The sequence below is a fragment of the Mauremys mutica genome, chromosome 4 (assembly GCF_020497125.1).
Source record: "Mauremys mutica isolate MM-2020 ecotype Southern chromosome 4, ASM2049712v1, whole genome shotgun sequence".
In the NCBI taxonomy this organism is placed as follows: Eukaryota; Metazoa; Chordata; order Testudines; family Geoemydidae; genus Mauremys; species Mauremys mutica.
Genome location: NC_059075.1, coordinates 43,244,236 through 43,375,914, shown reverse-complemented (window position 1 = coordinate 43,375,914; position 131,679 = coordinate 43,244,236). Strand labels below are relative to the sequence as shown.

The window sequence follows — 131,679 nt, the reverse complement described above, 5'->3', positions numbered from 1 at the left end:
ATAATTCAGTTGCTCTAGTCCCTGAGCCTTTTTGTTGCTCTTCTCTGAACAACCTGTATATAATTCAAAGGTGCCCAGAACCGAACACAATATCTCACCAGAGCTGTACAGAGAGGGGCTCTCACCCCTCTGTCTCCTGACCTGGGGCCACTGCACTGACCTGACCCAGCTTTTGGTGCAATCTGCTTGCTGCAAACTCTTCCCATTTCCCAGGTTTCAGCTTCCCTGCAGACCAGCACATGAGTATCAGGGGAGAAGCCAAACCACGAGAACAGATGTGCAGCCCCCTCAACTCCCATAGACTTCCATGGGAGTGGAGGGAGCTCAGCACCTTGCTGGGCTGAGCCCTGAGAAAGCAAAGAACAAAATCTATTCTTTAGAGGAGGGCTGAGCGACACAAGCACTGAATCCATTCAGATCAACTCAGGCCAAATCCAGAGCTAGAAGAATCACCCCAGCAGCAGCCTGACCCACCCAGAACAGAGCCTGGCTCTAGCTTGACACACAGAAGATTGGGCAATTATATGACATCCCACAGCCCAGTCCAAAATCAATCCGTCTCCTCTGTCCTCCCCTGAACAATGCTGGAGTCAATGGGTGACTCAGACTTGCTCAGCCCAAGTTCCATTCTGGAGGGTCCCCTGTATCTGATCCTGTGAGGGAAGTTGACTCTGCATTGGATTGGTGGGTGGGGGGAGGAGAGTGCTTTCTTCTTATTTGGGGGAGAGTGTGGAATGTGTTCAAACGTGCCCCCCCTTCCCCTTTTCAGGCCCAGTCAGAGTCATCACATTCCAGTGACACAGCTACAAACGCCCCTCCTTTAACAAGAACCCAGCTCTATGCCCTGCGGACACTCCTCCCCCATTTTAAAAACACCAGGGAGAGTTACAAATATCTATTGAAAACGGAACCAGTTTTATGCACAGAAATGCTTGTGCCGATAGCATAGAGCAGACAGGCCTGACTTACAGCATGGCAGAGAACCCAGCATGAGAAACTGAGCCCAGCTGGAGTCTGCACCCCCTGCCCCAGGGCTTGTTTGAGGAAGAATGGGCTGCAGGAGGCAGGTTAAAGCACAACAGCTAAACTACAAATGTCTCCATGACCTACAGTAAAAAAAACCAGCCTCCTCAGAACCAAGTAACAGAGAGCAACGGTGTCTCCCCCTGACCTGGCCCGGGGAACAAGCGGCACCAAGCACAGAAAAACACTAACTACTTGTTTATATGCTGCAAGCCTGTGTGTGCAGTGATCTGCATAACAGAACTGCTCAGGGGTGTCTCTTTGTGTGCTTTCCAGCTCCCATGTTAATCACTGATCCAGCTGACTCTGGATTTACCAGTGTCCCAGGCTTGTGAGCCCAGCCTTGCAAATAAAACCAAAATTTTACAAAGAGAAGGGTGCACGAGAACATTGTTAGAGTGTCTGTGGGTGTAAGTGTATGTAAGTGCTAGGAGAAGGGAGCCAGCCAGGCTGCCAGGGAGAGGTGATTCTGACAGTCAGGGTGCTAGGGAGAAGGAAACTGGCTATGCAGCTGCCCAAAGTGTCAGGGAGAAGGGGAGTAATCTGGCAGCTTGTTGGGTTCCTCTCCCTCATTCACTCTTTGAAATGGCTCTTCTGTGTTTAAGAATAGTGAGCTCACTGGGCATGGATCCAAGTCCTGGGTGAGCAGCCAACCCCTGGAAATAGGGGCTGCCATGGTTCAAGAGTAGATTGGGTCACGGTCTTAATTGGAGGGATTGAGGAGTGTGACTAGGAGATGGGGCTGGGCACTAATCTACAGGGAGCCCTGCCCTGATTCTCCTGCTGAAACCTCCCCAAGATGCTTCTGGAGTGAGAAGTGGCAGCTGAGTGAGATGGGAGGAGAGTGGGGTAGAAAACAGGAGATATAGGGGGGCTGGAAACACTTCTCAAATGTCCCTCATTTTAAGGATCCTAACTCATTTTTAGCCCCAAAGTTACTTATAGGCCACACAACTTCACAAATTTGACACCCCGCCCCCCAATTATTGCTGACCATTATTACATGAGAAATAAAGAATCACAAAATGGAGGTTCCAGAAAGCGAGTTATGCTGAGAAAGGAATGCTACAGCATGTTCGGTATCTGCATCAATAACTATTTTGTGCCTCTCACTTAGGGTCTTCGTCACACACCACATCCCATGCTTGGGCTTTGGCAGGTCAAAAGGTATGGGACTGGGCTGGGGCCTGGGGCTAATCCTGGGAGAAGGGGGTGGGTGGAGACTAGGCCAGAGTAAAGGGTTTGTTTGGGGGCCAGCAGAAATTACACGTTGGCTAAACAAAGATGGATGCAGCTGAAAACTGGAATAATGAACCGGTTGGGGATAACCTGACACCAGGGCTCCTTTCTCCTTATTGCTAATACCCACAAGAGAAAACGTGATGTATGCTGGGCTTCCAAGGGCACTGGGGTCCATTATATCTGCCTGCCCTCAATAACAAGCACCAAAGCTCAGGACCCCATTTTGAGGCAGTGAATAGTCAGTCTCTTGCTCTCTCGATTAAGCATTTCAAATCCGAGAACATGTTTAAACTTCTCTCATCTGAATTGTCCCAGTCCAGAGCCTGGACGCTGACTGTGCAAATGACCAGCCCACTATGAATGCTGCAGGAAGCCGCCCCTGGCAGAACCAGAGTCCTAGGAAATTGACATACCATTCATTCCATTGTTGCTTTTTCCACACAAATCCGAACAGGGCATGGGAGACAAATGCTTTGGAGAAGCCAGTGTGGAAGAGACATAGAGGGCAAGAGTGCAGGGGCTTCAGGAGGGCTGGCAGGAGGCAGTGGTTAGATTAGGTTAGACCACAGGGTATCAGAGGGCTCGAGAGGCTGTGGGACTGGCAGAGCTGTAGGTGGAAGAAGAGGGTAAGCTTTGGAATTTCAGGGTCTTGTAGGAGGTCTTAGAGGCTGCAGGGTCTTACGGGGAGGACTTAGACTTTGAGGCAGTTGGTTTTAGAGGCTGGGGGATAATGGAGCAAAACTCTTATGGGCTTTATTGTTTACACAGATTCATGTAAGGCCCAAGGAATGTGATGAATCTAATGTGCTGGGAGGGGCTGATAAGGAGATTTCTAGGGCCAAGAGAATAGGTAGAGGGAGAGTGCTGCAGCAGGCCAGAGCTAGTGGGAGGGGGGTGGTTTTGAGGGCAAGAAAGGAGTGATGAGAGGGATCCAGTGAACTAGAGGGACCAGTCCAGGTGTCGGGGGGGGGGGGAGGCTGATGGTAGAAGGGCATGGGTGGGGGGACAAGCCATGCGATAAGCAAGCTGCCAGGAGTAAGGAGCCAGTGGGTAGAGCACCAGAGCCAGGGGGAGACTGGTAAGGTCAGGCTGTAGGAGGCAGTAGGGCCTGGTGGTTACAGACAAGCATATAAATCTGGATGATTCTTTCAGAAAGGCAATGCAGCTGAGCCTTGGGTCTGCCATATTAGAACCAGGTTCTATTCCTTATCTGTAAAATGGGGAGAGTGATACTTGCTTGTCTCATAGAGAAGAATGTGAAGCCTTGCTCATGAATAAGGGTTGTGAAATGCACAGAAATATAAACAGCCATGAGTGAAAGAGGTATGACTTGAACTGCGGGAGTCCTGGCTCCCAGCTCTGTGCACCTTCCCCAGGGTATTTTGTGGAGGAGGGTCTGTTTCCCACAATGTTTAGGGCAGGCAACAGACTGGGTGGGCAGTGGCAGGAGACCTGCCTGGGGAAAGATAGGCAGGCCAGAGAGTGGGTGCAGAAGGGTGATAGCTAGCAGGCCAGGTAAGAAAACATTCAATTTTTCTTGCTCTGATGTGATGGAACAAGAGGAGAAATCAAATCCAGAGCTGATCCCTGGGCAAAAAGTTCCTGGCCCTTTGATTCTCTTTCTGTTGTAACTGTGGAAGCAGCAGGAGGGTGTTGCAGGGGCTGAGGAGGAGGAAGCTGTTGGGGGTCCAAACCAATCAGTCTGTATCCAAGCTCCCTTCCCAGTGTTTGAGTTGCCCACATGGCTCCCAGCTACAGGCAGAGCCCTTCCTGCGGGCTTCTCTGCTTTTACATTTTGCTTTTGGAACTGAGATCTTCCCAGCTTCTTCTTGTTTTTCTGCTCACGTTCTGGAAGGTGTGAGAGCACATAGTAGTGAAGGTGCTGGCCCTTTAAGAAGTCCTGCTGGCCTGAGAGTCTTGAGACAATAGCCATTATCACTTTAGCTTTGGAAGTGACCCCTGAATCTGCACTCCTTTCATCTTGGATACAAGAGCACTTGAGGATGGACTATTTCCTGGTGGGGGAGGGGAGGAGCTGAGACCCCTTCACACAAGCCAAAGCCAATCACTCCAGATGTTTCACTCCAGATCTGAAACCAGTTCCAGTCTGAATGTGGGACCCAGCTGAGAAAGTGGAGCCTGCTGCGCTTCCTGCTGCAGGATTTAAATGTCCAGGGACCTGCCTTGCAGAGGGAGCAAGGCAAGCAGCAGCCGGGGATTGGCTGGTGTGAGCTCTAGTGCTCTGCCCAACAAGCAAGGTGAGTGTCCCAAAGCCCAGCCCTGGCTCAGGAGGGAATCTTCATTCCAAGGGTGAAAGCCAGGCGTGGGCCGGACTGCAGGAAGCGCAGCCCAGGTCAGCAGGGTCCAAACGCTTCGGGCTTGAGCAGAGGGGGAAGCTGTGCAATCACCTCCGGACGCGGAGCAGCTGCAGGGTGGTGCCCAGGGGGCTGTGGCGGCTACCCGGGAAGTCCCTGCCTCACCCCCTGTCTCTAGTCTTCCCTCCCCAGAACTCCCTGCCGGCCCCAAGCCCTGCTGTGGAGCCGCCACCTTCCCATGCGAACTGGGCCTCCCAGGGCAGTTTCACTGGCTCTTCGCTCCCCTCTTGGGGGATGGGGCCTCTCAGCCCATCTCTGGAACGGAGCGTGAGGAACGCTTGTATTGTCTCTCCATGTGGACTTTGCCCCAGGACATAATTGTCCAGAAAATGCCTTTCCTTCTTTCAAGGCCAATAAACCCGGGTTCTTCCCCAGCCCCCCATACATAGGTCCTCCGCCCCCAGTGCCTTCTGGCCATTTGAAACCCCTGCATGTCTGAGGGTAAAAAGAGCCCCACTAGTCACACTTTGTCTCCCTTAAATTCCACCTCCCCACACACACACAAGCTTCCCAGTGCTGCAGCAGGGCCAGGGAGCCACCAGCAGAGGGAACCCACAATGCTAGTCCCAGGGCTGTGCTGTCATCCATGACATCACAAATAACGCTGCCCAGGAATTGGAGTAGAGCTTTCCATATCTAGGGCCTAGCTTCCAATCTGGACCCGTATGGGGCTAATGGTGCAGAGGGACCTGGCTGGTTTAGGGAATGGGACACAGGGCCTCCCCCCATTTCTGGAGTTTCAATTTGACCCCAGGACATACATGAGATATTAGTGGATTTTTTCAGACCCTTCCTGAGCCCATCTATCTCCTGGTGAGCATGGGAGCTGAAGCCATCAATATCTGTGCAGCATCGGAACTTTGATTCCTTTTGTTTTTGTCAAGGCTTCTAGTCTTCATGGCTGTGAGAAACTTTCCAAACATGATGTCATTTTCCTGGGCTTGCAGGCAGCTCCAGTGCTGCCACTGCTGCTTAGAGCTTACCCAAGCATCCATAAAGGGAAGTTCACGAGGCCCTGTTCAACTTTACTGCAGCTGTGGGCAGCCTTGATGCCCAGGCTACAAATGTGGCTTTGACACAGTGTAACACATTTCAAGGGCTTTCCACTATCTCTGTTAAGCTAACACGAATGGAAAAATGCACCCACTAGTATTGGGTCAAATTCATACGGTTGCTGTTTGAGGAACTGGAGGTGTTTATGGGTGTGTTACGATGAATGGGGCAGCTCTCACCTTAGAGCTGTTGTGTCGTGCTGCTGGAGGACTCAGGTCTTGGCTACACTAGAAAGTTTTGCCACTTTACTGGGATAGGTAAAGTCTCCGCACCCACACCCCACTCCCATCCCCCAAACCAGGTCTGAGTCAGACATAACTATCAAGCCTAGTCTACACTAGAAAATGTTATACTCATATAACAGTGTTGTGGTTGTGGGGAGGTGGGGGGGGGAGGAGAGAGAGAGAGGTGACTTTTATATCTATTCTAGTTATAGCCCTAGTGTGAATGCAGGTATGCTGATATAAGGTTCCTTATATCAGTAAAGCATATTTCTCCTCCCAAATTGGAATAAGTTGCACAAGTATAAGTACCTTTATACCAGTATAACTGTATCTGCAGAATGGGATTGTTTTGTTTGTTTTGTGCTTTTACTATCCAGCTGTCCTTAAAGCAACAACTATCTAGTGTAGACAAGCCCTTTACACTCATGTTTTTTGGAGTCTCTCTGTAACCGTAAGGGATGGAAACATTATTTTTGCCCTTGAAATGAACGCTGAGATGCTGTTGTGGTCATGTGACTCCCAGGGACAAAAATCTAGGCACATGCTTGTGTCTGTGCCTTAATCCAGCTCTGAGTAGAATAAAGACTCCTCCTTCCTCCCCCAGCATTCAGGAGGCTTTAGGGAAGGGTGGAATAGTAGACTCTTCCCCCTAATGGCCCTGGGTAGGGTGTGGGAAGAGAGAGCTGCTTCCCCTCTTCCTTCTGCAAAGGGGAGTGGGCTGTGGCTTCAAGTTCATGAGATGCCTACTAGCCAGAGACTAATATGAAAGCTACAGCCCCTGACCAGGGTTCGGGGATAGCACCCTAGTGAGAATTCCTGTGCGTGCCTCTAGCCCAGCAACTGGGGGCAGGGCTTCTCACCATGCCCCTGGACCTCCCTGCTGGCCACATCACAGGCTTTTGTGTGAGCCTCTGGTATTAGGTGTCTGGGCTCCAGGATTTGAGGAATAGGCTGTGAAGCCTCACCTCTAGGTCATGGGTTCAAATGTGGTGTTGGCCAGTGGTGGTGTATCCCTGGGCTACCCAGCCAGCTAGACTATGTGTAATGAGCCGGTGACTAGAGGAGAGGTGCCCAAATCACAAGTGGCCTCCTTGTTGCCACAGCAAAGGGGCCAAGGAGTCAGATCTTGGGGACTAGTCTCCAGGAGGAGGACTGGCCACATCTAGAAGGAGGTGGTGGGTGCTGGGAGCTTGCTTTGGCAGAGCTGCTTTGGGGATGAAACCAAGCCCATTGTTTCAGAGCTGGCAAGCCAGCACCTTGTGGCAGCTCCAAGCCCCACTCTTCCACCACCCTAGCCCAGCCCTGCCTGAAGCAAGGGGTCTGCATTTGGGATCCATGCAGCAGCCCTTGGCTCAGGCTGTCAGCAGCAGGAGTTGGATGTGGTGTGGGGGCAGCAAGCTTAGCCCTGAGGAGTAGGGTTAAAGCGGTGGTTCTCCCCCTTCTCCATACCGTGACCTCGTGTTACTAGAGAGAAAGGTTTGGGAAGCCCCTTCCATCTCATCATAAGGAACAGAGTCTGTTCATGACCCCCAGATCGACAACCCACAGTGAGAGCATCTTACTTGGTCTCTTACTCCCTGGGCTGGGAGTGGTGTGGGGGTGGCATATTCAACCTGATGGGGAATGACCACCTTGCTCCCTGGGCTGGGAGTGGAGGATTCAGTGGCAGGATGTGTTAAGTCAAGTCCTGTGGGGTGGGCTGTGTGAGCCCTTGCAAAAGGGTTTCATTGACACACACTCTGCAAGACCCTCCTGAGTGACGGGCAAATCTTGCTCTCCTAACAAACCTAAGGAGCAGAGATGATGGGGTGGGCAAAACAGGTACAGGTGCCTGCTTCCTCCTTGCCCTGGGGATGCTCAACACCTGCTCTGCCCCAGGCCCTGCCCCCACCCCAACCTTTCCTCCAAGCCCCCATCCCTGCCCCGCCTCTTCCCACCCCCACTTTGCCCCCTCCACCGAGCGTACCCCAGCTGCGCTCCTCCCCCTCTCCCCAGCATCTCCTGCACACTGCAGAACAGCTGATCGTGGCAGGTGGGAGGTGCTGGGAGGGAGGGGAAGGAACTGGCTGCCTGTGGGTGTCTTGGCCCTAGCATACCAAAACAAAGGGTTAATAATAGCACTGTGGCCTTTGTTTTGTCTAGGTAATGTTTGCCTCACAACTAGGCCTCACTGCCTCAGGGTGTCAGTGTGGTCTATGGACGGAGCACCTGACTAGCAGTCAGAAGAGTTGAGTCCTAGTCCTGGTTTGGATTTCACCTCTGGGGTGTCTGTCCCCGCTTCTGTCTGTTGATACTGTAAGCTCTTGGGGAAGGGGACTCTCTCTCTCTGACATTTCACAATGCCTAGCATGATAGGGCCCAATTTTGGCTACAACCTCTAGGCATTAGTGTTAGACAAATAATAAGGTTACTTGTAGGCATCACAATAGAGGTGAGTCTTCAGCCAGGATCTGAATGAGGAGAGGATGGGGACCTTGTGGACCAGCTAAGAAAGGATGTGCCATGTAGAGCAGGTGGCATGGAAGAAGGCACAGCTATACTTGTAGGAGAAACAAAGAAACAGCATGTTGAGGCTGCATCATTTAGGTGTGTGGCAGGGAAAGGGTGGCTGTCGGAGTGTAGGGCAGATAAACAAGGAGGCACAGGATTATGCAGGGCCTTGAAGGAGTGATAAGAAGCTTGAATTTGATATGGTGGAAAAGAGGAGCCAGTGGAGGGATACAAAGAGGGAGGCATGTTGTGAGATCATGGAGCATGGAATACAGCTTTGATGGACTGTACGGGGGGGGCTATGTGGGTGCCAAGGATGCCAGGAAAGAGTGTCGAGTAACCAAGAGGGGAAATAAGGGACTGGACTGGAGTTTTTTGGTAAGTGATTAGAGAAACAGCTGGCTCTCAGGCTGGTATAGAGCAAGGAGGGACAGGATTTGGACACAGAGTTTAAGGCCAGAAGGGACCACTAGATCATTTAGCCTGACTTCCTGTATATCACAGGTCACCGCCCACACACTAAACCCAACAAGATGGCCTGGATGTAGAGAGATGGAGGAGGCTTTGATATCGTGTTATTAGAGTTTCCACAATGACTAGGGTCTACAGCCAGATTATCCCTGAGCCAGCACTGAGGGGAGGCAGCTGGCACTTTCCTGACCCTGGGGCTCCCTCTTCAGCCCTTGGCAGAGGCTAAGCCTCAGCTGCACCCTTTTCCTGCCTCCTCCCGCTGCTATATGTCTGTGGGCATTGCAACAGCAGGGAATAATTGGACTGTGGGGATGCCTCCAGCTCCTCCCACCCTGGAATGTCCCTGCTGAGGGATTGCACAGGCCCTTTGTGCTGGCACTAGTCATCGGGAGGGCCATTATTCCAGTGCCAAAGGGCAAGGATGACTTGGGTCATAGCTTCCTGAAATCACTCTTGCTTCATACACTTAGCCCTTCTCCATGCTTCTATGGTGAGTGGCATGCGCCACCTGGTGGCATAAAGGGAACTACAACTACCATTTATTGCAGAAGTTGGAAGATGTGTATTGCACTGTCAGGTTACAGACTCACCAGGATGGGTACCTGAGAGCTTTGTTGTTGTTTTCACAGCTGGGATCATTGTCTGAGGCTTCACTCCTTCACCTAACCAGGCAGAGGGAGCGCTCTGAACTAGACTGTCCCATTTATTTGGTAGAAAGCTCCTTGAGAATAGGCTCTGTGGTTCCTCTGTGCTTTGTAGGTATAGCTCAGTGGTTTGAGCATTGGCCTGCTAAACTCAGCGTTGTGAGTTCAATCCTTGAGGGGGCCATTTAGGGATCAGAACAAAAAAAAAACCTGTCAAAGACAGTACTTGGTCATGTTAGTGAAGGCGGGGGACTGGACTCAATGACCTTTCAAGGTCCCTTCCAGTTCTAGGAGATAAGTATATCTCCATATGTTTGTACAGCCCTGTGTGCAATGTTGCTTTCTAACAAACTCATTCTCACAGGAAAGCTGGTGACAGAGGAGTGGCCATTCCCCTCTCCTGGTGCTGTTGTTGGATAATAAAATGAATACACCTTTTTTTCCCTTTGAGATTCCCAGGTTTTACTGTTTGGGGTAAATGTTGGGCTCAGTGAGGGCAAAGGCAGGCACAGAACACACAAGGTTTAAGCTTCCCCTCTTCACAGCTCTGCCCAGGCACCAAATTCCTGGTCTGCAGCACCTCCTGCTCTTCCAGCCTTGCCTCCCACCCTCAAGCTGTCCTCTCCTACACCTTGCTTCAAATCACTCTGGCCAGCCTGTCCTCTCTGGAGGCCATCAGTGCCATTTTATACATTGGCCACAAGAGGTCACTTGAGAGCAACACAAGATTTATCCCTTGCCCATGTTTGTGTGTGGGGACCCAGGATTCTTCCTTTGTATCTGGAGGACTGAGAGCAAGAGCAGCCCCCTTGAGTGGGGGTGGGGGGTTGGTAGGCATGGTCTCTGCTGGAGAGCTGGAGCTCACATCCTTTGAATTCTTGTATCTTGCAGGATGATCCAGCGGCACCAGCTAGTGCAGTCTGTACTGCAGGAGCTGCAGGAGGCCACCGAATGCTTTGGGCTAGAGGGACTAACAAGCGCAGCCCTGGAGGCTGAGAGGACCTTGTCCTCTTTCTCCCTACCCAGCTACTGCGGGAGGCAGTTCCAGGAAGAGTTGGAAGTTGACCGGGTGGCAAGAAGCCTGTATCCGGAGGATGCCCCCAGCAACATGCTGCCTCTGGTCTGCAAGGGGGAGGGGAACCACCTGTTTGAGGCAGCCAGTGTGCTGCTGTGGGGGAATCCTAGCCTGAGTCTGGAGCTGCAGGTGCGCACAGTTGTGGAGATGCTGCTGCACAAACATTACTACCTGAACGGCATGATTGACTCCAAGGTGATGCTGCAGGCTGCCCGCTACTCCCTCTGCACTGAGGAGTCCCCCGAGATGACCAGCCTGCCTCTGGCCATCCTCGAGGCCATTTTTGATGCTGACATCAAGGCCACTTGTTTCCCTGGTACCTTTGCCAACATGTGGCATGTCTACGCCCTGGCCTCGGTGCTGCAGTGTAACATCTACTCCATCTACCCTATGAGCAACTTGAAGATCCGGCCATACTTCAACCGCCTCATCCGGCCCAGGAAGTGTGGCCCACAGACCTCCACGCTCCACATCATGTGGTCAGGGCAGCAGCTCTCCTCACAGGTCTTCAAAGCACAATACTTCGTGGCTGTGGTAGGCCTGGAAGAGCTGGAACCCACAACCCCTTCTCCAGAGCCTCCAGTCCAGCCAGTCCAGACTCTGGAGCTGCTGAAGAGTGACCCCCGGCTGACCTACTTTAACCTGTGTGACCGCTACAGCATCACCAAGAGCACCTTCTACCGCTGGAAGCGCCAGTCCCGGGAGCACAGGCAGAAAGCAGCCACCAGGTTTGCAGCCAAACATTTCCTGCAGTCTTGCTTCCAAGAGGGCAATGTGATCCCTCTTCAGCACTTCCGACAAATGTTCCCAGAAATCTCCCGCTCCACTTACTACGCTTGGAAGCACGAAATGCAGAGCATGGTCAATGGTGGCGATACCTCTGCTCCAGCTGAGTCCATGGTGCCACAGGAGCCTCATGGAGACCATCAAAAAAAGCCCCACCCAGACAGGGATGATGCAGCAAAGTCAGAGGGGGGCCTAAGGCCGAAGATCCCTCCCCTGGAGCCCAACCAAGCAGGAATCTTCATGCAAGGAGCCAAGTCATACCTAGAGAAATGCATCTCCATGAACACTCTGGTGCCCTACAGGTGCTTCAAGCGCAGCTTCCCTGGTATCTCCAGGTCCACCTACTACAACTGGCGGAGAAAAGCCATTAAGGGGAACCCCAACTTCAAACCCCCTCAGCCTCCCTCAGTCAGCCAGAAGCCCCTAGTGAAAGGGAAGGCATACCTGCCATTCAAGCCTGGAAATCTGCCTGGCAGGAAAAGGCTGAATGGACACCGGCCAGAGCCCAGAAGTCTCCTCCAGCTCAAACCCTCTCTCTATAACTGGAGAAAGCAGCTTCGAGACATGGCCAAGAGGCATGTCCAGCAGTGGCGGCTGCCATTCTGCAAGTTCCGCCTGCGCTACCCAGGCTTCTCTTCCACAGCCTATTGGTTCTGGAAGAGAAGCAGCCAGCAGATGAACAAGCATCCTCTCTGGACCAGCTCATCCCAACAGCTGAGTCAGGTCATCTCCGAGGCTCCTGGAAAAGCAGAGCCTGCGATCAAACCACAGTCACAAATGGAAGTAGCTCCCAGGCATCTAGACAAGCAGGCATCAGTCACTCCCTACAATGCCACAATCTCAGGTTATGCCATGTCAGAAAGAGCCAACAGCCGGATGTTCGTGATGGATGTGATTGCCACTGCCCAGTTCAAAGCTCAGGCCAAACTGTTCCTGCAGCAGCGCTTTGAATCGAAAACCTTCCCGACCTACAAGGAGTTCAGTGCCCACTTCCCCCTCACGGCACGCTCCACCTACTACATGTGGAAGCGCGCGCTGCATGATGGACTGACGCTAGTGGATGCCTGAGGGTGGGCTGCCTGCTGGAACCTGCTCTCTGCTGTCCAGTTGGGAGGGCAGTGTTTGTGAGCTGTGATTCAGCTCTCTCTCTCTTTCTTTGTGGGTTTTTTTTTTTCCCTTTTATTTTGTTTTCCCTTCTGTTTGGCTAGATCTGGTCTCGGGGTGCAGGGACCAGGTCTGCACACTGCCAGTCCCTGGAGGTGCGGGGAGTGGAATGAGAGCTCTGTTTTGTGTTGGGTTTATTTCTGGGCTGCCAAGATGCCCCAAAAGAAAAAGGCAAAATGGAGTTTGCCTTCTTCTGGTGCTTAGGCTGGGATACAGGGTGGTGGAATGGGGGAAGAGGGAGGGATATGTGACTCTGAAATGTTCCTGTAGGTGCCCTGGGTGTAAATGCCCTTAATTCATGGGCCGACAAGCTGCAGGCCTCCATTCTAAATGCTGTGTGCAGGATTTGCGGGCTCACCTGCCCCAGGTCACTGTCCAACCCAAAATCGATCTTGTTAACGTCAAGATTTTCTTGGGAATGAGGTGAGCCATATGGTACCTGGCCCAGAGATCAACAAGCTCATTCTCGCTCAGGCCCCAAGAAGTGGTGCTGAGACTGTCCCATGCATGGTGTTCTTAGGAAGAGTTCCTAACAGCCCAGCTTTGGGTGGGGGGCACCCTGGAGGCTGCACTGACAGTTGGGGAGCAGCCTCCCTGCTTTGTGTATTCCTTGTTGGTTTAGGAGCAGGGGCTGGGGGCTGAGGAGCAGTTTAGGTCAGGCACAGCAGTGACATGATCTGGGGTTTTGTGACTGTATTAGTTCCAGAGGCCATGTGACTCTGTGGCTTTCCTGATCACTCATCTCCTGTGACTACAGGCAGGGCAATAAGACTTCCTGGCATTCTTTGGTTGATAAGTGGATTGTGTTCCTGTTTCCTTCAGTCTGCCCTTCCTCTCTGGGAATGATCACATGTAGATCTTCAGCTAAGCAGGGACCTGTCGGCCTTGTCCCATTCAAGCCTGTGTCTTGCAGTCCTTTGCAGGCTCTGGAGAAAGAGAACTTCCCTGAGTCCTCTGCCCTAGTAGTAAGTGACCTCACTCCTGTGCCCCTCTGCAGTCCCAGTGAGCATGTGCCTTTATGTTCCTGCTCTCCAGGAGCCTGATAGGACGCCCCAACCTGCTGCCCACTGCAGGGGGTAGAGAGACAGCACTGTGGGCTGGGGGGGGTGCGGGGGAAGAGGGGTTTCTGCTTTCACTATCTAAAAAGAACTGTGAGTGGGTGGGAGGATGACCCATGGCTGAGTAGCAGAGCCCTATACTGAGACAGGGCTGGATGTGCATGTGTGACCTGTAGAAATTTAAAGCAATAAAAACCCTTCCACTCCCAACTCTGTGTGGTGTCTCTCTTGTCTCACCCCCCTTGTCTGACTGAAATGCCTTAATGAGGGTTGTTGCCCTCCTGTTTGTTTTAGAGGAAAGCTGGGCCCAGTGGGGCCCCCAGCAGGGTGATAATTTCTCTGTCTCCAAGGCCATGTGCAGACAGCACCTGTACAACTTTCCCCCATGCACCATCTGCCCTGAGCCTGTGGCATCACCTCTATGGAGAAGATGGGACTTCAAGCTGCCTTCCCCTCTCTGCTGCAACTGGCCAGGGGGGAGAGAAGTTTTGGTGCTTTGAGCACCCACCAGCTCATCTCACTGAACAGCTAGCAGGGATGTGATGGAAAGCAGAGACAGGGAAGATTATCTAGCCCTTCTCACTACCAGAGGATGTTGCTCCCTACAGCATAGGGCAAGGACTACCACCTATGGGTTACTGCTGAGCTGGCCCAGATCCAAACCAGTGACCTAGGAACTGATCCAGAACAATGGGGGGTCTCTATATTGACTTGAATGGAAGATGCATCAGGCTCATACAATTGAATGCTTCTGGCAGGCTTTTCCCTTCTAATAATGTTAGGAAATGAGCTGGTATTTGCATCTCTGGCTGAAACAGGTGGTTTCCCACCCATGGGGGCCTGTCACACATGGATAGGTTTTATAGAGGTGGCAAGGCAGAGACACACTGCCGGATAGTCACTGCAGTCCAGTGTTGCAGTCTGGCTGTGGTACGCAACAGCAGCACCCACCCCCAGCTGCTGACAAAGGGAAGGGAAGCCAGTGCCTGTTAGAAATAACTCCAAAGGGAGGAGCTGGAGGGTGCTTGTACATTTATTATTAGTGCCTGCAGGCCTCTCGTGTGCTGAGCACTGTACAAACACGTAAAAGTCCTTGCATTGACAGGCTCACAATCAAAGGGACACACAAATCATCGTAGCAAGTGTCTGCCAGAGAGCTGATTTTTTTTTCAAAAATAAATGTAATATACTGTGGATGGGGTGACAAAAATGCTCACTCCCTGTCCCTGGAGAAAAGTGGGGTCTGGCTGGTGAAATGGGATCACAGCCAGCAGGTGGTGCTCTGCTAAAGGGAGACTGGAAGGGCAGCCAGTGTTTGAAATGCACAGTTCCGCACTCAGCAGCCCCTGCCTATAGGTCAGTCCTCTCTGCACTGCTTGCTAGGAAAGCTGTACCTTAACCCTGCCTGTCTACAGTGGGGAAACAGCAAAGCCTCCCCCAAGAACCCGGTGCCTCCTGTTACCCCCTGCTTCCCTCTGCCACTGTGTCCTTCTGTGTATGCAGAGAGGAATCTCAGGTCCACGGAAGAGTGGCTGGCAACCCTGGCAGTCTGGGGTTCTGGTTCCTGTGGGCCTAGAAAGCCTGTGGCTAGGCAGTTTGGCCTGATCCCTGTTAGGACTTAGCCCTGAGGGGTTGCCTCCAATAGGCCCAACAGGGACCCCACAGAGTATCCCAAGTGGGACTGAAATGGGCCCTAAGGCAGGCGTTAAAAAAAGAGAAGGGGTGGAGGTCCAATTCAGCCTCCCATTCCTGTACTAAAAGCCCCCTCCTTTCCCTGCCATGGGGAGCAGCATTCCCCCTCCACTACCCTGCTCCTTGGCTGGTGGGGTGCAAACCCTTCCCCCACATCCTGTTTCAATCAACTATCGCCCTTGCCCCAAATCCCACTGGTAGTGGGGGCCTGCCCGCCTAGGATCTGACTCCTGCTGGTGCCAAGCCCTGGGGAGACTTATTCTGGTACTGCCCCCGCCTGGGAAGCAGACACAGCTGGAGATAGCTGGGGTTGTAGGGAAAGACCTGCCTTCCTCCTCCCACCCCTTGCACTGCAGCAGTTGTCCCCATCCCACCCCTGGTGCTGCAACATCTCTACCCCCCCCACCCCCGGCCCAGACTGAATCAGTGCAGGATCAGCAAACTCAGGTGGGGGGCTGGCGCAAGTAGCCCTAGGGTTCATTCTACCGGCTTGGTCCATGAGGAGCAACTGGTGTCAGTAGGCTGGTAGAGCTTGTTTTACTGTGCAGTCAGGGAAGGGCGCTGATGGGAGACATAAAAAACTCTACCTACTGGACAATGAAAGCAGCAGGGCTGCGATCTTGTATCCAGAGCAGTTGCCAGTAGGAAAGGTGAGCAGCCCCCCACCAGGGTAGGGATCCAGGGACCGGAGAGCACTCCCCCAAGACCGAGGGCTGGCGAAGCTATTGCAGAAAGCACTGCATTTGCTCTGATCACTGAGGTTGTGTGTGAGCGTGAAAGAGAGAGAGAGACACACACACATAGTAATTAGCTCCCAGTGACTTCTCATCAGTGAATTCCTCTGAGGGAGTGAGCTGGTAATTACTCCAGAATGATTATCCATGTCTCTGAACTGTGCCTAGAGGCTGGGAGATCAGCTGTTTCCCCTCAGCAGCAGTGGCAGCAGCAGCTGTGAAATTGAAATCAAGATTAAATGGTATTTTCCCTCAGCTAGACAAAGGAAGAGAGCGATAGAGGGTGGATTGTCTGACACTGAGCCTAATAAAGGACAGGTTCCAACTCTAGGCACCAGTGGCCGAGCCTACTCAGCATCAGGGCCAAGGCTCAGAAATACATGCACCCCAGAGATCAGGAGCATAGCATGTACAACACATTGCCTGAGTAGATGAGCCTTATGGTGCTCCATCTGCTTTTATAATCAGACCCTGAGAGCAACCAGATGTTTCTGGGGAAGGTACAATGGTGGACAGTTATGCAACTCCCTGCCCAGAGGGGAAGTTTCTTTTAAACTTGCATCAGGCCGTGGTTGGTTTATCCCTGAAGCAGGCAGCTTATATGCCATACACATATTTATCCTATCAGATAGAGTTGTGGATGGCTTCATGGTGCTTACCTGGTCCTTTGGGAATTCTGCTAAGTTCTTGCCCTCACTATGCTCTTGCAGCAGTGAGTTCCACAGATTAATCATGAGTTGTGTTAACTAAATTATTTCTTTCATCAGTTTCATATTTGTCACCCACCCGTCTCTCGCCCCACAGCCTGTCACCGACCCTGTAATGGGGGAGGCTGGAGAGCTACTGGTGGCAAGTTCCTCTGCAATAGCCTTGTGTAAAGGGGCCAGAGGGTAATGGGGCCCACAACTTAAGATCAGGAGAGTTCTAGTTTGTAATTTGTAAACACAGATTCTTTTCCATGCTGACTTGTTGCGGATTCAATTTTCAGCTTCTGCGACTTTGCACGCTCCCGCTGAGCTCCCTCTGGAGCAGGATGAAATGGAGCTGGGGAGTCTGCCTTGGCCTTGTGTCTCACACAGCCAAGAGACTGGAATTGGTGCCATCGCTGCTCTGTTCTCTCCTCGCATTTCTGGGGACACACCTGGAGCCACTGAAGTGCCCTGGGAACTGTGTGCCAGAGGACTGGGTCTGTGAGATGCTAATTTCAACTTCCCCCTCGCCTCAGCACATCTTAAAGAAAGTACAAAACCTTCCTGCTGCTCCTGAACCTCACTGGGGTTCACTCCTCCACTGCCATCAAGCAGCGTGGTCACAAATGGGAGCCCTTGTAGGTCCATTAATTTTGCACTCAATATTTAATAGCTGACTTCTTTAAAGACTAACATCCATACAGCCAGGTTGATCTCAGTCTGCTGAGAGATTCGGTTTCTTAAGTGCCTGGCCCCAGCTTGGGGGAGGTCAAGGCTATAAGAGCAGCCAAGTTGGAGGTCAGAGCCAAGAGGTAGAACAGTGTGTAGGTTGGTGCCGGGGGGGAGGATGACAAGGCAAGACTGGTCCTGGCAGGGAAGTGGCCAAGGTAGAGACTGGGAGTTTAACCCAAGCTGTATATTTTGAAGGAGGGGGTGAGATTGCAGGGTACACAGGATCAGGGAGGATGTTCCAGGCACTGCAATCAAGAACGACAGATCTGCCCTGAGTCTGGCTGTGGGCCAGGTGTCTTCGGGGGCGGGGGGGAAGGAAGGGGGTATAGGGCAGACAAGTAACTAGTTGGGACTATTGGCAGCTGAGAATGGCTGGAGTACAGTGCACACCTGCCTTCCCCCAGCCTACACCAACACTGAAGGCTGTGCAGGGCCAGCGTAGAGCTGTTGTGCCAGCTCTAAGCACAGAGTGGAACAGCCCTGTTTTGGGGCAGGCCCTGGGGGCCAATTCCACCTCTGACCCAGTGCTTTTGTGACATCAGAGCAACATAAACCAGCATAGAGGAGCAGAGACTCAGCACCAGTATCTCCTACAGGAGAAAGCCTGTCAGAGCAAGTGGGCACAAGGAGAGGGCACATTCTAATGGGTTTGATAGGCAGAAGGCCTTTATGGCATGGACAGACCTCTCATAGGCAGATCCTTGGTGTATGTGCCATTCGAAAGGCCAGAGGGCAGCCTAGCAGGCGGGCTCTACAGTCAATCCATCCTTTGAGGAAGATGGTGCTAGCCCAGCAGAACTCCACTGAGCTTCAGGCTTTGCTCGGGGAAACCGCTGCTTGACATTCTGGAGCGATCCACTTCTCCAACAGTCTTGAGAGCATCTCTTTTTGGGGAAGGTGCTACCCGAGCAGCTCTAAGGGCTTCTGAATAGAACAGCAATTGTTAGTAACTTTCACCTTGGGGTTAGGCCCCAGTCAGCCATAGGGCTCATGCTGCCATACCTGACAGATGGCTTTGGCACTGGATAGAAGAGCTCTCCAAAGGGAGAACGGTAAATTTATCAACTGCTGTCACTACTGGGGTGGTGATTTTTTTTTTCAAAAAAAAATATAACAAAGAAAGGAAACAAAGGGTAGTAATTGTGACAGACAGTTGGGTACAGCAGAGTAGCCTGTTGCAAAGGGGAGGGGATCAATCCAAGGGGGGGCGGTGTGCCCACAAGCGCTTGCACTTAAAGTCAATATTCGGCTGGCTGCTGCTGCAGGCCCAAACGGTGGAAACAGACGTAGCTAGCCAGGCGAGCAGCGCAGTTCCAGAGGCAGGAGCTTGAGGCAAATGGAAACAGCCAGTGGGAGTGGTGGAGGGGGCAGCGGTGGTGGTGGGGGTGAAGGGGGACACGGATGGACTGGGGGCAGGCTCCACACCACACCCACGATGTCCCCACAAACACAGTCCAGGCCCCACCACAAGAGCACAGTTCAAAAATTACTCAGTCCTGAACTGCCCCCTCCACGGTGGTCTTCATAGCCTCTATGCGTTCCCTCAGCAGCAGGTGGTTGTGGTGATACAGTTTAGGTCTAGTTCCATGCATTTGCAAACAGACCCAGGTTTACTCCCAGGGGGTCAGGGCTGGTGCTTCCATTAGGCAACCCTAGGCAGTCGCCTAGGGCGCCAGGATTTGGGGGGGCGGCATTTTGTGTGCTCCCCATGGGGAGCGCGGGAGCTTCCGGTTCCGCTCCAGTCGCGCCGCCGAAGACGGACCTTCTGCCGACGTGCCACGGAAAACAGCGGCAGGCAATTGAGCAGCTCAATGACTGCCGCTGTCGCCTGTGGCATTTCGGCGGAGGGTCCTTCGAGCGCACAAAATGCTGCCCCCCCCCCGAATTCTGCCTAGGGCGCCAGAAACCCTGGCGCCACTCCTGCAGGGGGTTTGGTTCATGTCTTGGGAGAGAGTGTCAGACAATGGTGATGACTAATGGCTCACTGGTTCCCTAGAGAGCCTCCTGGATGGAACTGCACAGGGGTAAGGGCTGTCCACTGACAGTTGTAAGGTAGCCTGATCTAGCCTGTGCTCATGAGATAGCCATCACCAGGACCCACGCTTCCAAAAGGCTCTGCCTCTACCTATACATCAGGCATATGCATTAGCAGTCCAAGCTGTGGGCTCAAGCCCATTCGCAGCAGGGCCCACTTCCTGGAATCATGCATAAATCTCTCCTCCTTACAGCCCTCTAAGGAAGCTCCTCCTATAAGAAGGCATCTCACAAGCCCCTAGAAAATCTTGCTCACACATGGCTGTTCCCTCCCCTGCTCTTCATCAGTAGCTATGTTACAATCTCCCTCCCTCCCTTTTTTTATTTCTCTTGTTGAAGAATGGCTGAGATGCCCTGTTTGAGTCCCTGTTAAACACCCCCCTTCCATGGTCTTTATCCCTTCCCGCCCCCCCCAAGTATTTTTCCCCCACCCCCCGAAAGATTTATAAAAATCCTTCATACACCCTGGGCCACTGACAACACTAACTACTTCCGCTTTTCTGATCTTCTCTCTGCAGCTTTCCCCGATTTGGAGGGTTCCCATGTGAGTGACAGCCCCTGCTTCAGTGCCAGTACTGGTTCCAGGTCCTTGAGCCAACCCTAGCCCAGCCACATTGGCTGCTCCTGGTTCCTCCCATTCCTCTTTTCCAGAGGACCTGCAGTTAGTTTCTCCTCTGTTATAGGGACTGTTAGGATTCCACAGCCACCTTCTCCCACACTGGTGGATTTTAAGGGCCTCCTTTTGGACCTTACTCACTAGATTTCTTAGTGCCAACATCTGCCTTCCTGGAATCTAATGCTGGTGTACTGCTGTATGCAATGACCAATCCCTTCCACATGCTGAACTCAAGTAGCATATGGTCTCTGGATACGCTGGTCACTGGTTCCCTATGCTCAGCCGATCCCTCCTTTTTGGCAAGGAGCAGATCCAGAAAGCCTTTTCCTTGAGTCTCTGTGTTCTGGATCATAGGACTGGTCTTGCCACAAGAACAACTTTGATGATCCTTGTTGATTTGTATCTGTCACTCATCCAGATGCCTGGACTGTTAAAAGCCCCCATGACTATTGTTCCCTGCAGTATGGAGCTGCTTGAAAGTTGATTCAGGAAGCTCTCTCACACATAGGAATGGGGAAGTGTGAAGCTAATGCCCAAGGTCGCTCGTCCTTTACTGTACGTTCCTTGTATCTTTGCCTCCAATCCCCCTGCGTTATCACATTATGACTCATTGGTTTTGACACACAGGGCCTTCTCTCTACCTCTTCTACTTTTCCTCTCTCCCTGTAGAGGTTTTTTCTATCACTATTAATAGCCCATTTATGGGATTTATAGCACCAGATCTCACTTACTCCCATGAGGTACTAAAGGATGGTGACAGCGACAAGTATCACTTTCAATTCATCTTACTTATTTCCAAGAGGGATCGCAAAGTGCTTCACAGACTTTGTGCATAATCAATAAAGGGCTTGTCTTCCTGGGCTGCAGAACACACCAGCTGTCTGGCATCCCTACAGCAACACTGCAGGACATCCGAGGACAGGAAGTGACAGTAGAAACTGTAGGGGGAGTGGAGGGAGCAGAATGGAATTAGCTCAGGTTGGAATTTGGCCTGGATCCCAGGGTTAACACTTTGTGAACCTACAATCCTGGAGCCACGGTTGGGGTCTGAAGGTTGAGTGAGGTCTCCAGCAGTAGCAACAGACCCATCCCCTCTGCTTTTCCCAGCCAGCCTTATCAGCTTGCCATGCAAGGCTGCTGAGAACTGTGCAGCTCTTTACGCTCATCCTCCCATTGCTGGAGATGACACTGTCGGGGTTTGCTGCAACTCACCCCCCTAAAGCATGAATCCTCCAGATATAGAATCTCAGCTCTCTAGGACTCCCTCTGCCCTCGGTGTCTGCTTCCTAGGCCTCGTTTCCTTTTCCCCTCTCTGGGGTTGGTTTCTGTTTCCATTTCCCATCCTAAGTTCCAGGCTCCAGTGTCAGTTTTTCTTCCCAGTTCACATCCCTCTGGTTTCTAATCCCCCATCCTCATCTCGGGTCATTGTTTTCAATCCCCAGCCCAATATCAGACTCTCCATCTTGGTTTCAATGTGACAAACCTGCATTCTCCCCCTGCCGGCTCAGGCCCAGTTTGTCTTCTTCCTTGGTCTGCTGTAACAAGATGATGTTTTATTGCCCAGCCAGCCCGGAGGGACATGGACAGAGGAGTACTCCTGGCAGTAATGATCAGTTGTGGGCACTTTTTATTTATTGAGGTAGTTTGTGGCTGAGTGGAGTCTAATTGGGGGGAAAAAACATAACCTGTGATGTATCCCTGTCACACTGAACTCTCATTGAGCTGACGGGAGAGAGATGAATTTCAAACAGGCCCAGCTGCTCCTCACTTTGCTGTCAACCCTGGGCCAATAAATCTCTCCCTTCACATGTGTGGAATAAGATTTAGTTCAAGTGTCACCTGAAATCCCTCACAGCCTGGTACTTAAAAACACAAACCCCAGCAAAGCAGGAAATGAAAACAGTAAAAGGAGATTAAAATGCAGAAGCTGGAGGACTGTAAAACCCACACAGAGGAGCCCTCCTGCCTGTGTCTGATTTAGGGGCTGTTCTCAATCACTGACGCACCTAATTTACATTCATCCACGTTTGTCATGCTACTCAAAAACCAGCCAGACTCGATGCAGGGACTGAGAGATAAGAGCCTTCTATGCAGCACCTGGCACCGGGCTCACCCCATGCCAGGGGGAGAGGCTCACAGAACACAAGATTTGTCAGAGCACTGGCCTATCCGGTGCTGGATCCTGCTTCTACCCGGGGTCAATGACTGGGCCAACATTTTCCGTGTGACCACTGCCATTAGGCATCTACATGCCTATTTAGACATGTAAATAAGTGAGGTGATTATCAGAAGTGTTGAGTACCCACAGCTCGCATTAGGGTCCATGAATATAGAGCATACTGCACAGTTCAGGTCTCCACTTGATAGCAGAACTGATGTTTTCAGACAGATCAGCCAGGGAGCTCAGAGAAGATGAAACAGAGGCTGGCAAGGGGAGGGGGACTCAATTGATAAGGGTGATTGGAAGACCTAAGAGATGGCTATGGGAGGGCAGGAGAACCTTTTTGAGATATGTGAACGGCGCTTCTGTGCTACAGGTGCTCCTGCCTTCGTGCTGGCAAGAGCAGGGTTGCCTTTGCCCCAACCCCATCTCTCATCCTAGCAGTTGATGAGCAGCTGATTGAGAAACTGGGTGATGCAGAGAACTTCCCACTTGTCAAAGCCTGGCTATGATGCTGTCTTTGTCTCCAGCGTCCACTGGTGAAAAACGCAAAGCCTATGTTCTCCTTAGTGAACATTACAAGTCACTCTAGAGACCGCCCTAAAGCATCATTCTGCTTAATTGGGGGTCAGTCTCAAATCCAAATACAGGAGCTGGGATTCTACCACAGACTGTGTGAGAGGTCCTGTTCCTTCCGCTAGTCCTGACACTCAAAAGCCTCTCATCTGGACTTACTTTGTTGTTTATTTGCAAGCTATAATTAGCGCTTCTTCCCATTAATCAAGGCAGTGGGGTTGTGTTCTCTCGCTCCAGTTCTGTTTCAGTCTTTTCAGAGCTAGTCACTTGTTTCTGAGCCACACCTGTGGAGGTAGCCCTTGCAGTCAGCAGCAGGGCCTTCAATTTTTTGGAACCCTACCTCACGTGCGACTGGGGCCACAAAATAGAGTCATGCTTTTTCCACTACGCCTGCGTTTTGTACCTTTATTACAAGTAGAACCAGTCAGCAAATTTGATGGACATTTTCCGTCAAAAAAAAGGTAGTTTTAACTAAACATTTTGTGGGAACGTGTCTATTTTGACAAATGTTTTAACTTTTTCCCTTTAAAACCTTGTTTCAACTGTATCATTTTGATTAGTTTTGACTAAAATTGACTTAATGTTCAATATAATAAAATTAACATGAAAAGTTTTAATGGTTCCAAATAACCAAGGTTTTGGAAGGTGTTTCATAGGACGTTGCAGCTTCTCATACCAATTTGGAACTATTTTTGTTTCAAAAAAGTTGGAATTCCTTGCCAAACAGAAATTCAGGTTCCCAACCAGCTCTAATCACCCTGCATCTGAAGATGACTGCATTTAGAAGAAAAAATATATATATGTATATGAAGTAACTGAAGCCACTTTAATTCCCCAGCCTGGGAGGGAAGCTGGCAGAGAACTGCAGGAGAAGGCTGTAGCACTTCCAGAATTTCTTGGAAGCAAGTGGTATTGCTCAGAAATCTGAGAGAGTGAAACACAATGGTGCCTGGGGCAAGCCTAAAAGCATTAAGGACTTGCAATCCAGTCCAGTGGGAGCATGGAAGAAACTGCAAACTGCCAGACAACAATAATTCAAAGATATCCATAATACTGTGACTCACAGAAAAAGATCACTTGGCATAGGCACCTTTTCTTTCCAAAAATCCAATAGCCAGATGAAATAATTGAGCCTTATGGTACAAGCCTACCTAGTAAGGCTCAGCTAAGCCATGAAAACCTGACTGGTTAACAGATGAACTAATCAGAGCGGTATAACTGATGAACAGGTCAAAGCAAGGAGATTGAGAGAGGCAGACTTGACTTTGCAAAGAACAGTAGGTATTTGTGGGGCTAGCGAGAGCTGTGCTTCTCAATGAAAACGTTAATAAGCAGTGAAAGGACTAAAAAGTGAATCCAGTGAAGCATGCACACAAAGGCAGAAAGACACAATACAAGGGTAAACAAATGACAGGGACCAATTTGTTTGCAATGAATGTGGAAGCCATTGCAATACACTGTGTCCAGCACAAAAGCTGCAACAGCATGTAGTGCAACCATGTAATGAACTGGGATTCATCAAATCCATAATAATCCCAATGGGTGCCAACAACAATACATCAACACCTAACATTTAATTTAGCAGAGAAGGAAGGTAAAAGCAAAATTTGACCAGATGGTAAAATTAAATGTTATTGAACAACTACAGATACCAGCTGACTGAGTTAACATTGTAATAAAACCAAATGAGTTAAGTGGACTACTGTTAATTTAAAAAAAAACAACAAAACACCACACCACTTGAGGTGCTGCACAACACATCCCCTAGCAGCGTACTAAGCCTCATAAGTCACTTTGTTCACCAGGAGACTCCAAATGAGTTAACAACGGTTAAGGGCCTGCAACCCATGAATGGCTCATTTTGGCTATTTGCATTACAGCAGAGCAGTAGCTCTGTAAGTTTGAGTCACTTACTGTTTAAAAGATGAGAATTTTAAGGAATCTTAAGAGGCAACTGGCCACCCGGGGACGTGGATGGTCTTGACATTTGCTGTGCCTCGTAAGGATGTGGGGATAGGGTTAGTAGCCCAAATCTGGGATCCCTTGAGCAAGAGGGTCCTGAAATATAATCCCCCTAAAAAAATCAGCTGTTTAGAAAATCACCTGGTTTGGGGTTTTTCGGTCCACTCCTGGGGCTCAACCTATTGCTCCAAATCCTCCCTGATCTGATGGTGATTTAGCTCGCATTCACTGACTCCCACTTTCAGGACACATCAAAGGTTCAGTCAGTGATCAGCATGCCCCCTCATGGCTGGGTGTGGCATAGCAGCTCAGCTGTCTCATAAAATCATAGAATCTCAGGGTTGGAAGGGACCTCAGGAGGTCATCTAGTCCAACCCCCTACTCAAAGCAGGACCAGTCCCCAGACCCCTAAATGCCCCCCTCAAGGGCTGAACTTACAACCCTGGGTTTAGCAGGCCAATGCTCAAACCACTGAGCTATCCCGTGTAGTGTCACCTACAGTTTAGACCACTTGGTGACCTGTTCTTCCTTGAAAGTCAGCCCTTCAGACCAAGTCACTTGGAGCCACCTCACCCCTTCAATGGCTTATCCCAAGTCTTCAGTCTCAGCCTGGATACAAAACTGGCTTACACTGCCTACCCTTCCTGCAGGGGGATGGGGAAAACCAGGCTCAACTTCTTCTCTGGGTTCCTGCCTAGGGCCCTTGCAATAAGCAGTTAGGGTCTGTTCCTTACAATACCTTGCTGGAGCCCTGGGCGGCTGCTTCCTATCTTTGTCAGTTTGCAGGCACGTGTTACAGAGCTGCACTCTCCAGTCCTCGCTCCCTGGAGTTTCACCTCTCCATACAGCTTCCTCCCACTTTGTTGCTAAGGCACTTTCTCCAGTTGGGTGGCTCCTAGCCCCTCTAGCACCACCACTCTGCAGCCTTTTATCCCAGCTGTGATTAATTGGCCAATTAGTCACAGCTTGAGAGGGAACTGACTCATTCATTAACCCCTTCCTGGCTGCCACAAGATGAGGTCTATACATTCCATCACAGGCAGCAATACTGAGAAATGTATTAAGGACAAAGTTTCGCACTCCAGATCCGCAGGAGCTAAACTGACATGCCTAAAAGAGTGAAATGAACACGTGCAGCAAGACTAGGTTTCTGCCTAAGCCTGAGGGTTTGCAGGCAGCTTGTTACAGTAACTGGGTAGCTCAGGCTCATGCTGGGGTCCTTGAACCTGAGAAGCACCCATGCACTGAGGCCATGTCTACATCACAAAATTAAGTTGACCTAACTTACATGGGCATACAGCCGCTGCAGTAATTACATCACTTAGGCATGTCTACATTTGCATCCTCACCAGGAGCACTTGTATGGATAGCACTGTTGGCATGGGGCATTATGGGATGGCTCCTGAAAGCCAGTAATATTCTACATAAGCAACGCAGTGTCCATACTGGCACCACTTCGACCGATCTACATCGAACTTGACTCTACGCCACTCTTGGAGGTGGAGCAGTTATGTTGGCGGGAGCGAAATTTAAGTGTAGATACGTCCAGAGTTAGGTGGTCTGCCATAAGCTGCCTTGCGTCAACCTATCTGTGGAAGAAGAGAAAGAACTGACAGGGATTTGAAGGGCTTCCTCTCTATACAGTAAGCACCCAGCTGGGACTTATCTTCCATTGGGCCTGGTCCACTCTCCAGCTGCAAAGTGTCCTAATTGAGCTCTCCAGTGAACTTTTTCAGAGCCAGTGGGCGTATACTCCCCATCGCACACACCTCCCTCTCCGAGACACAGTTCTTCAGTAGGAACAGGAGACAGCTAGATAAAACCAATGAGGGCATCAAATCTCTGTTTCTTTAGGAACCCCAAATGACCAAGAGTGCTCATGTGCTGCCTGCGAAGTAGCTCATGCCTGCCCAGTCACTGACAGTGGAAAACAGTTACAAACCAAGACTCCAGGTCACAGCTTCACCTCAGGGCTCAACAGGGCACCAGGGTTGCCAGGTGTCCAGTTTTTGGTACTGACCTGGCCGTTAAAAGTCTGGTTGGCAGTGCAGCAGGGCTAAGGTAGGCTCCCTTCCTGCCATGGTTCCGCACGGCTCCTGGAAGCAGCAGCATGTCCCACCTCCGGCTCCTACATGTAGGGGCAGCCAAGGGGTTCCACGCACTGCCTCCACCCCAAGCGCCAGCTCCACAACTCCCAGTGGCCAGGAACCGAAGCCAATGAGAGCTGCAGGGGCAGTGCCTGCAGATGGGGCAGTGTGCAGAGCTGCCTGGCTGTGCCACCACGTAGGAGCAAGAGGGGGGACATGCCACTGCTTCCAGGAGCTGCCTGAGGTAAGCACCGCCCAGAGCCTGCACCCTTGACCCGTGCCTACAGTCCTGATTTCCCCCCCGCTCTCCAAGCCCCTCGAGCCCAGCCCAGAGCACCCTCCTGTACCCTAAACCTCTTTCCTGGGTACTCTAGGGATATGTCTAACCTGCAATGAAAACACCCCCAGCTGTCCCATGCCAGCTGACTCAGGTTTGCAGGGCTCGGACTGTGGAGCTGTTGAATTGCAGTGTAGACTTAGGGGCTCTGTCTGGAGCCTAGACTCTAGGATCCTGCAAAGAGGGAGGGTCCCAGAGTTCAGACTGAAGCCCCGGCCTGGATGTTTACACTGAAATTAAACAGCCCCTTAGCCGGAGCCCCAGTCAGCTGACATGGGCCAGTCCCAGTCTAATTGCAAGGTAGACATACCCTAGGTTAACTCACTTCAGCTGTGTTCTCGAATCTGCTAACGGCTCTCAGGAGTGAGACTGAGGTGTCGCCAAAGATAGAATGGTCACCCTTGATTTTAAGGTGCCTTTTATAAATGGCTTGTAAAGGGTTAATAAATGATTAATAGGGTTTTTAAGCATGTCACAGTATATGTAAGAGTATATGTAAGAGCGGATTCTAGGCACATCAGCTATAGTAGGGTCTAGCAACCTATTGACCCGTGTGACTCTATAACAATTTAATAACCATTGATTAACCCTTTATTAACTATTTACCAATGGAATTACCATATAAAATGTGACCAAAATTGTTATACATGCGGGAGTAAAGGAAAACAATAAAGGTACATATGTTGGTGGGGAAAAATCAGGAGATACTCTCTAGCAGGTGCTGGTGTATGTATCTGCTCTTCTTATTAGGGCTGGAGTTCAGTTTGCTGTTATTTATGCAGGGAGCTAAGGCTCCAGGCTGTTTAGGATGCGAATGGGGGGATGGAGAGCAGGATTCAGACGTTGTTGTGCCTTTTAGTGGGGCTGCTATTCATGGGCTGGAGCATTAAGATTCCTCCGTTCTGTGCAATTTCCCTTCCTTTTATTATTTCCGACACACAGCAAATAAATAAAACTGAATTATGCCTCGAGTATCTTCTCCAGCCTGATTCCTTTTGGCAGGAGCGTCCCAAGGAGTGTGGGGCAATGGGCACCTCCTTGTACACTAATTCTCCACTGCGGCGCACAGTCTGTGACAAACATCAGCTTAGATTAGCGTTCAGCCCTCACCACCTCCCCCTCCTCGGCCCAGCCTCTGCAGCGGCCCTTGGCAGGGAGGGCAGGGGCGAGGAGAGGGGAGATTAAGCTGAATGTGCTTTTGCTCTCTGTGTTCCCCGTGGGCTCCAGGCTGGCTCAGGTGTGGTTTCTAAATGGGAAGTAGTTCCACAACATGGCAAGCAGCCCTAGTCTTTCCTTCTCCATGGGGCTGCAGGAAATAACTGCAGGTCCAGGCGAGCACAGCAGGGAGCAGAGTGTCCCCGCCACAGGCCCGCTCTGCTCCAGAGAGGTCTCTGCAGCAAACGGGGATGTCCTGAGAACACTGTGCAGAGCTGAGGAGGGGGCTACGAAATAGACGCTGGTCTCAGAAAGATCAAGGCTAAGGAGTCTCGAGCTGGAGGCAAAGCTCGTCCATGCACCTGGGTCTGTGGGAGTAGACAGCCCCCAGCAATCCCTGACAGCCTTCGCCCACTCTCTTTAAGTGCCCGGAGTGACACTGTCTCTTTTAGGGCTTTACCGTCTTTTCTCTGAGTTGGCAGAAGCCCTGATGGGACTTGCTGCAGCTCTGTGAGGTAGGGGGAACACGGACCCAGCACTGTGTTCAGAAACTGTTAGTCAGGCCCCACCAGACCATGAGATTTTTGAACAATGATATGTCTTGGGGTCTGTTTATTCACTGTCCGGGTTCAGAGCCTTTCGAGTGCCCTCGGGTCACATTTCCAAGCTCTTCTTGACAACCACAAGTGCTAGAAATCTACTTCTCAAAGGAAAGCTGAGATTTCCTTGCACATCTCTGATTCCTGGAGCTGGGGTGTTATGATAGACACTAAATATCGCGAGTTGCAATAGAGTCACCGGAGTTGGCATCTGTTGACCTGATCCGCAAGCATCACAGCTGACCCATTTGTCCCAGGGCAGGGCAGTTCCCAGCAGTGCTCCCAGGGCTCACCACCACTCCTCCCTGCTTAGCTCCTCAGCTCCTCCAGGCAGCAGACATTTTCTAAAGCCAAGGAGCATGGGAGCAGCTGCCTTGCTGGTTGCAGGTTCACTCTTAGCTGCTCAGGCCTGGCTTCTGCTGCTGGAAGAGGCAGCTCCTGCCCCATGTGGTCTCTGAGGGCTAGACAATGATGCCCTGGGGTTCCTCCTGCTGCTGCCTGAGCTAGCTGGACAGCTCTTCTCTGCCTGCTTGCATCACCCACTGGATACAGGTGCAGTCTATTACGAGCATGGTGAGAGGCTGGTGGGACTCTCCTGTGGGAGATGTTGCTACATGGCCTCTTTCTGCCTTGCCCAATGGAGCAGCCCTAACCGTTGTGCTGTGGTGCATGCTGCTGCTGGAGATCTTTATACGGGGAGATCATGGCAGGTGTCACAAGGGAGAGGAGCAATAATGAGTATCTTGGTTTTACAGCAGCTGATGCCTGAATGATGGCCCTTAATTGGCTTCTCTGTGAGTAAATCCCTTTCCTCCAGCCCCTAGAGAGATGGCACTGCCACAGGCGGAGCCTTCACAGTCTCTCCCAGCTGCAGGCTGTGGGTGAGTGGGGGAGGAACCGGAATGGAAAGGGGCAGGTGAGTATATTTCTGAGATCCTTTTTTTGCTACAGGAATAGAAAATTCACTCTGCCTCAGATAATTAGACAGTTCCTCTCTGGATTGCTGTGAAAGGAAAATATTGATTGTGCCATCAAGGGAGGAGAAAGCATCGTTCCTGTTCTATTTCTGAGTCACTCTTTCTGAAATGAGGACAGCATGTTTGCGGAGGGGCTGGAGTGACTCAGGGAAGGGTGAGCTAGCGTCTTTCAGCTCTAAGGCAGCGGGTGCCAATCCAGCCACAGGTGATGCAGGGACTAATAGACAGAGTTTTTCACTTTTAGATGATGATTTCCCATCCATCAGGGCCCTGGATGATTTAGGGGGCTGGGAATGATGAATATCTTGCTTTTAGATAACACTTTCTCCAAGCACTTTACACGCCTGGGGCAGTGTTCGTGTTCCCATTATTGTCCATGACAACCCTGAGAGATGGAGTGGGTAAGGCCAACATTGTGAAAAACGGCCACTGATTTTGAACGCCCAACTTCAGACACCTTGAGACGGGGTTTTCTTAGGTGTTGAGCCCCCACAATCCAACTGAAACCAACGGGATCTGCTGGTGCTCAGTGCCTGTGAAAAATCAGGCCCCAGGTGTCTCATGCTGGGCACCCAAAATTAATCACCACTTCTGAATTTTTGGTTGTTAGTAACTGACTTGCCCTAGGCTGCACAGTAAGTTAGTGCTGGGAATAAAACCCAGCCTCCTGCCTACCAGTCCCCCGCGTTAATCACTAGGCCACGTGGATTCCCCTTTGTACAGAATCTGATAGGTCACCACTCTGAATATGGCCCAGGTCTGTAGTGATTCAAATTCCTAATCACCTGGCCACTGTTCAGTGGTTATGGGTAATGGGTGTGAGGGTCTAGTGGGCAAATGGCTTCATAGTTGCCACCGACTTGTCCCTTTGCTGGCTTTCAGCTGAGAGGCCAAAGGATGAATGGGCCTCTGGAGTCTGCACTCCTGCTCCCAGCCCTAGAAGAGGTCTCTGCAGGGCGGAGGGGAGGCACATGGTGTGGACAGGGAAGGACACACTGCTGCTGCCCCCAATGTCCCTGGTTTGGGGATAGAGATCTTCAGTTTCCAGAAATCCCATTCATTAACATTCGTTTGGTAGAAGCCAGCGTATTCTGTCCTGAATATTCTGCACCAGCCCCTCTCCTTGTGCTTCCTGCTGCCTCCTCCCGATGCGCTTCAGAGAACGGGAAGGAGAACTGAAATAGATCAAGCGCAGAACCAGCCCCTGCACCCTTTGTAACTACTACAAAGCCCAGCATCCAGAGGCAGCTTCTGCTTCTCTCCATCTCAAATCATGCGCCAAGGGGGAAAGGAGCATGAAGAAAGGAAAAAAGGAAGCATGTGCTGACAGACTTGGCTCAGATGTGTCAGTAACTTAGATCTGTGTTGGACAAACCAGTGCATTTTCCTTTTATAATGTTCTGTTTCACTGCATCCTAATAGGCAGCAGGGTACAAAGCATAGCCCGGCTCTGATAAAAGAGCGCTCCATCAGCCAGGCCCGTCTCAGGAGGGAAGCACTTCCTAAGATTAAAACCTGCCAGGATGAGTTTGACTTGAAATTACAAAGTGAGATGAAGGGAAATACAAGTGGGGAGATGGCACATTTTTCACTTTGAGCAAAAAGGACAAACAAAAGAAACTTCAATGCAGCTAGCGACAAGGAGCACCAGATTGATGGGCCCCAGGTTATGAAAGCAAGGAGCCGATGGAAGGTCTGAGCCCCAGAGAGACTTTCAGGCCCAACAAGAAGAATTGTCCTCTTAAATCTCTGCACATTTTATAACTGCCCACCTGGCAGATCTGAACTTCCTGAGGAGAGAACAGGCAGCTGGTCCTATTTCTGCCTAACAGCTGGCAAAAGCCAGGGATCACTTTTTACTCCCAACCTCATGGATGTAGTGACAGCAGCATCAGGTAAGGTACATCTGTCTAGGTTAGATACCCACGTCCCATTCATCATCCTAGCTCTCGTCTTCCCTGCCAGACTGCACAGTGTGTGTGACCCTGGGGGGTTACATCCTTAGCTGCTAACATAGCTAGCTTATTAATATGAGCTAGCAACCACGAGTGCTTCAGACGTGATCTGTCTGATAGAGCCCTGCCCCAAAGAACTTCTAGTCTAACTCAATGACTTACCAACAACGAGGGGAGAGGAAAAGGGATCCAGGATTTTGTAAAAGGCTTCAAAGACTCCTGACCGCCCCTTTTAGTGTTTCTTCATTTTAACCCTCATGTTCTCTTGCTCTTAGTTTAACTCTTGCCTACATTTGTAATGGGCGTTACTTTGTTTGGGTTCAACCTGGCCTGTTTCCATTGGCTTGTTGTTTACAGAGGTGTGAGTTCCCCTGCTACTGTTCCCTCTCATGTGTAAATGTCAGAGCTTCAACGTCCAGCTTCGGAACCAGAGGACGGTCTCTGTATCCAGGGAGACTAGGTGGTGGAAAATGTCCTCCAGATGGAAGGTTGGGCACTCTTCCACCACAAGTTACTATCTGCAATGCTGCCCCCACAGTCACAGCATGGGGAGGCAATCAGGCCAAGCTGCGGCATAGTTGTGGCAACTCTGGATGAGCCAGTGAATAGCTTGCTGAGTCTGGTCTAGGATCTACACTCAAGTGGACAAAGAGGAAGGTGCAGCAATGGGCTCCTGAATTTACTTAGGGCTTGTCTTTTGGACTATGGAGGTCTGACTAGCGGGGCGTACCAAAGTGCTGTGCTGTAACTCTCTTGCATGGATGCTGTGGGCACGAACTGAAAGGTTCCTAGTGCACGATAACATAGTCCTCGTTGGACAGGATTACATCCCTGCAATTCACACCCCCCATAGTCTGAACTGCAGGGCAGTGCAGACAGAGACTGTGTGTGTTTGACTCGCTTTCCAAACTGATGCGTCCACTTTATAAGGATGTAGTCTTCAGTTTCCTGGTGGTGCTGATCACCCATGCATGGTGAAAGGCCAGTGGGGCTCTTGTCCAAGAGTGCGTGAGCTGTCTTAGCAAAGGGGTGTCAAGCGATCAGCTGTGGTGTTAGCAATGGGATTCCTCTCCTAAATATGAGCAGACTTATGAGTTGGCTCAGTGCAGGCAACTGTTGAGAAACTGGGCTCCTAAATGGAAAAACCCAGCCAGTAAACAAATGATGGTATGTGCTTCATGCTGCAGGAAATCCCACTTCTGTGGAGTAACCCTGATCCCAGAACGGCTCCTGACAACAGCCTGGTTCTAGCAAAGCAAGATGTTGCGGCGTACACTGGTCAGTGAGTGCTCTGTTGGCTGGTTAATGCCAGGGGGTGTTAGTGGAGCACTGATCACACTGCTCCCTACTCTGCCCAAGGACAAGGGTCTGCTTTTCAGACACGCTCAGCATCCAAAAGCCAATGTGGTCAATTGGAGCTGCAAGTGCCCAGCACCTCTGAACAGGAGGCCCTGGAGCTTTTAGGCCTTCTGTCTCTCTCCATAATACAAACCCTAATCAGCACCTGTGGGATTAGTGCCATCACTGTACACTTGGGAGCCACTACCGGCAGAGCCCACGTTAAACTAGAAATCAGTCAGTTATTTATACCGGGCCAGCCACATGCAAATTACGCCTGAGGATACAGCCTCTGCCCCACAGCGCTCAGGACTGGAGTAGCCAAAACCCAGTGACAGAGCGGTGAAGGAATGTAACTCAAAGTGCAGGCCTTTGAAGTACACTGTGTCCCCCCACCCCCCAAGTAGCTTTGGGTGAAATGGCGGGAAGGCTGGTGTAGGTTTTAATGAGTGACCAGTTCAGCACAGGGAGGACCAGAGTGCATAAGCATCACTGAAGAGAGGGTTTACTTGGTCAAAGTGCTGTAGTAACACTAGGTCTGGGTCAGAGGGGGTTTGTGATGTAGCCAGTGATTTTAATTTATTGTTCATTTATTGTGTGTTTATGATTAACTAATGTTAGGTCACATATAATCATTATTTATTAAAAAGAGTTAAATTGTAGGGTTACAGAAGTATAAATGGCAAAGATGCAGCTGCCTTTTATAGTCTTTCCATAGAATATCAGGGTTTGAAGGGACCTCAGAAGATCATCTAGTCCAACTGCCTGCTTAAGGCAGGACCAATCCCCAGGGAGATTTTTATTCCACTTCCCTAAATGGTCCCTCAAGGATTGAACTCACAACCCTGACTTTAACAGGCTAATGCTCAAACCACCAAGCTAGCCCTCCCCCCAGGACCACTACTATGATTGATTAGTTGTTAGAAGAGCTAATTATGTATTCGGTATCTAAATAAGTAGGGCTGAAACACAAGGTCTATAGGCTGAGGCCTGCAAGATTTTAGCTTAGCTATTTTAGGCTTTGGAGATAAGCACTGCTGACATAAGTAAATGACCAAAGAATTACAGGATTACAGGATAAGATGTACCAATGGGTGATATTGCAAAAAATTAACAGTAAAAGTAAATTTTTGCTTACAAGATGCCCAGTAGTCACATTTTTCTAACATGTACCCTAACCACAGAGTGCACTATGTGTATAAATGCTAATGCGATATGATCAGAATTACATTATAAAAAGCAGGGGTGGGGGAATTGAGCTCACTATGGGAAACTCCAGCAGGCACTATTCCTCTGCTGATGATCAATCCAGGAGAGACACATCAGACACTAACACTGTTGTTAAGGATGTGAGTATAACTATATTTGTAACTTTCGCATAGGTCTGTATAGAATTTCTCTATCCTTAGGTAATCATAACTTTAATAAAACTTGTAAAACAATCTAGCGCTTGTACTTGTGAATGTCTGTGTGGTCACTACCCTTGGTCTTTATGTGTTCCTAGAAACTCTGAAACTCCACCAGAGAGGTCCTTTGGGGCCATCTGCCTGTCCCAAGTCAGGGTAAAGGAGGGGGGTTGTGCGTGGGGCTAGCAACTCCACCCTGTAAAAAATCACCTTGCTACAGAAACGCAGGGCTGCCCAGAGGATTCCGGGGGCCCGGGGTCTTCGGCGGCGGGGGGCCCTTCCGTTCCGGGACCCGCCGCCGAAGTGCCCCGAAGACCCGCGACGGGAGCCCCCCGCTGCCGAATTACCGCCGAAGCGGGACCCGCCGCTGAAGTGCAGCCCGGTCTTCGGCGGTAATTCGGCGGGGGGGGGGTCCCCGCCGCGGGTCTTCGGGGCACTTCGGCGGCGGGTCCCGGAACGGAAGGGGCCCCCCGCCGCCAAAGACCGGGCTGCGCTTCGGCGGTGGGTCCCGCTTCCCCTCCGCCCCGGCCCCAGCCTCTTACCCCCGGCTCCCTCCTCACCCGGAGTCTCAGCGCCTCGCCGGAACAGCCACAGCGTGTGGCCGGCGGGGCCTGAGCTCCGTCCCGCTCAGAGCCGTGTGGTGAGGGGGCGGGGCTGGGAGCTCAGCCCGGAGCTCCCAGCCCCGCCCCCTCACCACGCGGATCTGAGCGGGGCGGGGCTCAGGGGCCCCGGCGGAGACTCGGCGCTTGATGTGCTCAGGCTCCAGGAGAGGGGCGGAGGCGGGAGCCTCCGCTGTTCTCTTGGGGGCCCCTGCGGAGCCCGGGGCAAATTGCCCCCTTTGCCCCCCGCTCTGGGCGGCCCTGCAGAAACGCCAACAATAGAGTTAACAGAGACTTTTAGCCTGGAAAAAGAAGGGTCTTCAACTCGAAGATGCATGACGCTGGGTGGTGAAAGCCACGAGGAAGCCACTAAGCCGATCACCCGTCTTACAACCAGGAGGATTACCATCGGCACATGGAACGTGAGGACCATGTACGAGTCAGGAAAGACGGCGCAGGTTGCAGCAGAGATGAGGAGCAACAACCTGACCCTACTAGGCAAAAAAATGGGCTATACCTGGAACCAGCTAGAGTGAATGGCCCAGGATAGAAGACTCTGGAGATCTGTGGTTGGCGGCCCATACCCCCATTGGGATGACGGGCATGAGTGAGTGAGTGAGAAACTCTGAATCTGAAGCAAGTAGCAGAGGTAACTTCCACTCTATTAAGCTTCAAACTGTAGCCACCAGAGCCAAACCCATGGTGGTATAATACCACATTACAAAATTCTCTTTAAATAAAATAAAAGCCTACAGTGACTAACCAGGGGACGGGGTGGGGGAGAAAGAGAGAGTTGTTTCTCCTCCTAACAGTGTAGGTGGGATGGGAGGAGAAAGACTTGCTGTTCCCCTCTGAACCTGGGCCCAGAGCAGGCCACCACCAGCCCCCTTCTCAGTCCTTATTGGAGGTGGGGGAAAGAGATCCTTATGGCTAGGCAGGGAGCAGAGGCGTAGGGGGTGGCAGAAAGATGCAGCGATGGAGGGGATGGGCAGTGAGGGGAGCGGAAGGAAGAAGCAGAGGGACTGAAGGCAGGGTTTGCCGGTGACCAGGGGAGGCTCCAGGCACCAGCACACCAAGTGCGTGCCTGGGGCAGCAAGTCGCGGGGGGCGCCTGCCAGTTGCTGTGAGAGTGGCAGTCAGGCCACCTTTGGCGGCACGCCTGCGGGAGGTCTGCTGGTCCCGCAGCTTCGGCAGCAATTCAGCAGCAGGTACGCTGAAGGCGCGGGACCTGCAGACCTCCTGCAGGCATGCCGCCGAATCCGTGTTACCAGTGGACCTCCCGCAGGCATGCCGCCGAATCCGTGTTACCAGCGGCCCTCCCGCAGGCATGCTGCCAAAGGCTGCCTAACTGCCATGCTTGGGACGGCAAAATACATAGAGCTGCCCCTGCCGGTGACGATCCTTTCCTTTTAGAGCCTCAAGCAGAAATTTAATTTTGAAGGATTTTGTAGTTTGTACCAACTCCTGGAGCTGCTTTTTAACCAGCCTGTTGATTTCTTGGTTTTGTGCATCCCTTCCCTTTGCTCCCAGACATGCAGCAGACTGTGGAGTCTATAGTAAGTTATTCTGAGGCAGTCGCCATGCTGATTCTATGGATTTCAATTTCCCCAAGTTTCCCTTTAGGCTACTTCTAACTAATATCCTCCTTTCTGTAACAACCCCCGAGGGGATGTTCTTGCACCACCCACCCCTTATGGTATCACCGGAGACCCCACTTATGAGCAGAAAACACTTTTTAATTTTGTCAGTCCCTTTCAGATCAAGTTCTTCTCCTTATAGCTTAAATTAAAAAGCCAGAGAGAAGAGTTTCAGTTTAATATGTTCTGTTACACAGGGTGTCACATATTCCCCAGTGAGCGCTAGTCATTAAAGACCCTGTGCAAGTGAGTTTGGGCCCTTGCAGTTCTGGTGGAGCCCAGCCCGGTCTAGTTTCTAGTTCAACGGATGGTAACCCAAGTTCTGTGTTTGACGCTCATCCCCATGACCGGCAATGCAGGGATGCAGGCTGAGGTGTCCCAGTGCATCACCCCAGGAGTTGCCCCCAAGTACAGCTGACGAGCAGAAGGAACTTGGAGCCAGCCAGTCTGTAGGGAGCTGAAGGGCTAAGCCAGAGGAAGCTTAGTGAGACTGAGCATGTGAGGAGATGCTCCCTGAATAAGCAGGAGCCTGAAGAGCAATTTCTGAGTGCAGGGAGGTGTGGAGCAGGGGCCGCAGGGGTTCTTGATAGCGGGGCTGACATATTGCTCACAGCTCAGGGGAGTGGAGGGTGTGGAAAGCCAGACTATTCCAGTCAGGCCCCACAGGCTGACCCATAGGCTTCTGAGGACAGACATTGGGTAGCATTTTCAAAATTCATAGATTCATAGATTCTAGGGCTGGAAGGGACCTCGAGAGGTCATCGAGTCCAGTCCCCTGCCCTCATGGCAGGACCAAATACTGTCTAGACCATCCCTGATAGACATTTATCTAACCTACTCTTAAATATCTCCAGAGATGGAGATTCCACAACCTCCCTAGGCAATTTATTCCAGTGTTTAACCACCCTGACAGTTAGGAACTTTTTCCTAATGTCCAAACTAAACCTCCCTTGCTGCAGTTTAAGCCCATTGCTTCTTGTTCTATCCTTAGAGGCTAAGGTGAACAAGTTTTCTCCCTCCTCCTTATGACACCCTTTTAGATACCTGAAAACTGCTATCATGTCCCCTCTCAGTCTTCTCTTTTCCAAACCAAACAAACCCAATGCTTTCAGCCTTCCTTCGTAGGTCATGTTCTCTAGACCTTTAATCATTCTTGTTGCTCTTCTCTGGACCCTCTCCAACTTCTCTACATCTTTCTTGAAATGCGGTGCCCAGGACTGGACACAATATTCCAGTTGAGGCCTAACCAGTGCAGAGTAGAGCGGAAGAATGACTTTTCGTGTCTTGCTCACAACACACCTGTTAATGCATCCCAGAATCACGTTTGCTTTTTTTTGAAACAGCATCAAACTGTTGACTCATAAATGCACCTAAAATGCACCTAAGGAACTCAGGAAGCTGAGAACCAGTGATTTTTTTTAGCAAACAAAAATGAATTTTCATTGGGACTCTCATAAAATCCTAGAAGATGCAGGGCTGGAAGGCGCCTCAAGGGGCTGAGAAAATGTTGGCTCTTGTTCTCAGTATTCTGCACCGAGGTACTCAGGGCAGACATACTTGGGCTGAGACCCTCTCCCTCCCATACCTCCTTAGTAGATGGTCACCTCAACTCCTTTCCTCCCCGGAGATATAGAAAAGGGTCCCTAGTGGGCAGAGAACTCCACCTCCCTGGGGAGCCATTGCAGGGTCCGGCCAGCTGCTTCCTGCACCTGGCTCTGCTGCTGCCCGCCCCATGCAGTGTCAGAGTGAAGTGTGTGAGTGGCAGTCCAGCAGGGGAGAGGAGGCATGGTGGTAAGGTAGGCCAGGGTGGCAGAGGGCTCCTATCATGGGGGAGGCTGCAGGACCCTGTCCCAGCACCCCTCCCTGTGGCCACACACTGTCCTGCCTTCCCACCACATTACCCTCCCCAGAGACCTGGAAATTAGCCAATCCCAGCAGCCAGCCACCTGGAGTACAGCGGATTTCCTAGTATAAGTGGGGGGATGGTCCTACTATTGTGAGGAACTTTCCTGGCTTATGCACTAACCCGGTGGAATTGCTAGTGAAAGGATCTGAGTCCTCGCTCCAACTCCCTTTCCCCAGAGGCCTGCCTGATCTCGAGAGCCCCCCTTCGCTCACTCTCCCCAGCTGCTCACCACACTTGGCTCGCGTGTTACTCACGCGAGTGTCTCCTCCCCAGTGCTGGGCCCGCAGCTCCCCACTGTAGCTCAGCTCTGGCTCACAGTCGGCGTGGCTCCAGCTCCCGGCTCTGGGCTGCTCTAGCTGCAGTTCCTCTCGGCCTCCAGCTCAGCTCTGCCTTCTGGGCTGCTTCTCTGGCCCCTCTGGTTCTGGCTACTGCTGCTCTGCCTCCAGCTCAGCTCAGGCTTCTGCTCTCTCCTTAGCTCTGCCGTACTCTGGCTCAGGCAGCTCCAGCTCACAGGGAGGATGGGACCCTGGACTCCTAACTTGGTCACTGGCGTGCCTGACTCCCCCCCCCCCCAACCACACATGTTGAATCTCTCTATTGGCTCCCCATTTTCTACTGCATCAAATTCTACCTTCTTGTCCTCACCCTCTGACCAGCAGACACTTCCCCAGATTTTCATCCAGACACTGGCCTCTCTGTGGTGCAACCACATCTGATTTGCAATACCATGTAGTCCCTGGGATCCTGGCTCCTGCTATCCTGGATCAGGCCATTGGTCAATCCTGTGCCCAGTATTCCAGCTCCTGCTGTAAGGGACGCATGGCCGTGTGGTCCCTGGGCCTGTCTATTTAGACAGTAAGCTCTTTGGGCCAGGAACTGTCTTGTACTATATGCTGGTACACAACGTAAGGTCCCACTCTCTGGTGAGGCCTCTAGGCACCACTGCAGTACAAATAATGTAACACATCAGACCCTTAGCCTATTGCTTGTATCTAGTGGACAGTAGCTGATGGGACCCTCCCACTGATGCTGCTGGTCACTTGTGCCTTGCTATGGCTGGGAGGGGGAGTCCTTATTACCTCCTTGGGGGCTAGTTGATGGGCTGAGATTGCATTACACTTCTTTTAGTTTGCACAGCTTCAGAAGTGATTATTGGCCATCCAATTATCTTTTTAAATCCAGCCATGATTTCCGGCATGGTGACCCCATGGGGCACTGACTCCCCCAGGCTAACTAGATGCCCATTTCCCTCGCTTTGTTTCCCATTTACTTTCTTTCACTATGATTCAAGTGACCCCACTCCCTGAGTTATGAATCGGTCAAACTGGTAAGATTTTACCGAATGGTAAAAAAGGAAACAAAAACCTTGGAACTGCTCTTACGTTCATCTCTTTTATTCAAGTCCTGCCAGGCCTTGAATCATTTTTGTTGGCTTCTTTGACTGTTTCCTGCCTCTCCAAGGGACCGGTTAGTAACTCCACAGAGGAGTTCACTGTTATTCAAAATCATTATATTTTCTCTCTCTCTTTTGAGCATCTTTACTTTTTAAACATCTACTGTGCACTGGGCAAACTGAACTCCATGGGGACTCCTGAATCTTTCCCCTAAGAAGCTACTATGAATTCAGAGGCTCTAAGTTTAGGTTCTTTTCCCCAAAGTGTATTTCTTTGCAGTGACCTAAGTTAACTGTAATATCCCATGGTGTTGCCCAGCCACTGGCTGGATTACATCCTCCAGCCTCCCTCACAAGCATCCTGGGGTTTTATTGATCTAAATACCTTTGTGCCATTTGCATAGTGCGCCCCCATTCTGTCCATATCCACATCGAGGCTCCATTCCCATTTCCCACTCTTTTATTAACTCTTTCATCTTATAAAACATAATGGGACCTTCAGAGAAGCTTCTGAACCGGTCTCTTCTCTTGTGTTTCCCCTTCTTTTATGGCTCAAGTACAATAGAAATCTCAGATATTAACATGCTGCTTTAGAATGAAATGTACATATGAACAATACACGAATCAAGGAACATGCTGAGTTTCTTACAGAATATGCTATAGTGTGCACGGAAGCCCCAGGGAGGAGGGGTGAGTTGGGAGCCTGCCTATGCCCCATCAGGGTGAGGTGTGGAGAGGCAAGGAAAGAAGTGCAGGGAGGACTGGCCAAGATGAGGAGGGTTTAAGATGTGGCGTCTGAGGCACAAAGTGGAGCTCAGGTTGAAGCAGAAAGTGTCTCTTTACAGTAAGCTCTTTGGGCAAAGACCTTGCCTCCACATCCGTCTGTGAAGCACCTAGTGTGTTACTGGCACTATACACATAAGTAATAGGCTGTAAGCAGCGCTAAGTGGCACTGGCATTTCCAGTGTGGATCTTGTCCAGCACAGAGCCTTGCACAAACACTTCTTCCCGCCCCCCACCTGGGGTTTTGGCTCCATCGCTTGTCATTCAGTCTCCAACCCTGGAACATACATTTTCTCCTTCTCTGGCGTTTGTCCAGTAACAAACAGTATTTTTGGCTGGAGGTTATACACAAAGCTGAGTTAAGAGGTTTTTTTTGTTGACCTCCTTATTTGTCTGAGACCAGCATTATTGGGATCAGGCCAGTTCCGGCAGAGGGGGTTGTTATTTACCTGGAAGTAGACACACTGGGGGCAGAACAGGATATTTTCTTCGGGGTGTCTGCCTAAATGGCAGTACTTGGAGTGTTTCATTGCTCACTGCTAAAGCTAAAGGTGAGGTACGTAGCCTAGGGGCTAGCACTGCGGCCTAGGGTTCTGTGGCCCCTGAGCTCAGTGACCTTGTCAGCTCTCAGTGCCTCCGTTTCACACACGGCCTTTGTCTGTTTTGGCTCCTGAGACAGACTGTATGTTCTTTGGAGCCGGAGCTCTTACTGAGTGTCTTTACAGAACCTAGCACAACAGTTGGGCCACTAGGTGCTACTGTGACAATGATAATACACAAGACTTGTGAGGCTTTTCCCAACCAGCTTCTACACATGAAATGATGACACACAATTACCAACCCCAATGACCTTTCGTTGTCTTGTTTAGAATGGATGTATGACTCCAGAGCTAGGTCTGAATCACCAAGGGCTGAGCCATGGCTTGGTAAATGAGACTAGGGTAAAGCCTGGTGGTAGGGCTGTTAGCTGAGGTTCTGCAGACTGAGTCCCAGAGCTCTCTCTTTATTTAGGCTGCACTGTGTCCTCCTAGTTTGTGGCAATTAAAGGGACAGTTGCCAGCCTGTGGCACTAAAACTGAAGTGTTTTCCCCACACCAGGAGCCCTGCCCAATCTCTCTTGCAATCAGCCTGTGAGCCCGCTCTCCTAAAAGGAAGAGCAGGCAATGAATTAATTGCCCCTTGCCCTCTCTTCCCCATGTGCCTCAAAATCAGACCAGGGCTGTGATACGCTAGGTGGTGGGATTCACAGTGCAGGACTAGAACATGAACATGTTGTTTTGAAAACTATAAGCGGCTGCACCAGGCCCTGCAGATGAACTAAAAGTCTCTCTTCCACATTCTTCCTTAAGTGAAACATGCTCCTCCCAGCCTCAGAATCCAGGACTTTCAGGCTGTGCTGAGTTCTTTACTAGCAGGACATCGTTAGCCAGTTGTCCAAGGTGTAAAGGAGAATGGAGTCTATTGTTCATGTAAAAGGGAAAGACCCTGTACAGTGCATCCAAGCCTGGATCCCTCCACTCATGGAGCTGCTCAGCGGCTCTTGCAAGCATTGTGTCCTATGCTCCATACAAAAGCGTGAATCCCACTAGCATTGGCCTTTGGGTGCAGAGTGCTGAGCTTTGGCGTGAAGGTCTCTGCTATACATGGCCACTTTTGGATAGATAAGCAATCAGTGCTACAATTACACCAACATAGACCCCTGTGCCGATGGTGATGGAGAGCGCAGCAAGGAAGAGGGCCCGCCGGGAGGCTGAACTTGCCATGTGGAAGTCCCCCTTGGAGACAGCCTTACTGGTCTGGAAAGAGAAGACAATGCGTAAGTGACTATTAACACCATCTAACCCCTCTGGGGAAGAGGAATGACTGTTCACTTACTCCAGGGAACAGCACTGACTCCCAACCCTTATCCTCCTCTTCCCTTCTGTGCAACTTTACTTTGACACAGCTTTCCTTTAAAAGGTAGGTTTGAGGGGTTGAGAAGTTTGAAGTACATGTGTGCATCTGATATTCTTAAACTCCACTCTCATAGTACAGGGACAATTGCACCAGCTCTTCCCAGCACAGTACACCTCTACCCCGATATAACGCTGTCTTCAGGCGCCAAAAAATCTTACTGGATTATAGGTGAAACCGCGTTATATCAAACTTGCTTTGATCCGCCAGAGTGTGCAGCCCCGCCCCCCCCGGAGCGCTGCTTTACCACATTATATCCGAATTCATGTTATATCGGGTCGTGTTATATCAGGGTAGAGGTGTATTTCTTGGTGAGTAGCTACAGCTATCCATACATTTGTAGATGGATCAGTCTTTGAACTGGTTGTGTTTGGACTTTTGAATATGTCACTTCGTGCACTTGTGGTCTTGAAATGTAAGTGCAATGGAACTTCACGATGTCATGCCAGAAGGACTGTACATGCAGAGATACTAGCTATATTGTACTAATAATCTTCAGTATGTTGGCTAATCAGGAATATGTAAATTATTTCTGGTTACATTGTATTAAAAAAGGGATAAAGAAGAATACTGAAACAGTATAATGTCATTGCATATATTGGCAGGTCACCCTCCTCTGGCGTTCAGTTCTGGCCACATCATTTCAAAAAGGATATGGCAGTTATAGAAAGAGTTTGAAGGGGAGCAATGAAAATGATCAGAGGCCTAGAAATACTTTCATGTGGTAGAGGTTAAAAGGGTCTTTCCAGGCCTCTGATCATTGCCATAAAATGAAAATATTCACAGTATAGTGAATAGGATAAAAGGTGTAAATGGTGCGCTGCCCTTTACACTTTCTCATAATCCCAGCGCACAGGGACATTTACTGAAATTAAAAGGCAACACATTTAAAAGTGATACAAGGAAATACAGTTTTCCCCACAATGCATAAATAACCTGTGGAACTCACTGCCACATGATAATAAGACATAGTGGAGTCAATATGTATATGAACAACAAGAATACTGCAGATACATTAGCTAGGAGAAATGAATCATTGACTGATAGGCGTGAAGAAGAATATTCCCCCAGAGGCAGATTATTCCATAATTGATTGTTATGGGAATTTACACCTTGGCATCTGGTTCTGGGTACAAGCAGGGAAGGCAGCAGACAGCCTGGACCATGGATCTGGCAGTACCTGTGTTCCTAGTCATTTTTTAATTGCTGTTACCTTTTCCTGTTTCTCCTATTGCACCTCATCTTTAAGATGAAGTGCCTGGTACTGAATGCAGTATTCAAGGTGAGGACACATACCACTCTATGCTATGGCATTGTCACATTCTTCTCTATTCCCCTTTCAATATCCAGGCATCCCATTTGCTCTCTGGGCCACCACTGCACACTGCACAGATTCAGGGTTGCTTACAGTGACACGCCGCACTGCTTCCTGAGCGGCTAATTCAGTGGCCAGCAAGATTGAAGTGCTCCTTGCAGTGGGCATCAGCTTGCACTTGTCTGTACCGACTCATCTGCCATCATGTTCCCAGTTTCCTGGCTGTGTTACATTCTTCAAGAGTTCCTCTCAGCCCTCCTCACCTAAATGATTTTGTGTCATCAGCAAATGTTGACGCCTCTTTATTCAACCCCAACATCTAAATCATTAATAAAATATTTAACATAACTAGTCTGAGAACTGTTCCCTAGGGGAACCCATTATTAATCTCCTTCTTGGTTGAGGATTGACAATTATTTAGCCTTGTCTTTAACTTTTACCTTCTAACCAGTGTATAATAACCTATAACAGAACTGTACCCACCTTGCCCAGGGTTACCACCTTTATCAAAAGCCTTTGAAGGTCTAAATAGACCCATCTGTCATCTTTTATCCACTACTTGTTCATTCTTAGTTAAAACCTATGAGCTGATTCCCCACTGCATTGTTCTAATTTTACAGTGGCATAACATTATTGATTTCAATGGAAACCCACTGGGCATAAAACTGGAGTGACACAGTGGTGGAAAGTATCAGTACTTTGTACATCGGCCAAACTGGACAGTCTCTAAGGAAAAGGATAAATGGACACAAATCAGATATTAGGAATGGCAATATACAAAAACCTGTAGGAGAACACTTCAACCTCCCTGGCTACACAATAGCAGATCTTAAGGTGGCCATCCTGCAGCAAAAAAACTTCAGGACCAGACTTCAAAGAGAAACTGCTGAGCTCCAGTTCATCTGCAAATTTGACACCATCAGCTCAGGATTAAACAAAGACTGTGAATGGCTTGCCAATTACAGAACCAGTTTCTCCTCCCTTGGTTTTCACACCTCTACTGCTAGAACAGGGCCCCATCCTCCCTGATTGATCTAACCTCGTTATCTCTAGCTTGCTTCTTGCTTGCATATATAAACCTGCCCCTGGAAATTTCCACCACTTGCATCTGAAGAAGTGGGTATTCACCCACGAAAGCTCATGCTGCAAAACGTCTGTTAGGGCTTGGCTACACTTACAAATTTGCAGCGCTGCAGCAGGGTGTGAAAACACACCCTCTGCAGCGCTGCAAATTGCGGCGCTACAAAGCGCCAGTGTAGTCAAAGCCCCAGCGCTGGGAGCCGCGCTCCCAGCGCTGTCCGTTATTCCCCACAGGGAAGTGGAGTACGGACAGCGCTGGGAGAGTTTTCTCCCAGCGCTGGCGCTTTGATTACACTTAGCGCTTCAAAGCGCTGCCGTGGCAGCGCTGCCGCGGCAGCGCTTTGAAATGCAAGTGTAGCCAAAGCCTTAGTCTATAAGGTGCCACAGGATTCTTTGTTGCTTTTACAGTGGTGGAGAGAATGGTTAGACTGCAAGCTCTTCAGGATGGGCGCTTTTAACTTCCTTTAAACACTGTGCGTGTTCTCAGTTGTTCAACAAACACAGAGACAGTCCCTGCCCTGAAGAATTAACAAACAATCCGAGTAATAACCAAGCACCATGTACAGCAATTACATTAGATAAACAAACAAACAAGAGCTCCTCTTCAAAGAACTCCAGCGGCTTAAAGACCCCACTTTGCCTCACAGGTGCTGTGCTAGGTTGTTCCTTTCATATTATTCTCAGCTAGGTGCATTATAACTTATCTTTTATTATTGTTTCTACTGTCTCCATTCTTAAGACTGTGAGAAAAACTTTGATCTTGGTATCATCCAGTATAAAACTGGCGCAACTCCATCAACTCCGAGTGAATTATTCTGGATCTACATCTGTGTAACCGAGAACAAAATCTGGCCCATGCCCTGACTAGAGCAGCGGCCAGTCTGAGCTAACACAGGCCAAGGCCCAGATTCTCGTCTTATTTGTGCCAGGCTTTACACGGCTGAGTTACACTTGACTTACACACAAGTGTGAGGAGAATCAAGCCCCTTGTGTGATCTGGGAGGATCACAATGGACTCATGTTTCAATCGGGAGAGCTGTCAGTCCTTCCCCAGCTTTCAACAGGAGAGTAATATTGACTCAAGGTTTAACCAGCAGGTTGGCAAAGGGAGGTGGTGTTATCCCTATTTTATAGAGGGGGAGCTGGCTTTATCTGACAACATCAGAGGCCATTACTACAGACATAATGAATGGAGGGACCCCTGTAATGAGAAACAGAGGCCAGAGTCTCTGCTCTGCCCAGTCTCCGAGGCAGCTGGATTCTCAAGCAGGTCCATTGCTGGCTCTGGAACAGTTTGGAGTAGCCCGGGGGCAGCTCCAAGCTACACCAGATGGTAAAAGTCACCCAGGAGACCATCCACCCTCTGGGGATTGTTGAAGCACAGAAACTGGAGCAGGGCAATGTAGGAACTGACTGTAGCAGCTCCACCCCAGCCAAAGACTCACCCATACTGGAGAAACTCTCATTTGGCAAGTTATGATCAGTTTTGGGTCCCTCTGCACCACCAGAATGGCACAAAGGGTGGGACTCTGGCCCACAGTATCTAGTCTCTGCACTGAAGGGCAAGTCCTGTAGTTTCCCCACATGATCATGGAGAGCCCTGGCTGCAGTGGAACCATGTAATTCTGCTGTGGGGCGTGGATGAAGGGTGCCCAGAGCACTACACACCCTGGAGCATGACTTGCTGTGCCCCAGCACACAGAGCTGGGTCAGTGAGGGTTGGAAACAGGACCAATGGGAGTGACAGAGATGTGTGTCTCACTGACTGGAATGGTGCCAGGCCCCTGACTCAAGGGGTTCTTCTGGCTTGCAGGGTCCCTGCGTTAGAGCCATTACCTAACCCAGCATGTGCAGCACAGAAAAGGAGACATCAGCAAATGGATTCCTCACCCTATGGGAGAAGTAGAAGGCAGCGATTCCCAGGGGCCAGAAGCAGCAGAGCATTGAAAAAATGGCCAGGCCCAGGTGGTCTCGTGGGGGGAGCGTCAGGAAATGATCCTCACTCTCACTGTCACTCGAGGAGTCACTCTGGAAAACAAATGAGTTCAGTGCTGCTGAGCAGCGCAGAGCCGTCAGGCCTGGAGAGTGCCCAGGCAGAAAGAGCCTGGGAAGAGCAGTGCAAGCGCACCCCATTCACCCCTCAGTGGGACAGGCTGGCATGTCTGACACTTACGTGATCCTGAAACATGTCATGAGGCCAGCCTGTCAAAACCAGGCGTGGGGGGAGGAGGGGGGAGGCTGCAAACACTGACACAAGGGTGTCCTCCCCTCCTCCCACCAGTCTGATGCTGGCCTGCACTGGAGGGATCTGCCACAGGGATAAAAAAGGGGTGCAGTCGCTATGGCGCGTCCAGACCTGCTGTGTGGGGGCAAGTGTGATGGGAACGAGGCTGAGATGCAGGATCTCATGGCCTGGTGGTGGAAAAAACTTGTGGTCACTACCAACCTCTGGCAACTCGGAGCTCTTGACACAAAATGCTCTGTGTCCTATTACGAAGGGCTTTCCCTGAATCAGAACTGCCCCTGTCAGTCTGCCCACCGATGGTATTTCTAGGGCACTTATCACTTTGTATATAAGCAGCGCTTCCCACCCCCACCCCCTGTGTGAGGTCTATATACCCTCTGATCTGCCCTTATTCAGAATGGCCGCCATTTCCCATTATTTTCTGTAATGCCACAGCCATAGTCAAGATGGCCACCATTGCCTTGCATTGGAAAGTGAGGCTGCTCCTAATGAAGATGGCCATCATCTCCCATTGTTCTCAACTGAGCTGAAGTCAGGCTGATATTAGGAAAGCTGGCCACCTCCTGGGCTTTGGAGTTAGGAAACTGGACCAGAAATTGTGAAGAGACAGGGAAATGTTGGGTACACAGAGAGAGGGTGCATGGAGGTATAGGAGATTACTGGGAAAGATGAGGAGCAGGAAGGGAAACTGAGGGAGTTTTAGGGAATGTAGGGTGCAGGAGGGAGACTGAGGGAAATGTGGGGGCAGAGTCGGAGGCTAAGGAAGGTGATTGAGGAGGTGCAGGGTAATACAGAGAGCATGAGAGAGATTGAGGATGCAGAGGAATGTGGGTAGCAGAGTGGGAGAATTGAATGATAAGAGACTATCAAAGGACTGGGAGGGAAAATATGGGGCATGGATCAACAACAGGAAACTGGGGGGAGCATGTAGGGAGAATGTGTGGGAGGCAGGAGATTGGGTGTGGCACAGAGGGTGTCAAGAGGAGACTGGGAGGATGGTGACAAGACAAGATTGCTATAGGGGAGAGGGATAGAATGGCAGCTTCCTCACCCCATGGGTAAATGAGGTCCCCCCTGAGCAGCCAATGAAGATACCCAAGTGCCCTGTGACAGAGCAGCAAATATGCCACATGTGGCTGCCACACAAAGTATGACATCATTATTCATCTACACTTAGCCATCACGTTAAAAAAGGGCTATTTCAAAGGACACCCCGCCCCCCCGAGATGGCTCATTCTCTTGGCTGAATTTCTGGCCAATTCACGGTGCCCCAGATTACTTTCCAACCCTAAAAATATAACACCTTCACTGCAGTGCTGCTGCTGTGCAGCTATCTAGCTGACAGAAATAGTAACATTCGCTCTGTAATAAGCCAGAGCTGGAGAGGAGATGGGTGGGTGGGAAAGGACAAATGAGCTTTTTACAGTGTAAGAGAAACTCACAATACTAGGATAACATTTCAACAAATGGTGACAGGTTTCAGAGTAGTAGCCGTGTTAGTCTGTATCAGCAAAAAGAAGGAGGAGTACTTGTGGCACCTTAGAGACTAACAAATTTATTTGGGCATAAGCTTTCGTGGGCTAAAACTCACTTCATCGGGTGCATGCAGTGGAAAATACAGTAGGAAGATAGATAGATAGATAGATAGATAGATAGATAGATAGATAGATAGATAGATAGATAGATAGATAGATATACACGAGAACATGAAAAAATGGGTGTTGTCATACCAACTCTAACAAGTCTAATCAATTAAGGTGGACTATTACCAGCAGGAGAAAAAACACTTTTCTAGTGATAATCAGGATGGCCCATTTCAAGCAGTTGACAAGAAGGTGTGAGTAACAGTAGGGGAAAAATTAGCATGGGGAAAGAGCCCACGAAAGCTTATGCCCAAATAAACTCGTTAGTCTCGAAGGTGCCACAAGTACTCCTCATTTCTTTTATTTCAACCAATGGGACTGCAATATGCAAATGAAATGAGATCACATTATAATAATTGATTGAGTCCTCCTGGATGCTTTAATCTCAACTCCACTTTGATTTCAGAGTCAGATTAAATTTGCAAAGTATCCCATCAAAAATAACCCTGTTGGACACCAACAGAAGCAGCTGGGACACTCTGTGGTGATGGCGAGTTCAGACACAGAAGGGGATAGTAGACATTTAACACCTTCAGTACCATTTGTGCACCATCTATCCCCAAGGGCAGTCGGACATATTCACCGGGGAGCAGCTTGTTGCTGTTTCTCCTAGAAGTAGCTCACCTCATACTCCTGGAATTCTTCCTCCTCCACCTCGTAGGACACTGTTTGGATTCTGATGTCACTCTCCATCTGGCATGGCCCTTGTTTTTCTCGCCCATCTGCAGCCTCAGAGGGGGCCTCTTTGTTTTCCATGAAGGTTGTCTCGCAGCTCTCCCCTTTGTTGTCCTTGGCCTTGAGACTGGTCTCATCCTTCACCAGGATGAAGTTGGGACCATACAATGCTTCAACAGCCAGCTGCAGAGAACTGGCATCCAGCAGCTGGTGAGTCCTGGCACTGCCAGTGTTTTGAAAGATGTAAAGTTTCCCCTGGCAGCAATGACTAGGGTGATGCTGATGGTAGGAGTAGCTACCGTGAAGATGCCTGCTGCTCTTGGCCAGCAGTGGGTTCTGAAGCTCACTCAGACTTTCCATTCTGCTAAAAATGGCCTGGAGAAGCTAACAGGAGGGTAGGAATAAAAGAGAGTAGAAGGAGTGAGTGTATAATATCAACAAGGCGAGGCTGCGGATTCAGGGGTACCATTCATAGTAACATCTACTGGGCATAGCAGAGATGACTGCAGGACACTGGCCAGTTCAAAATGGCACTATCTGGCTGCACTAGAGAGAACAAGAATCTAGGAACTCTATTCCATGGCTTGAACACTGTCTCAGATAATCAAGGAGCTGTTCATCTGTCACAGGCTGATAGTAAGCTAAGCATGTGATGAGATGATCTGATAACATCAGGCTGGAATGAGTGGAAGATTTGCTGTATCTACAATGCACATTGAGAAGGGACCATACAGTTAGATAGGAATGCCTGTTGCATCCTTTCTGGTGGCTCATAATTTATATTGCTGTAGAGGATACCAGATGGCACTGCAGTAGATGCACAGCTGGCATCCACTTGAGGGGCCTTTCTGACGTCCGAAACTAGCAGGACACGCAGTAAATTACAGCCCTTGATGCATTACAGTTTCAACAGCTAATAGTTTCTAAACATACTCAAGCTTTCATAGTGCTTTTTAATGCCTGGGCTCAGGCTGGTGAGGGAGTGAGTATAAATTCAGGGAAGATGGAAGGTTGCTGTGAGGATATTTTAATTATGTTACCGTTTTAGTGTTCTCTGGGGGGTCTGCCTCTCCATACACTATACAAAGCACAGTAAGGGAGAGAGGGATTGAGAGCCTGAGGCCTGGTCTACCCCCACAGCTGCACTTACCTATCTATTGAAGGTCCTTATATGGCCCCATCACTGTAGTACCTGAGCACCTCACAATATTTAATGTATTTGTCCTCCCAATACCGCTGTGTGGTGGGGAAGTGCTATTGTCCCCATTATACAGATGGGGAACTGAGGCACAGAGGAAAAAGGGGATGACTACACTTTGAGCTTGGGGCGTGATTCCCATCTTATGGAGACACTTACGCTAGCTGTCATTGAGCTAGCCTGTTATGAACAGAATGCAGCTGTGGCTACCCCGAGTCCCTGCCTAGGATCTCGGAGAGGTACGTACTCAGTGGCTGGCCTGTCTCACAGCCATGGCTATATTCTATTCTTAGCTCCTGGCTCAGTGAGAGCTAGCACAAGTATGTCTCCTCGAGCCATGAATCACACCCCCACCTCCAAGTGTAGACCTACCAAGCCTAGGGGTATGTCTCCACTAGACACGCTACTATGGTTCAGCTGCACCACTGCAGTGTAGACACTCACTACAGCAATGGAAGGGGTTCCTCATTAATGTAGTAAAACCACCTCTCTCAGAGGCGGTAGTTAGACTGATCGAAGAATTCTTCCATCGACCTAGCGGTGTCTACACTGGGGCTTAGGTCAGCTTAATTATACAACACAGGGTGTGACATTTTTCATGGCCCTGAGAGATGTAGTTAAACTGACCTAAGTTAGTAGTGTACGACAGCCCTACGTGACTTGCCTAGGGTCATGCAGGATGTTTGTGACAGAGCAGAAATTGAACCCAGGTCTCCAACAGCCCTGAAGAGCCTCTTAACTACTGCACCATCTTTCCTTTCTAAACCCATTTTTCTAAACTAGCACAACATCGCAGCTTTAATCAAACCAGCAGCACCCCGGGCATAGAAAAGCCCTACCACTGAGCTCACTTCCGGAGACTCTAACTTGAGCTGGCTAACATTTTTTTTTGCACAAAACAATTTCCCATCAGAAAATGCGATTGTCAAAATCAAAATTTGCCATGGGAAGATGTCGATTTTGACAAAATTGTTTGACTTTCCATCAGCAAAATATAAACAAAATGAACATTTGGTTTTGAACAGACATTTCTTAAATGACATGAAAAGAATTTTTTTTTAATGTCAATTCAAATCAAAATGTATTTTGGGAACGACGAATCATTTCATTTTAATTAACAATGCAGACATCGCCCATTTTAACATTTCCAAATCAAAATATTTTGGAACCCTTTGTTCTGTGAAAATGGCTGATATTTTGACTTTTCCTCCTGATTTGGCATGAAAACAAATATTAGAATATCAGACTTTCCCCTGGGGTACAAACTCCATTATTTGGCCACCTCTAATTCTAACACTGGACACTGTTTTTACAGCAGTCCTTTAGCATACACCTGTCTCCTAAACAGACCTCAATGCGACACCCTGCTGCCTTGCAGCCAAGAATGTCATTTCTTTTTAGACACCTTGGTAATTTCTTTCTCTGCAGTATGTTATATAGTATAGGCAGATTCATCTGCCCGATATAGGGCTCCCTGGGGTATGCCACTCTTTCTGATCTAAAGCATATCACCTTCATTTTATCTGTCCTCCAGATGAAAATTTAAATAAAGAAGTTGAATTGAAGACTCCTGAGGATCAAAAGCCCAGTTAGCTCCCATGTGTTTGTCCCCAGGGCCAAACCCAATTTCTCCCCTAGTGTACAATTCCTAGTATTATATCCAGCTTCAAAATATCCCTATCAATAAGCTTCCATCCCTTCCCTTAGGGCAACATTTCTCAAACTTTTGAAAGTTGAGCCTCCCTTCAGGAAGATGAAATCATTCTCTCTCTCTTACCCTTCCCTCTCAAATCCTTCAGCACCACCTTGTGTTGTTAAAGGCCTACCCATCTTAATTCATCTTTCGTGCCTCTCCCCACCAAGAGAGTCACTGAGATCATAGCCTGACCTTCGGTATGTCACAGCCCACCAACGCCACCCAGCACCCTCACACACAACCCAACAACCAAAATAAGACCAATGGCATGCCCCAGAGTCTTAATTTTCCCATCCTACTAAGAATTTCTATTTGAACCATTAACAAGTAAGGAAGACCTAATTAAAATAAAATAATAAAGGCCGGTACAGGCATATATGGGAAATTTTCAATAGAGAAGTGAAACAATCTGGATGATGTATGTTTTAAGAATATTGAAGGAATGATCTAAAATTATAGCACTGACAGTTAATTCAAGGAAGTCACAGAGAACTGGGCTTGTAATGGAGGGTTGGAAAAGGGAAAAAATGATCCTGCCAATTACTTTTCTGTAAATTTAAATTCTACTTCTAATAAAATAATGGAACAAATATTAAGGGGTGAAAAATCACGAGATGTCTACAGGATAATGATCCAACCATGGAATTTGGGAAGAAAAGATCTTGGCAGACAAACTTGCATTTTTAGTAAAGTATTTGACAACTTTTCTCATGACATTTTTTTCTGCCAAAGTTCATTCAAAGTGGGAAATAGTCACTGAACTGGACAGAAAACTGCCTGAAGGACAATGAACAAAGAGTGCTGATAAATTGTCCTGTATGGGGTTGCAGAGCAACGTTTAGTGAATATTGCATGTTTCAATGCTACATCTAGTCTTATTTAAGATCTTCATTAAACGATCTGGAAGAAGGAATGAACTGTACATTAATGACATTTGCTCATGGTACTACAATGGGAAGCACTGTGAATATTGGTGGGCAAAGAAATAATGCAAAGGGTCCTGGGGAAATTGAAAACATAAGTATGAGATAAAATGAAACTGAACTTGGCAAAAGGCAGCTAAAACATGAGGAAAATAATCTGAAACATGGGCAATCAAATGGAATTGAAGCACTGGGATGCAGAGATGGCTAAGAGAGATTTAGTGGTGATACTGGACAGCAAATTAGACCAGCAGTGCAATATGGCAGCAAAACAAACCTTTGTGAGGCATCAAATAACAAAGCCCAAAGGTGATTGTTTCTCTTTATACAGCTCTACTGCAACTGAATCCAGATTATGTGAGTTTGGGAATCTTATAACTAGAAAGATACTGATGAACTGGAAAAAGTTCAGGGAAGAGCAACAAAGATGGGGCTGGATGGACAGATTTACAAGGAAAGATTGAAAGAGCAAAATCTGTCTAGTTGGGACAACACAGAGAGACATGGTAACAGTCTGCGAATAGCTGAAGGGTGTAAGTATCCAGAAGGGTGATGAATTACTCAGGGTGGCTCAAGGGAGTAAAACTGGGAGTAATCAAGGAACAGATGGGAAAATGTAAGTTAAGTACTAAGAAAGTCTCCCGAAGAGTGAGTGGTAGCGGTTGCAGAATTCTCTCCCATGGGAAGTGATGAAGGCCAGCCACTTGGGACTTTTAAAGCTATGCTGGACAAAGCACTAAGCTACGTAGAGAACAATCCCGCATTGACAGCAGGTGGATGGGAGGCACCCAGGGTCTTTTCCCTCACTAACTTCTGTAACTCTGTGGAACAGAGCTCCCCCTGTTACAATGTTCTCTGTGATATAAGGCCCCCAACACTCTTTTCCTTGCTGCCCTTCAGCACCCCAGGGGCTTGGCTCCCAGAGATGGTGTTATAAAGAGAGGAAAAAAGGATATTGGGGTGTTGATTGTAGGGGATCAAAGGGCCAACAGAAGTAACCTAAGTATATCTGCCCTGAGCCATCCCATAAGACTGTGGCTGCAGCAGGGAGGAGTACGGGAATTGCTGTATTAAGTTGAGGGCCAACTCTGCCCAGGGAGGATCATGGTCAGCAATCTCTCTTTTGTGGAACAGCTACAGAAAAATCCCAGCAAACTGCATTGGCAGCTCCCTCTTTAGGGAGAAAGCTGGATAACAAGGGCCCCAGGATAAGGAGAGAAATGAGAAGCGAGACCTTTCCACCACAGGTCTCATAAATATGCAAAGTTACCCTGAAGTGCAGCCACAGGAACAGTCTGATTATTAGGTTGCAGCTGTAGCTTTATGTGGAAGTGGAGCATTGAGGGATATTGTGTCAGAGCCCTGTAGGTGCTGTGCTCAGCTATATTGTAATGCAAGCAAGGAATATGCTTCCTGCTTTAATACAACAGGGTTAGCATGTCCTCTGAAGAGCCCTCTAATATCACAGAGGCAGCTGAAGCAGGGGAATGGGGGAAGGAAGACACAATTGTTGAAGGGTTAGAGATCATTCTAATTTCTTAAAGGCACCAAGGTCAGAGCATTGCACAAATACAGCAGGTGAGTGTGTGTGCATACACGTGTTTGTGTGCAGTGAACAAAGTAAGTTATTCGGGACAGGGACTGCATTTCATATGTTTGCACAGCACCTACGATGCTCCTGAGAATATGTGGATGATGCAGGGAATCCCAGGAGAAGCAAGAAAAGAAAGACATACAGTCATTCCCCTCCCTGACGAGACAGAGTCCAGCAAATCATGCAGTAAACTCCAAACCAGACTGGACTTTGAGTTCTTCAGTGAGTTTAACGAAATCGGGGCCTTATTACCCATCATCAGGCTTTGGAGAGAAAGAATGAAACTGTCAGATCAAAGCGAAGAAGCAGTGAACAGACAAAATTGGCTGAGAGCAAGGCACACTCCATCCTCATTATAAACAAACTTGGATGGAATGCGGCACTATTCACCCCACAGGATTAGTCTGCATAATACTGAGAGCGGGTAACGGCAGGTGTTGTTGGGTGGTTAGGGAAGATACATACACACAGAGCTCAGACAGAGAGATGCACCTGGAGGAGAGAGTCTATCAGATTGACAGAGACACCGTACCTGCAGTCAGGCTGGGATATCGCCCAGGTACCCATGGATGCTGTATCTCCAGAATTACTTGGCTGCTTTCTCCCTACAGTTGCACACTCATAGTCACTCCAGAGGGTGACCTCTACACCCCCAGTCTCAGCCTCCCCTGCCCATTGCTCCAGTCCTTGGCAGAACACCAAACTGATCAGTGTGCCTCACGCCAAGAGATCATCAAAACAAGTGCCGCATTGGAGACAATGGACATGAACTGAGCTAAGGAAAAAACAAACAGGGCCAGATTCTGGTCTCTGTAGCCCCAGGATAAATCTGGGTCTCGTTGAGTGTGACTGATGTCTCCCAGCTCCAAAGCCCCCAGCTCTCAAGACTAGACTGGCATGTTTATCCTCCCCAGTGCAATAATGTTACAGTCACTGAATACTCCTCTCTGTGGACAGTCCTTGATTCTAAATTTGACACTTGGCACTGATGCTGGGTGTAACAAGCCAGGTTAATGATAAATTAAGTAGCTTTTCCAATAATCAATCACAATTTAGTTGTTCTGTCAGGTAAACATTCAGTCCTGCCTCACTGTTAGGTTATGTCTGGATTACATCTCATCCAGAGGAGGTTAGAACATCCTGATGTGAGACTTTAAGCCACGGGACCTTCTGGCTGATATGCAAGAGTGCTCCCAACTGAGCCATGCTGGCACATTCAGAGAGCAGTACCGGGCACTGCAGCCACTCTGCCGGGATCATGGTGAAGCTGTTTGAGAGAGGTGCAATCAGGGAAGCCAAGAGATAACAGCACGGCACAGCAGCTGCAGGAAGAAGAGCTCCTGCTCCAGCTCCAGCTCCAGTGAAAGTAGCATACAAATAGTCTCACCTGCCTTGGCCTCAAGGCATAACAATAGGCAGACTCCAAATCAAACCATGTTGCACAGCACTTGACATGACAGCAATGGCTGCACAGAGAAGGCAACAGAGACGTTATTATTGTTACTTGTGGCGTGCCAACCCGTAAGTGCACATGATCATAACTGTGCTTGGTGCTTTCCAGAGATAAGAGGAGGTCCTGCTCCTGCCTAACACACAAGGAGGAGACATCCCTGCCTCTGGGAGCTAATTATCTGGTTCAGACCAAGAGAGAACCAACCCAAATGGGCAGGTGAAAAGCAGGGGATGAGGATACCAGGAAGAGGGTCACAGTTGGAAGGGTGAGCAAAAGAAATGGTTTACAGGAGGGATCAGAAGGAGCAGAGACCAGCCATTCAGTCACATGGGTGTGTGGAAAGCTGTCCCAAGCGGAGGAGGCAGCATGAGAAAAGGGGCCAGGTCAAGCGTGAGCAAGAGACAAAAGGAGCCTTAAAGTGAGAGCAATAAGCTCAGAGAAGTGTATGGTGGGGGAAGGTAAGGCAGAAATGAATGCCGTGATGTAAGCAGTGGTGAGATTACATAGGGCCTTGAAGAGAACGAGGAGCTTGAACTTGATGCAAAAGGAGAGGAAGCCAGGGAAGGGATGCAAGGTGGAAGGAGACATTGTCAGAGCAGCAAGGGAGAAAGCTGGTCAGAGCAGCATATGGATGAAAGGGATGGGGTCTGCGGGAGACATAGGGAGACGGAAGTGTAATCCAAACAACCTATGAGCCAGGTGTGTACAACGGCTCTAGCAAGCAGGATGACAAGAGAGGAGATTTTAGAGCTATTATAAGGGAAGGATTTACAGGAGGAGAAGGTGATGCAGACTGTGGACCTGGCTAATGGGCATGATACAGGGTGTCTGTGATGAAGAACAGCTAATGCACAACTGTGAAGCAACTTGTTTGAGAGAGCTGGAAAGGAGTGAATATGACGTTTGTTCTGCCCTCCTAATAGGGGTAGAGTCAGCTGCCTCCGCGATGGGCTTCCAGAGCTGACAGAGACTAAATTGCTTTGAGAATTGGGATACCGTGTGCTGCTTTTCAGGGATTCGCTAGTCAAATTGGTCGATTTCCAGATGCAAATCAAATCATCTTCTCACTTAGATAAATGTTTCTCTGCAGAAACATTTCATCCAGACTACATAGGACTGAAGCATGGCTCCTGATGGTGACAGCCAGAACATCAGCCCCCAATCCCTTCAGTGGCACTAGTCCGGCAGCTGCCTGAGAAACAGCATCACAGGGGGGAAGCTCCATCAGGATTCCTTACATTCCCACACACCTCCCTCCCAGTTGCATTAAAACGTACCAACACAAACCAGATGGGCTTTCACAGAGATCAGGTTAGGGTGCGCTTAGACAAGAGGGGCTTGGAACATGCTGGGTAAGTTAACATGCTACATGTATATATAAGAGGTCCACATTTCGACTGTCTCCTGCTCTCCCCCATCATTTCTACATTCCCTGTACTCCTGGAATGTAAGCTCCTTGGGGCCAAGAGCCTCTTCACATGTGTAGGCAGCGCCTAGCACACAATGTGCAGCATCAGCACACAAAAAATAGATTTTCCTATGAAATCCATGGACCGGCTACTTTTCTATCTGGCCACTAGATGTCTCAGTCGCTCTACAGAGAATGGTGCATTTATCAGAAGGTAAAGAGTTGATTCCCAATCAGGTACCAGGCATGGATAGTTTAGAATGGTTCTCAACCAGGGGTATGTGTATCCCTGGGGTATGCAGAGGTCTTCCAGGGGGTACTTAATTCATCTAGGTGAGTGTCTTTCAACCTGGGGGTTGCAGTCCACAGGGGGGGTCATGGGGTGTGTTCCCTCTAAGGTGCATGCCTGTGTGGCTACACAGGAGGCCATCAAAGGTTGTGCACCAGCCGCGCACACGGGTGAGCATGGAGGATGTGTAGGGTGGGTGAGGGCAGTGGGATGAGGTGAGGGTTGGTGATGGTGACTTGGGGGAGCTTGGGGTGTGCAAGGCTACGCTGGGGAGAGGGGGCTCCCTCAGCAGCACTGGACAATTTATTATTAAACATTGCAATTTATATTAAACTCTGAGCTGATCTTGGAGTTTACATTATTTATCAGCTTTGAAAACTGCTGCAGCTCCCGCAACCAGACAATAGAAAATGACACATTATTTTTCTTACTCTAGTACAATTGAGCTGAAATGTAAAATAACTTTTAAAAATAGCCAATGTGTTTACAGAAATACATTGTTACTTTCATTGAGAAAAATTACCTGACCTCTGTGCTCTTACCGTGTGCTCTTGGGGACCAGACTACTTGGTCATAAAGCTACGATGAGAGAAATAATAGTATTAGTACAAGTTCTCCATTTGTAGAAAGGAGCTGATGATATTTACCTTCTTCAAAATAGTTAGTGTGTGGCTAAATTAATTCAAATGTATAAACTTATCTGATGGCCTCAGAAGGAGGAGGTGTAAATTATTAGTAGTTTTATTATTACTCCTCCATTAACTATTTTTGGGGAGGGGGTGTATGGTTTGGATGGTTCAGGAAACTAATGGGATATGAAACCTTTAGTTAATGAGAATCCAAAGCAATAAACCGATATTAATAAAATAGCTTTATATTAATATTATTGTAATGTATTATGTATCGTTTGTATTTATACTTCCTTCCCTTTTCCTTCCCTCCTTTTTTCCCCTTCCATTGACTGTATATTTTGGTGTATCTTATTCTCCCTCCCATACATCTGCTCACACTCACTTCCCCGCACACCCACATATCCGTTCACACACACTGTCCCTCCGGCCTATCAGAGGCACTTACTCACGCTTCTGGGGATGTCTTTCCGATGCTATGGGGGGAAGGGAGTATTTCTTGTCTCTATCAGAGAAGGGGCTGCTGTAGAAAGGTCCTTTCCTTTTCTCCTTGCTAGATCTTTAGGCTTAGGGCACTGGTCTGCACTGCACTCAGTTTACTGTGCTTAGTTTAGTCTTGGCCCAGGCCCGTGAGCTGAGTTACAATCAGCCACTCAACATGGGTTCTGATGGAGAAGGGGACAAAGGGGAGGGAGCTGCAGTTGGAAGCGGGGAAAGAGAGGAGCAGCGTTGGTCAGTAGTTGCTCTGAGGACAGGCACAGGGAGGAGAGGGCACTAGAATCCTGGGAAGGGCACAGGGAGGGAGGTGCAGAAAGGAAAGTAATTGTTTATATTTGTCTCTCACCTGCCATAGGTAGCAGCAGGGTCTCTCCATAGAGCACTGCTTGCTCAGGTGACAGGAGGTATTTTTATTCCTATAAACATGTAATCCTTTTATGAATGCTTATAAACTCTTGTGTACAGTTATATCTATTGGCAGTGAGCTCCACCAGTCAAATGTTCATTATGTTAAAATGTTTCCTTTTATCAGTTTTAGATGTGTTGCTTTTCATTTTGATTGAATGCCACCTTGTTCTTGTATTAAGAGAGGGCAAAACTGGAGCTCCCAATTTACCTTCTCTATCCCATTCATTATTTTATGCAACTCTATTGTATCCCTTCTTACCTATGCGCACTCTAATCTAAATAGTACTAATCTTTCCTCATGTGGAAGTTTTTCCATGACTTTCCCACATAATCCAATGAAGGCACAATGGCTCCCAGATCTCAGCATTACCTTGATATTGGTGCTGCACATAAAAAAATTCATTCCATACACGGATGGAGAAAATTAGAGGGAATATTGGTCATGGGATGGGGTTAGGGGGTTGCAAGTGCAGGGTCGGCATTAGGGGGTGGCAAGCAGGGCAGTTGCCTGGGCCCCGTGAAGCTAAGTTACATGCTTGAGCCCCAGGCGGCGGGGTTTTGGCTTCAGACAAGGCTCACAAGTGAAAAACAGGCTCAAGCATCACACTGAAATGTACGTACAACATTTATATTCCAACTGATTTATTTTATAATTATATGGTCAAAATGAGAGTAAGCAGTTTTTCAGTACTAGTGTGCTGTGATACTTTTGTATTTTTAGGTCTGATTTTGTAAGCAAGTAGTTTTTAAAGTGAGGTGAAACTTGGGGTACGCAAAACAAATCACACTCTTGAAAGGGGTAGTTTGGAGAGGCTGAGAACCAATGGGAGGGGCCTCAGACTCCTAGCGATCTTGACTTGATCCAGTGGTGTCAGTGGAAATCCATCCTAGATACTCTGAGTGCTTCCTCGCTGGCTGCTTTCCTTGTTAACAATGACAGTTCCCCATGCTCACTCTTGTTTCTTGTCATAATGAGCTGACATTTGTTTAGGGCTTTTCATCCAGAAGGATCACAAAGCATTTTACAAATGTAACAAATTGATATACAGACTGCACACAGGGATTCTTTCATCTACCTTTGGGATGGAGCCACTCGAATTTACCTTTATTTTTGCAATATTTGTCCATTCTATTTACAAATCAACACATCTGAGTGCCATGCACTACAGGCTCGTATGGCAATTAGCCAGTGATTCGGCTACACTTACAATTGCCACTTCCAACTGGGAAGGTACAAACTGGAAAGGTCCTAGAAGATTGGAGAAAGACAAAAGTGGGACTGATCCTCAGAAAAAGTTGAGTGTGAATCCAGCAATTACATGGATTCTGGTCTTGCTCACACTAGTTATTAATTACGGTAGTGCCCAAGGGCCACTATCAAGATCATGGCTCCATTGCGCTGGGCACTGCAGATACACATGGGAAGATATGGCACATGCCCCAAGGAGCTTGCTGTCTAGTTTAAGGCAAAAGACACACCAAATTGTTGTATCAAACAATCAAAGGGAAGGGTGAGGGAGGACGAGAGTAACAGTGGAAGAGGAACACATGGTTACATAGGCTACAGGTGCATAGTAGCATGTTTCCAGTCAGTGTGGTCTTTTAATTTATAAGACATAAATAAACTGGGCACCCACACTGGCCATTATCCACTGGTGATTTCCTGTGGGGATGGTAGTAAGGGTGGGGCTTGAGGAGGAGAGGGTAGTGGCCTTCTGGATCAGTTCTGTGTCCCATGCACAGTGAAGAGACATGGAAGGAGGCACAATGGTGCTTGTGGGAGAAGCTAGAAATGGAGGCTGGTGTCACTGGTTGAGCAGAGTGGATGGGGAAGGCAACACACCAAGGTACAAATGCAGGTAAGTAGGGACAAGGGGAGCTGTGCTGGGCCTTACAGAGGAGGACAAGAAGCTTGAATGTGATGTGGTGGAGAAAGCAGAGCCAGCAGAGGGCAAGGCCCAAGAAGATGACCTTAGGAGCAACATCCTGAATGGACCTGAGGTCTGCAAGAAGGTGTCAGGGAGGCCGGAGAGCAAGAGGTTCCAGTAATGAAGTCAGGAAATGATGAGGGCCTGGTCAAGAGCTTTAGTGGTGCAGACTGTGATACTAGTGTAATTCTACTGGCTTCAGCGCAGCTACTCTGGATTTACACCAGAGCAGCCTCATTCTCCATAACTCTGCCTTCAATCCCTAATCAAATAATGGAACCAGGAATAAAAGGAAAAGTCTCTACCCCTAGAGGGCAATGTGAGCAGTAAGCAACATTGGGGGTGGGGGGGTTGTAAAGAGCAAATCATGTCAGACGCAACTGATTTTTTTTTAATTTGGAAGGGAACAACTGGCCGCTGATAATGCTCTGCTCAGAGGAGGTGAAGGCCAAGGCATTGACTTCAGCACAGTGGAGTCTGGCGGAGGCTGTCATTCAAATTCTCAAGCCCTTTGAGGAATTAACCCATGAGAGAAGCTTGGGAGATACTTGAGTATCTGACATGGTGCTAGCTGCCAGGGCTCTGACAGGCCATCTCAGCAATAGAGCGCCAGCCCAGAGAGTCTGGGCCATGAAAAAGGGAACTGTAACTTCTACAACAACTTGCAGCCATTCTCAGACTTCACAGCACAGAAACAGAGTGACAGGAGTGCAAGCTGCGTGCTTCCAGTTCCCCTTGCTCACTTCTGAATCTCACCAAGAAAATCATGCCAGAGTTGCCATATATAGGCTGGCTGGCAAACAAACACCGGTAGAGAAGGTGAAAGAGAGATTAATCATTTAGTCCCCAAGAAAACCTGCTTGAAATTTCAAGCGTGTACAGCTTCTGAGAACCAAACTTTGACTTATGGGATCCAGTGGCTATGAATGTTTTCCAACAATGAGATGGCACTTGTCTTCACTGACCCCACTATTCCCCACCCAGGGGACCTGGCTGGGGGTAGAAGTATAATGCGATCAGATTTTGTCATCCCATAAAGCTAGCTCTGCCTTTTCTTGGAGCTCTGTCAGGCTTTGGATGCTAAGGATGAAACAAAAGATATCTGCTGCTGCTTGAACATGCACAGAGGCTTGTGCTTGTGCACTGTGATGTGCCTGTGGTTGATTTCATGTGCCAGTGGTTATGTTTCTGAATTCTCCACCATGCTTTTCAGCAGTTGCTCATGTTTGCTGCACTACAATGTGCATTTGGTCTCATGGAGAGCTTTAGGAGTGCCAAGATCTCTGCCAGGATAGTCTTCCCAGCCTATGACAACCCTCCTCTTTGGATTCATCCTCTGGCTCCCTGTTTTTCCATCACATCAATTCCAATTTCTTGCCCTCACCTTCCAGAACCTTTACCACTCTGCCCTGCCTTCCTTATCCACTCTTCTCTCTTATCACACCACCTCTTCGGCTAGACACCAGCCTCACCAGCCCACTGGTCTACTTCTCTCCCGAACATCTCTGTGCCTTCTTCCACACTGCCCCCAGTGCCTGGAATGCCCTAAACTGACCCGTAAAGCAGCCCGCTGCAGATTCCCTCCCCAAGATCTATTTCTACCAACCATTGATGGCTTCTGTGACACTGCACCCAATATTCATCATAGTAATATTATAATATGGTTGTGGCATAATTATGATGCATTTTGTACAAGATAAGCCATGTGAGGTGTCATTGGAAAAGTTATGATTTGCTGAATATGATTATTCTATTTGTATGCACATCTCATTTTTGTATCCAAAGATATAAATATTGACTATCTGTACTTCTAATGTAGTTACACCTGAGTAACCCCCACTAGACAAGATGCTTTCAGTCTAGATGACTGGTTGGGAAGGGTCTAGTCAGGGCAATGACCCATTAGAGAAAACAATAGGAGAAGCTTATCTCCCACCTGGTGAGCCTTCCTGAGAACACTCCAGACAGCCTGTAAGTAATGGCTGCTATGACTCTACAAAGACATCTGACCAGCCCACATGATTCTGGACTCCATCTTGGGATGTCAATATTTTTCCACAAACCGGTCTGGGAACCAAGTTTTGAAACAAAGGGTTCCCGGCCTATGCTAAAACTATATAAGGCATGGCATGACATCATCTGTGGTTCTTCACTCCCCACACAAGAAGACTCCTGGTAACACCTGAGGAACAAAGACTGAACTGGGGGAAGTGCTGGATCCAGGCTAACGTGTTTCATATACAGGCTAGAAATCCCCTGGGGATTCCAAGCTGCAAAGCAAGTGCAGCTTGTACCTTAAGAATCTACAAGCCTGTACCATCAGTTAGGGTGAGAATCTGCTATTCGTGCTCGTTCTATTTAGTATATTAAACTCAGTTTTCATTTTTTTGTTTATTTGCTAGGTAATCTGCTTTGATCTGTTTGCTATCACTTAAAATATATCTTTTGTAGTTAATAAACTTGCTTTTGTTTTAATCTAAACCAGTGAGCTTTGACTGGAGTGCTTGGGGAAAATCTCTGCTTGGTACCACAAGTGCGCATTGTCCTCTTCACATTAAGGGAGAGGCGGACCAGGTATTAAACCCATACAGTGGCCAGATTTGACCAGGGCAGGACGGATCTTCTCTGCGGTCCCAGGCTGGGAAGCTGGTGGTTAGAGAGCCTGTGAGTAACTGCAGCTGGGTATGTCCCTACCCATGTGAATGCTGGTGAATGTGCAGGCTGGAGGGCTTTGCAGCTTGTCACAGCAGCACAGTGTGAAAGGGAGCACAGGCTGGTGGGTCAGAGGGTTCAGTGGTACCTCACTTCCAAGTGGCACCCTGGGGGGAACCCATCACAGCTTCGTAAAGGTGGGGCTGTCAGACATTGCTGGTCTTATTGGAAAACCCGGGAGGTGGGTGGGTGCAAGCCCACCCACTTCTAAAGGCCCCTCCGACACTGCTGGTATTTCTGCCTTCCTAGTGTGTGTTATACTCAGAATCCTGTCCTGTTTCAAATTAGATGGTAAGAGCCTCAGGGCAGAGACTATTACTGTCTTTGCCTACCATGCTCAGTGCAATGGGGCCCTGATCCTCATGTGGGCCTGTGGGTGCTACTACTAATGTATTTAAAGCCCTTACTCACTGTGCTTTACTGCTAGTACTAAGTATCTGCTATCACTTTAAAAACTAAGCCATATTTTGGAAGCTGCACTTCTCTATTTCAGGTTTTCAAACTCAGAAGTATTTCTCACAGATGCAATAAGCTGGTGTAGTGAAAAAATGAATCATTCCATTAAAGTTCAGGTAAAGAATTCCCTGTTTGATACAAAGTGTGAGGCCTGTCTCATTACCCTGCTTTATAGCTGCAGCCTGAAATTTTTTTAGCCTTGTTTTTAGTGTCTGATGTTTCCACCTGGACTAGTCAGATGGAGATTTGCCCTCTGTCTTTAAGAAAGTTTGCCTCCAAATTGGCAGGAGCTGTTGGACTGAAGGAGCTTATTATGTTTTCAAGGATGACAGGAGAAATAACATCTGCTTCAGGCTTTTTAACTACTCTTGCTCTCCTTGCAACGCCCATGGGAAGAGGGAAGTATGGGAACTTCAACAATGTAGAGTCTTATGGCTTATAGTCACAAAGACTCTTGCCATGTGGCTGGGAGGGAGAAGAGAGCCCTGCCCAGAGAACGTCTAACCCTGGTAGAAAGGCCACACATGCCAGGCTATAAAAACCCAATGCACAGCAAATGAATTGTTTAAAGATAAGATGAGGGGGAGATTTTCAAAGTCACAGAAGGCCTGACAGGCCTCCCAAATCTCCTTGAATATCGACAGCAGTTGGGCATCTAAAGCCCCTTTGCAAATCTTCTCTGATATGTCCGGGCTTGGGCTGGCACTCAGCTCTATTCAGAGAAACCACAGTGCTGCAGTGACTGTAAAAGCCCAGCATTCCCCCCAGTGCTTAAAGTGTGTGTGGCAGATGGGGGAGCTCTGTTTAGGGGTCATGGACCCAGCAACAAAAGAAAAGAAATTTCAAATTAAAAACCGAGCCCAGTTTCTGAGGAGTGCACTTGAGGCACTGTCTTACCACCGCCACGACTCCCAGATGATAGACATCCCGCCCCAGACTTTTAGCACTGATTCTCCCACACTCAGTCTGAAGTCAGGAGCAACAGTAGCCGGGGAGGAGAAAAGGGCTTCAATATTCCCCCAAGCCCTTCCTCAACCCTGTTCATTTTCAGGCACAGGTTGCTCTAGGCAAAAAGATCCAACACAAAGGCGCTCCCTCTCTTTCCCTCGCCTCCTGCTTTTGCAGGCAGCTGGAGGGATTGTACTCAGCAACAGGGCCGTGTGTCGGGGGAGAGGCAGGTGTGATGGCAAGGAGGCAGATGATGGCAGAGGATGCCATGTAGGGATTTTTTAAATGGAGCCCTCACACTGTGCCCTTGCCTTGCTGAACAGGGTTATCAATGCCTTTGTTCTTCCCTTCTCCTTTTGGTCTGCCCTCCCCCCCACCCCCACCCCCCAAGCTGGAGATATAACCATGCTAGCTCAATCAGACCTAGCATGTGTATATCTACTTGAGTTGGAATTTACCCCACTGGTCTGTTTTCCTTCCCTCCTTGTCATGTCTCATCTGGATTTAGATCGGCAGGTCTTGGAGGCAGGGGCTCGGCTTGTCAGTGTTTCATGAAGTGCCATGCACACTTGTAGGTGCTTTAAAAATAAACAATCATCACTGGAATTTTATACTGTGCACCTATAATTGGACCTGAAAAACCAGTTCAGCCTGGCTTGGGTCTGATCCAGCCACCTGGACTGAGAACCTGCCAAGGGACTGGAAACAAAGGGTGAAGACAAACAGCAAGGAACGGACTGGGGAGTGGGCTGTAGGGCTAGTATTGGGTCTGGTCTGATTTAGCATCTTTATTAGTGATCTGGAATGGGGTGGTTAATGATGTTCACAGATGATATTAAGAAGGAGCTACATAAGCACGCTTCTCTGTCCTCAGTGGGGTATCTACCCTACTGAGCACTCATGTGTCTAAAGGTACCTAGTGCTTTATGAATAAGGTTAAGATTTAGTCACAGGTATTTTTGGTAAAAGTCACAGACAAGTCACCAGCAATAAATAAAAATTCACAACCTGTGACCTGTCCATGACTTTTACCAAAAAGACCCCTGACTAAATCTTTACTTCTGGGGCCCGCTGCTCCAGTGGGCCCTGCTGGGCGGGGGAGAGGGGGCTGCTCCAGTGCTGGGGTTTGACTGCCCCCCAGCCGCTGCTCCTGAGGACTGCTCTCCGGATGGCCTCCAGGCACCCCGCGACCGCTGCTCCAGCTGCCCTGGGACCGCTGCTGCTCAGGCAGTCCCCAGGTCACTCCGGGACCGCTGCTCTCAGGTGCTTTCTGAAGCCAACTGGCCCTGGGCCTCCCCAGCAATGGCCGGTGCGGCTGGCCCCAGGGACCACTGGAGCAGCTGGCTCCAGGTCGCTCCAGCAGTGCCTGGTGTGGATGGCCGTGGGGTGCTCAAGCAGCTGGCCCCGGGGCCAACTACTGGGGTGGCCCTGAAGTCAGCAGACGTCACAGAGGTCGTGGAAGTCACAGATTCCGTGACCTCTGTGAAAGAATCGCAACCTTATTCATGAACATCAATCAATTAAGGGCCTGATCATGCTCCCATGAGCTGTGCCTGGATGGAACCTCCATGCCTGGCTCTTGCCCTCCCAAGTAGAAGGGGCTCAGCTGCCTCCATGACAGCAACCTCTTCCTCTGGTCACTAGAGGGCACTCCACAGTTGAGGGGTGCATACAAGGAGGTGGGGAAATGCATCTTCCCCCTCCCAGCCCAGCAGTGCTCAGGGTACCAAGGTAACATCCCACCCCATGATGGGATTCCCCTTTAAGGGGAGTTCCAGGGGAAGCCCTAGTAATGTGATTCTGTGGGAGCCAAACTACCAAAGAGCTGCTGCAGAGGCACAAAGACCCCCTGCCGATGTCTCCAAGCTCCCCTGTACCAACATCCTCTGGGATCTGTGGAGATCCTGGGCAGTAAGCAGGGTTTGTGGTGCAGCCCCCTAGACTGCTGGGTGGGGAGAGGGATGAAAACTCCTTGAAGGAACAACTGGGGAGAAATGCCACTGAAATTTCTTCCCTTTGTCCTGTCCTGAGTCCTGAAGCGCTTTGGCACAGGGAGACTGGGTCTCAGACTTCTGTAACGCATCTAGCATCTTTTGAATGCTGGGGCTTGAATCCAGCAAAGCACTTAAACAGGTGCATAACCCTCAGCATGTAAGTAGCCCCATATAAATCAATGCATACTACTCATGAGCTTACTGCAGTTGTCCCCAAACTGTAGGGTGTGCCCCCCTAAGGGGACATGGAGGAACATTCGGGGGCATAGCCAGGGCCCAGGCCAGCCCCACAGGTGGGAGCACCACTCAGCCCCACTCTGGCAGCAGAGCTGGGGGGCAATGGCCCCATTCCTGGTCACAGCCCCAGCTGCAGCTCTGGCCCCGGCCCTGACCATGGTCTCACTCCCGGCCACGGCTCTGCTCCTGGCTGCGGCCCCGAGCTCCGGGCCCCGACCGTGGCCCCAGCTGCAATGCTGACCCCAGCCTTAACCATGGCCCCATTCCCAGCCATGGCTGCACTCCTGGTTCCTGCTCCCCAGTGAAGCTCCCTAGGAAGCACAGACCAGGTAAGTGGGGGGTACAAGTGAAAAAGTTTGGGGACCACTGGCTTAATGATATGCATACACTGTACTGGCTCAGGGTCTCTCTGCCTCTCCCTCAATACATAATAAAAGTCCTCACACACTCTTCCTCCCCCTTGTGAGGTGAGTCAGTATTATCCATATTTTACAGATGGGGAAACTGATGCATGGAGACATTTTAGTGACTTGCCCAAGATCACAAAGCAAGTCAGTGGCAGAGATGGAACTTGAATCTGCATCTTCTGCTTGCTAGTCCTATGCTAAAGCCACAAAAGAAGCTGCCACTTGGGGTTAAAAAGGTTAGAAAAATAGCAGAAAAATAGCAAAATAAGGGCAGGTTTACACTTAAAATGCTGCATTGGTGCAGCTGAGCCACTGTACTGCTTGCATGAAGATGCTTCTATGCACAGAGCTCTCTTATCGGCATAGTTAGAGGCAGTAGCTCTGTCAATGGGAGAAGCTCTCCCATCGACGTAGTGCTGTCTACATGGGGGGTTAAGGTCGGTGTAACTACACTGCTCAGGGGTGTGCAGCAAAATAGTTATACTAGCATAGGTCTGTATGCAGACCTGGCCTAAGGTTCAGTTTGGGAAAGTGTTTGTATTATGCCTGGGGACAATAGCCCCAAACACTATTATCAGCGGGAGGGAGAGCTGAGACCAGGAATGGCTGAGAGAGATTTGGTGGGGAAAGTGGGCAGCAAATACCACACTGCAAAGGACTGTTTTTATAACAAAAAGGTCAATTCAGTTTGGTGCTGCACACTCCAAGGTTGAATGCCCCGGAGCAGGGAGGGGAAGGTGGCTCTGGTGCCACCACTCTGGGTTACCACATTCAATTCTAGGCACCCCGTTACAGAGGGAGCTTGACGAACTGGAAAGAGTCCAGAAAAAAAAGCAATGAAAATGACAGAGGGCAGGAGAGAAAAGCCTCGGGCAGGAGAGATTAAAGGAGCAAAACGCCAGCACGCTAGCAGCTGGCAAATGTCGGAAGGGTGTACGCCCCAAGGTGGGGGAGGGCTTGTTTAGGGTAATACACGGGGAGGTACCTAGGTGTAATGAGATGGAAATAACAGGGAGATCATTTGGGCTGAATATAAGAAAACACCTACTGAACAGCAACCTAAACCTAATTTCCCTCTCCTGTTACTCACACCTTCTTGTCAACTGTCTGACATAGGCCACTCTCATTACCACTTCAAAAGTTATTTATCCTGCTGTCAATTGAATTGTCTCGTTAGACTGCCTTCAAACTTGGTAAGGCAGATCACATCTTTTCAGGTATTTATACCTGCTCCTGTATCTTCCACTCCATGCATCTGATGAAGTGGGCTGTAGCCCACGAAAGCTTATGCCCAAATAAATGTGTTAGTCTCCAAGGTGCTACAAGGACTCCTCATTGTTTTTTCTCTTGGGCTGGGGGATCATCTCCTAAGGGATGAGGGGTAGCTCCATCCCTTGGACTTTCAGCGCTAGAGAACAGCCAGTATGGTATGACCCAGCCCAGGAGATGAGCAAGGTGAGCTAACAGGGGGCTTCCCTCTCCAGCTTCCGAGATTCCAATCTCACAATTCAGGCAGCATTTCCCTTCACCCTGGGGAAGCTGCCTGAGGGCCTCACAGTTTAACCCTTCCTGGGCAGTGTCTGATTTTCATCCAAAGGAGACGGGTCACACCAGAACGCAGGGCCAGCCTGACAAAGAGCACCCCAGCTGGGCAGTGCTGACCCTTTACCAGGCTGGGCACAGGGGGCATAGGACAGACAGACAGTATGAAAGGGAGATTCATAGCAGGGCCTGAGAGTGCCTGACTCCTCTCCCCAAGGAGCGCTGAAGTCTGAAGGTTAGGAGGGGACAGGGAGGGACAAAGCCCTAAGGATTTCCAAAGCAAGGACGTGTGCTGAAGAGACGGAGGATCCCAAACAGGAGCTGCAGCAACCTACTTGCTCTCCAGTAGCCTGTTCACTCCCTGGCTCTGGTGGAGAGGCAGGGAATCAGAATGAAGAGCGTTTAGCTTCCAAATGCTGCAGATCTACCAGCTATTTCCATTGCACTGGAAACTTTTGCTAGATAAATATATTGACACCCTTTTTGATGGGCTAATTCCTCCCACTGCCAAGTTGGGAAGTAGCCATCTATGATCCTCCTGAGACAAAGTGGATTTTCCTGTGAGAGTCTCAGCCAGCCTCACACCTGCCTCCACTTATTATCTGTATTATTTACATAGCATCATTGCTTTCCCTTCAGGTCCCTTTGAGGGGAGAAGTTTCTGGTGGCAGATGCTGCGCTCATTCAGAGGAAATCTAGTTTTCGGAAGCTAAGCAAACAGCTTCATAAAGGGGGGCTGAGTAGAACAGCAGGGATTTCTATAAAACCTGGAGCAGCCTAGGAGAATGAATTACAAGCCAGGCACTGGTCAGATACCAAAGACACTTTCCTTCCACACTAGCCCTTTGAAACTCCAAACACACAGCTCCTTTCCCACAGACACTGCCCAAGAGCTGATAGGACCTTGCAAACCTGGATTGAAAAGGGGATTACATGTATACAAGTAGAAGGTATTATTATTGGCACAATTAACCAAAATGACTAACTGCCTCTTCTATTCTATTCAGCTTTTTATACATCTTCCAGGAATCTCAGCATTTTCCAGTGATGCCTTGAGCGACATGACTAGCATCTATCATGCATGGTTTGACTATTAGTTCTCTTTAGCCACACTGTCTAATTACGGATCCCCAAACTTTAGCAGGGGGCTGAGTTGTAAGGGAAAGTCCACAGAGCCCTTCTCTCTGTGGCCACCTCAGATTTTCAGACCCGTCTGAAGTGGCTCTGCAATTTCTCTGAAATATTTGGGGTCAAAAATCTTTTGCTAAATCCTAACCAGCTCCCACCCCTCCCAGAAACAACTATCCATCAATCCTGCCCTGGCTGCTATTGTCTGATCAAAGCAGGAAAGTACCCTGGATAAGAAAAGTCCAGGGATGCTCCTTACCTGAGTGATGAACAGTGTCTCACCCTCTAAGTTGGAGAGAAGGTAGCGGAAGTAAACCTGATCCAGGCATAATGCTGGCTAGGAACAGCCCTTCACCTGGGATGATTCCAGCCTCTTCCTTTCAGGATGGATTCTTGAGCTGCTTATCTTGGAAGCCTTAGGTAGTCAGTGATAGCACCAGGTATAGCACTGGGGACTGCTCCTCAGCGCAGCCGGAGACAGCACTGGGAATGTGCATCAGCATAGCCAGACACAGCACTGGAGATGTGCATCAGCACAGCCCTCTAGCTGCAGCAAAACCCTACTTCACATTTGTGTGAAGAGAGCCCAGCATTCACTCACTCTCTAGCACTCCAGCTGCGGTGTGATCAGCGGCAAACATTCCCGAAGGAGAGCTGCACGTTGCCTGATGACTTCCCACAATGTTTGTCCTGCTAATTCAGCTAAGGACTCAGAAATGCTGCCTTTTTTCATTCTCTCTTTTCTCTGCCTTTCCCTCGGCACTGCTACTCCCTCTGCAGCTCCCGCAAACACCCCGGGAAGGAAAGACGTAGGGCTGAACAGCAGAATTTCACGAAAGAGACAAACTCGGTCCTTCTGTGCCAGTGCTAAGGGATGAGGAGGCCCAGCGCTGGTATGGGTCTCACTGGGACAGACAGTGTGCTCTCTGCTCCAGTGGGACAGAGCTGCTTCAGTCCATCTGGGAATCCTGGAGCCAGAGTTCGGCTGTTTATTTTTGTGGGATGGAAAAGCTGAGCTTCTCCTTTATGGGGGATTTCTTTCTTAAGGCACAGCGTTTGTATAGAATAAAAACTGAAGGGCCTGATTCAGATCTCCCTCAGAGTTCCACCAGGGTAAAACCATGTGAGTTCAACGGGGTTAATCCTGATCTACACCAGCATGAAGTGAGATCGGAGCCAAGCCTCAACAGCCTACTCCCATAAGCCCTATCCACTCTCACCCTGCACGCCAAAGAGCTCATACAGCTCCCCAACCCCTTCCTTGCTCTCCCCACAACTCCTCTACTCCCCCCAAACAGCTCCCCGGGCCTCTCCCAATCCCCCTAAACTGCTTCCCTACTGCTCCCCTCACACTCGCAAACTGCATTCCTGCTATGACCACAACCCACTCAAACCTCCTCAAGCCTCACCCATACTATGCGCCGGCATCCCCAAACAGGTTCCATGCTGCACTCTAACCTTTCCCCTGTCATGACCCCAGCAGCACTAGGTCACTGCCCTGCCATACAGCTGTGCCATCAACAGCCCCAAGTGTTCCAGTGCCATTACCCCAAGTCTTCTCCTCAAATCCTCACAGTGCTCCCATGCCACATTCCTGGCCCCCCAAAACCACTCCATCCCTACATGGTTTCGATAGCATGATCCCCCTCCCCCACGGAAGCCATCTCCCCACTGCTATACCCAAACATGCTCAAGAATATCCAGTTATCACTGGCAGTGCTCACATACATTTAGGAAAGGCTATTAAACCTCATGTTGGGTGCTTCAGCCGATCTCCAGCTGTTAGAGATCAGTGTGAGAGCTAACATGGGTGGGGGGGGAGGGCAGATTTTATCCCACAGGTGCCTACTTCAGGGTTCTTACACCTTCCTCTGAAGCATCTGGTACTGGCTGCTGTCAGAGACAGGATACTGGGCCTTAGCTCTGATCCAGTCTGGCAATTCCTATGTTCAAAGCATCCCAGTGTCATGCTGCATCCCCACAGTGATTCTATGCCACCCCCAAAGCCAAACTGCCCTGATCCCACATCTCCATTAGGCCTCTCTGCCCAATGCCATGGCCCTAGCCAGGCTAAAGCTGTGATTTCTCAGCAGGATTTTTCTTTCCTGTAAATGCTCAGAGGTGGGTCTGGCCTAACCTCTACCACCACATGATTTCTGCTTCCCACGTACTCCACGAGCGGCTGGCAGGTTATTTCAAATGTATAGACATTTCTGATGGCCTAGCTCCCAGGTGCTACCAGAGTTCTGACTGGGAGAATGAGAGAGAGAGAGAGAAAGATTCTTTTCTGCTCACACTTTGGAGGCTTGTTTCTGGCTATGCTGCAATTAGCCACCCACGGTTGGGTCATGCCAGCTGACTCGGGCTCGTGGTGCTGAGGCTAAGGGACTGTATAACTGCAGTGTAGACGTTCAGGCTCTAGGACTCTCAAACCTCGCAGGGTCCTAGAGTTCAGGCCCAGAGTTGCTACTAATAACAATGCAACACCCCTATATAGAATGGTTCCCCGTGGCCAGATCCCATCCAGCACCAGGCAGCGTCGGTAGTTGATTCTTAAGAGCAAAGCTCAGATGGGCTCAAAGCAAAACCCTACATACAGACACCCCTGGATCTGGGGGAAATTTGTAATCCAAACCTGGATCCAAATTCAGAATTGGTAGCAGGCCTCCAACCTGTAGCTGGCTGAACCAAAATGCAGAGTAACAATAAAACAAGGAGAAGGTGATGGGACTCTCCTTTTGCAACTCTAGGAGCAATGAGGTTTGGTGGCAAATGCATTAGCTAGGTGAAAATCCTAGATAAGGATCCTGACTACAGGTCACCAGGAGCAGCTAGAATCTATGGGCACAGTTTCAGCTGGCACATGGCCGGAGACAGGGTGCTCACACTCCTGTTGTTTGCCTTGGTTATCAAGCCACTTGCAGCAAGGTTCAGGCAACATGTGCTGATTAAAGGTAAACAAAGAGGGCCTGTAAGGGACAAAGCCTTGTTATATTAGAACAACCCGTTGGCTTATATGGCAAGGCCTCGGGAAGAGCTCTCACAAACCTTTCCCAGTCTAGAGAAGTTTAAAGGACTCTGGGGTTCAACAGTAAATCACCATAAAAGCGAGCTCTTACTGTATGTCTCAGCAAAACCCCACTGCCCAAATCACCGGAGAGCCCCAAAGAAAAGGTCGCCAGCCAGATGAAATACCTTGATATACAGCTTGCTAATTCCCTTCCAACCAGTTTGAATGTACATTATGATAAGCTGCTGAAACACACGCCAAAAAGGACTAAAGGATGGACGGATGGGTAATCAAAACAGCAATATTACCAAAGTATAATCATCTCTGCCACAGCAGCCCCATCAAAATCCCCACAAGCTGCTTTCGTCAATTCAATGGAGCCACTCTTCTGCCCTTCATATGGGCCACACACAATCACCGGATTAAAATGCAGGCACTGTAATTACCCAGACAGGGTGGGGGATTAGCCCTCCCAAACTTCTACAAATACTACTTAGCAGCAGAGCTGCAGCTCTGTGTCCCCTGCTTTGACGATGATAAAGTGACATTAGCATCCTGAATCAAAGTCTCTGACCCAGGATGTCTCTTTGCTAGCTTACCACCATGACTATCTGATAACTTTTATGAATGCAGGTCAGGGTGCAGCTTTAAGAGAAGAGGGGAAAAGCACATGGAAACTCGTGGTCCAGTCTCTCACATGGCTACATGCAGAAGGACTGGATGACCTAATAAAAGTCAGGAGGAAAAAAAAAAAGGAACCACATACAGTACAGAAACATTTTTCATGCAAGGAACAGAAAAGGAATTCAGAAAGGATTGAAGCAATAATGTGCAAAGTCTCTTGCTCTGCTGAGCCTCACTGTGGATATTTATACGTCTAATGGGATGAATGAAATGGGCCCATTAGAAAAAAAAAGTGTAGGAATAAGTGGTCCCCTGATCTCAGTTTGAGTGGCAAGGAGACCTCTGGCAAGGACGCGTGCAGTTAGAGGAAATGAATCTCATTACATTATATACCAGTGGTTTTCAAATTGCGGGTCACAACCCAGTACTGGGTTACAGAATGTAAGGCACTGGGTCACAGTGGCTCTGGTCAGCACTGACGACCGGGCCGTTAAAAGTCCGGTCAGTGGTGCTGCCCCGCTAAGGCAGGCTAATCCCTACCTGTTCTGACACCGCACTGCGCCCCGGAAGTAGCCAGCAGCAGGTCCGGCTCCTAGGCGGGGGGGCCCCCATAAGCTCCGCAAGCTGTCCCTGCCCCGAGCACTGGCACTCCCACTGGCATGTCTCTGGACCTAGGAGCCAGACCTGCTGCTGGCCACTTCCGGGGCACAGCGCGGTCCATGGTGCCAAGACAGGCAGGAAGCCTGCCTTAGTACCCCCACTGCGCCACTGACCAGGAGCTGCCAGAGGTAAGCCTGCACCCCAACCCCGCACCCCAATCCCCTACCCCAGCCCTCTCCAAACCCAGAGCCCCTTCCTGAACCCCAACCCCCTGCCCCAGCCCTGAGCCCCCCCAAACCCAGAGCCCCCTCCTGCACCCCAAATCCCTCATCCCCAGCCCTACCCCACAGCCCTGACCCCCTCCCCCAGCCCAGAGCCCCCCCAAACCCAGAGCCCCCTGCACCCCAAACCCACCCAGCCCTACCTGCAGCCCTCACCCTGACACCCCAACCATCTGCCCCAGCCCTGAGCCCCCCCACACACACACTCCAAACCCCTCACCCCCAGCTCCACTGGGTTGCGGGCATCAATTTTCTTCAACTGGGTTGCCAGAAAAAAAATAAATCTGAAAACCACTGTTCTACCAGATGATATCACATTGTAGACATTAGAGCACTCAAACAATGCTTCTGTTTAAAAACAAACGTACTATGGACAAACTATATGAGTAAAAGGTCATGCTTTTGTTCTGGAGTTACTCTGCATTGGGAGGAGCTGGTAAATGATGTGTCAGACATTAGAAGCACCACTGCCACTATGTCCTGTGCTTTGAATTCTTCATCTAACAACAAACACAGAAACTAATAAATATGCCAGAACAAATTTGTTAACATTGCATTATTGGCAGCCAAAAACCCGATCACTTTAAATGGGAAACCTGAACTCCCAGCAAGCAGTAACAAGCGGTTATTTCAGGTCAAGGGTTTAGTGCCCATAAGAAAATACACTTATGGGACTCTGCTGCAGGATGTCCTCAAGGCCGCTGATCAAGCTAGGAAAGAAAAAAAGATAAAAAGGAAAAGGAATGACATCAGACTCAAGAGGATAGGAAATTCTTTTGAGAAAAAGCATGAACACCTCTAAACTCCAGACTCAGGCAGCTGTATTAAGCTGAGCCCAGACCACATCAGAAAGGGCCTGATTTGCAAAAGAGCTCAGCATCTACTTAGGCATCAAAATAAGTGGCCAGATTTCATGTATCTATTTATTATAGATTGGGTGGAGGAATGTTGGAGATAAAGTCAATATTTGAAGCTGATTAAAAAAAGCCATCAGGTTAGTCAAGTGCAGAGAAGACTGTAGGAAACATCAGAGGAACTAATTACAGTTAATTGAGCAGTATGGTGAGAGATGGAATTCAGTGTGCAGGGCCGGTGCAACCTACTAGGCGACCGCCTGGCGGCATTTTCTTCGGCGGCGACTGCGGCGGCCGGATCTTCGGCCGCCCTGGTCACCACCGGCATTTAGGCAGAGGGAGCTGGCACAGGGAGGGCCACCTGCAGCAAGTAAGGGGGGAGGCAGCATGCAGGGGAACTCCCCACCCCAGCTCACCCCTGCTCCGCCTCCTCCCCGAGCACGCCGTCACTGCTTCTCTTCTCCCGCCTCCCAGGCTTGCGGCGCCAATCAGCTTAGGCGCCGCAAGCCTGGGAGGCGGAGAAGTGAAGCAGCGACAGCGTGCTCGGGGAGGAGGCGGAGCAGGGGTGAGCTGGGGCGGGTAGCTGCCGCACGGCTCCCCGGGATGGGGGGGGAGGAGGAGCTGCCATGGTGGGGGGCACCTCAGGGTGTGGGGGGGAGCTACTGCAGGGCTCGGGGAGCGGGTGGAGCAGAGGTGAGCTGGGGTTGGGAGCTGCCGCATGGCTCCCCGGGGTGTGGGGGAGCTGCCGCAGGAGGGGTGCCTCAGGGCGGAGGGGGGCAGGGAGCTGCTGCAAGGCTCGGGGACGGGGGAGGGTGCAAGGTGAAAGTTTCGCCTAAGGCACGAAACATCCTTGCACCGGCCCTGTCAGTGTGGACAAATGCAAGGTGATGCACACTGGGAGGAATAATCTGAACTATTTGTATATTCCAGTGAATTCTAGACTAACTGTAATCGTTCAGGGGGAAAAAGACTTGTGTGTCATTGTGGAGAATACAGTGAAACTGATCTGTTTAATGCACAGGAATGGCCAAAAGTGCAAACATGGTACTAGATTGTACTGAGAAATGGATAGAGAATAGCAACAAAAATATGACATTTCCATTCTTATGGAGGCATCAGTAATGATTCCAGAGGTAGAGGGGGTTGAGTTGAGTTTTGCACTTAGAGCAGGGATTCAACCCGTTATGTATGAAAAATTCATGTATCCCCCTTCGAATTACACTATGAACTCTGAGTACAGAATGACATTCCTGACCATTTACAGAGTCATTTTGTTAGTTTAGGAATTAAACTATGGGTTCTCTAAGACATGTAGTACCCAGTGTCAGAATTTATTTTGCCCCCAATATTCTCAACAACATAGACTGCTCAAACTTTAACTGTAGTTAAAACTCACTAAAATCTTGTACATATGCTATATTTGAATATTTCTCTTTGGGGATTAATGGTCATTTCACCCAATTATTCCTCATAATGAAAAATGTCTCCTCCTGCAGAGGCTGAAGGATACAACATTTTGCTATAGAGAATTCCATAAAGAACTGCCTCCTTTCAAAATATGCCCCTATCTCCCATTGTTCTATGGAACTGACGCCACAGCAGCCATTTTGAGAAGGCTCTCATTGTCCATGAGATTAAGTGTCTCTGCCACCACACAGCATAGGGAGCCACAGTCTTCCTGAGGGCCACCGGGGCTTCAGTCCCATCAAGAACAATGGGAGATGAAGGCCATTTTGAAAGAGAGCAAGTCTTTGTGGCAGATAAATGTTCAATTATGAAAAATAACAGCACACAAAGACCATCGATCTTTCAAAGGCCACCCATTAGACCAGATCTAGATAGGAGGGGATTGGCTGAAACCGACCCATCTCAATGGAGGATCCAGAAAGACAATGAGAATCCCAAGGACTGAACAACTGACTCATGGGAAACTCTGGCAGGCAGAGCATGTGAACTCAGCACAAGTCTGCAGGAGGAAGACAATGGACCAAAAGATGAAAGGATGCTGGGATGAGAGCTGGCCTTTGGGAGAGCCATAAGAGCACTCATCTGGGACTAACAGAGAGAGATGGAGCCAAAATGGATTCTATGGCAGCTTGTCTGGGTAGAGCTGGGAGATTGGCCAGTCTGAACTGTCTTCACTTTTGCTTCTCTATGCTAATCAACGACTTCTAGATGCTGTATTCCGGTTCACTAACATACCCTATTCTGTTTTGAAAAGGCTGCCTGGTGTCATTGCAAATACTTGCTGAGGTGCAAGTCTTTGAACAGGAGTCTGTCTCAGTTGGACTAGCTGAACAGAACTCATGGTGTGAAACACAAGTGCTGGAGCCCAGAAGCTCAGTCTTGGAGATGTTGAGGTCTCATAGCCTACCCTGAAGGATAGTGGGACCACTTGGGAACCTGGCACACTGAATGGATTCCTCCAAGGGACTGTTTAAAAGCTGGGGCACAGGAAAAATCCTGTGGATCCTTGACAAGGAGAAAATAGGGACCTTACAGGATGGAAGTGGAAAATGGTGTGTGCACATATGGGTATGTGCACATGAATAGGCACACAGGAAAAGTAGGGAAGTGCCAGTAGTCGTGGGAATGTTAGAGTGGGTGTGTGCACGTAGGGAGTGCAAAAGACAAGGGGGATTTGGAGGCCAAGAGGGAAGGGGAAACCGCAGTCTACACACTGGCTGTTTTGCATTGCTCTAGCACAAGGGTAGGCAACCTATGGCACGCGTACCGAAGGCCAGGGGCGGCTCTACAAATTTGGCCGCCCCAAGCAGTCATGCCCGGGAGGCGCCCCCGAGCCGCGGGAGCAGCGGACCTCCCGCGGGCATGACTGCGGAGGGTCCGCTGGTCACGCGGCTCGGCTGGACCTCCTGCCGCCGGCCGAGCATCCCCTCCGCAGTCATGCCTGCGGCAGGTCCGCTGCTCCCGGGGCTCCGGTGGACCTCCCGCAGGCATGACTGCGGCAGGTCCGCCGGCCCAGCCTGCCGCCCCCCCGGGAAAGGGCCGCCCCAGGCGGGTGCTTGCCCCGCTGGGCTCTGGAGCCGGCCCTGCCGAAGGCGGCATGCGAGCTGATTTTCAGTGGCACTCACACTGCCCCGGGTCCTGGCCACCGGTCCGGGGGGCTCTGGATTTTAATTTAATTTTAAATGAAGCTTCTTAAACATTTTAAAAACCTTATTTACTTTACATACAACAATAGTTTAGTTATATATTATAGGCCTACAGAAAGAGACCTTCTAAAAACGTTAAAATGTATTACTGGCACGTGAAACCCTAAATTCAAGTGAATAAATGAAGACTCGGCACATCACTTCTGAAAGGTTGCCAACCCCTGCTCTAGCAGAACAAAGCAGCAGTAAACCCATTCTAACTGGCCTGTATTCTCTGGGCTGCTTTCTGCTGTTCCAAAGTAGGGTAAAGCAGCCAGAATGCACAAAAAATATATAATTAGAGAAAAAAGTGTAGTGACTCCATGAAAGGGAAAAACCTGGAAAACAAAACTAAACCCAAATATGATTTAAAAAATCAGTTTGTTCTAATCTGGCTCCATAAACACTAACATGCCTTATCATAATCACGTGGCATTTCCATGACGTCTCTGCAGGGTAGAGTTGAAATTTCTGCTGAAGGAGAAACTTAAATTATGAAGAACAACTAGGGAAAATGACCATTAAATAAAAATATGTATTTCAATGTACCCTATGCAGAGGATTGCAGTGAGCTTTAATTCAATGAGAAGCTGGAAGAGCCTATAGCAGGGAGAGTCAAGATTGGTTGGATGTCCTCATTGTGCATTTCCGTACCTTAACATGTTTGGATTTCTTTTAAGTTTAACCCTAACTGTGAATTTCCTGGGTTTAACACGTCTGGGGGTGGGATAATTACAACAGCCCTTTAACATATTTGACCCTAAATTACAGATAGAGTGAAGGTGGAGAGTAGCTATTTTAAATGTCATTTTTGTCTGGGACTATAAATCAATGGTATGCCCTCACCTGGAATAACCTGTTCACTTCTGATGCCCCAAGAAAGGCAATGAAAGTGATGGAGGGCCCTGATCCAACACCCGCACAGTCAGTGCCGTTGACTTCGATTTGCGCTGATTGGCCCCTAGAGATCTGGAAAGTAGGAAGAAATTAACAATGTAAAGACTACTGTGTTTGGAGAGCAGATGACTAAGAGGAAGCTTCTGCCTACCTGAGCCGGCTTTGAACTAGTGACCTGCATCCTTTCAATTCCCTAAGTGATCTGTTCTGCAGTATTTCTGTTCCTTAATAATTTGTGCAGCTCTTTTCTGTGTTCCCTCCGGTTTGTTGGTATTTTCCTGGCCATGAGGTGCTCCAGGACACCATGGCCTAACCTGCACTATCGAGTGGGATAGTTCTTCACACTGATAAAGGCACTCCCCTCCCCTGGGGCTGTGCTCTCCCACTGGTGCCACTGCTCTGTGTCCAGCTCCTTGTGTGCACAAATTTGTCTGACCCCAGCTGAGACTGGGACAACCTGCAGCTGCCCTCACCTACCTGAAAGCAGGTTCCCCCGCTGTCTAATAGCTGAATAAATCTCCTTTAGAGTCTGAGAGACAGAGCCCTGGGGAGCTCCTAACTCAAGCTATTGGCAGGAGGCAAGTCTCTGGAAATGAAGCTTTACAACATTGCTGAAGCCTGAGATGAAAGACAAGCAGCAGGATGAGGAATAAGATATCAAGAGGCAGCTGCATGAGCTCCACAGGGATCTTACTCATTTCAGCTCGGTGACTTCACAGCGGACAGCAAGGGCAACGGGGGCTACATGGGTGCTCCTAGAGCCTGCATTCTGCCCCACAAAGTCCCCATCTTGCCAAGGGGTGCATGTTTCACCTTTGGACCTCCTGGACACCCGTACAAAGCCCTTTGTGTTTTAGCTAGGAAGGGTGTGCGTTCTTCTTCTGGCTTTGAAATAATCGTACCCCGGAGGAGAGCAAGGGCCCAAGATAGTCACTCCCGCATGTCTGGTGCCTGCCCAGTTCTCAGCCTCGATTTGACATCCAGCCTTGCCACAGATAAAACTCAGACCAGGTTCTCAACACAAACCCCCGTAGCCAGTGACTTCTAACTTTCAAAACTGGAAACATCTTGTGCCTCGTGTCAGACCCCAGGGGAATGTTTTGGGGAAAGTTTAGGCAAATTCAGCTCAGCAAGCATGAATAGGAGCCCCCCCCACACACACACACATTTTAAGCATTATTATTCTCTTGAATAACTAGAAAAAGGCTGAACTGTCGCGTCTGAGCCACATGAGTCATCTCAGGGAGGCAAGCGATCTGGGCAGTATTTGGGTTTGAAGTAACAGTAATTAGCATTGGATGACGACTCATGGCACATGTGCTGCTCATTGTTTTCCATTCAGCACAGAATTCTGGGACCCTGTGACTATGTGGAAGTTGGTATCTTGGTCCTGGCTTGACAAAGTCCCTGGGGGCAAGACCCATCTCAAATCTGTTCTGTTCAGCACCAAGCACATTAGCAGCACTCAACCAATAATAATCCTCATTGGCAGATAGGAGGGAATGCAGAAAAGAGCCACACAAACCCTCAGATGATCAGACAATGAATTCAAATGACATGGGCTCTGAGGCTGCCTTCCCCATACTGTGCCTTTTAGAGGGACAAAAACTATAAACTGAGGCCAGACACCCGTAGAGAGGCTATTCTTCCAGCACCCAACCCACAAGTGTCAAACCACACGCATTTTCCTGACTCTGAAATCCCATTCTCAATCTCTTCTGACAAGATCGCAGTCCCCATCCCTGATCCTTTATGGAAAGACCTTGGATTCCCTTCCAATGAATCCCTCCAACATAGGGTGACCAGATGTCCTGATTTTATAGGGACAGTCCCAATTTTTGAGGCTTTTTCCTTATATAGGCACCTATTACCCTCCACCCCCGTCCCGATTTTTCACACTTGCTATCTGGTCACCCTACTCCAACACCAGAGTCCAAGACCAAAAGGACCACTGTGACCATATAGCCTGACTTCCTATGTAACGCAGGCCAGAGAACTTCCCCAAAGTGATTTCAAGAGCATACCCTTTCAAAAAGATCCAATCTTAATTTAAAATTTGTCAGTGATAGAGAATCCACTACAACCCTCGGTAAATTGTAAACCTCTTAGAGTTTCCCCAACAAGTCTTCAGATACCCTCAGTTCCACCACAATAAGCTTACGACCCGAGTCCAATTTCCCCACCCCTCAAGCCTATGACCTCTGTGCCATGCTCACTCTGGTGGCCTGTGACCCATCAGGCCTTTCTGGTTTCCCCACACACGTTCCACTGTACTCAGCCTGGTGGATATCCAGTGAATCAAAGTTATCCTGAGTTCTCTCTCCCTGTGAAGGAGGTTGGGAGAGCAGAAGAAATAGACAGAAAGGGAGGAAGGGAAGAGAGAAAGAAAACAGAAGGCAAAAGAGGGAAAGGCAAGCTACAAGGAGGAAAAAGTCAGGGAGAGAGGAAAAGACTAGATTTGTAGCTTCCCGCTGGGATAGCATTGATTTTCCCTGTTATAGATCGAGTCCCTGCAGCTCATAGCTTGCACCTCTCAAACCATTCACCAAGCTCTTCCCTATCTCTTCCCCACCCCAAGGCCTGGCTACCATCTCTGTGTGCCAGGATTCAGTCAAAGATTAAACAACCCAGATCTGTATCCTGTACTTAGATCAACCGCACCAGCTATAACATGGGTAAGTATGTAGAATTTTATTTAGTCTCCTGCTTTCCTTCAGGTTTTCAAAAGGAGCCTGTCTTGGATGGTTTAGACACAACAAATCCTGCATCTTGGCAGGGGGTTGGACTGTGATTCTCTGATTCTAAGTACAACATTACCCTGGATGTGAGCCACAGCAATTACTTTGAGAGTGACAAAATCAGGGCAACTGAGTTCAGTCAGCTTTTTCTGCTATCACTTTCGGTCACTTAGGGGGCTGGAACACAAAGAGCTCAGTGCTCCAGGCACTGACTGCTAACCCCACTCCAAGGACATGGCACTCAGATTAGATAGAAGGGGGATGAAAAGTAGTGGGATGGGAATAACTGTTGGGGAACAACCAGTGTGGGAAAAGGCTGGGGGATCCCAGGGAAAGGGTGGAGGGAGGTTCAGCCACTCTCTGGCTCACGTAACTGAGACACACTGAGGTGCCAGGGGGCCAGATGTGCAGTTTCAGGCTGAGGGAGAAATGACTATTTCCCCTCAGGGAGGTTAATATTCTGTAGCTAAGCTCTGTGGCAGCTTAACAGTGCTGTCCAGAGGACTCCTGTAGGCTGCGGAGTGAGCGATTTCACCTGTCCTTGAGCATTTTCCCTCTGTTTCTGTACCACCGGTACCGAAACTTCACTGCAAGCAAAGACAACTGGGTTTAGAGCCTTCTTTAGTGAGTTGCTGTTTGGCACCCTCAGGAGAGGGAACCACGAACAAGATACCAGTCAGGGCGCAAGGTCATGGGCACAGAGAAGGCTGCAGTCTCTCCACAGGCAGTGCCTCAAGGGCTCGTCAAGGCCATTTTGAACTTAAGGAACAACGCGAAGGGCCCAGTCCTGCTCTTCATTAAGTCCCCCGTGAGGGGCTCCAGCCCTGAGCCATGTGGGGGAGGATGCTGTGGAGAGTGAAACAGTGCTGGCTGGACTCGTGGCACTACTGAGCGCCTGCAAGCACAGGGCAGGAGACTCACCATGCCCACCCAGCTCTCTCACAGGCTCAGGGCACTGCAATCTCTGGCGCTCGTGCCTTGCAAAGGCCGGTAACATGGTGAGTGTGCTCTGGGTGCTACTGTCAGATGATTCTGTTAGTTATAAACCACATTGCTTCAAAACAGGACTAAGGCGCTTGGCCTCAGTGAGGAAAATGGAGCCGGCAAGGAATTCACTGGAGTTACTGTATCAAGGACAGGAAGGAAAAGAAGCATCTGGAAAATGTCTGTGGTGAAGACACTTTCCTCCTCTTTGAATAACTCAAAAGCCAGCCAAGCCAATTTTTAATCAAACTTTACAAGACACACCATCTTTGGCCTAAGAACAAGCAGGAGAAAATGCAGCCCAAAGGGTAATCTTTCCAAAAGAGATAAGCCACTGGAAATAGAGGCTTATAATTGAAGTGCCACCTCTACAGTAACTGTAGCACATTGAGAACAGCACCACTCTCTGCTAAGGACCAAGTACTGTTGCCAATAGCACTGATGTTCTGCATGAAATCCATAGCGGAAATCTGGTTGCTCACTTCAACTGCTGACATACCTTGAGAGGGTTGGATTAACAGAAGAATTCTTACAAGACTGGAGACAAGATCCCCTGGGGACAAACTGATAAAAATACAATAGCTACAGGCCACACTAGGGAACGAGGGTCATATAAGGACACAACACGGATTCAGGTTTCTCTATAACCCCCAGGATAACAATAGAGCTAGACAGATGCCAATAATATCATCTGCAATCCTGTGGTACCATGCTTCCTTCACACCAACTCAGAAATTCCTTTCTAAGCAGAGGCTATTGTTGGGGGATTAAGGAGAGCCAGCCAGTGAGTTTGTTTTCCTTTAGATATTCAGCTGCAACAGCAAGCCATGCATGAAGTCTATTCAGCTGTTTGAACTTTCAGCCCATTTTTGTGGCTATGGATTTTAGCTATATCAATAGCTGGCTCAACCTCAGAATAAAAATCATTTGCAAACAGGGAAGTATTTCAGTTCTCCAAAATGCAAGTGTGCAGGGCAAAAGGTAATAGTTTGGATGGACTATGCCAGAATCAAAGAGATTATTTTGGAGCCATCTGAGAAGATGCAAACTGGAAAGTACTTTCTTTAAAAAAGATTTAAAAAAAATGCTTTACAATCCCATCTAGATCTCCTTAACCCATGGATGCATTTCTAATGTTCCCATCACTACAGAACCCAGGCATCAAATCCATCATTACAAACAGCATCACTTTTTTCCTGAAACCACCTAACCTGCCCTGAGCTTATTTTAAACATCTAGGGAGAGATGGGCCTCTTGCAATCTGCTCGGACTAAGAGGCAGTAACTGCTTAGCCAGTCACAACTCAGCCCCTGCTTCCCACTGGGCAAAATAAACTGCACCATGCCTTTTTCCCAGAGTAGCTTACTTCCCCCAATGCCAAGGCTCCACCTATTCCCCATCCTTGCCTGCCTATGCCTGGCCCAACCCATCTGCATGGGAAGGTGAGTAGCAGCACCACGGAGGCTGCCTTTCCCACCACAATGTGGCCCACAGTGCAGCTAGCCCCCTCACTCCACTGCCAGAGTGCATAGGCCAGCTCACAACTGAGCCCTTGTGTTATTTAAAAAACACAGAGGGCTCAATTTTAAAAAACAGACCCCTGATGTAGGCACTAAGATAGGGTGAACTTACCACCAGAGTCAACCCCTGGCTTCAGAGCATGACACTGCTGGGGTCCTTCTCCTCTAGCAACCCTTATTTCTGCTGTGCTGGTTCTGCTAAAGTCTGCATCTTCCATGCCGTAGTCCTCCAGCCAGTTCAGTCATCTTTCAGGGTAACAAAAGTCCAACTGAACAAAACATCTAAACACACCACATTTCCAGCCCTCTTGGGCTCTTATTCAGCCTGCCTTCTGGGCTCTCAGCTCTTGTCCCATCAGGGTTACCTTAAAGTCCTTCCAGGTCAGTTGTAGAGAGCTGATCCCTGGATGCCTTCCCTGTTGTCCTTCTCTCAATCAACGATTCACTGAAGTTTGCTGCTCTCCACCCCTATTCCCCCAAGGCTCATCTTTGCTTCTTTTAGCTGAGAGCTCTCCTGGGACCTTCTCCCTGGAGGTTCTTTTCTTCCTGACAGGATTCCCATGGCTTCACCTCCCCCTGGACAGCAGCAACTTCTTCCAGGGCCCTCCCTGCTTCTTTTACAGGCCCTATCTCAGGGTCTTCCACAGGAACCTAACCTGCTCCCTGCAGGGTCACTCCCACAGCTGCCTCCTCATGTTTTCTCTCAGGCCTTTTTATTTTTTTTAAATGAGGCCCAGATGTTGTTCTCCATGCTGATCCCATTAGTCCTGCTCCCTCAGGCTGGGATGCAGTTAATTATGGCACAGGTGAGTCTAACCTGTTTCCCTTAAAGGGCAGTTACCTTGTGACTCCCACACGCATGGGGTCATGACAGGCTTTCATGATCACCCAGGTTCAAAAACTATATTGGCATGACAAGTACAGCCAAAGTTAGAATACAGGAGCCAGATTTTCAAAGGTATTTCGGTGCCTAAAAATGCAGATAAATGCCTGGTGGAATTTTCAAAAGCAGATTGATTTCAATGGGAGTTAGGCACCTAATCTGCTTAGGTGTTTTTGAAAATATCACTAGGGACCTAGCTGCATCTTTAGGTGCCTAAATACCTTTGTAAATCTGGCCCAAGACCTCTAATGACCATCATCCCTCTAGTCCAGTGGTTCCTAAACTTTTCAGGGTCATGCCTCCTCGCCCCAGAGCTAGGGCAGGAAGTGGGGGGGGTCGAAGGGGGATGCTGACAGGGTTAAGGGGGGCCAAGGCTGGGGCCACAGCTGGGGATGAGGTCGAGGCTGAGAGTGGAACCCTGGGCACAGGGCCAGCAGCCGGGGCCAAGGCCGGGAGTGGAGCTGGATGCCATTCCCTACCAGCTCCTCCATGGGGGCTTGCCTGGGTCTCAGCCACGTCTCCCTGAACGTTCCTCTGTGCCCTCCCCTAGGAGGTACATCCCACAGTTTGGGGAACCTCTGTTCTAATCTGAACTCCTTTTATTTCTGCTGTATCCTTTTTGAGAGAGGGATACCAAAGCTGAACCCAGTATTCCAGGTGAGTATCTGTGCACACACATGGGAAATGTATGTTTTCCTCATGGTGGAGCACTTTCTTAAATGGACAGCAGGATTTAGCCTCAAAAGGAAAGTGATGACAAAGCAATATACTAGGAGGTCCAGGATCAAGTATTCAGCCTAACCTCACATCCACCTTCATTATCAGTTCAGATAAGGAATAAACAGGCTTTAATCACTGGGAATGTACCAGAATGTAAAGCAGAATTGCTCACTGCCCCATCACTGAAATGAGTTCACAGAATCACAGTGGCTAGAGAGGAAACAGTCCTTAAGTCACCCAGTCCTTCACCCTGGAGTCAATACAGGATCTTAATACAGGAATTCACCTCCCCTCAAAGCCAGTCCATGGGTTGTTTGTAGGCTGCCCAAGTGTAGCTGCTCAGATAAATTCATCAGCAGACCGGGAGGCAGAAAGTGCTACTGTTGCTACAAAAAAAGTCAAAGAAATCCCAGTCAAGGAGCCTCCATTGGGGAGGTACAGCTCTGGGGTGCAGGATAAAGGACAACCATGCAATTCTGTGAATTGTCACAACTGGTGCCCAGTGGCTGGTCTAAACTGTGACTCCTGTATGCTCAGGAATTAGTTTTGTCTAAACAACTGTAACCCTTCTGCCAAGTGAAGTTGGCAGCAACAATGGACAGGTTCAATATCTAGGGGTTCCTCTTTACGATACAAAATAGAACCGACTCAGCCCCCGCAGTAATCTGGGAAAACTTAATACCACCCCGGGCATCTCTAAGAGGCAATACTTCCTACCTCGCAAGCACTGAATCTGTGTTTAACGAAAGAGAACAAGGAAAAAGGGGACCCAACATTAATTTGGGAGAACACCACAGCTGTGATTCAAAAGCACATGAGCATAAGCAAACACCCATCCCACTGTGCATTGGACAGTGCCCTTTGCCTGCTTCTCACCTTGTGGTGTGAAAGTCTGACAAATAAATGTCCCTTAACACACCACGCCCCACTCTCTCTGCTGCGCCCTGCTCACAGTTGGCTGTCCTTGGTTAGCGAAGACCTAGCATTCAACGGTGCATTCACAGCAGTTCATCTCCCACCCTGGGGGAAGTGGGGGTGACGGGTTGTTGATCAGTGCCTCTACTGCTGCTACCACTGCAGCCGGCTCACAGCTGCCCCTGTCTCTCTGCTGATATCTGCCATCAGGGCCGTCCTTAGGGAGGTGCAAGGCCCAGGACATAGGCGCCAAGTTTCTAATGTGCCGGGGGGTGCTCCCCCCAGGCCCTGCTCCTACTCCACCCCTTCTCTCAATGCTCCACCACCTCTTCCCCGCCCAGTTCTGCCCCCTTCCCCTGAGCACACTGTGCCCTTGCTCCTCTCTCCTCCCTCCCAGCGCCTCCTGACGCTGCAAAACATCTGATCAGCAGCAGGTAGTAGGTGCTGAGAGGGAGGGGGAGGTGTTGATCGGTGGGGCCTGCCGGTGGGCAGGAGGCGCTGAGGGGGAAAGGCAGGTTCTGGTAGGGGGCTCTTCCTCACACCCTGCTGCTCACCTTCCCATTCGCCTCCTCACTCCGCTTGCCTGTCTGCCTCACCTCACTGCCTGCCTCCTCACGATTTTATCAAAGCGCTGGGCCTGTGGCAGTCGCTCCAATTCACTGTACCCCAGGAACGGCTCTGGCTGCCATTATCTGTCACAGCTGGCTGCCACCACCCACTGAACATCATGTTCTGAAGTTCTACCACTTAACCTAGCTCTGAGTGATTTCAGCTCTCAGTGACATCAGCAGGTGGTGGAGAACCTCGCTGCCAATGCAGTTTCTGTATTTTCTTTTGCTGCAACATTATCCCCACACAAGGTCTAAGGCTGAGCCCCTAGACCTGCTCAGCAGTGAGAACAGCACCAGGAACCACTACCCAGAAATAAAGACTCTTAATTGAATCTAATTAGCTCAACATTTAAACACTGGAAAGGAGCAGGTCAAATGATCTCTAGAACTCTTTCAACAGCATCTCCCCCTCCTCCCCAGCTAAAAACAGTTGACCCAACCACTGTCATCTTAATTGGGATTTGGCACCCCTCCATCTGCTTAGCAAGTGAGGTTCAGTTTAGGGTAACCCCATCAGTCAGGGGATGCTAAGCACAGTTCTGCTACCCTTTGCTCATAAAAATAAGGATAACAACACTTCATTACCCCCGCATTCAAATACTAGAGTGATTTGTAACCCAAAACCATCCCAAATTGGTCATTTTGGCAAAGCAACTCCATCATGCTGCGCTCCAAGGCAGAGTAGGTATATCTGTGCAAATATGGTTTGCTCCTGAAGTCTTTTCCCTCAGTGCATCACTACATGTCAGGGGAGAGCTCATTCAGACCCTACTTACACAAAGAGAGTGTGTAATGTACTGGCTAGTCTGCCTGGGTCACAACAGACCCTTGCTGGACAGGACGCTAGACCTGCTCAAGTGCCTGAAGTCATACAGCCTTCTACTGACTGTGACCCATGGAAGGTATAAGCCCTACTACTACAGCAGCTACTGAGGATTCACTTTTAGCTCAAGCAACAGGGGAATGCCTATCTTTGGGGCAGAAGATCCTGTGCTCTGTTCCTGCTGATGCCAGTGAGGATTGCAGAACCTACAGTGTGTCCCAGTATGCGGTACGGGCTCAACACTTGAGACTTGCTACTGGCCACAGAGGATGGACTAGGAAGTGATCAAACAGGACTTTCCGAGCTCTAATCTCTAAGATTCCCTTATCATTTGCCATGTTGTGGTAACAGAAAGCTACAGATGCTCCCACTGGTGCAGGCGTATGAGGGTGCAAACTGCTCCACAGGCTCCCGATTATTGACAGGAGCTGGGAAATGCACCGTTTACCACACAGGGCTTTGGACATGCTTTTTAGGTGTTTGCAAGGACGCTGTCAGCCCCAGGCACCATGACAACAAGGTACCAAAGTGTTTTATGTTTTCCCAGTTGTGCAGTTTGCACAGGCTTTGCCCTGATTTACAGCATCTTGTCATGACCTTGGAAGAGCAACACATGCCCACCTGGCCATGAGGTTCAATTATTGTCATTCCCTCTCAGCAGGACTTCTCCATCGCTCCTTGCAGCACGTTCAGAAAGCAGCAGCCTGTTCACTCGCTGGTTTGAGCTACATTGATCATCTTGTCTTCATGTCAGCTGCCAATAAATCAGTGGATTGACTATCCTGGCCCTGACATCCCTTAAAGCCCTTTGAAGTGCAGGCTATGGATATATTAGAGACCTGCTCCTTCAGCCTCTTCCTGGCAGGAATCCTCTTCCAAAAATATCTGTCAAGCCTCCACTCGCATCTCATCCGGATCATTCCTAAAGACGCACTCCTGCCGCAGCGCCTACCAAAAAGCAGCTGAGTCTGTGTTTTACAGTAAAAAGAAAGATGGAACTACCAGGATTAATCTAAGAAGCACAGTTGGCGTTCATTTATATGCAGTAGCACCCAGATTGTGCTAGGCATTATCCACAGCTATACTGAGCCTACACTCTGAAAGAGGAGGGATATATGAAGGGAAGGAAGAAAAACACATACAATTTTTAACAGATACACATCAGCTATCCCCAACTGCCATTCTGAGCAGCGAGGTGGCCTGTGTGTTGTAGACATTGCAGCAGAGGTGGGTCTGCAGGTGAACTAGAAGAAGGAGGAGGTAGTGGTCTGTCACCTCATGGCAGGCATCTGATGAGGTGAAAACACAAAGCCAGCTGTGGAGGAGGCAGACAAATAGGTGATCAAAGCTGGCATGGTTGGCAGATCGGAGGGGGTGGAGATATGCAGTAAGAGACTAGCAGGGAATGAGGGAAGGACAAAGTTTAGAAGGATCTTGAAGGTAAGGAGAAGAAGCTCAACCCTGATGCAAGGGGGAGCCAGTGGAGGGATTAATAAAGGTGGCACAAAGGTCGGAGTTGCAAGCAAGGAAGATGATCTTAGCATCTGCATTTTGAATGGACTAAAGTGGGGACAATGTGATTGTCAGGAAGGCCGGAGAGAAGGTTACAATAATCAAGGCAGGAGATGCTGAGGTCCTGGACAAGCATTTGGATTGTTTGCACAGAGAGGAAAGCCTCGTCTTAGAGATGCTCTGGAGAAAGGAGTGTCAAGTTTTGGACACAGCCTGGATGGATGGGGCAATTGAAGATGACCATGTTTCAGGCCTGGATTACAGAGAGGATGCTGGTGCTCTATCCACAGTGACAGAGAAAGGAGGAAGGGGAAAGGAGTTAGGCGGAAAGACATGGAGCCCAGTTTTGCCCCATTAAGCTGAGGTGACCATGAGGCAACCAGAGGAGATGTCAGAAAGGCAGTGAGAGACAGAGGATTAAGGTAAATCTGTGGTTCATCAGTACAAAGAAGATTGGTAAAGTTGTGTGAGCAGATGAGATTGCCCAGAAAGAGTATGGAGGGAGCCCCACAGAGAGTGGAAGAGGGTAGAAAGAAGACAACTACCGGTATATTTCCATAGCCTATGACACTCCCAGCTCCTCACATTCCTGGGATAGTCCATATTCCCCTTGTCTGTCGAGTTTGCCAGTTAAGTCCTGATCCTGCAAGTTGTTCGGTAAGTGCAGACCAGTGCACTTGTCCAGAGCCCCACTGACTTCCTACCTGCATGGTGCAGCTTGCAGGATTGGGGCCTTTTACTGTATGTTCTTCAGGGCAGGGACTGGTTTTGTGAGAGAAGCACCTGGCATACTGATGGGTGCCTGTATACAATTCACCACCTCAGAGCAAGACCCAGCATTGCAGCACTCTGCCTCAGTTTCCCCTCAACAATCTTCAGCCTACTCCAGACGTAGCGGTAACTGGCTGCAGTGACTTGGCCCTTCAGCTAAACTATTACCACAAGTCCACCCTCTCAAGGGAATCCAAACCTAAACCAAACAAAACATGAACTCTGTCCCAGGCCAGTCCCAAAGTGGGCCCAGCCCTTCTTCCTACGGGGTCTGTCTTCTCTCCTTCAACTTCAAGCACCCTCCTCCCACTCGCTGCCTTCCCAGGCTCTTTTCCATCTCTCCCCTCAGCCTGTCCAGCTCCTTTGGGTTATTCCCTGCTCTGTTCCAAGCAACCATTCCAAGGCCTTTCTGCCTGGAGCCTTCCACAGGCCTCTGCCTGCCTTTTGCTCTCCTATGGCTCCTCACTGCTGGGCTTCCTTCCTCTTAAGATTGTAGCTCTGCAGATAAGAGCTTTGGAGGTGGAGGGCAGTTGTCCATGACAGCCCTGTAGGCTGGGTCTGAGAAGGACCTGAGCCATTTCAGGGCATTGCCCTTCACCCCTGCAGCTTCTTGTAATCCTCAATTTGTAATGAAAGGGGAGATGGGCTAAAGCAATTTTTTTACTTTCATAACTGCCACAGCCAGCCCAGAGGTGCCGGGGCTATGAACTGCCAACCTAGAGATGCTGGGGCTCAGCCCTGGCACAAGTTAAGCACAGGCAGAGTATTTGGTGATCATTGGTATTAAGCAGGAAGAGGTTAATTTAATAGGGCTGACTAGCCCAAGACCCAGGGATGCCCAGAGGATTCAGGGGGCCTGGGGTCTTCGGCAGCAGGGGGCCCCTGCTTTGGCAGTAATTCGACAGCAGGGGGTCCTTCCACCCCGGGGCGGAAGGACCCTCCACCGCCGAAGACCCAGAGTGGAAGAAGCTCCGGGGGCCCCCAGAACGAGTGAAAGACCCCACTCCAGGGACTCTGAAAAAACTCTCATGGGGGCCCCTGTGGGGCCCGGGGCAAATTGCCCCACTTGACCCCCCCCCCCACCGGTGGCCCTGCCAAGACCTCCTACCCCTTAAAGGGGCAGGCCAGCCTGTTACAGTACCATGAAATAATAGAGGAGGACAACACCTGATCTCAGTGCTCAGACTCCATTACTATGTAGGGACCCCACTATCAGCAGTTAGATTCTGCATTTGCTGTGGGAAGCTCTGGTGGTCAGAACCTTCTCCCCACAGAAATGTGTCTTTTCCTCTCTCCCAGTGCATAAAAGATGCCTTCAAACGTCTTTGTCCCACCTGTGTTTTTAATTTCATCGTTGTCTATTTTTTAGTTATCATCCCCCTTCCCATGCACAGCCCATTTTTGCCCCTCTTCCCATTGCCAATCCCCTGCATTTAGGTCACTGGGGTTCTGTGACGATGATTTGTGTCCAGGACAACCGACGGGAGGGGGGGAGAAGGGGGGCGCAAAGGGGGCAATTGCTCGGGGACCTGGGCAATTTAAAAGGGCCCAGTGGCCCCCGGCCATCGCCACCGGCAGCGCAGCGGGGCTAAGTCAGGCTTCCTGCCTGCCCTCACTCCATGCTGCTCCCTGAAGCAGCTGTCCCGTCCCTGAGGCCCCTGGGGAGATCTCTGCGTGCTGCCCCCGCCCTGAGTGCTGACTTCACAGCTCCCATCGGCCATGAACTGAGGCCAATGGGAGCTGCAGGGGCAGTGCTTGTGTTCAGCGGCATGCGGATACCCCCTGAGACCCCCACCTAGGAGTTGCTGCTAGAGGGGTGTGCCAGTTGCTTTTGGGAGCTGCCTGAGGTAAGCACCGACCCCCTGACCTTCTCTTGCACCCCAACCCCCTGCTCCAGCCTAGAGCCCACACCCCACACCCAAGCTCCCTCCCAGATCCCACACCTCCTCCCACACCCAAGCTCCCTCCTAGAGCCCAACCCCACAACCAAGCTCCCTCTCAGAGCCCACATCCCACTCCCACACCCCGAGCCCAACCCCACACCCAAACTCCCTCTCAGAGCCCAACCTCACACTCAAACTCCCTCCCAGAGCCCGACCCTGCATCCCCTCCCACACCCAAGCTCTCTCCCAGAGCCCACACCCCCTCCTGCATCCAAACTACCTCCCAGAGCCCAACCCCACACCCAAACTACGTCCCAGAGTCTGCACCCCGCACCTCCTCCTATACCCACCCCTCCTGCCCCTGCCTGGTGAAAGTGAGTGAGGGTAGGGGAGAGGGAGCAATGGAGGGAGGGGGATGGAGTGAGCGTGGTCTCAGGGAAGGGGTGAGGCAAGGGTCTTCAGGTTTGTGCTATTAGACAGTTGGTAGCCCTACTGGGCAGGCATGTGAAAGCCCTGGCCATGCCAGAAGAGCCCACCCAGCAGTGTAACCAGCAGCTCATTGGGCACCAGCCAGCACAGGTCCAGCACAGCCCAAATGTCAGATGGACTGTATCCATGCAGGGGGTCTGTTCTGTTGACTGTTCTGCCCGGGGTCCCAGAATTGCTGTTGGTGGGCCTGTTTGTAGCAGATTATGTTTATACCTGTTGCAGGGCTGTAACCCCCCCAAATGTCTTCAAGATAGGGTGAAATCCTGGCTCCACTGAAACTGATGGCAAATTTCCTGTTAATTGCACTAGGGCCAGGATTTCACTACAAATGAATGTTACCTTTGAATTAATGATACTAAAATGGATATTCCAGGGGTCAGCAACCTTTTAGAAGTAGTGTGCCAAGTCTTCATTTATCCACTCTAACTAAAGGTTTCATGTGCCAGTAATACATTTTAACCTTTTTAGAAGGTCTCTTTCTAGAAGTCTAATAATATATAACTAAACTATTGTTGTATGTAAAGTAAATAAGGTTTCAAAATGTTGAAGATGCTTTATTTAAAAGTAAATTAAAATGCAGAGCCCCCCAGACTGGTGGCCAGGACCCAGGCACTGTGAGTGCCACTGAAAAAAAATCAGCTTGCGTGCCACCTTCAGCACCTGTGCCATAGATTGCCTACCCCTGGGATATTCATTAATATTCTATTTAATCTTGGCTCATAGGGGAGCAAGTTCTCAAATGTGGGAAAGGTTTCACATCGTACCCATGGGACAGGCCATGCTCAGGAAAAATGCCTCCATTTCAGCTGCTGAGGAATGTTATCAATTTGAGTCCAAGTCTCAGACACCCACAATTGAGTCGAATTGCGTGGTGCAGCAACCCAGTGCTGGGGGAATCCAGACACTGCTCACTAGGACCTGATCCTGCACCCATTGAAGTCAATGGCAAAGCTCCCATCGACTTCACAGGTACAGGACCAGTGCCCTAAAGCTATGGGGCTAGTATTCAACAGACCAGACCAACTCCTCTATATTCTGTGTTCCCATGGGCCCAGTGTCCCATGCAAACATTAGGATCCATGGCATAAGCTCCACTTGCAAAGGTGCAAGCTCCAGGCTGTAGGGAGAGATGCACTTAGCATAAGCTTTCCATTTACTCCCAACACCTACAGCGAAGAGGAGGAGGAGGAAGCACTTATATCCCTGTCCTTTGGAATAACAGGACTGTAGGGGGTGGGTGGAATCATTGATTAAGGTGAGCAGTGCAGACATTTGCTCCCAAGCAGCACAGTGTCAGTTTCAGTGTATGCGTAAATAGCAATTAAAAACCCTGTGGCTGGCCCATGCCAGCTGACTCAGGCTCCCAGGGCTCAGGCTGTGGGGCTGTTTAATTGCAGTGTAGACATCCAGGCTTAGGCTAGGACATGGGCTCTAGGACCCTGCAAGGTGGGAGAGTCCCAGAGTTCAGGCTGCTGCCCCAGCCAGAACGTCTACACTGCAATTAAACAACCCCACAGCCCGAGCCCATGAGCCTGAGTCAGCTGGCATGGGCCAGCCGTGGGTTTTTAATTGCAGTGTAGATGTACCCTCAGTGACCAGTGAGGCCCTGAGTGGGATCATCATCAAATCCTCCTGCAGGTGATGAAGGAATTAGCTTCATGTTTGAGAGAGATTTTAAATCTCTCTTCTCCTACCAACTGTCCCAACAAGATATTCCAGGCAATACAGCTAAATCTATTCTTTTGTATTGATTGTGTTTAGAACAGGCTGCCTGAGGCAGCATGAGCTCAGGATGGGAACTTCTCACATGTATATCAATTGAAATAAATAAAATAACCTCCTGGGCTTCCGTTTCTGCTAATGAGGAAGGGCCTTAGCAGGCCCTGAGTAGTGGCTGTGCCCTCCCTGCTGCGCAATTTCATCCTAAACTCTGTACAAGCTGGGAATGGAGAGATTTGCTATATCCACTGTTGCAAGGTCCCCATGGCAACCAGCCACTGGACAGAGGCTGCTTGCAATTCTGCACAAAGCTGCAGCTTCAATCAGACACCAGCTTTGCTTCTCCAGTTTTATGGCCTCTTGTCTCATGCTTTGCCTCGTTGAAAATTAAATTTATGAGCAGAGCTGTGAACTTTACCACATCACTAATTTTACTGCTGCCCTTGTCTAACCATTTTGTGCTGTTCATTATCAAGAGACTAAAAGGAAGAAGGATGAGGCTGGAGAGAAACAGATGCTGGAGCTGCCAAGAGGCTTCCAGCTGCAAGGGTTTGGTGAGGATAACTACACAATCCTGCCATAAGGAGGGAGGGAGGGAGAATGGGCAAGATGCCCCAGCAGAAGCCAGTAAGATTGTTCATACTTGCTGTGTGGCTATCTAGGTACCTGCCTGGCCACCATTACTGTCATATCCAACACCTGCCAAGCATTTAAAAACAGAAATAACCTTACTCTCTCTTTATTCTTTCTCAGCCCATACAAGAAAAAGCTGGCTGGTTCACAGGGTTTGGGGTTGTTTAAGTGAGGGAATGTTGGGTGCTTTATGTGCAGAAGTTATCAAGGGAAAGATATGCTAAGGAGTTGAATTCTACTTTGTATTCTGAATGCGGCCAAGTCCATGCTTGGTCTTGTCTCTTGTGGTAGTTGGTTCCATAGTCTGGACACAAATCCTGTGAGCCTCCCTCATTGGTTGCCCATTTCATTGTTCTGCTGGGCCAGAGCTGTCACTGGAGGTCCTGGTTCCAGAGGGAGAGGTGATTGATCTCTCAGGGACTTAAGGCTAATTCCATCAGGGGGTTAAATAGCAGGACAGAAACTTCAAACTGGACTAAATCCGATGCCAGTGCAGGGCACAGCCTGGGGTGATGTGCTCCTGGAGACCTACCTAAGCAGATAGCCCTAGCTGGTACCAAATGCAGCAGCCTATGCCACGGTCTCTTGGTTCATTTGTGGATCTCATGAGTTGCAGTAACTAAGCCGAGAGATCACGAATGCATGGATCCCCATGGTCAGGTCTCTGAGAGGATGCAGTGCAGGCTGCTGGCCAGTCACCACTGGAGTGGTGTCAGACCAGATGAGCACAGTGGTCCCTTCTGGCATTGGAATCTATGAAATCTGAGAGCAAATGCCTTCCATGTGATACAGGAGGCAAGTTCTTCAAAGCTTTTCCCTCTTCAGACCAGCATCACCTCAGTCTAGCCTGGGCTCACCCTTAGCCAGCCACTCTTACCCAGGTGCTGGATTCCGGCAGGCACAGAGAGTGCTATTTGCGATGGATGTAAAGGAGAGGTGGAGCTGGGTGTTGTCTTCATCATGCTGGCTCTTCAGCCCATGTTGTCTGACCGGCTCCCCCAATGGCTACATTTAGATATTGAGTAATACGAGGGAGATTGGATTGAGCCTTGTGTAGCTCTGCAGATGAGGGCTTTGAAGGCAGAGGGCAGTTGTCCATGACCACCCTCTAGGCTGGAGCTGAGAAGGACCTGAGCCACTTTAGGGCATTGCCTTTCACCCCTGCAGCTTCTTGGAGGTGGGGCAGGAGTATTTAGTGATCACTGGTATCAAATGATGCCAAGGTGTCCAGCAGGATGAATGTGGTGCGTTTATCTGTTCTAGAGTCAGGAGGAGATCATCTACCAGAGCAACACCATGCCCTGGCCTGAAGTCCAACTGTGAGGGATCCAGGATACTAGTACCTGGCAGATGGCATTGGAGCTTTTTTCTGGAGATCTCCCATTAGGCTGCTTACAAAAGATGGTTAAAGACCACTTGGGAGTTTGCAAGCTCTCTCCCATCATCCTCACCTGACCTGAGTGCCTCTAGCCGACATGCTCCAATCTAGGCAACGTACCTCAGTCTGCAGCTGTCCTAAGAGCCCTGGCACTAGCACAGCAGGCTTCATAGAGGGCTCTAACATCCTGCAGCCGCACATATTTCTCTTAAAAGGATATTACCATTAGCTAACAGCTCTGCTACCCCAGAAGCTACTGTGATGCAGTGAGCAAACCTCCTTGATTCACCAGCTCAGTCCTCTCTCTGCCCCGCCTTTCCCAGCAATGCCCCACTGCCATTTCCCCCTCCCCACCCATGGTCTCCACCACATCCCCACACTTGTACTCCATAGGAGTTCAGTCAGCAATCCTGCAAGCGATGGCACACACTCTCCCTATGCATGTTCCCCACATTCACTGTCCCTCCCCCAGAAATGTCTCAAGGAGCACAGCAACCACCAGGAGCAGCTCTACTAGCTGTGCTCCTCAGAGGGCTGTAGCCGCCCACTCCACTCCTGCTGCAACTGCTCCACCCTCAGATACAAGCTCTCCTCTCCCCTAGCTGGGACATCTGTAGGGGAATGGCAAGAGGGGGCTCAGATATCAGGGAGAGCCAGGCCAGCTCCTCAGACAGCTGGAACTACTGCACACCTCCGTCTATCCTAGGTTCTTCAATGGGTCTCACTACTGTGGTATCTGAGTGCCTTGCAATCCTTCTGTATCCTCACCCCTGTGGTGAGGAAGGAAGTGCAATTATCCCATTTACAGAGGGGGCCTGGAGATGCAGAGACCTACTGAGGGACACACATACAGTCTGTCGCAGAACAGGGAATTGAACTGTGGTCACCACATTCCCAGTTTAGTGCCCTAACCACTTCCAGCTCCTCCAGGGGAGTGAAGCAACCAGCTCTTCTCTCTCTGCAGCAGGCTGAGTGGGGATGGGAGCTGTGCCTCAGCTCCCAGCTCCCCCATCCTCCTGGCCCCTCCCTGCCCCAGTTAAGTTGGGAGGGAGGATCTAATAGCCTGTTGCAGGATGAGCAGAGCTGGGAGCTGCACGCCCATGGTCTAAGGAGCCAAGATAACTTCAAATTCAAGCTACAATCTCTCCTACCAGGGGTCAGGGAGAGAAGGGCCTATATATCCCTAGAGCTACCTATGGAGCTAAGGTGGCTCAGGGAAGCCCCAACCCCCTTTCTCCAGCCCTGTGCTGGTTCCTGATTGGGAAAGGAGTTCTGGACTCTTCTTTTTCCTCCCATTCACCCCTCTGTGGCAGGTCCTGTGGAGAAGGAGAGCTTTCAGCACCCCGCCCCCCCCATTGCCTCCTGACTGGGTGAAGGGGCTAAGGGTTTCCTTTTCACCCTCCCTAATTTCTTCTGCTCCTGGAAGGGGAGCTGCTAATTCTGCTCCCCTGTGGTGTTGCTTTTTGTCACTGAGCATGGGGAAGAGGCTCTGAGACTCCTCCCCACTGTAGGACCAGCAGCTGCTAGAGGGAGATTAGGATAAACCCAGCAGAGTGGGGTGAAGGCCCCCACCTTCCCCCACTTAGTGCTCTGCTCTGTCACAGTTGTTGGTTCCCATGGAGCCCTGGCCGCTTAGAAGCTGGCCCCTTAGTATCATTGACAAGTGGAGTTTCTGGCAGTCCCTGTTGCCTAAGGGATCCCTGAACATCCCCCACTGTGAGCTTTCTGATGAGCCCTTACAAGAAGGACATTCTGGTTTGGGAAGAAAGTCCTTGCATGTTAATCTCAGATAAGGATTTGGGCCCCATCTCCTCCTGCTCAGGCACCCGGCCAGGTGCCTGCTCTCCTCCGTGCTCGCCTTGAAGCCACTCACTGTCACATTCTCCCTGGGGCCCAAACATTCTGTTATGCTGTCTTGTGCTGGCCTCATCTCCTGTTCCTTTCTCTGTTGGCTCATGGCTGCAGCAGGAGCAGGGCCAGGTCTGCTGGCTGCATTGCTGAGCCGAGGACCACAACATCCTATTTCACTCTTCAGTTCTTGCCCAACACATTCCAGGAGGGCTGGAGGGACCCAGAGCACTGAACGGTCACATGTATCTCCCTCCTCTGCTTGCATTCATGCCCCCATTCATGCTCTGTGTGGCACAGAGAGGGGCTGTAACAACATAACAGAGAGCCACTGTCAGAGCCCCAAAGGGAACCCAGAAGTCCTGGCTGAGATCTGTGCTTTAACTGCAGAACCATCCTTCCTCCACAGGACTTGCCTTCAACCTTGTGCTTCACAGTGCACTAGTGGTGTGTAATGCATACACCTGGGTGTGACTTATTGCTGTGTTGCCAGAAAGCTTACAACAGAGATCCTTTCCACAAGAGAGGAGCCGCCTAGAAGTACACTGAAACCCGTACTGGAACAATCACCTGTCCTGTGAAGAAACCCACTCCACAAAAATATCCCCCAGGGTTTTTAGTTACCTGTCTTCAGATACAGCGCCTTCTGTCAGCAACCAGCCAGCTGGCCATGAAACCGACTGCTTGCAGCAGTGATGCTGTCAATGGGGATAAACAAGCTGCAGATTTGTTGAAAGCAGAAAATGACTCAGAGGGTGAAACCATGAAAACCAAATGGAAAAATATGCAGGTGACTCTTGCGAAGGGTCATTCCAAGTTGTGATGGGAGCGCCACAGCTACCACAGATGCACATGCTGGGATCAAGTAACAAAATTCAAGACACTTGTCTAAAAAGTTCATAGAATTGGCTCAAATGTGAAACCAAACCCCAAATATTAGACTCCAACACCCTGATAGGAACTAAACAAGTGCTGTCCGGCATTGCTGTTTGTAGTGCACTTTAATTTCAGTGCTGGCATTTTAGCTTTTCCACCTGTATATGAAAACTGTATGAACCCGGGTGCTTTATTTATTAAGGTTTTATAAATGAATAATACTTATTTATATAAAAATATTTTAATATTTAGCCATGCTTCGGTTTCAGTTGATTTCTCCACCTACATCAGAAGGCCTGCACTGCCACTTCTGCTAAGCAAATGATTTTTGTCAGTCCCTTGAGTTTCTCTACATCTGTAAAAACTTAAATCTCGCTATGTTTGACTAATCTTGAATTCCCAGACATATGGTGTTGCCCTTCCATGCATCCCAACAACAGTTTCCACCACCACAACACAGATCCAAAATCTCATGACATTGGAAAGCTACCAACTAGCCCCAAGCCCCTTCTGTTCTCTGATATCATCTGCTTTTCCTTGCTATTCAGAAGTGCAGAGTTTCACTAGATTCCATTGTGTTACCTTTCAAGATCAATAATCCATCAATAATCCTGAATTGAGGTGGAACAGCAAGTGTCTGCCTGGTACAACTAGTTCAAAGAGAACAGCTCCCTCCTCTGAACTATGCCCCTCTCAGGTCCCATGTCTCTCTCTCTCTCCCCCCTCCCCTCCTTTTTTTCCCCCCCTTCGGTAGATTCCAAAAATCTATCACAATTCTCTCTTTTCCTCATATTCACTCTTGTTCTGTTAATCTGTGCCCTCATGTTTTCATTTACTCCTTTCTCTCCTGCTCTTCTGTCTCCAATGCCTCCCTTTCAATTCCTCACCCTCAATTTCTCTTTTGTTATCCCTTGTTTGTTTTCATTTGCAAACCATAATAAAGACAAAATACTGTACTTCCCAAGTGCTGGGTAAGAGGAGTTGCTTCCCCCACCACTTTTACCAACTATATTTCATCTTCCCACCTCTCCCTTTTACAGAGGCCAGGACTGCGTGTCAGGCATGCACTGGCAGGCTTAGCATCACACCAGCAAAAGCACAAGGTGGGTAAAGATTGCAAACAAAGGAGATAACTGAGCAGGGCCTATTCCCCCTCTAGCCCACTTTCAAGAGAATAAATGACAAAGATGAACCAGGTTAATACTTAGCTCTCATCCAGGGATCTCAAAGCACTTTACAACAGTGGGCTAGTCTCATTATCCCTACTTCATAGATGAGAAAACTGAGGCAGGTCAATACTCCTTTATATTTTTTCTATGGAGAGAAAAAATATTGAACACACATCCCAAGTCTAAGGTCAAATCATAAGGTCAAATATTGTTAAGGGGGACTATGAAAAACCACACGGAACTCCAATACTTAAATCACATGCCCCACAATAGGAATACTCCATTAACAGAACTGTTAGCTAGAGAACAGGGTCAACAACATCAAAGTCTCATCTAAGCCTGGAATTCTTCTGCCTCCAGACTATGATGTCAAAGAACAGGGAAATAATCTGACTCACATTAGATGTGCATGGGGAACGGAAATTGGGACCTCCGTCACAGTCCGCAGCATGCACGAGCAATGTCTGAGAAGACTTAGTGACGTGGAAGCAGACGGTGACATCAGCTCATCCACTAATACCAGTGCTGGAGAAGGGTCCGGCATGGTAAGTGTCTGTGACAAGGGGCCTCTCATCATTCACAAATTCCAGAACAGAAACTCTTGAACTTTCAGCTGATTCATTCAGTAGGTGCTGCTAAACGCTGATCAACACAATCCCTGGCATGAGAGACGATTTTCTGTTCCTGCTGCGGGTGAACACCACACTGATCCTGGCTTGGCAATAACCACACCAAGAGCCCATTTAGAGGCAGTTGCTTACTTACAAGCTAGTTCTGCACATCCTCATGTTTAATCACTACATTTACTGGTCTTTCCTTTTGATCTACCTGTGCCTGTTCTTTCAGCACCTGTGTCATTCTGGGTGAGCTCAGTAAATCAAAACAGATACCCAGCTGTCAACTGAGCATTAGCGGTGTTAGAGGCTCCTTTGCAGTGGCATGAGCGGTTTCAACAAGATAATGAGAAATTAGGCAAGCGTTTATGGACACATGCTCTTCCTTCTGAGAAACACAGTGCTTGCTTCATTGTTTGGACAAATCTTTCTGCTTAGCTGTTGCTAGCTGGTATGGTGCTCCTTTGATGTGATGAACACCATTCATCTTCATGCAAGTTTCAAACCTCATGCAATACAAACCAAAGTCCATTGTCACTTACTAGCTGCTCTGGCAGAACATGGCTGCTGAACATTTATGCCTCTCACAGGCAGTACAGATTCAGATTCAGTAGATGTAGAAAAAGTTTCCTGAGCTGGTCCATGAAGTCACGGCACTCTCTTCAGTCACCACCACCTAGAGACTCACTTCTACAACACCTACAAGAAATTAGCGTACAAAATAAATGGCTTTGATGCACCATTGCACTAGCTGCATTGAGTTACTGCATCGTTTTATTGTTGTCTCCCCATTCTCCCCCTCTAAGGCCTGGTCTACACTAAGGGGGGGGGGTTGTCGAACTAAGGTACGCAAGTTCAGCTACGCGAATAGCGTAGCTGAACTCGAACTACCTTAGTTCGAAGTACTCACCCATCCAGATGCCGCGGGATCAAAGTCCGTGGCTCCCCCGTCGACTCCGCCACTGCCGTTCGCGGTGGAAGAGTTCCGGAGTCGACGGGAGTGCATTCGGAGTTCGATATATCACGTCTAGATTAGAAACGATATATCGAACTCCGAGAAGTTGAATGCTAGCCGCCGACCCGGACGGTAAGTATAGACGTACCCTAAGTCTTTTCTACTGCTTACATACTTTACTTCATTGTATTATGTCTGAAATGAGACATAACAGGTCTTTGGGGCTGGGATTGCATCTTCTTATTCCTATCATAAAAGAACTAATAAGTACATAATAAAAGTCACTATCACACAGGACTCTAGCTGCTCTGAGTAAAACAATAGCTGCCAAAATCATGTGTACCTTCAAAGGACCAACAGAATGCACATGAAGACACTGCCATGGATTTTTGGGCTACCACCATGGATACAGGAGCAACAGTCCTGACATATTGCTCATAGCGTGACACAAGTTACCATCATTTTCCCCTTCATCAATGGTGTGATCCAACCCAGGCTGTTACAATTACTTTAGGACAGAGGTTCTCAAATTGAGGGGCCATGCCCCCCTTGGGGAGGAGGGGGCATGAGAAGCTTTAGGGAAACTTACTGTGCACATTCAGAGCTGGGCCGCCGGAGAGTGGTGGCTGCTGGCTGGGTGCCCAATGCTAAGTAGTAAGGGTGGCAACACTATACCAGGCCACTCTTACTTCTCTGCTGCTACTGGCAGCAGCGCTGCCTTCAGAGCTGGGCTCCCGGACAGAAGCCACCACTCTCCGGCGGCCCAGCTCTGAATGTGCGCAGTAAGTTCTTCCCTGCTCCCCTAAAGCTTCTCATGCCCCCTCCCCCAAATACATTCCTCCTTAAGAACTGGGCAGCTGGAGAGCAGAAGCTGCTGGCTGGGTGGGCGGGGGGGGGGGGAAGCCGTAAACTACTGCAGATCAAATAAGTTTCAGAACCACTACTCTAGGACAATATCTTCTGCATACAGCATTCGGCAGGGTGTGGTGTGAAGAACGCATGACAGCTCAGCCTAAAGGTAGTGAAATAAAAACGCAAAGATCCCATAACAGAGAGACAAGGTGGGTGAAGTAATACCCACCTTGTCTAATATCCTGGGACCAACACAGCTACAGCAACACCGCATAAGATCCCATTAGAGACACCCAGACTGAATTGAGGGTTCCAGCCATCTGGAATAACAGAGTGGGAGCTGGTCTGATTTTCTTAGTGTCTGCTCATATGGCCCAGGTCCAAAAATCAGAACAGCAGTGTCTGCTATGTCTGTATCTTCTCACCTTATCAGCTTTGTCCTGATCTTTCCTTGAGCTAAAAGACTGGAGAAAAGACCCATTTTTACTGAGCCAGATGATATGTACCCACAATAGTTCAGTAATCCCTGAAAAAGAATGTACCTAACTCACATTTCAAATACAGTGGCATCCACTGTGGCTTTGATGCCCATTGGTGTCAGCAACATAGACCAAATGCCCTCTGGAACAAAGTTGATGCCAACACAATATTTGTCACTGTCGTTGGCAGCTCCTGGGGGCTTTCCTTCCCTATGCCCACCATAGATCAGTACTGGTAAATTTCTGCCCCGCAAACTAAAAAGGGAGAGGCTATTGTTCTGCACATAGCACTGAATTTAGAGTAACTATGTATTTACCCCAGTTTTGTTACTGTGACATTTTGGGGTTTAACCCACACCAATAAGGGGCGGTGTCACTGCCTGCCTGGCCACTCTAGGTGCCTTCAGTGCTATGCAGCCATGAACAACAGCCCAGACTCCAACAGCCAGCCTACAAGTCACACCCTGAATTCCACTGCCCAGTTACTGTTTGCAGAGTGAATCCAACACCCCCAGTGCTGAATTTTCCCCAACATCATCTGCCAACATGACAATCTCCTGAGGTTCCCAGAGCTGAGAGTTACTGTGTTCCGCTCTCAGCCTCAGCAAGAGTTTTGCTACTGCAAATGAGAGAGAGCTCCCTGACACACCAGCTTGTCTGTCTTGTCAGCAAACTCTTCAGGACCCTGCTACTCCAAACCTGGCCTTGAAGGTAACAATCAGTGAACTCGTGCTCCCCAGAGACATCTCCCTGCAGCGTCCAGCCCTTTCCTGGAACACATACAGACATAATTAAGTTCGTTGCTCCAGTAAAGAGACAATATGCTGCAGCTCGTTATTTAACTGGGCTTTGACAAACAAACTCTTATTTTAATCACAGCCCTGAATTGGTTTACAGTAAAACAAGTTTATTTAACAAAAGGACACAGGATGAAGTGACACCAAGCACAAGGAACAAGGATAGAAAGGGTCACAACCAACAAAAGCACAAATACACTTCCAAGACTAAAATTCAACTTCAGCAAGTTACAATCCTTGCCTAAGCAGGTTTCTCACCTAAATTCAGTTCCCAGGGACTTCAACCCCCTTGCCTGAAGGATACAATGTTCTGTGGTTCCAAGGGCTCTGGCCCCTTGAATTCCCCAAGTGATGGATAACTATGGGGTTCTCTCCCCCTTGGTTTTATAGACTAGTAAATCTTTGAAGTGTATTCGTTGAAAAGTAAGCCCAGACCAGCTTCTCTCCTCTGCTGGGGTGCAGACGCCATGCTGTCTTTCCAAACTTCATTGACCCTCCTACAAGGGGCAGGAAGACTTCTGCTTGTTCTTCCCTTTCTGTTGACTTCCCATCCCCCTGCAGATTCATATGTAAATGGGGCTTCCATTGTTATGATTCCAAACTGCTTAATTTGACTTGCACTGGAAACAGGTAAATAGCTGCCTTCCCTCCTGTCTGGGAGAAATTCGGTTTCGCCGGGTGCTTGGTCGCAGACTTTAAAGGAGTGGTTCTCAACCAGGGGTATGTGTACCACTGTGGGTATACAGAGGTCTTCCAGGGGGTCCATCAACTCACCTAATTTTACAATGGGCTACATAAAAAGCACTAGTGAAATCTGTACAAGTTAAATTTCATACTATGACATGTTTATACTGCTCTATATACTATACACTGAAATGTAAGAATAATATTTATATTCCAATTGATTTATTTTATAATTATATGGTAAATATGAGAGTCAGCAGTTTTTTAGTAAGTGTGCTGTAACACTTTGGTATTTTTATGTCTGATCTTGTAAGCAAGTAGTTTTTACGTGAGGTGAAACTTGGGAGTATGCAAGACAAATCAGGCTCCTGAAAGCGGTACAGTAATCTGGAAAGGTTGAGAGCCACTGCTTTAAAGCATAACAACGAGTATCCATAATTCCTCATGTAGTGTTATCATTGTGAAATGTCTGTATTGTTAATCACCAGTGTGGCACAAGCATTTGTAAAAGACTTTGTATGCAATATTACTGTAATGTAAATGTATATCAAGCAGTCAGTTGATTCAATTGCTTATCATTTGAGAATCAGACCCCCTGTCTTTATAGTTAGAAGGCTATCTCCCCCAGTCGGTAGGTTGATGGCTTTATTTGCCTTGTCTGTAAATGTATCTTCTTTGGCTGCAGGGTGGTCGGACAAGCAAATACCCATTCATTTGTCTAAGGCAGGCTGTGTATATGTATTGCTTACCAAACACATTTTAAGAATCTAATTCTAGCACATATCCATAACTCTTTGTACACACATGCTGCAGGAATATTAATGATCAGTGAGTTATATTAATTTCCACCTTTTGAGTATATATAATGACAACAGTGAGTGCAGGGCTGGCTCCAGGCACCAGCTAAAGAAGCAGGTGCTTGGGGCGGCCAATACCGGGGGCAGCCCTCCGGCCGCTATTGGGGCGGCAGCTCCAGGTCTTCGGCAGCAAGTCCCTCACTCCCTCTGGGAGCGAAGGACCAGCCGCCGAATTGCCACTGAAGAGTGGAGCAGCGCGATTGCGCTGCCGTGGCTTTTTTTTTTGGCGCGCCACTTGGGGCGGCAGAAAACCTGGAGCAGGCCCTGAGTGAGTGAGGTGCAGCAAGTATGTCAGGCCTCAAAAGAGTTGCTGAAACACAGAGTAATGAACCACCAATGGGCCTCTGTGTCACAGGTGCCTTCTTCCTTTTTTAAAACCTCAAGCAGAATCAGAGATGATCATTCACCATGTGGCTATAACCAAACTCATTCTGCCTCTTCAGGAAAGACAGACCAGTCCCTCTGGTTGATCATACACCACTTTTCTTGCTGGAGCACTGGATTTATTATAGGCCATTTGACAAATCAAACCAAACAAAAACCATAAGCCCTATGACGGACCCTTATATATATGTGTCACAGACAACAATTATAATAAGGAACAAGAATAACTCAGCACACACAGCAGGAGCATGCTTTCCCCAGCTATCTGCTCTAGTGTCCTTATTCAGAGACACCTGGCTGGTCTCTGCACTCCCCCTTCAGCCCTGCTTGAGCAAGGTCAGTACATTACATAGTCCTAGTTGGCAAGATAACCAGGATATCTGCCAGAAAAACCCCATGGATCCTGGATGAACCACTGTAGTAGCTGTCATAGGTCTCACCCCCACTTGGAGCTGTTGGGTTCCAATGTGGGGACCTGCACTGGTTTCCCTCTAAACTAAAATCCTAGTTTAGATCTAGTAAAAGCTGCCACCACCCAATCAGGAAACGTGGATTGGGACACAATCCTTCCCCAAAATCCTAGGGGATCTCAAGAGCCCCAAATCCATGGAGTTCTTATACCCAGGCGAAATAAACCATTCCCCCCTGCTTCCTCCCCCCTCCCTTTTCCTAGGAGAGACACCGGGATTTAACTACAGAGGGATACCTCCCCCTCCCCTGAGAATCCACCCAAAGAAAGATTAACCAAGTCCTTAATAGAAAAGAATTTATTAAAGAACAAAAAGAAAAGTCACTGTCTCTGTAACCAAGATGGAACAATACAGGGTCTAAACTTATCAATCTCTGGAGAGAATTCCCACTCCCCCTTCCTCAGTAAAAGCAATATCAGCAACCAAGAATAAAGAATTTCCTTTAGCAAACACACAATTGCAAATATAGAAAGCAACTCAAAAGACTAATCCGCCTTTCTAATTAATACTCACTATTAAATAGTAGAAACTACTCCAGGAGAACTTGGAGACATGACTGACCTCTCTTAGATCCAAAGAGAGCTCTAACAAAGAACACAGACAAAGGCTTCCCTCCACAGAGATTTGAAATTATGTTGTCTCTGATTGGTCCTCTGGTCAGGTGTCCACAGGTACTGCTTGTTAACCCTTTACAAGTAGACAAAAACCTTAACCCTTAACTAACTGTTTATGACAGTAGCAGAGATGCTGAAGGCTGGGGACATGTTAAGGTGGGTCTTGTCAGTCCAGAAGGATTCCACTCTGGATGCTGAAGGGCCAATACACTCCATCACAGAGACAAGTAATGGCTTGACTAGATCCACTTTGATCTTTGGTCTGATGCCTGCCTGCCTGCCTCTCTCTCTGCTATAAAAACTCCAGGGCCCAGCAGGGACAGGGAGGGACTCAGGCCTCTCGGTTGGGGGGGGAGGGGCAGGGCCTTGGGCATAGGCATAGTTTGACTTCGGGGGTGTGTGTGTGTGTGCAAGGGCCAGCAGGGCTCAGGCCAGCTCCACACAGCAGGGGCCAGCGAGGTAGCACCACCTCCACCCCCTGACACACCTCAGCAGGCCATCCAGCCTGTCTGCATTGTTGGGGGATGCAACCAAAAATATAACTCAAAGGGGAGACTCCGTTCAAAAAGTTTGAAAACCACCCAGGGCGCAGGGAGAGGATAACTAGGGGCTGTGTGCAGGCAGGGGGATACCTCATGGTTCAGGGAGGGGGTAGCTAGGGGCTGTGTGCCGGGAGGGCTCTCTGTGGTGGGTGCTCCCCGAGGACTCTGCCAGCCCCAGAGCTGGGTCCCCCTGACAGGGCCGCTCTTACCAGCTGCATGAGCAATCAAAGGGAGTTGGGAGCTGAGGAGCTGCCGCAGCCCCAACCAATAGCAGCAGACGGGCGAATGCCAAGGCTGCCTGCTCCATGGCACCCCCAGCCAGAGGAGCAACTGCCCTGCACTGCCTGGCTCTGGCTTCTGACCTATGACCTGGCCAAAGGGCTGGGCCTGAGGGGGGTTGGAGCTGCCCCTGGACTGCCCCACTTTGGGTAAGGCACTGCAGTTTGGAGGTGCAACACCCTTGTGCCCCCCCCCACTCTGCCCATGGGCTCAGGGCTTCTGCCCACGGAGAGCACCGGGGCTCAGGGTTTCAGCCCCCCACTGCTCCCAGTTTCACCCAGGAGGTGCCCTGGTGAGGGGGGGGGGCACCAGGGATGCCCCACTCCTCCCATCTTCAGCAGGAGGTGGGAGTGCCAGGGCTACCGCCTTCTGTCCTGTGCCACTCCCAGTTTCAGACTGGGGGGAGGGGCACCAAGGCTGCTGGCTTCTGCCCCACACCGCTGCTGGCTTCAGATGGGGCAGGGGGCACCAGGGGTCCCTGGCTGCTCCTGGCTTCAGCTGGGGGGGGGGGGGCAGGGAGGCACCAGGGGTCCCAGCTTCAGCCCCATGCCACCCAGGCTTCTGCTCCGCATCACTGCCAGCTTCAGGCAGGGAGGGAGGGCGGGCACTGGGGCTCCTGGCTTCAGCGCTACCATTCCCAGCTTTGGGGGGAGGGGGGGAGAGAAGGAGGGAGGAGAAAGGCACCAGTACTTCCAGCACAATTGACCCAGCAGGGATGGATAGTCACCCTTCCCCAGAAAAAGTAGCCATCTAAGCATTTGTCCATGGACACCCACGTGTCCACTAATCACCCCATACCTATCTGCCGCACAGCTTTAGCAGAGGAAGGCAATGCCATTTGATAAGATATGTGACATCTGATGCAAGTGATACCATGCCTCCCGTATCCACTTCCCTTTAAAGCAGTTATCCTCACCCAGATCCTGAGACAGTGAGCACAGGTAAGGCCATTTCTTCATCTATCTTGCTCCTTCTTCCTAGCTCTGTGGCAGGGAACACAGGCACATTTTCTTGACATGCCTCATTGGCTGTTTCCCTGCCTCTCCACCCTCATGTTCAGGTACCCTGTGTTCCTACAGCCATTTCCTTCTGTTTGCAGGAGCACTGAGTGGGTCTCTTTTTTCAACCACTCTTTTGGCACACCAGAGCTTTACTTCAACATGTTGCTTCTGAATGACTCGTCTAGCCAGATGCATAACATTCGCAATGGCAGCTTGTAGCAAAGCAATGACTCACCATCACAGCACCTCCTGCTGGTCATCCTGGGAATTAGCTCTTTCAGCACTCAGAGCATCTCCGGCTGGCCAGTGTCTCACCTGCCTCAGGCCCCGTGTCCCTCCTGGACCCCAGTGCCCTTTACCTCAGGCTTCTGCCCTCACAGTACCTCCACACTCTGGGTCTCCCCTCTCTGGGGAACCCCCAACCCTCTATCCTCACCTTGCCTCAGTGGCTACTACCAGTCACCATCTAGCCCCTGTTCACTGGGACAGACTGCACTGTAATGGCCACTCATCATTGGCAAGGGGGTTTGGACCAGCTGCTTCTGCCTAACCCCAGGCTGCACCTCTGCAACCCCAGTACCTGGTTTGGCCTTTAACAAGGCCTGCAGCCTGGGGGTTAACCAGGCTAGAGCTCCCCAGCTTTTCTTGCCTTTCCCCACCACTACTCTGCTCCCAGGGAGTCAGGTCCTTCTCTCTCTACAGCTAGAGAAAGAGAGTCTATAGCTTCTGGCCTCCACCTCTCTTATCAGGGCCAGCTGGGCCCTGATTGAGCTGGCCACACCTGTGGTCAGCTATTCAGTCAGCTTTCCCCAGCTGTTCTCACTCCTCTTATTTCAGGAGCAGGGTAACCACCCCACAACACAGCTGCTATGTCTTCTTCTTAGAGAGTCTAAGTTCTTTGTTTCCTCCTTTCTTTCTCAGTCAAAAGGTTTCATACCTCACTCCCTAGTCTCAGAAGCCCATAAATGCGATGATCAATCTGCTAGGCTGCTCTCAGCAGTGGGATTAGAGACGTCACAAACCACCGGTTTTCTGCTGACCGTTTCTCCCAGTTTGCCTGTAAATCCACAACAGCAAGGTCCTGATTTCATCTCTCCTTGCCGCTCAACCTTAGACAACAGCTTGGGATTTATTATGCTAGGGCTTGTGCTCCAAAGCGTGAGGATGTTACTGTTATCAGCAGCTGACAGGCCATCAAGAAAACATTGCTGTCAAGCTGACAAACCAGCAGTAAACAGTTCTCCAAACTCCTGTTAGCCTGTAAGCAGCAGGAGGAATGCAGTTCAAGTCAGGCAGAAACTGCGGGACTCTCCTTCCCTCCTCAGGGACAGTGCCCCTGCCCCAGCTATGTTACACTGGTGCTTTGAGGAAGATACACTTTTAATATTCATTATTAATTATTATTATTTTAATTTATTTCTACAGGTTGAAGGAAGCCCTGCCCCTAAAGAGCTTACAGTCTAATGACAGATGTGAAGCCACAAGGGTAACGAGCAGTAAAGATGGGGTGTGGAACTGGATTCTTGTTCAAGATGAAACAGGCACCCTGGGGACATCTGATTGGCTCAAGTAGCCTCTTAGGTTAGACCTACACTGCAGCTGGGAGTGACTGTCCCAGCCTGGTATAGACTTGAACTAGCAAGGGCTTGAGCTAGCATGCTAAAAGGAGCAGTGTGGATGTTACTGCCCAGGCTAGAGCTTGGGCTCTCAAGCCCACCTGACCCTGAGGCTGCAGCCCAAGCTGCAACAGCCACACTGCTATTACTAGTGTGCTAGCTGGAGCCCTGCTAGCATGAAGAGGCTCCTGCCCTTAGAAACACAGGAGGAGAGCAATGGTCTTTTCACATCAGAGCAGTACTCCATCTAGCCCAGGCCCTGTCTCTGAAAGTAACTCGTACCAAATGCTTCAAAGGAATATGCTAGAACTCTGCAGTTGGCAGTTATGGAATAACTGCTATGGGCTGGTTTCTTCATAACCCCAATAGTTAGAGGCTGGCTTATGAACTGAAGTCAGGGGATTTATATGCCTTCCAATTAAAGAAAAAAAATCATCATTATAACTCTGGATATTTTTGTTACCCATATAAATCCAACCCTTTTTTTGAATCCTGCCAAGCTCCTGGTCTCAGTGATATCATGTGGCAATGAGTCCCTTAGGTTCATTATTTGTTACATGAAAAAGTATTTGCTTGTATTCATTTTATATTTGTTACCTTTCAATTCCCTTGACTGTCCCCTTATTCTTTTATGATCAGAAAGAGAGAATAGAAGTTCACGATCCGCCTTCTCTATAACATTCATTATTTTGTAAACTTTTATCATGTCCCCTCTTATCTGGCTCCTCTGCAAGGTAAGCAGTCCCCGTCTTGTGCGTTCTCCTATGCTGTTATGGTTGATTAAGTAACCTTCATGCAGAATCTAAGGATTTTAATTTCCTCACTTTTAACGTGAGTGTCTCTTTGACTAGCTTCCTCATTTTCTTTTTTAAATCTCCCTTTCTAAAATTTAGTGCCACAGTTTTTGGCACAATCCCTCTCCCGAGGACACTGAATGTCATTGAATTGTGGTTACTGTTACTTAGTGACTCAGCTAAAGTTACTTCTTGAACCAATTCTTGGATGTAAGTCATTTAGGACTAATAGACTAAGAATAGGATTTAGAATAGCCACTCCCTTTCTGTGCTCTAGAAAGGGCTGTTTCAGAAAGCAATTGTTTAAGATGTCAGGTAGGAGGGACCTTCACACGTAAATTATATCAATACATAAAATCTTTTAAAAAAAACCTTTCTTGTATCTTGTTGGGGATTCTCTCCTTTAGATCAAGTCCCCAGCGGTGGATCAGGTGGAAAGAGGGTCTTTGGATCTCAATGGCTGTGAAAGTGGATGAAGGCTGCAGCAAGTTGGAGCTCTTCAGTTGTCTCAGACTTACTCTGCCACTGGGCCCCAAACCTCCAGCCTGTCATGATCATGTGGTCACTGTAGGCACACCAGCTTCCTCATCTTAAAAGAAATCACATGGAGGCTTTGGTGGTTCCAGGATTGGACTTCTGAGTCATCTCAGGCTCAGGACCCATATGTAAATCTGTGGTAGAGATCATCCTTGAATAGAGATCACTGATGATAATCTCCTTTCAGTGATGGTCAGTCCTCCTCCCTTCAGGTCCATCTTCTGTGGGACAAGCCTGCTTACTGTTGTTTTGCTAGGGATTTATTATTCTACAAAGGGTTTGCACTGGAATTTAACCCAACACATAGAGGATATTTTCCCTTGGCATCCTATGAACATTTCCATCATTAGATCTGGCTGAGGGTGCTTTGGTATTAAATAGCTCTGTTGTTCACTCTAACAATATGTTACAAGGAAATAAGCGAGGGGGAGGGGAACTGCTCAAGTCCATCTAGTGACTCAATAGCTACCATGGCCAGGCATTAAAGGCCACAATTCTTAGCATTTCACTCTCTCCTCTCAAAAAACTTTCTTCCCCACCAGGCCTCTTGGTGAAGTGCCCAGAGGCATTAAAGGGACCCTGGATAATGTATGACTGTCCATCTGTATCAACCCCTCAGATGAAATTTCATCACAGAAATCATGAACTGTCGATTCTCAAAAATGAGATTTTGTTCAGCTTGGTGTTCCCTTTGAGTCAGTGTCAGCAGCATTAGTCAGACCAGAGAGAAAGCTTGACTCTCTGAGTGCTTCTGTAAGCAGGCTGGGGGTCAGCAAAATCCTGCCACTTTAATGGAAAAAGAAACCAGCTAATCTAATATGGTAACCCCCATTCAAATCCAAAGCCTGTCATTAGTGAAGAGCTGAGAGGTCACTGGGAACTCAGTCTGATATTTACACTTCGGTTTTGTTAATTTCCCTGTTGTTCAGTCAGAAGAGTCTAAAATAAACCCACTTTTAATTAATTTAACCCTTATTCAAAAATACATTTTGGAAACAGATGAGCAATCAGAATCACATATATAGAAATGTTTATGTACTCCTCCTTGTTGGCTATCTCTGGGTCCAATGGCAGGGTAGACACCCTTACAGAGTACGGAACAGTACTACATTTCAGAGTGCTCTTCTTGTGCTCTTTATTGTTGCCTCTGACCAAGATCAGATATTAAACACTTGCTTGCCAAGAGCTTGATCCTTCTCCCATTAAAGTCAGTGGCAATGCTCCCACTGAATCCAGTGGTTCAGGATCGGGATTTATAGGCTGATACTTTATTTCACGGAGGAAAGGTGTTGGCTTTCCCCAGTGCTACTTCAGCTAGCATCAATCAGAGAGAAATGGTTCCAGTTTTCAGTCCTGAAGTCAAGAGTTTAAAGAATGAGAGAAAAATCACATACCACTCTCTACCAATTAAATAATAAAGAGTAGCATTTTTAATGTTATGACCTGGATTAACAGGCTTTTATTTTTCCATTGGTAAAACTGAGAAGCTGGTGAATTCTTCGCTGAAGACTATTTTCAAATTAACTGGTGAATCTATGAATGTTAATCTTTAAATTACATTAAGTTCTTTTGACTTAGAGTTTTTTAATTGGCACTATTTTAACAAGCAGTGAGGGGTTGAAAAATTTAATAGTGGAATAACTGTTTTGCTGTGATGCCACTGATTGCTTTTCTGTATTCTTAGCCTTTTTTACATTATACATGGAACTTCGGTGTTTACTTTTCATGGAAGGTGCTCAGATACCCTGGTGATGGGCTACACAGACAGATAATCTTATGTCTGATAGCTGGTTACAGTGCTAGTGAGAGGGACTTTCCGCTGTTCCATTTGTACTTCCTTTTTTGACATCAGGTGTTAATATTTGAACTTTAACAGAAGAAACTTGCTATAGAGAAATCAGTGTCAGAGCTGGTGTTAGCACTCAGTAGTTCCTAGCTCCCAGCCCAGTGCTCAGACTACTATGTCACAGCACCGTTTGGGAGTCCATGAATATCTTCCTGACCTGGACAAAGGGACAGGCATTTCTGCAGCTTGCTCTCACTACCAGGAAGACAAAGGGCTCTGGGATGGCTGGATTTTGATCTCCTTTTGGGCAGTTTCATGGCTCCTGTAAGAAACAGAGAAGAATTATTATTGGGTAAGTGCCAACAACATGCTGGACACTGTACATGATACAAAAGGAGACAGTCACTGCTCCAAAGGGCTTATAGTCTAAAAGGTGAAACTAAGAAGCCAGGCCACCTGGCAGGAGCAGGAGGATGAGTAACAAGGAGGGAGCCCAGGATGCAGTGTAGAAGATAAGATTGACAAATTCATTTCAGTGATGCAGAGGGATTTGTGGAAATGGCTCTCCTACCCCCATCACTTGATGATTCCATGTTGCCAGAGTTACACAAATAATGAGGAACATGAAAGAACAGAAAAGCTAGTCGAATCCCTGCTGTTCTTTCTTCCAGGAATGTTCTGTCACAGTACAGAGTCAGCACCCCGGTGACTCGGGGTCAGGGTGAATAGTGCAGAGGGTTAGCAATAAGGTGTGAGGGAAAAGGAAACGGGGCCTGATTTGGGCTGCTTTGAACACTAATGAGCTCTGAAGTCTCTGGTGACTAATAGCGCTGTCCCCAATTCTATCTTTAGCTTTGCTGCTGTGTATTTGAATGAGGTTGAGAGAGGATGAACGCTGCTGGAATTCAGAACTGGGAGATGAGCAGCAGGGATAGCACCGGCCTCTCACAGAGCCAGGGCCGGCTTTAGCAAGTGTGGGCCCGATTCCTGGGGGGAGGGGGAGGCTTGTACTCACCGGGCGGCGCTCCCAGTCTTCGGCAGCACTTCGGATTCCAGCTGGGAGAGTGGGGCCGCAGGGCTGCCGCGCTCCAGCCGGAATTCCAGCCGGGGTTGCGGGGCTGCCGTGCTCCGGCTGGAGCTCCAGCTGGGAGAGCGGGGCCGTGGGGCTACCCCTCTGATACTTAGCATTTGAACACTTTTTCACTGGCCAAGTCTGTGTGCTGGGGTTTCTAGGGATCCTGTAGCAAGAGAACTGGAGCATGGGCACGGGGAAAGGGGTTCTATGGTGAAGTTTACCTAGTTTTCTGTCACTTAGCCTAATTAGTTACCACCCAAATCAAGAGTAGACACCAATATTAATATAACCTGGGGTAAGTGCTCAAAACAGTCATCCTCTCCCCTCCATTCCTCAAATGTATGGAGATACAGGAATCTACCAAGGAAGGGCAAGTAAAGAAAGGAGCAGAATGAATTACAGTCACTAATCGAAAATGGGGATTTTTTCGTGTATCGTATTCTTCTCTCTCCTCCCATCTTTGACATGTTCTCTCCATCTCCACATCACTTGCTGACTGTTCTGTTCTCTTTTTTGCTTGATCCCTCCGTGTCCCACTCTCTCTTCCAGTCCCGTATTTTTTCCTCCCCTACCTCTGCCTAAGTTTCCCTTCTATTTGTTCTGTGCCCACATCACTGTAGTACTGAGGTGACCAACACAACAGCCAATGCTGTCTGCTGACAGTCCATCTTCTCTGCTCCTCCCTCAGATATAAGTGTGACTTACAGGAGATGTAGGGAACAATGAAGAGGGGTAGATCTTGCTGGGCATGGGGAGTCATCTAGATTGGAGTGGCCCAGACAGCTAAAGTTCTTTCAGGGGCTCTGTTTGACTGGGCTGGATCCTGATCATGGGGCAGCAGGCTGTTCCCACTGTTTGGCTTTTGCTATCTTGTACTATGCTGGGTTTTCCAGTGAAGTCAGTGGAGTTCTTCACAGCAGGTGGCCCCAAGCTCTGGGGCTGGTGCAAACACTCTGGCTTTCGTAGATGGCTAACTCTCAGGAATAGTTCTGCTGGCCTTGATATAACCCTTCAGTGAATCCCAAACTCTTCCTCCCCTCTCCATGAATGCCGCTGCACCGGTGTGTGCCAGTGCTGCTAGCTCTTGTGGTGAAAGCCTATGCTGGCAGGCAGCTCAGGAGACTGCTGAGCTGCAGGCTGCTGCTAGAATTCCTTCACAGCAGCCCTTGTACCATTGATGGAACCCCAGAGAGCAACTCCACAGTGCTAAACTGGTGCAGAGTCCCATCCAACAAATCGGGCAATGCCTGGCCATATGTAAGCGGGGGAATGGTCCCACTATTGTGGGGAACTTTCCTGGCTTATACACTACCCTGGTGGAATTGGCTAGCAAAAGGACCTGAGTCCTCACTCCCACTCCCTTTACCCAGTGGCCTGACTGACCTCGAGGGCTCCCCTTCCACTCGCCTGTGTGACAGAGTCCTCAGAACCCGAAAAGGGTGGGCCCAGGATTCCTGGAGGGCTTGACACCCAGTTTTGTCATGATCATTTAGGACAGCAGCTAGAGTGTCCCAATGCCGGGTGCTCTCTCCGCTCTGGACCCTTCCCTGACCCACTGATCAGTGAATATAGTTCCAAGCAAATACAATTTATTTGGCCTAGAGTGACCTAGACAAATTGGAGGATTGGGCCAAAATAAATCTGATGAAGTTCAACAAGGACAAGTGTAGAGTCCTCCACTTAGGAAGGAAGAATCCCATGCACTGCTATAGGCTGGGGACCGACTGGCTAATGCAGAAAAGGACCTGGGGATTACAGAAGACGAGAAGCTGGATATGAGTCAGCAGTGTGCCCTTGTTGCCAAAAAAGGCCAACAGCATATTGGGCTGTATTAGTAGGAGCATTGCCAGCAGATCGAGGGAAGTCATTATTCCCCTCTCTTTGACATTGGTGAGGCCACACCTGGAGTACTGCGTCCAGTTTTGGTCCCCCCACTACAGAAGGGATGTGGACAAATTAGAGAGAGTCCAGAGGAGGGCAACGAAAATGAATAGGGGGCTGGGGCACATGACTTACGAGGAGAGGCTGAGGGAACTGGAGTTATTTAGTCTGCAGAAGAGAAGAGTGAGGGGGATTTGATAGCAGCCTTCAACTGCCTGAAGTGGGGTTCCAAAGAGGATGGAGCTAGGCTGTTCTCAGTGGTTGCAGATGACAGAACAAGAAGCAATGGTCTCAAGTTGCAGTGGGAAGGTCTAGGTTGGATATTAGGAAAAACTATTTCACTAGGAGGGTGGTGAAGCACTGGAATGGGTTACCTAGGGAGGTGGTAGAATCTCCATCCTTAGAGACCTTGTCAACCCTTGTCAACCCTTCACCTTGTCAACCCTTCACCCCCTTGCTGACTAGGAGTCTCCACGTGACTCCTTATCCAGGAGAGCTCCATTCTGTGATGCCCTCCCACCCCCAGGTTGGTTCTGTTATCATCGAATAGGCTGCTGTGTACAGAGCAAAGGCAGCTGCCTGGCCAGGAGTGGCTTGTCCCTGTTTTTAAGGTCCAGCTTGACAAAATGTTGATGGTGCTTTGTTGGAGATGGTCCTGCTTTGAGCAGGGGATTGGACTAGATGACCTCCTGAGGTCTCTTCCATCCCTAATATTCCATGATTCTATGAAACAGCAATCAATTTAAAAAAAAAAGGAAAAAATGGGAAAGGTTAAAAGAAAACATGTAACCCCGCCCTGGGGGCACAGGGAAACCCGACCAGTCATTGCAGGAACGTAAGGGAAGTTCACAGTCTGTCCCTCACACATCCCAGGCCTCCGTCCTAGGCCCTGGTGGTGCTGCAGGGATGCAGCGGGTCAGACACTTGCTCTAGCAATGGCCACACACCTTCAGGCTCTAGGTGGCAGGAGCCTTCTTCCCAGCATTGGCCCTCCCATCAGGGTTACAATCCCCCTCCAAGTCCAGCCTACAAGACCTCTTGGCTGGGGGCATCTCCCTGCACTGGGCCCTTTGACCAGGGTCCCCCTCACTCTCCCCAGCTGCTCACTGCACTTAGCTCCAGACTGCTCCTGCTCCAGCGCTGCTGCTCTGCCTCCAGCACAACTCCCTGGACTGCTCCATTGGCCCTGGCTGCTGCAGCTCTGCTCAACTCGGGCTGCTTCGCTGGTTCTCTCTGGCTCTGGCTGGCGCAACTCTGCTCAGGCTCCTTAGCTCGGTTCTGGCCCAGCTCACACTGAGGATGAGACCCCAGCCTCCCAACTCCCTCATTGGCCTGCCTGCACTGTCAATCAAGCTGACCTGAAGCACTGACCTCTCCCCATTGGCCCAGGGAACTGTCAGTCTCAGGGTCCTTATTTCTCATCATCCCTTCCTTTTGGTACCGGGAGATGGCCAACCAAAAAATCCCACCAAGTTTCAGTAAGGAGTCAGCAATCCCCTTACACATAGACTTCATTGTCCCCACGTGGTAGCCCTGGACAGTGGGAGCACAGGAGGGAAACATCCCCATGTGTTTCCCTGGACACTATTTTTCTTATGGGAAGTGTTTGGGTGGGGCACATTGACTGTCCCACTATGGGGGGGGGGCGTGCAGAAGGGGGTCTTTACAGAGACTCACTCCATTGACCTTGTCAACCCTTCACCCCCTTGCTGACTAGGAGTCTCCACGTGACTCATCCATTCTGTGATGCCACCCCCCCCCCCCGGGGTTGGTTCTGTTATCATTGAATAGGCTGCTGTGTACAGAGCAAAGGCAGCTGCCTGGCCAGGAGTGGCTTGTCCCTGTGCTGCCAGCTCAGTGCTGAGTCTAATAAGTTCTCCTGGCCTCGCTCTGTCAGCTTCCCCTCCCCCTTCACTTACACTTATTGGAAAAAATAATTGGATGGATTGAAGCGCAGCACCATTTTATATAACAGATAAGAAATGCCATATCTTCCCTGATTACAGGCTGAGAGATACAAGTTCTCCATAGCCAGCAGCAGACACAATTTCATTTCACTTCTGCTGATATGTGGAAAAAGTTGGCGGGCTGAGCACAGCTACAAGAGCTTCTGCTTTAATACCGTGTTCCATGGGCTCTTTTCTCCCATAGTGAGGGGGTCCCACAGGCTCTTCCACTGCCTTCCTCTGCAGTGGCAATGGAATAGTGAAAGCCAGCCCCCTTACCTCATCCATCCCCCTCCCCCAAGCTGAGGCCAGGAGCAAAGCCCTGGGTGTGGGGCGGCAGCAGACTCTGGGTGCTGGGTGGCAGCAGAGCCGGGCAAGGGGCAGCAGCGAGGACCCCAGGTGAGGGGATGGCAGCTGGGACACCGGGCCAACAGTGGATCCCCAGGGCAGTACCGGCAGCAGCAGAGCCCTGGGCACGGGGCCAGCAACAGAATCCCAGGCCGTGAGGTAGCAACCAGGACCCCGGGCTGGCAGTGGAGTCCCCGGGATGGAACTGGCAGCCAGAAGCCTGGGGGGTCTGCAGCACCCCCTGCACCCCTAGTTCCCATGCCTATGTTCCCCTGGATGGGCTGTGATTGGGAAGGCACTGTGGGGAGACTTGCAAGGGAGGACAGAGTGTTCTGATAGAGAAGACCCTCCCGTCAGGATGTTCTCCCCTTGGCAGAGCTAGTACCTGCCTAGCTCTGTAACATGCCCTCGGCATTCATGCTCCACCAGCACATACATAGAGGCCAGTCTTCAGGAGTCAATGCTCAGGGGGCATTTCATTCCCACGATGGCTACTCTGTGATGTCACCACAATGGGTGCAATATAAATATCCAACAGACTGAACTAATGATTTCCTCAACTTTGGCCTCCATGGCCTGGCTGGGCACACTCTTTGGGGCATGGCAGAGCAGCAAAAACCCATCCCCTTATAGAGGCAGTGGAAGTGGTGGGGGTTTTCTAAAGGAGGGAACTAAATATTTGTCACAGCTAATTAGGTGGAGCTCTAAACCCACCAGCTCATTGTAGGTGGAAAATCTAATCCAGCTCTCCAACGCTGTGGCTAAAATGCAAAACAGAGGTGCAGATAGGTGGAGAAGTGGCCACAAAGTAGGAGACAAGAACTTTTCAACCTTCAGTGTCCCCTGTGGGACTGAGATCGGGACCAGAAATTATTATGGTTAATTATCATGAGCATTCGGTGCCTCAGTGGAATGGTAGGTACATCTAAGACCCTCATCACTAGGATTCAGATGTTCCACGGGGGTTGGAGTTTGGCATCACCACAGAGGCAAGCCACAGGACAGCTGAGAAAGGTGACGGCGGTAGGTTTGAGAGGATTCACACCTGAAGGCAAATGATGAGAACACCATATGTATTTTTTTTATTGAGTCAAGAGTCTTGGCTTTCTGATTGGTGGGGGCTGCAGATGCTGTTTCCTGCCACCAGCACATTGAGAAATGCCCCTGGCATAAGTTGTTCGTATTCACCTATTAGAAAGTTTTGGAAGCAGCTGTTAAGCGCTCACCTCACACCTCCCAGCCATAGCGTTTTGTCACCAGTCCACAGCTTCAATTTTAGAGCTACTGAACGCTGGCCACAGAACAACGCAGGGATTAACATCTTCCTGCCAGGCAAGGAGATGTTTGGAGCTAGTGTTCATGGGAAGAAACTGAGGAGAGTTTGCCTCACAAAACTCATGCTGAGTTTTTAAATCAATAGCTTCACCTTCTGAAATGTCCCAGAAAAGCCTGTACTGATTTTTAATCTATTCTAAATGTCAGAACAAACATCATTTCTTCTGAAAGCCTTTACGGCTGCCAGTGCTAGGAGACGATTAGGCGGCACTGTCGGCCCTGCTCCTGTCTATTCAGGAGCTTGGGTGGCTGGAACAACCAGAACCTCACAAAGCTCAGCCGGGGGAAGGGCTGTTTAGTCAAACTGTAAAGCACCTTTTGCCCCCTCCCCTCTACCTAGCCTAGTCCTTCTTACTCTGCTCTCTTCCCAGCTTGGAGTCCCTTGAAGCTGCTGACACAGCCTATCTCAAGTCCAGCTCCCCAGCATGTTTTCTCCTAAAGGTTTAGAGCCCCCAGAAAAGGACGAGGCCTAGGCACAATACCTTGTCTTGCTAGGAACTCCAGTTCTAGAAGTGCCCACAGAGCTGCCGTTAGAGTTTGACTCTAAGCACTGACTGATCCTTAGCCCTGCTGAATTAGCTCAGCCCCCTTCACCTGCAGAGGATGCAGAAAGTTAAGTCTTTGTAAGCCAGCACGCTGCCACGCACCTCTTCTCCATGGGCACATGATGGTTCTTCCCTCTGACCTAGAAAAGCCCTTCAGCACGTGAGAGCTGATGACAACTTCCAGCTGCAGCAGTCGTGTGTCACTGCAGCTCCCACTGGTGCTAACCCTGCCTCATCTGAATGGGTGTTAGAACCAGCTTAAACACTGGGTAAACTCTCCCTGTGCAGACAAGACCATAGGCCCAGATCCTCAAAGGTATTTAGGTATATAACTCCTACTGAAATCAGTAGGGGATAGGCACCTTGAGAGCTTCAGAGAGAGCTGGATTCACCTCTCCTGGGTCCTTTTTAACTCTTGCCACTTCAGATATGTTGTCCGGACACTTCCCCTGCCCGCCCTTCTCCTCCCCTCTACTAAACTGCAGGGAATAAAAGTGGTGAAGATATGGATATAATGATTTCATTGAAACAGGTCAGCAATGAGAAACCCCCTTATAAAATATATTACCTCACCCACCATGTCATTCCAGGCCTCCCCAATGCACTAACAGGCTGTCTTGATGGCCCAGTGGTAATGACACAAGGGCTACCATCTAATATAGTGTCTACCAAACCTCATCTCAAAAGGTACAAGGTGCAAATGTCTCCCTTTTGTCAAGCCAACACGCCCAGACAGGCTTGCACTGACTTGGCTGGGTGACACTGACTGATATGCAGCTGGGCATAGTGACTTGAGCCCAGGCACATGCCTTAACAAAGGGTTTTAATGCGTTTGGGCATGGGGGAGTTGAGACAGACATATAGCAGGAAGCAGACGCTATGACTGTGGAGAAGCTGCAGACAGAGCAATAGTGTGGCTGGAACTGGAATCCAGGGGTGTTTTGTTGCAGTTCTGAAAGGGGCTATGGTACATCAGTTACAAACTGCAATTTCCTTTTACCATCTAATATCCCCACCAAAGAGTATATGCACTTGTCAATACATTAGACTAGGACACAGTATCCTGTGCCCACTCATTTCTCTCCTGTCAGGAAATCACTCACTCACAGAGCCAGAATGTACCTAAAATCTCACTCTCTCTCTTACTGTGCACTTCATCTGCCATTAAAGGGAATGGTGGGTGAGGTAATATCTTTTATTGGACCAGCTTCTGTTGGTGAGAGAGAACTTGGACCTTTCTATTTTATTGATTCCATTTCCCCCTTTCTAACCAACAGACATTGGTCCAATAAAAGATACTACCTCACCCATCTTGTCTCTAATACACTGGGATCAACATGGCTGCATACATTAAAGGGAATGTTCAATCCAACCCCTGCTTCACACAAAGGACTGTAAGAACTTTCATGGATACAAATGGTCAGGGCCTCAGTTTTCTTCACTTCCAGCAGACCAGTGCCCTATCGTACCACACTGTGGTATGGATTTGATATTGATCCAAAGGGAAGAGCATCACCTACTGACTCACCAATAGCACTTCCTGCAGGAAACTGGGAGCTCCTTCCATCCAAACTGGTTTATCTGATGAGACCTGACAAGATCAGAGTCCAAGGTGGTCTGGCTGAAGTCTCAAGCAGATTGGAATTGATCCCAGCTCATCCCAGGCTGTCCTCTGAAGTGAAGGTTCAAGATTATCTGGCCACAGGCTGGAGGCTGAGACAGTTCACTCCAACTTGGACCTTTCTGTTTTATTGATTCCATTTTCCCTTTGTCTGTGGGCACTAACTTGGCCATAAAGCATCTCTGAGGCCTTTTCTCTAGCAGCAGTTAAAAGAAGGTGAAATCAGAGTGGCATCTTCCTGCTTCTCAGGGAATGTCTACACTGCAATTAAACACTCGCAACTGGCCCATGTCAGCTGACTCGGGCTCACGAGGCTCAGGCTATGGGGCTGTTTAATTGCAGTGTAGATGTTCAACCTGGGCTCTGGGACCCTCCCTACTCATGGAGTCCCAGAGTCCAGGCTCCAGAGTGAGCCCAAACAGCTAAACTGCAATTAAATAGCCCCACACTGTGAGCCCCTCAAGCCTGAGTCAGCTGACGTGGGCCGGCTGCAGGTATTTCATTGCAGTGTAGATATACCCCCAAAGGCTCACGCCTTCCCTGCTGGGATGATTTTACTGCTGCCTTATACGAGATCCTTTTGGGGAGAAAATTTGCATTTGAAATGCACCAACTGGAAGGTCTTCCCAAAGCCTTTCCTGGGGAGGAAATCCCCAGATCTCTCTGATGTGTTCAGAGCATACAGATAGAGTAGATAAAGCCATAAAATACTCTTGCTGGAAGCTTGCAATGTAACACTACTTTATATCTTAGACTTCAGAACGATAACATGCAAGAACTCCAAAACAGAGAGAGACAAAGCAGGCTGCTCCTGAAAAACCAAGTGGCACCACCCACTCCACCTTACTCTAAGCTGTCTTTCTGCAGACTCACTCCACAAGACCCAGTTCAGATCGCACACTTCCCTGCAGAGCCCCTTAGCCTGCAAGCAGGACCAGGAAGCTTCCTACATTTCAAGTGCTAGCTAGTAATGTTAACACAATTTTCAATACAACACACTCTCCAATGCCTTTTTCCTGCCCCTCCCCAATCCCCAAACATGGGGAAGGTAGAAGCCAGTCTCCAGCTGGCTCTTTTTGGGTTCTGTTGGCAAGTGTGTCCCCATAGTGACTGGCAGCCCAAAGAAGCAGAAAGCAGAGATGAGCTGAAAAGATCTGAGCAGCCCCAATGTAAGCACCTAGGGCTGAGCCATTTATATTGTTTGACTTTGGTTAAACAGCAGCTTCTCAGGGCAACGCAGGCAGGATAGAGGCAGGGATTAAGGCAAAGAACATTTTCTTCCTCCTCTGCCGGCCCTGCTGAGACTCAAATCCCTATAATCACTGCCAAAGTCTCCAAAGGGAGCTGCCTCTGTATGTCTGAGGAGCGTGACAGAAGCAGGTCAGAGGGGCTGCAATGGGCCTGCCCAGCAAAATCCCCCAGATTTGCTGTTCTTTGCTTTTCTTTGCACTTACATCTCACAAAGGTTAGAGAAGCAGAGAGGGCTGCAGGGGCTGGTAGTGCCTCCCTGCTTGGATGCAAAGCCTGGTGTTCAATCACCTCTCCCCCAGACGCCAGGAGATAAATGTTCCCCTCGAGGCACACACAAGCCTGAGCAGATATGGAACTACAAGCCAGTCATCTTTGGTAAGAGGGGAGCAGCGCAAACCAGCCTGATTCTGTGGAAGGGCTCCAAGGTCACCCGGCGAGACACTGAAAGCTGTAGACAGACATTCTCATTAGAAATAGCAATCCTGCAGCAACTGTGGTCTGCGCAAACCAGACACTCCTTTCAGTTCCTCCTTTCCCTGGTACCAACAAATGTCTACCTTGGAGCCTGACCCTTTCTGTATGAGGAAGCTATGCTCCTCGCACCATACAGCACTATAGTAGGCTCCTTCTGGAAACCCACTGTTTGTTGTGATATTCTCCTGAAACAGAAAGGTCAGGCCCCGGCCATCCCTCTCCTGGTGATTCTGGGGTGGTAGATGGCAGAAGGAAACAGGGGATGCAGTGGGGGAAGAGAAGAGGCAGGAGCCCAACTAAGGGATGGGGAGCAGAATTTAAATTTGGGACTATTCTTCTTCCCTCATTGCCTGGGAAGCCTGCAGTCAGCACACTCAGCCCTGGACCTCTCTGTAACACACCCTCCCGCTCCCTGCGAGAGGGAAATGCACTGCATTGTTGTCTGGTGCGCCCCTCTGGCAGGCTGAAGGAGTGGTGGTGTTGACAGGTTGTGTAGAGAACCACCCACAGCCTGCCTCAGCTGAAGGCAGAGATGGATGAAGGAACAGACTCCCAGCTCCTGGAGTCACGTGACGACGTCAGGCTTTCAGTTTTCATTCAAAAAAGGAAGTTTCTAGTAGCCTTTGTGGTTGTGAAGAAAATAACCAGGCCTGGCCCATCAAGCGGCTGCTAAGACCTGGTAGCCCCCGGCTAGCACCCCTGCCTCTTTGGATGGAGAGAGCAGAGCCGGTTCCAGGCACCAGCTTATCAAGCAGGTGCTTGGGGCGGCAACTCTGGAGCGGGGCGGCACTTTCAGGTATTTGGCGGCAATTCGGCGTAGAGTCCCTCACTCCTGCTGGGAGCGAAGGACCTCCCGCTGAATTGCCACAGATCGCGATCGGGGCTTTTATTTGGTGGGGGGGGCAGCTTGGGGCGGCAAAACCCCTGGAGCCGGCCCTGGGAGAGAGGTGGCCCCTACTATTATCAAGGGGAAGATGCCACTCCTCAGAGAGAGAAAGAGGCCCTATGCTGCTGCCTCAGCTTGTCTGAGAGCAAAGGGCTCCCCCTTCTACACTGCCACCTGGCTGAAGGAAGGTCACTGGCACTTTAGCCTTTGAGGGGGGAGAGGAGATTGGCCTGTTTCAACACACTCTAGCTCGGCTGCCCTTTTCCATCCCCTGAATTGTTCAGGCACCTCGGCTGCCTTTTCAGTGTGGGGTGAAGCTCATTGGCTCCCCTTTGGCTTGGGAACAGGAGAAAGGTTTACCCAGCATGGTGCTGTGGGGAGGGGGTTCCCTGCACTCAGGCAGCTCCAGTAAGTAAGTCCAGCCAGGACTTACTAATTCACCTCTCTGATGAGGGAACCCAGCTGACACGAGGGGGGAGTGGGCACTCAAGAGGCCAGGCTTCCTATTAGCAAGTCCCTCCTGCCGGATGCACGTGCAGGCTGAAGTGGAGGCACTGTGAAGAGCTCACCTCTTCATGAGGCTGGGAAGCCAGTGCTCCTGTGCCTGTGATTGGCTCCCTGGGGACAGCTGCACTCCAGGCATTAGGTGATTTATCCTCATCTTGCCTCTTATTACTTGAAATGCCAAGTGTCTCTTGTGAAGCTTTAAACGGCCCTTACAGCTACTGGACAAGATCAACAGGCAGACAACTCCTTGCCAGGGAAACCTGGAGGAAATGTGGAGTCACAGATGGCAAAGATCTGTTTGGGCCCAACTAATCCAGAAGCCCCCAGTACCAGTGCAAGGTCCTGCCCAGCTGGGCACTGCCTGTCATTCCAAGACTTGGATTTTTCAACGAGGAGGCAGGGGCTAAGCTGGAGAGTGGGGTTTGGTGTGTAACCCAGTAAGTGTTTTTCTTGTGTGCGGGAGGGTCTAAATCCCCTGAGGTCTCAGCAATGTGGGACTTTGAACCTCCTAATGTTCTGATGGGTTTCGGGGAGTTCTACTGTCCAAGGACTTTTAAAGGCACAGTAAAATAATAGCCTTTCTGCAAACCGTTTGCATCATTGTCCCATTCTAACTGAGGGAGCCTCTAGGGCGTGCTGAAGAGACAAGCTACTCCCTGGCCTCCAAGCCCTTTCTGATACACACCCTTCAAAGCTCAGGTATGTCATCTCTTCACCTAAAATAGGCAAATTTTTCAAGGGACAAATTTTGAAATCAACCAAGGCACTAGAGGCAACCAGATTGCCATTCTGGGCACCGCTCCCAGCCAGCCAGCCACGCTGCCCTGGGCCACTCTGGGCACCGCTCCCAGCCAGCCAGCCACGCTGCCCCGGGCCACAGAGCCACTCTGGGCACCGCTCCCAGCCAGCCAGCCAGCCACGCTGCCCCGGGCCACAGAGCCACTCTGGGCACCGCTCCCAGCCAGCCAGCCACGCTGCCCCGGGCCACAGAGCCACTCTGGGCACCGCTCCCAGCCAGCCAGCCACGCTGCCCTGGGCCACAGAGCCACTCTGGGCACCGCTCCCAGCCCGCCATGCTGGATACCGCTCCCAGCCAGCCAGCCACGCTACCCTGGGCCACAGTGCCACTCTGGGCATCGCTCCCAGCCAGCCAGCCACGCGGCCTCAGGCCACAGAGCCACTCTGGGCACCACTCCCAGCCAGCCAGCCACACTGCCCTGGGCCACAGAGCCACTCTGGGCACCACTCCCAGCCAGCCAGCCACGCTGCCCTGGGCCACAGTGCCACTCTGGGCATCGCTCCCAGCCAGCCAGCCACGCGGCCTCAGGCCACAGAGCCACTCTGGGCACCACTCCCAGCCAGCCAGCCAGCCAGCCACGCTGCCCTGGGCCACAGAGCCACTCTGGGCACCGCTCCCAGCCAGCCACACTGCCCCGGGCCACAGAGCCACTCTGGGCACCGCTCCCAGCCAGCCACACTGCCCCGGGCCACAGAGCCACCTGGGCACCACTCCCAGCCAGCCAAGCTGCCCTGTGCTACAGAGCCACCTGGGCACCACTCCCAGCTAGTCACGCTGCCCTGCGCCACAGAGCCATTCTGGGCACCGTTCATAGCTAGACACGCTCCCTGTGCCAGAGCCGCCCGGGTACCATTCCCAGCCAGACACACTCCCCTGTGCCACAGAGCCACTCTGGGTACTGCTCACAGCCAGACACACTCCCCTGTGCCAAACCACCGTGGGTACTACTCATAGAGCACTGTGTGCATTGTTCACACCACACCAGTGCATGCTCACCTGTGCCACGGAGGCCTCCCAGTGGCACTAAGGCATGCTCTTCTCCTTTTTGGATGATCAAAGCACTCCCCTACAGAAGTTAGGAATCGTATTAGTGATGCTTTCCGTCCCCCAACGGTATCAGGGGATGGTATTCAGGATGTCAGGCACCCTGAGCGACGACCTATCAATTTGTCATTCTCTCTCCTCCAGTGCCCAGGGTTCTGTTGATGATACTCATGGTCATTTCTCCTTAGTTTTTCATCCCAGGATGAGAGGTGGGCTCTCTTTCTGCACGCACATTCTAGTCTCCATCAGGGGCTATTTATGACAATTGTGCATACAGTGTAGTTAGCATACCTGGTAGGCATGTGCAGCAGGAGCACGCCCTACAGGTGAAGAAGGCAGAGTAGTAGAACTGGAGTCTTCTGGCGAATGCCATGTGGTGAACCAGAAACAAGGAAGATGTAATTTATCTGTCTCTACCTGCCCTACCCTGAGCAGAGTTTGAGGCAGTGGCTAGAAGTGTCCCAGGCCCTTTTCCTCCTGTCTAAGTTGCCTGTGACAGGGACTTTGGGAAGCAAAAGTGCTTCCTCTTCCTGTGAGCTAAGCCCCTTCAGACAATCGCCTGCTGCCAGATTTCAGATCCTCTGTCTCTTTCCCCTCTTAGTGATGTGCATCAGTTTCTCTTGTGCAAGTATCTCTGAGCAGAAGCTGAGCCAGCAGCTCAAAGGCTTTTCTATGTCACTTTCTTGTCTCAGAATTATCAAAGGCTCCTGCAGATTTTATGTGTCTAGCAGCTTTAAAGCTGAGCCCAAACATGGGTGAGGGGTTCTCCTCAGTCCCTGAGTCTGCCTCTCCATGTAACAGCAGTGGAAATCAAAGGACTCTCCCTTAATTGGAGACCTGGTGCCCTCTCTCTGTCTCTGGCTGCCAAGTCCCTGAGGAGCCTTGGCAGAAGGCAGGGGCCTCCTCCATTCCAGGCACTGAATCCAGTTAGTGATGATAGCACAGACCTTCTCTCTGCACAGGCTCCTCCCTGCAACTCCAAGAAGGCTGGAGAGAACGTGTCAACCTTTCAATAGCAAAGGCAACAAACCCTAGAGATACCACATACCAGCTCTATCTTAGGAACTTATGTGGTCCCCACCACCGTACTGTCTGAGCACCTCACAATCTTTAATGTATTTTTCCTCCCAGCACCCCTGCAAGGTGGGGAAACACTATTATCCCAGTTTATTTTACATGTGGGGATCACAGGCCTAGAAAGGCTAAGTGACTTGCCCAATATAACACAAGAAATCCGTGGCAGAGCAGGGAAGCAACCCAGGTCTTGTGAGTCCCAGGCTGAGAAGTAGGATGGGGATGAACTAGTGAGTAAACAAATTCCTCTTATCCTTTAGCCCCCTTTCCACTTGGGATAGATCCATGCAGAGAAGAGAAGACATTCTGGGAATGTTATCCCTACCCCGAGAACGGGTGTTGAATCGCTTGGGACTGAACCCTGACTCGGAGATCACTCTATTAAGCAAAGGACAGGAAGACGGGCTCTCTGAGCAATGCAGCTGATAAGTCCTGCTAAGATTTGATCACTGGAGAGGAAAGAGAAAAAAAAAGTGCTCAATCATTGCTAGCTCAGATACAACCTGAAATGCTAGGATTGCAATGGCTGAGGCAAGAGTACTGAACCGCCACTCTGCACCTTCAGAGGCACAGATGGATGGGCACAAGTGCTGCGCCTGGCCTTTGCTAGAAGACAGGCCTAGCCCAGGTTAGTCCAGCTTGGGGGAGAAGGCAGGAGCCAGAAAGGGCACAATTTACTGGATGGGAGGTGGGGGGGCAAGGAGGAGAGGTTTAACCACATGTGATGCATGTGCGCGTACAAGTAAATAAGGCAGATGTACTTTTGACTCTTAGGATCATACCATGGTAATGGTCACAAATATAAGAACCTGAACAGAAAAGAATGAGAAAGGGGAAAGGGTTCGAAAGCATTTCTTGGGCTAATGGCTCAGCCATGATTTAGCTAGTCTCCTATAATTAACAACTCCAGATCTGCTAGGAGAGATTCCAGCTGCTTTGCAGCCTGCTCTATCAATTTTTCCTCACACAGCTGACACACTCTGAAACCCATTCATGTGGGAAACAGGAATGTATATGCATTAATCAAATGCATCTGAAAAAGGAGGGGCAGGAAGAGTGCAGGCTCCAAGGAACACAGGGAAAATCCACCAGGCTTGGGGATCATCCCACTTCAGCCTTCTCCTCTCTGTCCAAGAAGAAGGGACTGTTAGCATGGTATGATATTTAATCTACCCTTGTGTCCTGTGCATTGGGTCAGGTGCTCTACTAGGGTAGCTAGTCCTTGCCCTGCACCAAGGCAGGATGTACTTCAATATGTCTAAATTATCCAGACAGCGCCTAGTCTTACCATGCAGGTCTCCCTTGGCAGTGTCCCACTGGGAGCTTTTCTCCCATTTAACAAACCTACTCGCTGCTGCTGTTATACTCTCATCTTATTTCCTCATCTGCCGTTAGTGAGAATTCACACCTT

General features: G+C 49.5%; 2 protein-coding genes across 12 annotated transcripts; one reads left to right on the top strand and one right to left on the bottom strand.

Moving 5' to 3' along the window:
* Positions 1-3,460: 3,460 nt before the first annotated feature.
* Positions 3,461-13,657, top strand: VRTN (vertebrae development associated). Of its 5 annotated transcripts, XM_045012164.1 has the most exons (3): positions 3,461-3,588; positions 4,354-4,523; positions 10,414-13,657. In XM_045012164.1, the coding sequence occupies exon 3, from the start codon at positions 10,415-10,417 to the stop codon at positions 12,449-12,451; it is 2,037 nt and encodes a 678-aa protein (XP_044868099.1). In that variant the 5' UTR covers positions 3,461-3,588; positions 4,354-4,523; position 10,414; the 3' UTR covers positions 12,452-13,657. The 5 variants fall into 5 exon arrangements, with proteins under 5 accessions (XP_044868099.1, XP_044868101.1, XP_044868098.1 ...); XM_045012166.1 differs by lacking the exon at positions 4,354-4,523 and having other exon boundaries at positions 3,482-3,588; XM_045012163.1 differs by lacking the exon at positions 3,461-3,588 and having other exon boundaries at positions 4,009-4,523.
* A 26,393-nt stretch (positions 13,658-40,050) lies between these two features.
* SYNDIG1L (synapse differentiation inducing 1 like) lies at positions 40,051-111,257 on the bottom strand. Of its 7 annotated transcripts, XM_045012639.1 has the most exons (6): positions 110,985-111,257; positions 110,665-110,731; positions 86,104-86,237; positions 49,833-50,267; positions 47,211-47,348; positions 40,051-42,768 (listed from the first exon to the last, which is right to left on the bottom strand). In XM_045012639.1, the coding sequence occupies exons 4-6, from the start codon at positions 50,241-50,243 to the stop codon at positions 42,610-42,612; spliced, it is 708 nt and encodes a 235-aa protein (XP_044868574.1). In that variant the 5' UTR covers positions 50,244-50,267; positions 86,104-86,237; positions 110,665-110,731; positions 110,985-111,257; the 3' UTR covers positions 40,051-42,609. The 7 variants fall into 7 exon arrangements, with proteins under 7 accessions (XP_044868574.1, XP_044868575.1, XP_044868572.1 ...); XM_045012640.1 differs by lacking the exons at positions 110,665-110,731; positions 110,985-111,257 and adding an exon at positions 86,357-86,562; XM_045012637.1 differs by lacking the exons at positions 86,104-86,237; positions 110,665-110,731.
* Between the last annotated feature and the right edge of the window lie 20,422 nt (positions 111,258-131,679).

Excerpts from the sequence above, each read along its gene's own strand:
- VRTN (XM_045012164.1), top strand. The coding sequence starts at position 10,415 with ATGATCCAGCGGCACCAGCTAGTGCAGTCTGTACTGCAGGAGCTGCAG.
- SYNDIG1L (XM_045012637.1), bottom strand. Across the intron at positions 47,349-49,832 it reads AAGAATTCCAGGAGTATGAG|AGTGACTCCTCGAGTGACAG; the intron begins GTGAGCTACTTC and ends TTTGTTTTCCAG. Across the intron at positions 42,769-47,210 it reads CCTTCTACTTCTCCCATAGG|ACCAGTAAGGCTGTCTCCAA; the intron begins GTGAGGAATCCA and ends TTCTCTTTCCAG.